This window comes from Mercenaria mercenaria, chromosome 2, assembly GCF_021730395.1.
Source record: "Mercenaria mercenaria strain notata chromosome 2, MADL_Memer_1, whole genome shotgun sequence".
In the NCBI taxonomy this organism is placed as follows: domain Eukaryota; kingdom Metazoa; phylum Mollusca; class Bivalvia; order Venerida; family Veneridae; genus Mercenaria; species Mercenaria mercenaria.
In genome coordinates, this window is record NC_069362.1 from 3116374 (window position 1) to 3234078 (window position 117705).

Below are 117705 nucleotides of genomic sequence, written 5' to 3' on the forward strand. Positions count from 1 at the left end.
TACTGGCGGTAGAGAAAAATCAAGACCACTTTTCTGTGGTACAACATGCATGTAACCTCCAATCTTTAGGTGTATTTTGACCTATCTCTACCTGGTAAAGAATTTCTTGTGGACTTACATTTTATATATTTTTCTTTTTTTTAGCTCACCTGTCACAAAGTGACAAGGTGAGCTTTTGTGATCGCGCAGCGTCCGTCGTCTGTTGTGCGTCCTTTAGTGCGTAAACTTTTGCTTGTGACCACTCTAGAGGTCACATTTTTCATGGGATCTTTATGAAAATTGATCAGAATGTTCACCTTGATGATATCTAGGTCAGGTTCGAAACTGGGTCACGTGCGGTCAAAAACTAGGTCAGTAGGTCTAAAAATAGAAAAACTATGTGACCTCTCTAGAGGCCATATATTTCAGAAGATCTTTATGAAAATTGGTCAGAATGTTCATCTTGATGATATCTAGGTCAAGTTCGAAACCGGTTCACGTGCCATCAAAAACTAGGTCAGTAAGTCAAATAATAGAAAAACCTTGTGACCTCTCTAAAGGCCATATTTTTCATGAGATCTATATGAAAGTTAGTCTGAATGTTCATCTTGATGATATCTAGGTCAAGTTCGAAACTGGGTCACGTGTGGTCAAAAACTAGGTCAGTAGGTCTAAAAATAGAAAAACCTTGTGACCCCTCTAGAGGCCATATATTTCATAAGATCATCATGAAAATTGGTCAGAACGTTCATCTTGATGATATCTAGGTCAAGTTTGAAACTGGGTCACGTGCTGCCAAAAACTAGGTCAGTAGGTCAAATAAAAGAAAAACCTTGTGATCTCTCTGAAGGCCATATTTTTCATGCGATCTGTATGAAAGTTGGTCTGAATGTTCAGCTTGATGATATCTAGGTCAAGTTCGAAACTGGGTCATGTGTGGTCAAAAACTAGGTCAGTAGGTCTAAAAATAGAAAAACCTTGTGACCTCTCTAGAAGCCATATATTTCATAAGATCATCATGAAAATTGGTCAGAACGTTCACCTTGATGATATCTAGGTCAAGTTCGAAACTGGGTCACGTGCTGCCAAAAACTAGGTCAGTAGGTCAAATAAAAGAAAAACCTTGTGATCTCTCTGAAGGCCATATTTTTCACGCGATCTGTATGAAAGTTGGTCTGAATGTTCAGCTTGATGATATCTAGGTCAAGTTCGAAACTGTCATGTGCGGTCAAAAACTAGGTTAGAAGGTCTAAAAATAGAAAAACCTCTCTAGAGGCCATACTTTTTAATGGATCTTCATAAAAATTGGTCAGAATGTTCATCTTGATGATATCTAGGTCAAGTTCGAAAGTGGGTCATGTGTCATCAAAAAGTAGGTCAGTAGGTCAAATAATGAAAAAGCCTTGTGACCTCTCTAAAGGTCATACTTTTCATGGGATCTGTATGAAAGTTGGTCTGAATGTTTATCTTGATGATATATAGGTCAAGTTTGAAACTTGGTCAACTGCGATCAAAAACTAGGTCAGTAGGTCTTAAAATAGAAAAACCTTGTGACCTCTCTAGAGGCCATTCCCTTGAATGGATCTTCATGAAAATTGGTCAGAATGTTCATCTTGATGATATCTAGGTCAAGTTTGAAACTGGGTCACATGCCATCAAAAACTAGGTCAGTAGGTCAAATAATAAAAAAACCTTGTGACCTCTCTAGAGACCATACTTTTCATGGGATCTGTATGAAAGTTGGTCTGAATGTTCATCTTGATGATATCTAGTTCAAGTTTGAATCTGGGTCAACTGCATTTAAAAACTAGGTCAGTAGGTCAAATAATAAAAAAGTCTTTTGACCTCTCTAGAGGCCGTATTTTTCAATGGATCTTCATGAAAATTGGTCAGAATTTTTATCTTGATGATATCTAGGTAAGTTCAAAACTAGGTCACATGAGCTCAAAAACTAGGTCACTATGTCAAATAATAGAAAAAACGACGTAAAACCCAAAACTGGGTCATGTGGGAACAGGTGAGCTATTCAGGACCATCATGGTCCTCTTGTGTTTTTTTTAGGATTAATTTCCCTTCGTTGTTACTATAAATAACTTATTTGATAACTTATTTATAATCAGCCAAAACAATTCAGTATGAAAACAACTGTGGGTTTTTATATATGCACATTTTAATCCAAGTATGTTTTTATAACATATTGTATATATAGTACAATATTGTTTATACACATCATTGATAGATATCAGTTCATTATGTTATACTGCAGTAGAGAAAATTAGGTGCCTTCCAGTAGGGGACTTTGTATTGCATGGCAATACTTCATTCACTTGTTAACTCTGTCTTCCATATTGGCCACAAATGATCCCCATCATGAGACGGCGTGTTATGAGCAACACACATTCAGCTAAAAGATCAGGTCACACTCACATGTTAAAAGTTGATAGAGCGTTTTTTCCTTTCCAGCCCTAAACTCTTGTCATCAACATTTTAATTAAGAAATAATTTATAGCAAAAGAGTGTTTTAACACTATTTATGCACGATGGGCAGTTATACGTTCTTTGTCGCAACAAAAATATTGACGTCACCGCACGTTAACATGATGTCATTCTAACGTAAGTGTTTTAACAGAGAAAAAGATAAGATTTATTTTGAGTCGGCAAGACAATTACAAGTAACATAAGCTCTGATGAGTTTTTTTAACCGACTATATAACATGTAGGCTAACAAAAGTAAAACCGCTTAAAAAGAAAAATAAGTTACAAGCTGACCAGGAATATGAGGCAAAGGTGCTATATTAAAAATATCTTAAAAATCAGAATATCACTCAAATCAGATTTGAAAGCATATTAGAATATTACTTGAAACAAATGTTCTCCATAATAAGGTGACTTGCAATACGTAACATCAAGATCCCTGCCCCAAAAGTCAAGCTGACGCATGGAGGTCAAAAGCCCATAGGATTTTCTCGTGTCCTGTCGATAACTCTGTTATCCATCGGGCTTCACACAGATGTTTCCCGCAATGAGATAACTTTCGACGAACAACATCCAGACCCCAGACTCGAAGGCCAATGCCATACATTTGGGTCAAAAGTCAATATTGATCTTTTCCTAACCGGTCTGTAAAATATTAGATCTATATGTAGTTTTTTCGTCCAAACATGGCCATTTAAAGTGGTTTTCAGTATTACAGTTCTCACCGTATTGAGGTAAATTTCTTTACTGAAAATTTCAGAAAGTATATTTTGACTATGTTAGTTAACACTATTTCCGTGAGAAAAAAAAATTCAATTGTGTTCCGAGGTTTTGCATCAAAAACTGGAACAAAATGATAAACGCAGGATGCCTAAATAATTCAGCCGCACCATGAGAAAACCAACATAGTGGCTAAGCGACCAGCATGGATCCAGACCTGCCTAAACATCCGTGCAGTCTGGTCAGGATCCATGCTGTTCGCTATCAAAGCCTATTGCAATTAGAGAAACCGTTAGCGAACAGCATGGATCCTGACCATACTGCGCGGATGCGCTGGCTGGTCTGGATTCATGCTGGTCGCAAAGCCACTATGTTGGTTTTCCATGGCGCGGCTCATGTTTTTGGAACGTGCTGTTGTAAAACTCTTTTTGGAAATACGCATCAGCTGGTGCACCAGTCAACGAAGACACACATAAAACACACAGAATAAAACATTTAAGGTTCATTTAAAGCATTTGAGACCACCCCTTGGGTAAATTTTTATTTTTGAAATTATACCCGACAGACTCATAATATTCATAACATAATATATACGGAGTTGTTCAGAAGAATTAGAAAAAACTTTCTATACAGGTGACCTTGTTTGGGAATAAGTATTTTGTCTTACAAAACATGTACTTCAACTATCCACATATTTTGTACAAGATATCAACCTTCTTTTTCAAAAATATTTTTTCTCTAAGTTTGTTTTTGTTGTGTGTCTTATATACTTATCTAGGTACTCCGGGAAATGAAATATAGTTTACTTTTATATTTTTTGAAATACTGCAGTTTTTTGTCAATTTGACAGCTCTACTTTCACTTTCATTTTGCAATGTGTGCATTTTTTTTAAATGTACATGGTTTGTAACATTTTAAACTCCCGGAGTACCCTGACAAATATGTTAGACACACAATAATGATAAAAGTAATGACAAAATACTTTTAAAAATAAAGTTTGATATCTTCTACAAAATAGAACATGAACAGTCAAAGCACATGTGATATAAGACAAAGCGTGTTGTCCAAAATGGAATAACCTGTCTTAAAAGTTTCTCCTACTTATTATGAATGATTTGATGTATTCTTTATGACAGACCAAGGCCTAGGTGGCGTAAAAAAGTAAAACAAAAATACACCCGAGGGGTGGTTTCAAAAGACTACACCCAAGTCGGTTTCCTCAACAGACATAATTATAATATTTTAAATTATTATCGTATTCCGTGAATTATGATTATTTGCCTTACTGTTTGTAAGTGATAGATACCGACCGAACTTCAACCGAAGTGGAGGTATGCAGGCTATACAAACCTGTGCCCGTGCAATTCGTGAAGCGGCGAGGAATTCACGCATTGCTTGGGCTCAGTTTACTATAGCGTATTTATGTATAGGATAGACGAGTGCTGTTGTCTACGGGATATATACAACGAGCAAAGCGAGTTGTATATTTCCCGTAGACAACGTCACTCGTTGTCTATCCGACTTAGACCACGTGACATAAAAACTGCAATTATTGAAAACTGTCCCACGCGTTCTATAGAAATCAGGATTAACGTGTTTTTATCAGAGTGATATTATCTTTGTACCATTAGCGCTTATTTGTCAGTAGGGCATATGAAAGAATGCAGGTTATTTTTTACTCAAATACCGGATTTACTAAAATCTGACGTTCATTAACACTTTGAGTCATTTGCAATCGCAAATGCTAAACAGTTAGATATGGATTTCTCAAAAATACTAAAAATTAAACTGCTGAACAATTAGTTTTTGTGAGGAGTTTGCATGTTGGCGAAACACGATGACAGATACGTTGATTCAAGAAGATAGCCAGGTTCCGAAACTACAAAAACAAGAGGGCCTGTATCGCTCACCTAAAGATCATCAAGATTAACATTCTGACCAAGTTTCATTAAGATATGGTCATAAATGTGGCCTCTAAAGTGTTAAATAGCTTTTCCTTTGATTTGACCCAGTGACCTAGTTTTTGATAAGACATGACCCAGATTCAAACTTGACCCAAAGATCACCAAGATTAACATTCTGACTAAGTTTCGTGAAGATACAGTCATAAATCTGGCCTCTAGTGTGTTAACAAGCTTTTCCTTTGATTTGACCTAGTGACCTAGTTTTTGAACCCACCTGACCCAGATTTGAACCTGACTTATAGATCATCAAGTTTAACATTCTCACCAAGTTTCATGATGATACAGTCATAAATGTGGCCTCTACAGTGTAAACTAGATTTTCCTTTGATCTGACCTGGTGACCTAGTTTTTGATCCAACATGACCCAGATTCAAGATGGACCCTGAGATCATCAAGATTAACATTCTGACCAAGTTTCATGAAGATACAGTCTTAAATCTGGCCTCTACAGTGTTAACAAGCTTTTCCTTTGATTTGACCTGGTGACCTAGTTTTTGACCCTGGATGACCCAATATCGAACTCGTCCAAGATTTTATTAAGGGTAACATTCTGACCAAGTTTCATTAAGATTGGGCCCAAATTGTGACCTCTAGAGTGTTAACAAGCTTTTACTTTGATTTGACCTGGTGACCTATTTTTTGATCCCAGATGACCCAATATCGAACTCGTCCAAGATTTTATCAAGGGTAACATTCTGACCAAGCTTCATTAAGATTGGGCCCAAATTGTGACCTCTAGAGTGTTAACAAGCTTTTCCTTTGATTTGACCTGGTGACCTAGTTTTTGACCCAAGATGACCCAATATCAAACGTGTCCAAGATTTTGAGGGTAACATTCTGACCAAGTTTCATTAAGACTGGACCAAAATTGTGACCTCTAGAGTGTTAACAGTCAAATTGTTGACGACGGTTGACGGACGCCGCCGGACACAGGGCGATCACTAAAGCTCACCTTTGAGCACTTCATGCTCAGATGAGCTAAAAAGGCTGACAGCAAATCGGAGGTAAACATGTTTGATAAAAAAAAAATTACTGTTGTTTGAAGTAATCTGGTATTTTAAGTATGGACTAGTGCTTACTGGTAATATACATAATCACATACAAATTATCAGATTCTATTACAAATTACATTAATTATATTTTCAACAATCGGTATAAAGTGACAAAATAATTATGGTTATATTCATTTTTTTGTTCTTTTAAAAACAGGAACCAGTGTCTGTGTTTATTTATTTATTTATTTTGTTTATCAGGATATAGTCAATGCGTAGATGCTCGTAGGACTAAGAACACTTTTTACTATATCGTGCCTTTCTTGTAAGAATGATGTAGTTGTTCTACTTTCTAACAGGGCCCAGTTGTTCGAAACTTTAACGGGCTGTTAGTTAAGTTTAGTTTAGATTATACTAATTTGTTTTAGCTCGAATGTGATGAAAGCTTTAAGCTTATTGTAACCCCTCTCGAGTCCGCTTCCTGGGAAAACCAGTACTGGTGTCATATGAGAAGTCATGGTCGTGGCCCCAATGATAATGGAACCCACGACCCCTGCATTAGGCTGTTTAACTAACCGCCTGTTAAATTTCTATTCAAGATACTAGTCTTGGTGGGTGGGAAACACTAGTATGATGTTTTAATTTTACTGTAAAGATGATTTAGTGTTTATAATCTTTAACAAGTACATTTGTTTTTCTAAGTTTTCTAAACTGTTGAAATATACTAATAAAGTTAATTGACCGTTAGCTCAATCACCTGTTAAAGTTTCGAATAACCGGATCCAGTTGTTTGCAAATGTAAGGATCGTGCTGACATGTCTATTTTATAACAAGTGAACATAAAAAAATACAACTGTTGGAAACGTTTAAGTGAATGTGTAAATTACGTATTTACCCAGTTGGTTCTACACTACAAATATGAAGTTTCTTGTAATTCAATTTGATTTTTATATGTATAGTTATTCCAGTCTTGTATTTCAGTCATATGAACCCTTTTATTGATATCCAATAACATGGGGTCATTTTTACGATATTATTATTTAGACGTTGTTAACTGAATTTACTTCCAAGTCAATCTTATTCTTTATCCCACTGATAACTGGTGAGAATATTACAAGGTCATTTAACTCTGGCGTTAGCCTGTATTGTTAGATGGTAAATTGACACAAAATTCACGCGTTTTTAGCCCAAGTTTCCCACGATATATATACAACGCTACTGTTGTATATGAAATATAGACGGATACAAGTCTGCTTCGCGATTGGCTATTTACGTGGTCTCAAAACAGTAAGGCAAATAATCATAATTCACGGAATACGATTATAATTCAAAATATTATATGTTTTGACAAAACAAACTTAAATGTTTTATTCTGTGTGTTTTATGTGTGTCTTCGTTTATTGGTGTACTGATTGGTGCACCAGCTGATGCGTATTTCCAAAAGGAGTTTTACAACAGCACGTTCCAAAAACATAACTGAGCTGCGCCATGGGAAAACCAACATAGTGGCTTTGCGACCAGCATCCGCGCAGTCTGGTCAGGATCCATGCTGTTCGCTAACGGTTTCTCTAATTGTAATAGACTTTGATAGCGAACAGCATGGATCCTGACCAGACTGCTCGGATGCTCAGGCTGGTCTGGATCCATGCTGGTCGCAAAGCCACTATGTTGGGACCCGAAAGGGCAGGGCCTCTTTTCACCCAAGGGTAATAATTTGAACAATATTGGTAGAGGACCACAAGGCAATGCAACACACCAAATATCAAAAGCCTAGGCCTTGCAGTTTCAGACAAGAAGATCTTTAAAGTTTTCTCCTATATAAGTCTTTGTAAAACTTGGGACCCCCGATGCGGGGCCTCTTTTCACCCCAGGGGCACAATTTGGAAATCTTCACAGAGGACCACAAGGCAATGCTACATACAAAATACCAAAGGCCTAGGTCTTGTAGTTTCAGTCAAGAAGATTTTTAAAGTTTTTCCTATATAAATCTATGTAAAACTTGAGGCCCTCTGGGGTGTTGCCTCTTTTCACCCCCAGGTAATAATTTGAACAATTCTGGTAGAGGACCACAAGGCAATGCTACATACCAAATATCAAAGGTCTTGTGGTTTTAGACAAGAAGATTTTTTTAAAAAAATTCCGATACAAGTCTATGTAAAACTTGTGACCCCCAGGGCAGGGCTTCTTTTCACCCCAGGGGTACAACTTGAACAATCTTAAAAGAGGACCATAACAGGATGTCAAATGGCCAATATCAAGGCTCTACGTCTTGCTGTTTTGGATAAGAAGATTTTAAAGTTTTTCCTTTCCATTGCCATGGCAACCAGAGTTCTATATGGAATTAAGTTTATTGAAAGGGGACCACTCAAGGATTATTCCTGTGAAGTTTGGTGAAATTCTGCCTAATGGTTTTCAAGGAGAAGATTTTTTAGAAAATGTTGACGAACACACAAGGCATGACACACCATGGACACTGAGTGGTCACAAAAGCTCACCATATGCACTGTACTGTTGTACCATAAATGTTTCAAATGTAATTAAACATATATCAAACAATTTTTTTTAAGTCAGACAGAGCCAAACATTGTTGGATTGCAACTAAAAATTAACTTGGCTTGTTTTTCATAATACAAGGGTAACTTAAAGGATAACCCTATTTTAAGTCAAACAAGAGGGTCAAGATGACCCTGGATCGCTCACCTGAGTTATATGAGCTACATGTTTCAAATGGCAAACTGATGCTAAGATATTAAGGAGGTCAGTCAGTAGATCACATTCATGGTATCCTAAAGTCGGTTTTAAAATCATTGTGCAAAACTGTACATGTCATCCAAATTTCAAGGTTGTATCTTAAAAAAAAGAAAGTAGGTCAAGGTCACAGTCAAGTGATCCCTAATTGCTTGGGGTCATCTGGTAATTAAAATTAAACAGTCCTGGAAATATCTGATAATTTTTCCATTTAACAAGTGACCCCCAGGGTGGGGCCTCTTTTCATCCCAGGGGCATAATGTGAACAAACTTGTTAGAGATCCACCAGGTAATGCTACACACAAATTATCAAAGGCCTAGGCCTTGAACTTTCAGACAAGAAGATCTTGAATTTTTTTCCTATAAAAGTCTATGTTATACTTGGAACACCCAGTGCAGGGGCTCTTTTCACCCTTGGGACATAATTTGAATAATTTTGGTAGAGAAACACGAAAGACAACATACTTAATATCAAAGCCTAGGCCTTGCAGTTTCAAGCAAAAAGTTTTTAAATTTTTTTTTTCCTAAATAAATCTTTGTAAAACTCGAGACACCCCAGGGGCATAATTTGAACAATTTTGATAGAGGACCACAAGACAATAATTATACTACATACAAAATATCAAAGGCCTAGGTGTTGTGGTTTTAGATATGAAGAGTTTTAAAGTTTTTTACTATGTAAATCTATGTAAAACTTGGGATCTCCGGGGTGGGGCCTCTTTAAACTCAAGGGGCACAATTCTAACAATCTCAATAGATGACCATAAGATGATGTCACATGCCAAATATCAAAGCTCTACACCTTTCGGTTTTGGACAGAAAGATTTTTAAAGTTTTTCCTTTCGGTTGCCATGGCAACCAGAGTTCTGCACAGAATTAAATTCTTTGAACAATTCTGAAAGGGGTTCACCCAAGGATCATTCCTGTGAAGTTTGGTGTAATTCTGCCCAGTGGTTTTCAAGAAGATTTTTAAAAAAAAATGTTGATGTACGGACAACACACGACGGACATTGAGCGGTCACAAAAGCTCACCATAAGCCTTTGGTTAAGGTGAGCTAAAAAGGGTCATAACAAAAATTAGTGAACTGTAACCAAAACTTAAACCTGGCCTGCATTTTATAATCCTTTATTTTGAAGTGATCCATCCATCCCTTTAAAAGTAATCAAAGGGACATTGACATACTGCAAAACATTTAAGTGAAAAAGTGGCAATAACTTTGCCAGAAATTAGTGGACTGTAACGGAAATCAAACTTAGCCTGCATTTAAATGCTGATAATACATAAAACAAGCCTTTGTTCTTTATCCTCCCACAAAGTTTCATTAAAATTCCTCTAATACACTTCCCGAAGTATTCTGTATAAACTTCTGTCAGACTGACAGACCAGACAAAGTTGACAAATCTCCCCACACTCGAGGAGACGTTATACATTGTACTTTGTTATTCTTTATGACTTCATTTGTAAGAGTTTTCTATTAAACTTCAAACAAGCATATACATGTATATTCAATACTTTAATCCTATATCTGATTCTGTACAGAGTTCAATTTTTGATCCAATATTCGCACCATGAGAAAACCAACATTTGTGATCAGCATGGATCCAGACCAGCCTGCGCATTCGTGCAGTCAAGTCCGGTTCCATGCTGTTCACTAACAGTCTCTAATAATTGCCATAGGCTTTGAAAGTGAACAGCATGGATCCTGACAACATTGTATTGATGCGCAGGCTGGTCTGGATCCATGCTGGTTGAAAATGCATTATGTTAGTTTTCTCATGGTGCTGTTCAGTTATTGTTTACTTCATATAAATACATGCATAATGCTATCAAATAGTACTTGGAGCTTAAAATGAATTTATCGAGAGATACTGAAAATGAAATGCAACCAAAACTAAACTTGACGTGTATCTTATAATCACTTACCTGTATATTAGTAAGGAATTCAATATATAAATCCATTCAAAAGAAATTGAGTAAACATCAACATTTTGATGAATTTTAAATTACAAGAGGGTCATGATGACCCTGGATCGCTCACCAGAGTAATATGAGCTACATGTTTCAAATGTCAAACTGTAAATTTTGTAGAGGTCTACTAGGCAATGCTACATGTCAAATATCTAAGCTGTAGACCTTCTGGTTTATTTTCAGAAAATTTTTGAAGATTTTTCTATGTACAATCAAGTAACCCCATGGGGCGGGGTTAATTTGACCCCGGGTGTCATGATTTGAATAAATTTTGTAGAAGTCTACTAGGCAATGCTACATGTCAAATATCTAAGACCTAGGCCTTCTGGTTTATTTTTAGCAAATTTTTGAAGATTTTCCTATGTAAAATCAAGTGACCCCTGGGGCGGGGTCAATTTTGACCCTGGGGGTCATGATTTGAACAAATTTTGTAGAGGTTCACTAGGCAATGCTACATGTGAAATATCTAAGCTCTAGGCCTTCTGGTTTATTTTTAAAAAATTTTGAAGATTTTTCTATGTACAATCAAGTAACCCAATGGGGCAGGGTCAATTTGATCCCGGGGGTCTTGATTTGAATAAATTTTGTAGAGGTCCACTAGGCAATGCAACACTTAAAATATCTAAGCTCTAGGCCTTCAGGTTTATTTTTTATAAAATTTTTGAAGATTTTCCTATGTAAAATCAAGTGACCCCTGGGGTACAGAATTCCGTTAGGGCCATCGCCTTTGTATGTGTTTGGCCAATTTCATCCAAATTGTTGATCTGAAACGCGATACTCGATAGTACGATAATGAAAACGCGAAAATACGAAACTACGATAACTAAAACGCGACAACACGATAGTGATAACGCGACAGTACGATGGTGATAACGCGATAGTACGATGATGATAACGCGACAGTACGATGATGATAACGCGACAGTATATGGTGATAACGCGACAGTACGATACTACGATAACGAAAACGCAATATCACGATGGTGATAACGCGACAGTACGATGGTGAAAACGTGATAGTATATCGCATTATCGTCATCGTGCTATTGTATCATCGCGTTTTCGTTATCGTGGTATCGCGTTATCATCATCGCGTTGTCGCGTTTTCGTTATCGTAGTTTCGTAATTTCGCGTTTTCATTATCGTACTATCGAGTATCGCGTTTCAGATCAACACATTCAAAGGCGATGGCCCTAACGAAATTCCGTACTGGGGCGGGGTCAATTTTGACCCTGGGGGTCATGATTTGAACACATTTTGTAGAGGTCCACTAGGCAATGCTACATGTGAAATATCTACGCTCTAGGCCTTCTGGTTTATTTTTAGAAATTTTTTGAAGATTTTCCTATGTAAAATCAAGTGACCCCTGGGGCGGGGTCAGTTTTGACTCCGGGCTCAAGATTTGAACAACTTTAGTAGAGGTCCACTAGGCAATGCTACATGTCAAATATCTAAGCTCCAGGGCTTCTGGTTTTTGAGAAGAAGATTTTTTTAAAGATTTTCCTATGTAAAATCAAGTGACCCCTGGGGCGGGGTCAATTTTGAACCCGGGGTCATGATTTGAACAAATTTGGTAAGGGTCCACTAGGCAATGCTTCACACCAAATATCTAAGCTCTAGGGCTTCTGGTTTTTGAGAAGAAGATTTTTAAAGTTTTTCCTTTCTGTTGCCTTGGCAACCAGAGTTCTGCATGGAATTCAATTCTTTGAATAATTTTTGTAGAGCTTCACCCAAGGAACATTCCCGTGAAGTTTGGATGAAATTGGCCGAGTGGTTTATGAGGAGATGTTTTTTAAAGTAAAAGTTTACGGACGCCGGACAGTGACTGATCCTAATAGCTCACCCTAAGCCTTTGGCTCTGGTGAGCTAAAAAAGGGGCCATGCTGTGGCAAAATTCAGTGGATTCTACCCAAAATCATCCTTAACCTGTATCTTACTAATACACACCTAGGAAAAGAACCCACTGTTTTCACAGTTTCACAGACAGACACACTGACATAGTGGCTGCAGGTTACCCACTCCTTAATTTCACTTTGTGGGGGTCAAAAAATGAGCCGCGCCATGAGAAAACCAACATAGTGGCTTTGTGACCAGCATGGATCCAGACCAGCCTGCGCATCCGCGCAGTCTGGTCAGGATCCATGCTGTTCACTAACAGTTTCTCAAATTGCAGTAGGCTTTAAAAGCGAACAGCATGGATCCTGACCAGACTGCACAGATGCGAAGGCTGGTCTAGATCCATGCTGGTCGCAAAGCCACTATGTTGGTTTTCCCATGGTGCGGCTCAAATAATGTATATTTCTATGGAGACTCTGTTGTATCAAGTGAGACATCCAATGCCCAATCTTACTGTTTTAAAGAACGTTACTTTTTCACAAAAGAAGACATTATTATGATGTTTCTCAAATTAACCTTCAAGTATTTTCAAAACAATAAGCATCAAAAAATGAAACTCCAGTCAAATTTTTCTATAAACATTGTCCTTGAGAAAGTGGTCTTTAATGGCAGATTGTCTTTTTTTTTCAGGTTATAATACAATGTAAATGTTACAATAGGAAACAATTTCAGCAGTCTTTAGAGCCAGGTGGTCTCTGTTCAGAGATGGTCTTTAACCTGCTAAATTATTCAAATGGACTGGCCCATCATTCAATTTGGGCAGTACTTTTTATGATTCAAAGGGATGTTCATTGAATATTTACTGACTGAATAGTGAACTGTGTGGACGGACAGGCTGATCTTGGTCTGCACTGATTGCAAAGGCAAAACCACTTGCTGCCAGCAGGCTAAAGGTTAAAGATGGGCCTACTGTAAGAGTTAAGTTGCTGATACTTATAGCAGCAAATGAAGAGTTTTTGTCCAGCAAAGTACAGACATGTCCACTTATTCTCGGTCTAAAGGTAAGCAAACAGCAGAACAAGAAGCAGTGACCTGTATGGATGGATTTCATTTGCTGCATCTTATCAAACTGGAGGCCACTGATTCCACAAAGCAACTGCTGTGGAAATGGTCCATCAACAGATAGACCATCAATGACCAAAAAAAAACAATCCAATAAATTCAAGTTCTCTGGGTCTTACTCACAACCCTGTCTTTCATTAATATTTATATACATCTAGTACAAATGACATCATAAAATGGAGTGTTGGCAAATGAAAGTTTTTCAATATAGCCATTACTATACTAACACCACTACCAGTTTGGTGATATAATCACATTTAATAAAGTACATAAAAGTTCATTCTAGCAAAAAGCAGTTGTTACCATCATTTTCAAGGGGTGTAAACTTGTCTTTACAAGACATCACATGCTGTTAAAACACCTTATTATATAAAGCAAGTTTCACAACAAACTGTTAAAGTAACAGCTCTATAACACATAAAACATGTTTACATGGAAATGAGCATTTAATGACATGACATTCATTTAATTTAGTTTTTCATTCATTTTATGTTTGTTTCCTATCATAGCATCTACAGAATCCCTCAGGATATCTTGCTGCCCTCGCCAAACCCTATCCCTCTGAATTCTGCATAAGTTTTAAGAGGAACACATGCAAATTTCTTACAATAGAATTTAGCATGAAATCCTGTCAGCAGGAATGTCAGATTTAATCATTTTCTTTAACAAAATTTAATTTAGTTTCTTTCTTTAACATGCCTAATTTCTTTCTTTCATTTTTCTTTTTGCAAAACCAGCAATTTTTCAGTCTTGTATAAATGTTTCCTTTAGTCACATGACTTTTATAATCTGCTGCATGTTGATACTTTTCATCAGACATGTATTGGCCTAATTTATTCTTTTCACAAACAATGGTCCCTTCAATTTTGGAAGTCGGGTAGTTTTCCTTCGTTCTCGATATGAAAAAGGGTGTCAGAAAGGGTATTCTCCACCATCGATAGCATGGCTGTCTCAGACATCTGCAATATATGAATATATGTTAATACATGTAAATATAACTTAATTTGATACTAAGAGATTTGAACATCTGAAATAAAGTTTTCATAACAGTAAATTATTAACCACTCAAAGTCACAAGGCATAAGCAAAATGTTTAATTTATCGATAGGTTCGGGCAACCAAACACTGAAAATATCATAGAAAACAATTAGGGACTACAAGGACTGCTCAAGCAAGCTTTTAACCCCAGGGGCATAATTTGAACAATTTTGGTAGAGGACTACTAGACAATGCATCATACCAAATTTCAAAAGCCTAGGTCGTATGGTTTCTGACAAGAAGATTTTTAAATCTTTTTCCTATATAAGTCTATATAAAACTTGGGTCCCCCAGGGCAGGGCCTTTTTTCACTCATGGGGTACCATTTGAACAATTTTGGTTGAGGACCATCAGACAATGCTACAAACCAAATATCAAAGGTCTAAGTGTTGTGGTTTCAGACAAGAAGATTTTAAAACTTTTTTTTCCTATATAAGTCTATGTAAAACTTGTGATCCCCGGGGTGGGGCCATATCTGACCCTGGGGGATGATTTGAACAATCTTGGTAGAGGACCACTAGATGATGCTACATACCAAATATCAAAGCCCTAGGCCATGTGGTTTTGTACAAGAAGATTTTCAAAGTTTTCCCTATATAAGTCTATATAAACCATGTGACCCCCGGGGCGGGGCCATATCTGACCCTACGGGGATAATTTGAACAATTTTGGTAGAGGACCATTAGATGATGCTACACACTAGATATCAAAGTCCTAGGCCCTGTGGTTTTGGACAAGAAGATTTTTAAAGTTTTCCTTTCAGTTGCCATTGCAACCAGTTCTGCATAGAATTCAATTCTTTGAACAATTTTGAAAGGGGGCCACCAAAGGATCATTCCTGTGAAGTTTAGTGTAATTCTGTCCTGCGGTTTTCAAGAAGAAGATTTTTTAGGAAATGTTGACGGACGGATGACAGATGACACACAACACACGCCGGACATTAAGCGGTCACAAAAGCTCACCATGAGCCTTTGGCTCAGGTGAGCTAAAAACACACAAAAAAACGCTCGTATATCCTTAAAGTAATATAAAAATTCAGAGCCATTTAACACTTAATTTAGGAAAATTTGAAAACAGTGATTAGTTTTATTTCTACTGTAATCGTCATTAAAATTCCAGCCCAGCCTTCACTGGTCAAGTCAGCAACATAAACAAATGTATTTTTCCATCAAATAAAGCCTTCACTTAATTCAAGAAAGCAGAATCAAGAATTAAGTTATTATGCATGGGTGGAGAGCTGGGCAAAACCACCAATCTTAAGCTGGAGGACTTTCTCACAAGAAAATCTGAGCATAAACACTTCCATTTTGTGAGTGTTTCTACTTTGTTATTAGATGAAGAATTGCAGTAGACTAGGCAGTAGATGATTATACTTAATGCAGACTGAACTCATAATATCAAGGACAGATACTGTGAAATCATTAATATTTGTGGGGGACTAATTTTCGTGGATTTCGTGGGTGAGTCAATCCACGAAATTTAAACCCAACAAACAAGTAAAATTCCCATTCATTTTTTTGTTCAAAAATTGAAATCCACAAATTTTTATCCCCATAAATTGCCGATTTGACAAAAACCACTAAATTTCATGCCCACGAAATTTATGTTTTCACAGTATAGCAAATATTCCACACATAGAGCAATACTGAGACCAAATCTTGAATTCTGGAAAAACAGCAAGATCTTACAGCTTTGCATGGTAATACGGAGAAAACTTACAGGCTGGTATTCTTGCAACTTGTCTGGAACACATTTAAATGTTGGACCAAAGTTCATAGTAGCCTGAAATGATAAAGAACATACACACAGGGATGTCACTGACTGAACATTTTATATTTGAAATGTCAACTAACAAATATCGACAATACATTGATATATCAATAAGATATAATATGCACAAGTTGTTACAGGAAAAAATGAGATCTACTAGTAGTCAGATAAATTTCAAGACCAAACGATATTTTACCCTTAAAATATCAAAAGATTTAGTATAAAGAACAAGTATGATACACATATCATAAAAGCAAAGTCCTACTGAAATATTCACCTTTTCTTTCGAATATTAAACGGAAATAGTTTGGGGTTATTTTATCTGTGCTATTAATTCTTCTTTTTTCCCTCTTTTGATTGTACTGACACTTACAAAATTCTTTACAGATATTATATATCATAGACTTGACTTTATTGTAAATACACTGTTATTCCTATTGTTGATGAGAATGTGCCAATCTTATAAAACATATACTTTATTAACCTCTGTATTGTTTTACTGAAGAACACAAAGCCTTTCAGAATTACTGGTACCTACTGAGTGACAGTCCATATTAGACCTTTCATTGGTCTACACATAGTCACATGAATAACCTTTACAATGCTAAATTTCTACAATGGACTGGTCTATCATTTAATTTTGGCATTACAATTTATTATTCAAAGGGGTGTTCACTGAAAATTTATTGACTGAATAGGAAACAGTACAGACCAAAATTAGCCTGCACGGATGCATCTAAAGAAACTAGATGCCAATGGGCAACATTTCGAGCCCGCCAGCTTTCAAAAGGACTAGGAGTTGCACATGACACCCTGTCTCATTGAGGCAAACATTTATGCCAAATGAAAAATGACTACAAAAAGTTACAATTGAAGTTAGTTATAGTATCAACAAAGGGAAGTAAATCTTTAAGTCCACACAAAAATCCATACCAGTAGAGATAGATCAAAATAAACCTCAAAATTGGATGTAACATGCATATTGTACTACAGAAAAGTGTTCTTAATTTTTACCTACAACCAGTAATAAAAAAGTTACAATATATGCTATTTATAGTAAGAAAAAAGAGAAGTAATTCTAGGTTCATGCACATGACACTCCGTTTCATGATGGTGAACAACTGTGCTAAGTTACATCAAAATCCCTCCATGCATGAAAAAGAAATGCTCCGGACAAAGTCATTCTTGTATCTGACCTTTGACCTCTAAGTGTGACCTTGACCTTAGACCTATGGTCCTGGTTCTTGCACAAGACACTCTGTCACATGGTTGTAAACATTTGTGCCAAGTTACATCAAAATCCCTCGATGCATGAAGAAGAAATGCTTTGAACAGTCAGTACTGAATTTAACCTTTGACCTCCAAGTTTGACCTTGACCTTTGAGATAGGAACCTGAGGTTTGCAAATGACACTCCCTCTCACTGAGGTTAACATTCATGCCAAATATAAAAGAGATTGCTCCATGCATGTCAAAGTTATGGTCCGGACAAACAAATCCGTGTAATGTAACAGGTTTGAAAGGTTCGAAATATTGTATATTCTATAAATTATTGTTTAATATGTTACGGAGAAAGATGATAAACTGTAATACTTGAATCTAAATTGAAAATATTGAAAGCTTGCTGAATTATCAAACCATTTCACAAAACATGTAGCCCAAGGGTTAAACAGGTATACTTAGTTGTTTATATCATTAACTCCGGGATCAAAGTTAGATATGTTTAAGGAGAAGACACCACAAATTGCATAATTTTACATAGCGGCTAGACTGCTTAATTAAATATATATGCTAAAATATAATTATCGAGAGTTAGAGTTAAGAGTTAGAGTTAGAGAGATGGGGTAGAAATGCTAAGATTGATAAGGTCACCTTCACTTGATAATATCTACGTAAAAATGTTATGTTTACATAATAAAGACTGTTGCTGTTAAATAAAACTGGTCAAAAGGTTATGATTGTTGTATTAAATGACCACCTATGTTACATCCGGACGGACGCACACATACACGCACATACACCTAACAGCCATTTAGACAACTATGTCTTCGCTTCCGCAAGTGACCTCGACAAAAAATTGGGTATGAACTATGAAAACAAAACTTTTATATTGCTGGAATCACAGAATTACAACAAAACCAAAAGTTCAGACCTTGTAAGTTGTGGTTCCAATTCTTTTCATACACAAGTTGCCCCACAACCACATGGGACAGTGAAGTTAAGATGATAAAATCTATCAATGTCTGCACACGTCTGCATCTGATTGCTGTATTCACAGTTAATCTGAGAGTTGCTGGATGGGCAAGTCAGAATATGCATGTAATTCTTTTTTTAAAGATAACTCCGTCTAACACTTATTCATACTGATTTATGGATTGTATCCCTTCATCTGGACAAAATCAGGTATTAACTGACTGGTATTTGTAACTCTCTCCAATTAAAATGATTTTTTGTCTGAAGATTTATATTTTCTCTTTTATCTCTGAAGCAAGTGAGATGAGCCTTTAGGGATGGAGAATTTCAAGAAAACTTCAATGTCAGGTTGGAAAACGCTATTAAAACTATTGGAGAATTCTTTATCTCAGACGTTTTAAGTCCTACAGTCATGTAAACTTTACTCTAACAGGAAGTCTAGCACTGAAATGAAACCATCCCTGAGTCACCAATGATTTAGTTGCTCAATTTTCTAAGTGAGGCAAAGACCCAATGTAACAAAAAGTTTGGAAACCAGTCTAAATACTCCCACATCTGATTGGTTGATTCTGAGATCTGTTCCAAAACTGACCAATGGCACAGCAGCATATTGCGATTGGTCTCCAAACTCAGTTTTATTGCCTAGTCAAGGCTAGACTTACCTGGTGCATCTTCAGCAAATATAATTTTTTATTCAGTTCAAATCTTGTCCACCTTCATTTTGCCTATTGATAGAGTTATCTGCATTAGAGTCATCAAACTTTTCTTCAAGTTTAAAAACCTATTTATCAGAAGTGAACGTTGGGATATGAATGTTCTACCTATGATTCTAAAGATATATTTAATGTGTATTGTTGTCTTGTGGATATTTGGTCATATCATTTTTTGGTTGAAAAATGACAAAACAAGAGTAGTATGTAATCATGAAATTCAGCACTTTTGAATTAAATACTGTTATTCTATATTTATTTACAATATATTACAGTATTGGATGCACGTGCGTACAAAAATCCTGTATTTTTTCCTTATTTGGACCGTTCAGCAGACCCAGGTTAAACACACAATAAAGCCCGAAACGCATGAAAATGTTCTGAATGTAAATCAGGTGATGTAGGCACTCTATGTGCAGAGTTTGATTATGTGTCTTGAAATCAGAAAAGGCAGAAATACAATATTCAGTAAATCATTTTCAATTTAAAATAAATAAAATAGATATAGAATAAAAAGGTTATTTATCATAGTACTGTACAATACGAGATTTATTTGGACTTGTACCCAGCTGGAAAAGCCATATTGGACTCAGCCAGCGGCTCGTCCAATATGGTTTTCTCAGCTGCGTATCCTTCCAAATATATCTCCTAATTGTACGGAACAATGTTTAATAACCTAATATTATCTAATGACTATACAGTTAATGGGCACTGGATTTACTTTGGTCCTAGAATGCCTATATAGAGGATGTTTGTTTGCTTCAATGCAAGACTGAAATATCTCTCACAGTGAAGTACAGATGCTATATTTTCACAAGTAGCATAGCCACGGGTGAAAATGTAAGATATGGTGTTCATAAGTGAAAGATATTTTGATTTTGCATGTAAAACAAACAAATTTTCTATTTATTTATGTTTTGACTTAATTTGAACATTCTATTCTTTCTTACCAGTGAAAAATATATTTGATATTTTTCAATGTACAAATCACATTTAATATTTTGACAATTCACAGAAAATCATTTAATAACTAGAAGATGCTTTTGTAAAAAAGCCCATGTCTCCCCTACTGCATAGTCGTATATGCAAGAAGTCAATAGGGGACAACAGCGAAAGTCAAAGAGACATTGATGGTTGGCTGCAATAGGGATCACCTATTTGGCATGTCCAATCATCCACTAAGTTTCAACATTCTGGGCCTAGTGGTTCTCAAGTTATGAACTGGATACCGTTTTCCATGTTTGGGCTGCTGTGACCTTGACCTTTGATCAAGTGACCCAAAATCATTTGGTGTCATCTACTCTGCATGTCCAATTATCCTATTAAGTTTCAACATTCTGTGTCAAGTGGTTCTCAAGCTATTGACTGGAAAGAGTTTTCTATGTTCAGCCCCCTGTGACCTTGACCTTTGATGGAGTGACCCCCAAAAACAATAGGGGTCATCTACTATGTTATTCCTATCTCCCTATGAAGTTTGAAGGTTCTAGGTCAAATGGTTCTAAAGTTATAAACCAGAAACGGATTTCAATTTTTTATCTGCTGCGACCTTGACCTTTAATGGAGTGACCCCAAAACCAATAGAGGTCATCCCCTCTGCATGACCAATCATCCTTCTGGGTCAAGTGGTTCTCAAGTTACTGAATGGAATTTGTTTTCCATGTTCAGGCCCATGTGACCTTGACCTTTGATCAAGCGACCCCAAAATCAATAAGGGTAATCTAGTCTGCATGTCCAATCAGCCTATGAAGTTTTCAACATTCTGGGTCTGGTGGTTCTCAAGTTACTGACCAGAAATGGTTTTCCATGTTCAGACTCCTGTGACCTTGAACTTTAACTAAGTGACCCCAAAATCGATAGGGGTCATCTACTCTGCATGTCCAATCATCCTATGAAGTTTCAACATTCTGGGTCAAGTGGTTCTCAAGTTACTGACCGGAAACGGTTTTCCATGTTCAGCCCCCTGTGACCTTGACCTTAAATAGAGTGACCCTAAAATAAATAGGGGTCATCTCCTCTGCATGACCAATCATCCTATGAAGTTTCAACATTCTTGGTCTGGTGGTTCTCAAGTGACTGACCGGAAACGGTTTTCCATGTTCAGACTCCTGCGACCTTGAACTTTAAATGTGACCCCAAAATCAATAGTTGTCATCTACTCTGCATGACCAATCATCCTATGAAGTTTCAACATTCTGGGTCAGGTGGTACTCAAATTACTGACCAGAAATGGTTTTCCATGTTCAGACTCCTGTGACCTTGAACTTTAACTAAGTGACTCCAAAATCAATAGGGGTCATCTCCTCTGCATGTCCAATCATCCTATGAAGTTTCAACATTCTGAGTAAAGTGTTTCTCAAGTTATTGATCGGAAATAGTTTTTCATGTTCAGGCCCCTGTGACCTTGACCTTTAATAGAGTGACCCCAAAATCAATAGGGGTATTCTACTCTGCATGACCTATCATCCTATGAAGTTTCAACATTCTGGGTCAAGTGGTTCTCAAGTTACTGACCGGAAATGGATTTCCTTGTTCAGGCCCTGTGACCTTGACCTTTAACGCAGTAACCCCAAAATCAATAGGGGTCATCTACTCTGCATGACCAATCATCCTATGAAGCTTTAACATTCTGGGTCAAGTGGTTCTCAAGTTATTGATCGGAAATGGTTTTCCATGTTCTGGCCCCTGTGACCTTGACCTTTAACGGAGTGACCCCAAAAACAATAGGGGTTGTCTACTCCATAAGTCCTGCCACCCTATTAAGTTTGAAGGTTCTACGTCAAATGGTTCTCCAGTTATTGAGCGGAAATGAAGTGTGACGTACGGACGGACAGGGCAAAAACAGTATGTCTCCCCTAGAGGGGAGGGAAGACATAATAACCATTTTATTGCTGAAAATATAACCAGCTAACAGGCGCAAGAAATGGACTATTCACTATCGTATCACTGAATAAATTTAACACCCTAGACATCCAGTTTACAGTATTCTGTCAAAATCTTCCAGAATGTGAAGTTTGAACCCTAGGCTGATAGTGTAAAGCTCCCTAAAAGTGGCTAGTCATGCGGGCAGTGAACTCCTGACACATGTACTCACCTTAGCATGTTTATACAGTGAGATTGCAGGGTAATATGTGCCTTCAAAGATATCCTCATATGCCACACCTTGAAATTTTCCATTCAGGTAAAAGCCAATCTACAAAATACAAATAATACTATATGTATATACTCAATGTCAAATTCCCATTAGCTGAAATTGTGCATTATGTTATATTCTTATTTTCAATTATATTCTACCAATACAAAAACACCATTTTGGATTTTACACCAATCCTTTTTTTACATACTTAATACTTCAAAATTTTGTATTGACTTGACCATATTATCAAGACTTAGAAGTCATGATTAATGATGACAATATATATTCTTAAGTTTTCTTTTTTGTTTCTATGAAATGACAGACGTTCATATTCGAGAAGTATGGACAAACAAGCTGTCATTAATTACTGTTTTACTAGGTTACAATGAAATTCATATTGTGCGACATACTGTGCGAATTCTCACCTTACTTCCTGGAGATGTTTTCAAATTTCTTTCAGCTTCTGCCAAATGGTCCTTCTCCTCATAATACAGGTGATTCTTGAACTTTACCAGGGGCTAAAATATACAACAAATTTATATTCTTACAAGCATTTCTTCTACAGTACAGGAGATTCCTGCTGAAATATACAACAGATATCCTATAGCATAGGCGATTCTTAAACTTTACCAGTGGCTGAAATTAACATTCATACAAATATTTCTTAACCTTTACCCTGCTAAGTTTCTAAAATGGACTGGTCCATCATTCAATTTGGGCAATACCATTTATTATTTGAAGGGATGTTCACTGAAAATTTACTGACTGAATAGCTCCCAGTGCAGACCATGATCAGACTGTGCAGGCTGATCTTGGTCTGCACTGGTTGCAAAGACAGAATAATTCGCCGCCAGCAGGCTAAAGGTTAATATAGTATAGGTGATTCCAGAAATTCACCTGTGGCGTAAAAATATACAGCAACTTAATATTGATACAAGTATTTCTTCAACAGCGTAGGTGATTCTTAAACGTTAACAGTGGCTGCAATATGCAACATAAAACTATATTAATATAGATCTTGTCTTCTCCCCAAAATGTAGCAGATTTTTCAAAACTTGACTAATGGCTGAAAGATACAACATACTGGAACATAGCTTTAAAGATTTACCGGATACCAACAAACAAGGTTACATCTACCTTCCAATTTTTGCAGGCGAACTAATGATAATTTTATGTTCCATTAACCTCTCCCTTCATTTACTGTATGGACAGTTTGAACTGAACTTTTAGAAGAAACAGATTAACACACGTTTTTTTTGTTGGATTTAACGTCGCACCAACACATGATAGGTCATATGGCGACTTTCCAGCTTTAATGGTGGAGGAAGACCCCAGTTGCCCCTCCGTGCATTATTTCATCATGAGCGGGCACCTGGGTAGAACCACTGACCTTCTGTAAGCCAGCTGGATGGCTTCCTCACATGAAGAATTCAATGCCCCAAGTGAGGCTCAAACCCATATCGATGAGGGGCAAGTGATTTGAAGTCAGCGACCGTAACCACTCGGCCACGGAGGCCCCTGACATACATTGTTACTACTAAGTTTGAAGAAGATCTGAAAACAGTACTGAAAGTTAAATCTGATGTTGCAAATGCTGAATGAATTCACAGAAGAAGAATAACACATATTTGTAACTACAAGTACCAGCTTTAAAGAAAATCTGAAAACTGTTTGGAAAGCTTAATCTGAACTTGTAGAAGAAGAATATGCACAAACAGATTACAAAACATACAGAGTTACTACCAAGTTTGGAGAAAATCTGAAAAGTTTAACCAGAATATGCACAAACAGATTAACACACATCATTACTACCAAGTTTGAACAAAATCTGAACAAGGGTGCAGAATGTCACAATATACGCCCGTCACAGCAAATTTGTTTACACTAGCACCTGTATTTGCAAATGGAATTTTAATTTTCTAGTTGTTTACAATGTTGTTTTTTTTTAGAAATTATTGTAATTCTTTTATTTTTCTAAGTCCACAAAAAAAATCCTTACCAGGTAGAGATACCTTAAAATACACCCAAAATTTGAAAGTAACATCAATGTTGTACCACAGAAAAGTGGTCTTGGTTTTTCCCTACGGTCAATTATAAAAAAGTTACAATGTAAGTTATTTATAGTAACAACTAAGGGAAGTTAATCTTTAAAGAGAAAAAAAAAAAAAAAAAAAAAAAAAAATCGAAAAAAAAAAATTACAAGTCCACAAAAAAATCCTTACCAGGTAGAGATAGCTCAAAATACACCTCAGAATTGGATGTAACATGCATGTTGTACTACAGAAAAGTGGTCTCGATTTTTCCCTACGACTTGTAATGAAAAAGTTACAATATAAGCTATTTATAGTAACAGCAAAGGGAAGTAATTCAAAAGAAGGGACCAGTGCATGACACTCCGTCTCATGATGGTGTACAATTGTGCCAAGTTACATCAAAATCCCTCCATGCATGAAGAAGAAATGCTCCGGACAAAGTCATTCTTGTATCTGACCTTTGACCTTTAAGTGTGACCTTGACCTTAGACCGAGGGACCTGGTTCTTGCGCATGACACTCCGTCTCATGCTTGTGAACATTTGTGCCAAGTTGTATCAAAATCCCTCAATGCATGAAGAAGAAATGCTCCGGACAAAGTTTTCATTCTTGTATCCTTTGACCTCTAAGTGTGACCTTGACCTTACCCCTAGGGACCTGGTTCTTGCGCATGACACTCAGTCTCATGATGGTGAACAATTTTGCCAAGCTACATCAAAGTCCTTTCATGCATGAAGAAGATATGCTCCGGACAAAGTTTTCATTCTTGTATCCTTTGACCTCTAAGTGTGACCTTGACCTTAGACCTAGGAACCTGGTTCTTGCGCATGACACTCCCTCTCATTATGGTGAACAACTGTGCCAAGCTACATCAAAATCATTCCATGCATGAAGAAGATATGCTCCGGACAAAGTCATTCTTGAATTTTTCATTCTTGTATCCTTTGACCTCTAAGTGTGACCTTGACCTTAGACCTAGGGACCTGGTTTTTGCGCATGACACTCCGTCTCATGATGATGAACAATTGTGCCAACTTTCATCAAAATCCCTCCATACATGAAGAAGATATGCTCCGGACAAAGTCATTCTTGAATTTGACCTTTGACCTCTAAGTGTGACCTTGACCTTAGACCTAGGGACCTGGTTCTTGCGCATGACACTCCGTCTCATGATGGTGAACAACTGTGCCAAGTTTCATCAAAATCCCTCCATGCATGTAGAAGATATGCTCCGGACAAGGTCTGTGGACGCCGCCCGCCCGCCCGCCCGCCCAACCGCCCATCCGCCCGCCAGGGGCGTTCCCATAATACGTCCCGTTTTTCAAACGGGCGTATAAAAAGTAACAAATAATTCAGCCCAAATCAATTTCATCTTACAACCTAAGGCTATATATTTGTTAACAATAAACCAAACCATTTTTCATCATCTGCCTTACAATAGGAAAATACCACTTTTACATTTAACATACATACAATATACAGCAACATGAACCTGAAGTAATACACTATCACTGCTGTTCACTATGCATGCATGGGAATATCATTTTGTGCAGGTAGTAAAGACATAGGGTAATCAATCTCTATAACTACTGTGAGAAATCTATGCCAAGTTTTATTACTGTAAATCAGTTATTACACAAAAACACTACTTAATTGTTTTTCCACCTGTTCTGCTTGATGGCTGGAATAAAATTATGGATTAATTTGTGAGGAAACAGAAGGTAAAAACATTATGTATGTATGATGCTGTCATGTACATTGTTTTTAAAGCTGAAGTCAGATAAATATAATTATACTTACACTTAACAGTATTGGTGTAAATAAGTATGTGTCTATTATTTGAGCTGCGCCATGAGAAAACCAACATAGTGTGTTTGCATCCAGCATGGATGGATGCAAACCAGCCTACACATCCATGGATGCGCAAGCTGGTCTGAATCCATGCTGCTCGCAAAACCACTATGTTGGTTTTCTCATGGCGTGGCACATTTGTTAAATTTTTGTAAAGTCAGTTTGGGGTTTCAGTCTGCAATAGAAAAGGCAGTGGGGCAGATAAGGGTGAATATTAACTTGGCATGGTTCGAACCTATGACTTTCTGCTAAACCTGGCTGAAACATACCCATGATATAACCACATCCTTTGATTTTTCATGCAAAAAACATAATCCTTTATCAGGGAATCAGGAAACAGTGGTTTTATCAAGATATCTAAGTGCAAACTTTATTTTGACAATTTTGTGTCATTTTTCATTTATGACCATCATGTAATATAAGACCTGAACAATTTATTTGTTACATGAGAAGTAGCACTTATACCATGTCATATAATCATGTAACACTACCATAATTATGATATACTCACTTTTTCAAAAGATCATATCTTTAGAGTTAGAAAAGCCTTTTTCTTTTAAACACAGCAGTTAACGACTTTTTTTTCTTTTTTTAATTTTTTTTTTTTGATTATCCAAGTTTAATTTGATTGACTGCTTTGCCATAAAATTGGAAAACAAACCTTCAGACTGACCCGATCTGGTAAGACTGATTTTTTCTAATTACTAGAAGTTGTTGGTGGTGGTGGTGGGTGTGAGCTGAACTTACTTGGTGAATAAATATCATATCTTTTGACTTTGGTCTTTAATATTTTTTTTGCTGCATTAGAGCCTGTTTTTTTTATTCCCTTTTTATTAAGATGAATAGTCTATTAACTTATTTTGTTGCCATATTAACCTAATCTTTTATGTGAACACAGTTACAATTATGATGATATATCACCATACCATAAGATCAAAGGAAAAAATGTCCCCTATATATAAGATTTAAACATTAATTTCAACAATGCCTACAAAAAACAAGAGCTGTCACTACTGGTGACAATGCCCCCAAAGTAGGCCCAAGAATGCCAAAGTTGTATGCACAAAAAATCACATATCATTTTGTGACCTTGACCTAAGAGGCCTCGGTCATAAGTATGACACATCTCAATATGGTAAACATTTGTGTCAAATTATTTTCAAATCCCTCTATAAATGGCAGAGTTATGGACCAGACAAGAAACTTCTAAGTGTGACCTTGACCTTGGAGCTAGGGGTTTGGGTCTTGCACATGACATCTCATCTCATTATGGGGAACATTTATGCCAAGTAATTTCAAAATCCCTTCATCAATGGCAGAGTTATGGGCCGGACACAAAACATACCCTGTTAACCTTTGACTTAAAAGTGTGACCTTAACCTTGGAGCTAAATGTCTGGGTCTTGCGCTTGACATGTCGTCTCATTATGGTAAACATTTATGCCAAGTTGATTCAAAATCCCTTCATGGATGGCAGAATTATGGACCAGACACGAAACAGACCATGTTAACCTTTGACCTCTGTGACCTTGACCTTGGAGCTAGGGGTCTGGGTCTTGTGCATGACACATGGTCTCATTATGGTGAACATTTATGCCAAGTTATTCCAAATTCCATTTATGGATGGAAGAGTTACAGCCCGGACAAGAATTTACCAGACGCACGCACAGGACAGTGCGATTTTAATATGCCCATCTTCGGGGGCATAAAAATCCCAAAAATTCTTTCCTGTACTTTGACTTAAATTGCCTTACCTAAACACGTTTAAACCAGTTTAAGGGAAGACACATTACTACAAAGGCTAATATATGATTGTGTAAAACAAAAATAATAACTAAGTTACATAACTTTGAAATACCACAGGTATTACAAAATCAGTGCAAAAATACAGAATAAATCTATCAATTAATTCTAGGGAAACTAGCCAATATTTCCATCTATCCTTAAATTTTTTCCAACAACTTAAAATTACAACAAAAATTTGCACTGAAAATTTGTCTCTGCCACCTTAATCTAGCTGACTCCCTTGGACTACAGGATGTTTTCAAAAATCAATACACACACAAATCAATAAACTACACATGGAGTATCTGATGCTGAATCATGCAGCAGTGATCTCTCCTGTGTAAATCTACACAAAAGGCAGCTGATCATCACATAAAAGCATCCATTAATTGGAATAATCAATTAGAGGGTAAAGACTGGATAAATATTACAGTGTAATCAGATTCAGATTTTGTGGTGTCTTTAGTCGGTAGTTTTTTCTATTGTTTGGATTTTGCAAGAAATAATCAAAATGAAAACTGGAAATATTTTAGATGATACTTGAAAGCAAAGGATAGTTAATGAAACTAACATTTTCAGGTAAATATTGATAATTTGATATGTTTACAACTCAATTAAAATGGCTGGGGCTCAAGTTTTGTGGAATGTTTTCAGTTATTTTTGTAATAGGATACAAAATATAATCAGCTTAAGCAATATGAAGTAAATATCTATAAATATTGAAGGCACAACTAGGACGAATTGTGTATTTGGTTAATTGTACATGTCAGATCAACTGGCCTCTGGCTATTTGACACTGCAGATCTCCACTGATCGGACATATCTAATTAACCACCAGTTTGGTAAATGGCTACTGTAAGGTCACTCGGTGCATTCGTATGTTTTCATAGCCTTTTTTCTCCAAGTTAATGTTTGTGTAAATTTTATACAAAGAAATGCAATTTCACTATAGTACAAAACCGAAGTGAGATCGTTAAAAAAAAGGGTTTAAGCCAACAAAAGATATTTTTGGATCTAATATCATTTTGACATGCGACTGGATCGCTTTGGATATGAACATGTTAAAGGTACTTATGTTTTGGTTTAATAAGACACGATTTAGCGGTTAAAAACTGCCGGGACATGTAGTAAATCTGCCTTCAAGCTTCTACATCATAACCTTGAATATCATTTAAAATAGGTAAGTAATGTACTTCATTTACATTTTGATATCGCTATTGAGTACAAAGTGAAATTTATGTGTATCTATACAAAATAAATATTGCAACTGAATTCATTCATAAACATTTTATAAGACTGATGGATTATTAGTTTCATGACTTTACCAAAAATAATACATTAACGATAATACTAAAATATAAACAATGTATTGAGCATGTGAAACATGTACACAGAAGTACTTTGGAAAAGTCCCTTTAACAGGAAATTCCGATACACTTGACACAGCCAAGTGGAATATCGCTGATGGTAAAAATAGCTTTCGATCATGATTCATACAAGCTGGTAGTTAATAAAAAATACTTGTGGTTTAACAGTCATGCAGTAAGATAATGAGGTATTATTAAAGGTTCTAAAACATGTGTTTTATGTGGATTAAGACATGTAAGTATATTTATTTTCATGTAGATTTAGCTTGACCTTTAGTTGATATGCAAAAGCTGTCACAGCACAAATTATTATCAAAGTACATCAAATAACAAAGTTTGATTAATTTACAAATTGAAAGATAGTGTAGTCCGTTTTAGAAACTTAGCAGGATAAGAGTGAATTGGTAAAAGATGCTGACAATTTTAAAGCTTTTAAACTGAGTTTTGAGACAAGTCTCAGAATGCTTCCCTGTCATAGGTCAGTTTAAGACCAGTCTCAGAATGCTGTCCTCTCATTGGTCAATTTGAGACCAGTCTCAGAATGATGCCCTGTCATTGGTCAATTTGAGACCAGTCTCAGAATGCTGTCCTGTCATTGGTCAATTTGAGACCAGTTTCAGAATGCTACCCTGTCATTGGTCAATTTGAGACCAGTCTCAGAATGCTGCCCTGTCACTGGTCAATTTGAGACCAGTCTCAGAATGCTGTCCTGTCAGTGGTCAATTTGAGACCAGTCTCAGAATGCTGTCCTGTCAGAATTTGAGACCAGTCTCAGAATGCTGCCCTGTCATTGGTCAATTTGAGACCAGTCTCAGAATGCTGCCCTGTCATTGGTCAATTTGAGACCAGTCTCAGAATGCTGCCCTGTCATTGGTCAATTTGAGACCAGTCTCAGAATGCTGCCCTGTCATTGGTCAATTTGAGACCAGTCTCAGAATGCTGCCCTGTCATTTGTCAATTTGAGACCAGTCTCTGAATGCTGTCCTGTCATTGGTAAATTTCAATTTTGAGCTAAAAATCAACCAATCAGATTCTGAATATGTGATACTACCAGGTCTTCAAAACTGTTTATACCTTGTGTGTACAGAAAAACATAACAGGATGTGGTCAAAAGAAAACACATGTTTTTATATCAGCTTTATTTAAGTTATGCTTTCTAGAAACAGGATCTGTATGTACTATATTAAGGAAAATAGTAAAATACTTGAGCATTCAGCATATAATTTCCCTTAGATAAGAGCTGTACTTCCTTTGAAACATCTATCCATTGAATGAATCTTTACAGGAAAGTAATATGATATGCTATTGATAATAATGAACAAGAGATGCCACTAGCATAAAGTAAATTAGGAATGCCCCCATAGTGTGACACTCCTTTGAGATGCGACTCCCAACTCTTGTGCAAGACATATCTTGTTGTAATTAGTTTCTAAAGAATCCCTTGAATGGTTTAAAAATGAAGTGTTTCAGACTGACGGACAAACTGATGGACTTAAGCATTACTACCTGCATGCATACCTTTTTGTGATTTTCCCTCAGAATACCCGATTTTCAGCATTCTCCGTTTTTACATAAAATTATGTAATCCTTGAGCTACAATTATGGCCAAAATAGCAAACAACAGCATGTAATCGCATGGCAATTTGGGTTCATTATTGTAAGGGTGCAATTATTGAAAGAACTACTGTACCATCTTACACTCCCTGTTGGTTCATCTGACTGCTGTTTTAAATATTTAGGTAGATAAGCTGCTATGACAGACAAATCATCATTTGTTTCATTTTCTGTTTACTTACAACTGATCAGGCCATGATATCAGGCAGATAACAAACTTGTTCATCTTTTTACAGGAACTTATATATTTTCTGTTACTATGGTTACCATGTAAACAACTCACTTACTGGTGAAATCCCAATATTTTCAAGCTTATGTTGGGAATGTAATAAAAAAAACTGGGTTCAGTGCATACCTCCCCACCATCATAAATATTTTCTAAGTATCAACAGGTTGTAAGGAATCTTCTTTGACAAATTTAGGGTAAAATTCCAATAATTGCGCAAAAAGTGCAAATAGATCTACCATATAATTCTCGATTAATGAGAGTACTTTCAATGTTGTAGAAGTGTACAAATTTGTTGGTGCTGGAAATCATTTTAACAGTGCCACAATCTGTAGGGGCAAACCCTCCAAAAAATGAAGTTCAATGTTCAAAACAAGGGTGAAGGTTACCTGGCAATGTTACATACTAAGTAAATGCATTCACTTATTTACAATTCATAAAACACCTTATTATTTTACAATACATACCTGCTTCAACATGTTCAAAATAAGTATATCTACTTTTCCATAATTCCTTTATCTTGCTGTTTGATATATCATAATTAGCCTTGGAGAAAACTTTTAGTGGAACCGTTGTTGTGCACTTAACAACGCTATCAACTTTGAAAAAACAAACTTGAAAAGCCACTTGAAAGGCTTTTCTTTGGAATTTCTTTTGCAATACATCAAAATGACCTTGCAATTTTCTACCAATTTACTTTGGTATCATATTTTTGAAATTTACTTGTAAAATTTTACAGGAGAATTAAATCTGTTCATTCAAGGAGTCTGGACCTGAAATGGGGAGACACTTTTCAAATAATACTGACAGTCGAAATCAATACATTACTTTTTACTAAGAATAAATGAGTATATTTTACTTAGCATCCTTTTTCTGAATTCACTGATAGAGGTCAAAAGATACATTTCTTTTTTAATATTTCTCACATCTATACTAGTAATTTAAGTTTTTTACATGATGATTTAATTGTCACACCATTTTGTCAACTTTAAAAAACAGCCAGATTTTGTAGCAGTATTTTTTTTCAACAGAATAAGAAGATTTCTGAGAAAAAGTAAAAATCAAGGATCTTTTCAATGCAAAAATCTCTAATTATCCTTTCTTATATCATGCATTTCGTCATTTTTTTCACTTTACAAAATACATGATTTTCAAATCTATTCAGAATTATTTTGCTATTAAATTTCACATTAATGCATTGAAATCTCTTTCATTGTATTTTTTGTAGAAAACCATGGAAACACATATCATAGAAAATATGAAAAACACATGTTGTATTCATCAGCAGAACTGTGGATGACATTACAATGTATAAAGATGTAAAGCAACTTGTCCACAGCAGAGTCAAAATACTGAATAACTTATATGTGGCATAAAAAAGTTACTAAAGACTGAAGAAAACCTGCACACAATCGATATTATAATGTAGACTGCTTTCTATCATCTTTATAATGTGCATCTTAAACATTTTGTTTTTATATAATTGAGCCATGCCATGAGAAAACCAACATAGTGGATTTGCGACCAGCATGGATCCAGACCAGCCTGCGCATCCGCGCAGTCTGGTCAGGATCCATGCTGTTCGCTTATGGTTTCTCTAACTGAAATGGGCTTTGAAAGCTAACAGTATGGATCCTGACCAGACTGCGCGGATGCCTAGGCTGGTCTGGATCCATGCTGGACGCAAACACACTATGTTGGTTTTCTCATTGTGTGGCTCATATTATAATTTTTACCTGGAAAATGTGAGCAAGCCACTTTAAGACAGATAAAGCTTAAAAAAACAACACCCAAAACATTAAAATGAAATTTAAGACCTGTCACATTTTGACAGTTTTAAGTGTGACTTGATGTGTGAAGAATTTCTTAAATAATGAACCACTGTTCTGGTATCAAGCCATATAAAATTGAGAAATATACATGTGAATACTTTAACCTTTACCCAGGTAAATTTTTAAAATGGACTGGTCCATCAGTGACTTTGGGCAGTACCACTTTTTATTCAATGGGATGTTTTCTGAAAATTTATCGACTGAACAGTGAACAGTGCAGATCATGATCAGACTGCATAGACGTGCAGGTTGAACTTAGTCTGCACTGGTCGCAAAGGCAGAATTGGTCAAAGGTTAATTCATCTTTGGAAGTCTTTCCATCTACTTGTTATAGTCTTTTGTAGAAGTGATCCTTGATAGAAATTTACAGACATGTTTTGTACAAAAACTGTGTTTAGGTAGCAACACCAAAATAAGGGGCAATCAAGAGAGATAACTCTTTTAATTTGTTCAGGTTTGTCTCTTATATTTGAATTGTATCCACTTCTGGCATAGTAATTAAGAAGTTCCATTAGCTTGGTCTTTAATGCCTTTCAATATCTGTTAGTGCTTTCTTGCACTTAATGCTGAAAGCTGACAGCCAGTGACAGAACAGGGGTGGTAAAATTATACATTTCCTGACCAAATTTGATGAAATGAACTGCAAAATGAGTTTGATAATTTATACATATTAAAACCACTGACATTTATTTCATAAAGTAAATTTTCTGTTGATATCGCTAGTTTAGGTATGCCAAAACCTTAATCACATAGCCACTTAATGTGAAGAAATATGCATAAGGACAACTCTGAAAATTTAATAGCTATTAATTTAAACAGCATATTTATAACATAAGCGCTTTATAATTATCAATGTACTTCAACAACTATTTACAAGAGCTGTCAGAGGACAGCAATGCTCAACTATTTAACTGCCTTGTAAGTTGAATAAATATTAAGTCGAAAAAAAGAGGCATAATTTTGTAACCAACACAAAACTGAGTTGTGGAAACTGTATAATGCATGTCAACTCATCACTATGAACAGGACTGGTGTGTATAGTTATAATCCATTCCCATTAGTGGGTACTGAGCAACCAGCTTACATACAAAACTTAAGAAAACATTGCCAAGTCTATAAAGGGGACATAATTTTGTAAAATTGCACAGTAGAGTTATAAACCCTGTGTAATGTATGGTTAGATCATCACAGTGAACAAGTGTGTGAAGTTTTAATTCATTCCAATTAGTGGGTACTGAGATACCAGCTTAAATACGAAAACTTTAGAAAAAATTGCAGTGTTAACAAAGGGGCATAATATTGTAAAGAAGCAACAGAGTTACGGAACCTGAGCAGTATAAGTCAGTTTATCACTGTAAATAAGTGTGTGAAGTTTCAATCCATTCTCACATTCTGGTTTCTGAAATACCAGCTTACATTCAAGAACTTGGTTGAGTCCAATCTTTAAAAAGTCAAGCTATAAAGTAGAATTTCTGACATTAAAATTTACAGTTATTTGCAACAAAAACTGAATAAATATTTCATAATGACCTTTTTAAAGAGGGAAGAAATTGACAAAAAATATCATACAGGCAATATATAAAGCAGCATTGTTACCCTTTATATGAAATATGACTCATCATGACAGGAAGTTATATAGATTGATAACCTAATATATTTAAATCGGAGGACATTATTTTTCTTCCTGTTTCCGAATTAATACCAAAATATTTCTTTTATCTCCTTTATAAAATCTGATTATTGTCTTATAAGAATAATCGGTAGAAAAAAGTTATTACTAAAGCAATTACAGTAGTTTTTCTATTTTCGACAATTGAAGAGAACAGGCATGAAGAACTGACATAAAGAATGCCAGGAATTCAATAACAATTTTAATTTCAAAATTTTTCTTACCAAACAATATGTCATCTACAAAAATTTAAAGAGTTGTTAACCAAGACAGGAAAATAAACATCTTCCTTCCAGATAAAGGGGTCGCATAGCCAGCAGGACCTAAAGACCTTACAAATTTTATCCTGCAGTGATCTCAACAAGTAACACCTACCAATACCCAAACATACCAACCATTCCATTTTTTTTCTGTGAGACAATTTTAAGCCCTGTCTTTTTTCCGCTCTTGCAGGGAAATAGTTACAAGTTAGTTACAAAAACAGAACAAAATACTGACCCATAATTATGAGACTGACACAATCAAATCAGTACATATTAATTATACATTACATATTAATTATACATTACATATTAATTATACATTAATTATTTGTTTGTTTCTAACAGTATAAATCGTGACCCTCTTTCGGCTTTGATGAAAGTAAAATCAGTTTGCATTTATTATTTGTTAGTTTCTAACAGCATAAAAATTAATCACTACTGTTTTACATCAGACTGTAGAGGTGTACAGGAATGTAATTGCGGATGTCTAGACTTTGAACTCTGACTGTATGATGAGCTGCATGTAGACCATGTGTTGACATGCAGAATTGGTAATCAATGCAATGAATCACCTGATCTCAGTATTAAAGAATCTACTTTGTATCTATCAATATTCATTGTATCAAAACACTATCTGGCATTCTGTAACATTTATAACATCTGCAGAAACATGTATTACAGTTAGAAATATGACATGACAGCCATTGGCATGCGAGTATGTGTGTCTGCAAGGGATGGAAGTCTATATGTTTGCATGGGGTGGGAGGATGGTTGTTTGAAGGCTGGCTTCTCCAATCTTGGCTTCATCAACTGTCTCATAACCCATAGAGACAGCTTTCATTCCTTGGGTTTTAATGGTAGTATGTGATATGTAATGCCTTATTAGCTGTAATGGTGTAGAAAAAAGTCTGTGTTCCTAGGCATTATTAGAGGTAATGGCAGGAACCTAGGTAGAATTACTTACCTGTGGCAAGCCAGCTGTACGGTTTTCTTGCAGAGCTCTAACCCACAAGGAGGAGGATGCAAGTGTTTCAAATTCAGCAAAGTCATCAAGGCCCCCTAACACAGACAGCTGAAGCTATGTACTTACTGCTATAATACCATATGAGCCGTGCCATGAGAAAACCAACATAGTGGCTTTGCGACCAGCATGGATCCAGACCAGCCTGCGCATCTGCGCAGTCTGGTCAGGATCCATGCTGTTCGCTTTTAAAGCCTATTGGAATTGGAGAGACTGTTAGTGAACAGCATGGATCCTGACCAGACTGCGCGGATGCGCAGGCTGGTCTGGATCCATGCTGGTCGCAAAGCCACTATGTTGGTTTTCTCATGGCACGGCTCATATGACTATCAATAACTGATGAAACCTATGCACCAGCCTTTTTGTGCTGTTCTTGTATGGCCAATTTATTATTCAACCCCACTCCCCTCTCCAAAAATCTTTATTCTTTTATATGTATTCCAACCAAAACTCCTTACATACTGAGCTATACAATTTAAAACACAACTTGAGGCACTTTTAAGTCATTTTTCCTTCTTAAGGGTAACATATTCTTGAAAAATACAATTTTCATTACAACGCTTAACTCCCCCTACTTTAGTTGTTAAAACAAGATTTTCCCTTTCTAGCATGCCCTTTCACCATTTGATTCTTATTTACAAAACATATTTTATATAGATCTTTACAAGCACAGAAATAGGACATTATTAATCTGAAAAGTATGGTAGAAATTTGAAATTGTGTATTTTGTAAATTGATCTATCATATAACAATATTGGAATTTATCAGTCATACAGGTAATACGTTTTAAGATAAGATATCAATGAAAGGTAGCATTAATTCATGATATTTTAATCTTTAAAAAATAAATTTTCAAAAATTGATAAAATTGATAATCAATAATGTCAAAAAAGACTTGTGATCAATGTGTGAAAAAGAACGAAATCCATTCAATTTTAAGGTAGTGGGTCTGTAATCACGTAATTCATCGCTACAATCAAACCTGTATTAACCAGCCAGCCAAGGGAGCGACATGATTTGACTGCTTAAGGTATGTGGCTACTCAAGTCAGGCAAAAATTAAAAAAATATTCAATTCTGGAAGTCAGCTTACTCAGATTGCTTAAGGCAAAAGGTTGCTTAATACAGGTGGCCACTAAAGCAGGTTCCACTGTATTTCTTTGGCTGTTGATTAAGCTTGCATCACATAGTTTTCGTTATCACTCACTGCGGCCTGAACCCATGCATAAACCTTATAAAAAGTACCTTGTTGAACAATAACCACCAGGTATCATTATGTGTCAACAACCTTAAGTAAAATACTTCTTCTACAAGTAATATGTAGTTTTAGAACCATTTTCTTCCATAAATTTTGTTTGCACATGGATAAAATCAGAACTTCTTCAGTTAACTCACACATAAAATCATGCAAACAATAATGGAAACATCTTCAATACAGCTGTTATTGAATTCTTACATACCGCAACATGAGAAAATAGTTCAATTGTTTAGCACTCCCTGCATATGTTGCAGAGCAACAACAATACCAGATTTTGTTTTTTATATCATCCAGCTGATAGAAGTTCATTCTAAACTGGCACATGAACTGTAAAATATTGTAATCACATATCAGTATAAGTATAACAGTTGCAAAATGATAGCAAAACAGGAACTGTCTCTGAATTTAGAGGTTTAAGAATGTTCTGAGATAAATAGTTAACAACAAAGGGAACATTAATATAATTCTTCACTTATTCTTCATTGTATAAATGTTCAGAAATTCCACAATGCAAGCCCCTGGATATGCAGTTACACTGGGAGAGAATACAACTTAGATTATGACCATAGAGAAGTCCTGCCGCAAGTCTTTGTGGTCTTGGGTAGTCACATGACTACCATTTGGAGTTTAATCGTAATAATGTACTGTAAATCAGTATATCATAACATACTGTTACAAGATTTAGGCAACTGACAACCCCACACGCAAATGTATAACAAAACATATTTCTGTCAGACAAACGTAATTGATCTATAAAAACCATAAATTAACACAGAAAGTGTCTTATTAGGAATTCTATGGTAATTATAATTGTTCCATTCTATTTCAGGTAAGAAGTGAGTCTATCAACTGAAGACCAGAACAAGGAAGTTTACCAGTTCAGAAAAACAAGAAATGTACAAAGTGATAACATCTCTAGAACATACTCTTATCTACTTAATCAATGTGGGGGAGTCCAGGTGATCTGGATCAAATCTGCATCATACAAATGCTTGCTTTCTTTAATGAAATGTACCAACATGTACTTAACCCAGTGTTTGAATAGCAGAAGAAAATAAGTGTGGGAAATAAATACTGGGAAATAAATACAGAGTGTAAAAAAGGAATTATGTTGATTCAAAGAATGCATTTTTTAAGTGGATATCACTTGTGTTTGCCACTGAAGAAAATAGGGAGAGTGTGAACAAGTTTCAAGTGGAAGGATATATTCAGTGAATTACGAAATAGTTAGTTATTGTTCATACATATTATAACACGCACAACATATCAGAATTCTTTCTTGATTTAGATACAACATGTCCAAAAGATGGATATAATGAGGTACGTAAGTAGTATTACTAAATTATTTTTGAAGATAACTGTACTTGTGTGTGTTTTGGCACAAACTGTGAATTTGTTGCCCATTGTGCCAGATTCCGTCCAGAATCCCATGCTTCAAAGTCTTCCTAACCCTAAATTTAGTCCAGTTTCATCCAAGTCCGGAAAACACGTGCAATATTCCCTTGCTGATAAACCCTCAGGAAAAACATGGCTTGCCAATCATAACGGTGCTCAACAATTACCTTCAAGACCACAAAGTGCCAATCACATCGACTCTAAGTCAAGCAATGAGTCACCTGACTACGCAAATGAAAATGTTGTAAATTCCACAAAAATACATTCTTTCCGGATTTTCAAGTCGTACCAGATTGGGAAACATTCCAAGAATTCTAAGAGCGGAGGATCAAAGACAAAAACTGCTCAAATTCCACGCAGAAATTCTCAAGATTTGCAATATGAATCAGACACTTCAGCTCAGAACTCTCTAGAAAATGTAGATACAAGTGTAAATGTGAAATTCAAAACAATAAATGACAAAGATGAAACAAAGCATGATATGAGAATAGCAAACACTGAAAGTTTACAACTTGCTGTGAGGAATGATGAAAATGGAGTAGGAGGTCAAGCGGAGGTTTCCGAGACAATGTTGGCTGTAGGTACATCCCTTGTGGCTTTATTCAGCCTCGGCATTATTATCGGAATATTTAGTTGTTGCTGTAAGAAGAAGCCGCAGAATGAAGAAGAAGAAAAACTGGATGAGCTTGATAAGGAGGATTCTAAGGAAGCAGAAGATAAAGGGTTAAAGGTTAACACTGAGAGGTCACTAGCTGACAACAAGAACCCATCACAACTATTCAATCCAAGGTAATGTGTAACTGATAATACCAAGTGTTAGTTGCTTTTTTCTTTTCACATATAACAGAATTAGCAGAATGGAATCACCTGACAGTTTCTTTTTTGCTATTTTTTTACAGCCGAATACAGGCTGTTTCCTCTAGACAAAAATAGCTATATTTTCCCTTTGGATTTTAAAGAAAATGTTACATAATTAATGCATAAGTTATTTATTTTTCAACCCCAATTCAAAGTTGCTTCAAATTTACTATCGACTGATAATTAAGTCACATTAACTATGTTTACTTCTCATCAGAAAGAAAATTTGCATCAGTTCTTGCAAATAATTATGTACTGTGCCTGTTATCATGAAAATCAAATCATTTAAAGTTTTCCCTTTAATGGGGGTTTATTGTGCTATATTTTCCCCTTCAGAAAGCCTCTGGTTGTTTTGAAGAATAAAACAAGAGCTGTCACTAATGGTGACAAATCCGCCCCCCAACAGCGCCTTGACCTTTGACCTGGTGTCCTTGACCTATGACCTGGTGACCCCAAAGTCAGTAGGGGCCGTGTACTCAATAAGTACTATCAGCATGTGAAGTTTGAAGGTCCTGGGTGCAGTGGTTCGCGAGTAAAGTGCCTTCATGCAAAAAGTTAACTTTGTGACGAACGAACTAATAAACGAAGGAACGAACGGACAGACAGTTGAAAACTAATATGCCTCCCTTCGGGGGCATAAAAAAATCACTGCCTGATCTTATAAGGAGAAAAAAAACCTCCCTCATTTAATATCTTCATTTTCATTTTATCTGTTAAAATTCCCATGAAACATGTGTATTATAAAACAACAACAAAAATAAGTTAATGCTGAAAATTTCTAAAATAACTGCTTGTGTATATTCTGGTTTGGTTGCTGGGAAAGATTTTTTGCTGAGTTCAGACTATATCAACACTCATTATAAGATATTTTATTATTACAATATATCGTGACCGACTTTCCTTTTGTATTACAAAGAATCTTTATCTACAATTTGAAACATTCTATTTCTTTTATTCAAATCAAAATGTCAGTTCATGTGAAAAAGAGTTCCACCTAGGAAAAAACAAGAGCACCGCCTTGCGGGTGCTGACGCTCATCTGATTTTTTTTGTGTAATAGAAATATTGTCCTACCCATGATTTTCTAAGTCTAAAAAGGGCCATCATTCTTGCAAAAAGCAGGATAGAGTTATGTTTCTTGATGTACAGTGTCCACTTATGATGGTGAAAAACTGTTGCAAGTTTTAAAGCAATAGCTTTGATAGTTTATGAGAAAAGTTGACTTAAACATAATACTCAACCAAGAAAATGATTTTCTAAGTCCAAAAGGGGCAATAATTATTGCAAAAATCAGGATGGAGTTACGCTGCTTGCTGTACAGGGTCAGCTTATGATGGTGAACAAGTGTTGCAAGTTTCAAAGCAATAGCTTTGATAGTTTATGAAAAAAAGTTGACCTAAACATAAAACTTAACCAAGAAATCTGATATTTTCTAAGTCCAAAAGGGGCCATAAATCTTGCAAAAAGCAGGATGGAGTTATGTTTCTTGCTGTACAGGGTCAACTTATGATGGTGAACAAGTGTTGCAAGTTTTAAAGCAATACCTTTGATAGTTTAGGATAAAAGCTGACCTAAACATAAAACTTAACCAAGAAAACTGATTTTCTAAGTCCAAAAGGGGCAATAAATCTTGCAAAAAGCAAGATGGAGTTATGTTTCTTGCTGTACAGGGTCAGCTTATGATGGTGAACAAGTATTCCAAGTTTCAAAGCAATAGCTTTGACAGTTTGGGAGAAAAGTTGACCTAAACATAAAACTTAACCAAGAAATCTGATATTTTCTAAGTACAAAAGGGGCCATAAATCTTGCAAAAAGCAAGATGGAGTTATGTTTCTTGCTATACAGGGTCAGCTTATGATGGTGAACAAGTATTCCAAGTTTCAAAGCAATAGCTTTGATAGTTTAGGAGAAAAGCTGACCTAAACATAAAACTTAACCAGGCAACGCCGACGCAGACGCCGACGCCGACAACCGCTCAAGTGATGACAATAACTCATCATTTTTTTTCAAAAAATCAGATGAGCTAAAAACAACTAAGTGGGTTTGTCTCCTGTTAGTAAAAGATAATCTGCACAGAAGTAAGATGGTATCAGCAATAGCTGTGCTGTAAGCTGTATGAAGAAGCATACATATTGTATAATGAGACATACATTAATACTTTCATTGAGCATATTTACATCAATCTGCCACTCAGCTATGCAACTAATATGCATCCTATAGATTACCGGTATACCATAGATTCATTGTTTTTGGTTACGCTTTTGTTTTAGTATATGATTGTAAATAGCATTCTAAACCAGCAGGGGAAGTGGGGGGATGGGAAACTATCAAGTACTATATTACTGTTCAATAGACAGATTTGCCATTGTTATTAAATTTTGTTGACTTTTAGACGAACAGAATTGTGAAAATTTAAATCAGAAAAAATCTGTAGTTATTTCAAGGTGAAGGACGAATGATTTCAGACACAATGCTTTTTATCAAATTGTCACAGAGAATATATGCCTCACCCAGGGCTCGAACTCATTACCCCGAGTTCCATAGATCTGCGCTCTCCCTACTGAGCTAAGCGGTTGGGCTACCAGGTCAAATGGGTTTTGGTAGAAAAAGAACAGACAGCTTGAATAAAGTTTCTAGTTTTCATGTATTCTACATCTTGCCTATAATCTCCTAATTAACATATCAAGGTAATTATTTTCATTTTCAGCTGGTTCTGCGCATTCTTCTGATATTGCTGTCAATGGAATTAGATAGAATACACTCGTAACCAGTCCAGTTTTCGAGAATTTAGTGGCTACAAACCAAAACATGACTTTTTATTATAGTCCTCATTCATCTCGGGACTATTCTGTCTTTGATTGGTTTTACTTTGAACAGTTTGCACACATTCCAAACATTCCAGTACATTCTTCTATAGTTAGGGTACACCAAGCCCTCAACTGAATATACCTATCATTTTCTATATACAGCGATATACCTCCTGGAGAGAAGGACCTGGATGATGCTATCTCGTTCAAGGACAAGATTAAAGCTTTAGACAACAAGCTTATCATTCAACCATCACCAGACAAGCGCAAGTCCCAACTCACAGTCGACCAGCCAGGCAGCAGGCTTTCTCAGCATTCACCAGATACCGCCAACAAAAGAAAGTCACAGAACGATGTCAACATGGTCAACAGTATTACAGGACTGGTAATCTTATTTTTTCTTCTTAAATTTAGCATGCAGGATGACAATAAACAATTTGTTTATTTACATATACTCCAGGTGTGACCTGCATTCCCGAGCTTGTACCAAAAGACATGAGCTCGTATGAGCTACAGTAACTGCTGAACTATACCAGGTTTTACCAACATAGGGTACAACAATGTGTAGTCACACGGAGAATTTTGCATCTTAAAAGAATTAATGGATGAACTTGTCAGACGCTTCCTTGTAAATTTTCTGAGTTTTCCACCAGTGAAAAGCAAAATTACTTTAACTTTGGCATTACTGTTGAAGCCACTTTAGCTATACAAGTCTCATGTACCATACTAAAGTATTACTGGATGACTGATGGTTAAACTGATTAAGAAATGTCAAGTGACATTTACTGGTCGATGACTGATCTATGACAGATACTGACTGACTGTGGTCGAAAATATTTGTCAACATGTATACAACTCATGTAATTTTATATCACATGTTGTGAATCACTATCTACTGGCCATACAATCCACATACCTGAAGCAAAACCATGACAATTTTGTTTCATAGCTTTCCAGCATTGCCATTTTGTCTAACTTGGGGTCAGGGTCAATGCTGTTCATGCCAAAACAAAAATGAAACCAAAATGAAAATATAAACAGAGTGTGATTAAATTCAGACTGAAAAGGCCACTTTTGAATTTTCCCTGCTCATTTGAAGTTGGATGGCTTCCTCATATGAAAAATTGTACACCCAGGTAAGGTTTCAAACTCACATTGGTAACAGGCAAGTGTTTCCACGGCTGCAAGCTTCACATCTTAACCACAGATGCTCATAGCAACTATTTCTAAATTTGATACTCATCTACATCCAGACACATTTGGTACCTTTTTGCATCCATCCCCATGGAATTAAATACTAAGAAACAAACTGTCACCAGTTTTTTGCCCTTCTCCATGTATATTGACCAATATTAAGTTGCACATGTCACTGGATGCAGTCCCTATTGACATTTATAATGATCAATACAAGATGTAGGGTGCATTCATGTATTTAATGTGACTGGATTAAGTGTTATTGATTCTAAACACTGAAAATCTGTTGGCATTTGCATCAAACAACTGTCCCAGTATCATAATTACCCACTAGCCCGAAAATTTTTTTTTTCTGTTTAAGTAATTCAATATGAAGTAAATATTTTGGGAAATAATACATTCTTTATTAATATCAAGCATAATGAAAACATTTACTTTGCGGTACAGTAAAACCTGTGTATGAAAACCAGTTTTGAGCATGGTGAAAAGTGGTATTTTGTTGGATTTGGTCATTATTTACAGGTTAACATACACCATAAATATTTCAACCAGAAGTCGGTCATTATTCACAGGTAAACATACACCAAAAATGTTTCCTTTGAAAGTAGAAACAATGGCCTTCAAAGTCAGATGGTCTCAGCTGATAGAGGGGAGGGAGTAACCAAATTCTTAAAGCTGTAATATTTTCAATAATGCTTTTGCCTACCTGATTAATTTTCAATTCAGTATCAGAAAGCCCACTAGTCCTCCCTGGGAACATAATTTTTATTTTGTATTTCAGCCAAAACAGCCAAAGATTGTGGTATCAGAAGAGGAAGATGTTAAGACAAAAGACAGAGACACATCACGAAGTGCTGGTGACAATGTAAGCAAGAGTGATACACAAGATGACATCTCTGACAAGATATTTGATAATCTGTCAATGCACAGGTATTGTGTTTGTTAATAATATGTAAACATCCATATGAAAATTTTTGATAGAAACAAAAAATTGGATGAATGTAGAAAGGAGTATCTGTATAAATACACGGATGCAATAACGTATCTTCCTCACAGCAAACATTACATAATACCTGTCCATCCTGATAAGCCTTAAATATTACAAAAAGTAATGTCAGGTATAATATATCTGCAGAAAGGACCTTGACCTAAAGTGGTCTTATAAGTAATACAATTTTTTTTACAAGAGACACCCAAATTCACTGTCAGAGCTGATAATCAATAAGCCCACAACCCACTTCCCTTCCCTTCTTGCAGACAGATATTATTCTATTTTATATTAAAGTCTTCCATTAATTTTATACTGTAAGATAAAACATTACCAGTGCCAGTTATAACACTGTAATCCTGATATCAATAACAAAACCATGGTCAGTATAATAACCTTTACTGAACCATTACCAAATTTTGTACTTGTGTTTCAGTCTGACAGAAACCTAAATGTGACCCTACCCTCATTATTGCTAACCTGATCCCTCCAATTATCAGTGATGATCCTTAAGCTTTACCAAGTTGTTATAATCTCCCTCACATACAGATTGCCTTATTAAAGTATCATCTAGAAATCCCCACTCATCAGTATGATAATTATTTTAGTTCCGCTTCTCAGCCATTCAGTTGTGATGTTAGAATTCAAATTATTTTTATCTGAGCTGTTTAACCTCTCAGCCAATAGCATAGCTACATAGCTTCCTGAAACACCTAGTTTTGCATATTATGATTTCTACAAATATTGTACATCATATTGTTAGTGGAGCAGGTGTCTAATTTTACAGCATAAGGTATGGGAGGGCATTGACTTTAATGTGGTATTAACTACCGAAATGGCTAGAGCAGTAAAATATCAAAGGAAGAACTTGCAATCATTTTAGAAACTTGACTAAGTTGGCAATTTATCTATAAACAATGTTGAAATAGAGTAACATATTTAATAATAAATGAACAAGTTACTTTTTATACTAACGTATGGTGGGTGGAAATTGTTAATGTTCATTAATGGTACTTTACGCTTCCAAAGTTGACTTAAGGATTCCTCAACTAACAGATTTCCAGCCTTGCAGATCATACCTTCAATATTTAACAAATGTCCGTTCGCACTGATGGCAAGCCATCAACTTAAGGATGAACGCTGTATTTATAAACTTGGCAGCATTATTTTCCATAAATTATAAACAGAAATAATCTTCCTGTCATTTTCCCAAAGAAGGTCCTTTTTCAACTGCAGTTGGTAATTCCAGTGTACTTTTGACTCTTTAGATAACTCCACCAGAGTTTCATTCAAGATATTCTATAGAATAGTTTTATTCTACCATAGACTTAATGTGAACTGGCTGCAGATTCTGTACTTAGTACAATAAATCATTTGAGCCACACCATAAGAAAACCAACATGCGTTTGCGACCAGCATGGATCCAAACCAGACTGCGCGGATGCATGCTGAATCGCTAATGGTTTCTCTAATTGCAGTAGACTTTGAAAGCAAACAGCATGGATCCTGACCAGACTGCACAGATGTGCAGGGTCTAGATCCATGCTGGTTGCAAATGCACTATGTTGGTTTTCTCATGGTGTGGCTCAAAATTTTGTCACAAATGTTTGCAACTGAGCAAGTAAGAACAGGTGTATGTTTTCAATATGTCTACTTGTAAGGGATCTAAACTTTAGATTAGTGTTAACGTAACCTGTTTCTGTCCATAAATTATGGCAGCACATGATTAAACTGTCTTGGTTAATGTATATTTTATAACAATGATGATAATTTCAAAATAGGTTAGAATATATTTATTTATTTCTGGCTTTCAGTTCCACCTCTCAACCATTTAATCCGGATGTTGTTATTGCTGATAGTGATGACGAGGATGAATTTGCAGAGATTCAGAGAGGAACAGTCATTCTTAAATCTGTAAGTACTGATCCTTACATCCAGCCTCATATATATGTTTATTTTATAAAGTGATGTAAGGTGGATTGAACTTTAAGGAAAGGAGTGTTCTTCTATAACCAATCTTGCACTAGCTTTATTAAACTCGTCAATGATAGATAAAATAGATAGAGTGAAAGTGCAACAAAACTTTAACCGAAAATTCTGAGTAATTTTTTAAATGACTGGTTCTGAAATGTTTAGTAATACACTACATTGATGGTTAATCAAGTCCTTACAACTTGTATTGTGACACAGGAGATAACTCCTGAGGGTATTCAAATTTTATGTAATCATGTCCCTTTCCATAGCTATGAGATAGTAAATGTAAAGAAGTAGAAATTTACAAAAAATGTTTTTATAAAACAAAACTGAAAAAGATTAACCAGCCAGACTAAACTTGTACTGAAGGTAAACAATTTAAATGTTTATCTAAGATTCCAGATTTCATGATTACTTCATTAATTAACATAACAGCCCAGGTAAATTGGATGTGTGGGAAAACCTCACATCAGTATTAGTTGTTAATTAACAGGGCAATGAGCCTGAAAAACATGGCAATGTTATAAGGCCATTCACCTGTACCTCTTTTTATCTAGCATACCCTAGTAAATGCTTACCTACTGTTGATACTATGTATTGATTTTTTATTTGGCAATATAATGGTCTTAGCATGATGCCAGAATTTTTTGTTTGGAAGAGGCATATCAAGGTAACTGCCAACATGATTTTTATATACAACAGAAAAGCAACAATTATTTTCAAGAGAGTAAATCTTGTAGATCTGTCTCAGTGGGGTCTTTTTAGTGTTTTGCTATGTCCCTCTAGTATGTTTATTACATCAGCGAATAGTCAAGCTAACAGTGTAAACTAGGTAACTTTCATGTGACTTCCAATTCATGCTTTATTAGCTAATGGCCACATTTTTATTGTTACGAATTTGTTATTTTTGCCTTGATTATTCTCAGACATAATGCTGGGCATATTTACCCGAGAGAAATATGTTTGTATAAAGAACTAACTATTTCCTAATTTCTGATACTGCTTGTAGTTTCAGCGAGCAAAACCACCTAGAAACCGAAGTCCAGCAACCAGAACCTCAAAGGGAAAAATACGGAAACCCAGACCTGTAAGTATCTTATACAGAAGTATAACATCGGTAAAGGACTTATTTATCTCCTTTCAAGACTGCTTCAACTCATAAAATATAGTCCCATCAAACAAAGGAATTCCCCCCAAAAAATGTCATCTTCAAAACTTGAAATTCATGAATTCGTAATTATTCTGTCCCAACAAAATAGACATTTTAACAAAAAGTACGAAATTTCATGCCAATTTCATGCTACTCCCAAGTTGGAAAACTGAATACACACACCGGCAATAAGGTTGGTTTTCCTTGAACAGAAAGATTAAATTCTGAGTTGTATTAAACTTACAATAGATCACTCAGCACGATGACAGAGAGCTGAAGCTTATTTGAAAAATTTTCATGGAAGAATCCTGGAAAACCATTATCACTGTTTTACATATTGGTGCATTTCACCTTGAGAGTTCCAACTTTTGACCTCAAGATTCGGTAGTCTGACTCTTATTTACTGTATCACATTTCAACACTGAATTGTGTGATATTACATACATAAAGCTATATATTTCAATAATTGCAGAATGCAGCCAGGAAGCAGGGGGACAAACAAGATGACAGGGAACCAACTTCTACCCCATCTAGTGCATCAGTTCCATTTTCCATGGCAACTAGTGACAGTAAAACTAACAGTCTTGAGAAATCTGAAACTAAAGTCCAAAACAACACGAGCAAAAATAATAGCTTAGAAAAGTTGAATGAAAGAAAGAAAAGTATAGAAAACAATGTAGAAAGCCCAATGACTAAGTCAAGTAATTTTAGTGATTTTGATTCAATTATGAGTCAAAGTATAACAAGTATAGGCAGTGATATTGTTACACCAATGAAACGTGAAACAGGCAAAAATGGGAAATATGCAAAACGAAAAGACTCTCCAAAGAGAGAGAGAAAAGAATCTCCTGTAAGAGTAATGAAGAGTAAAGAAAGGGAGATAACTGAAAAGGAAAAAAGGAATGAATCACCTAACAGGTTCAAGAAAAGTAAAGATTCGCCTGTAGAGAAACGTAAGAATAAAAGAAAGGATGATGACAGACTACAGAATAGATTATCAACTGATATCAGTGAAGATAAGGCTGTTACAAACTCTAATGCAGAGAACAGATTATCTGGAATTCCCGCCAATGCTAGTAACAATATATTCTATTTGATTGATCCCACTGTTAAGGACAAATGTAAATCTGTTGGAGATGTAACAGGGGATAAAAGGAAATCTGGAGATTATAGCAGGCATGCTCAAAAGGGTAAGTGATAAAGTTAATAATATCATTAACTGCTAGTTACTTGTAGCTGTATCTCCAAATCTGCTTGGTAAAACAGGTTTGGAATTAAAAAAGAAAAAGAGCAAAATGCACACACAACTTGGTAATCAGTTTCTGGTTTTCGACCTTTTATTACATAATGAGATCTTTTACCATAGTTTTAAAACCTACTTTCATTTTCTTCTATTTCATTCCTTGACCTTCTGTAATGTTTAGAAATACATGTAGCTTTATAGAATTAAATTGTTCTGTGAGATTTAACAATTGTACGATACGAATATCATATAGGAAAATTTAATTCTTTTTCAGCTGCAAAGCATAAAACAGATGACAATCAATCTAAACAGGTATGTTCACATTACCATTTGTAATGTTACACTGAAATATTTAAAATGACTGATTTGACAAAGTCTTGTAGTATGAAAAATACTGCAGCAATCCTTATTTAACAAACATCAAAAAGTTCTTGAAGTGAATGGTAAAAAGTTTTTTGGTAAAAATCAAATTGTGTAACTTTGTTTTAGAGGTTAATTGATGAATTTTTTGGCTGAGGTTAAAAGGTAAGTGGTCCTGTGGTTAGTAGTTTGGACCACAGTGCTACTAACACAGACTGAAATCCTACTTATATCTAATATCTTTTTGAGTGATGGTAAGATATTGAAATTGGTACTGTTTCCAATACTATCAGCCTAGACACTTACTACTGGTACAGTTTCAAGCAGTATCAGCCTAGACTGATTTCTAATGGTACAGTTTCCAGCCTGGTTACAAATGGTACTATTTTCAGCAGTACCACTCTAGACTTGTAACTAGTGGTACAATTTCCAGCAGTACTGATCTAGACTGGTTACTACTGGTAATGTTTTCAGTAGTACCACTCTAGACTGGTTACTAATGGTACAGTTTCCAGCAGTACTGATCTAGACTGGTTACTACTGGTACTGTTTTAAGCAGTACCACTCTAGACTGGTTAATAATGGTACAGTTTCCAGCGGTACTGACCTAGACTGGTTACTTCTGGTACTGTTTTATGCAGTACCACTCTAGACTGGTTACTAATGGTACAGTTTCCAGCGGTACTGACCTAGACTGGTTACTACTGGTACTGTTTTAAGCAGCACCACTCTAGACTGGTTAATAATGATACAGTTTCCAGCGGTACTGACCTAGACTGGTTACTACTGGTACTGTTTTAAGCAGCACCACTCTAGACTGGTTACTAATGGTACAGTTTCCAGCAGTACTGATCTAGACTGGTTACTACTGGTACTGTTTTCAGCAGCACCACTCTAGACTGGTTACTATTGGTACAGTTTCCAGCGGTACTGATCTAGACTGGTTACTACTGGTACTGTTTTAAGCAGCACCACTCTAGACTGGTTACTACTGGTACTGTTTTCAGCAGCACCACTCTAGACTGGTTACTATTGGTACAGTTTCCAGCGGTACTGATCTAGAATGGTTACTACTGGTACTGTTTTAAGCAGCACCACTCTAGACTGGTTACTAATGGTACAGTTTCCAGCGGTACTGACCTAGACTGGTTACTACTGGTACTGTTCAGAGCAGTATCAGACCAGATACTGAGGGCCCTTCCATGATCTCCAAGAGTAACTATATGATACCTGCCATGGGCTCAGCTGAAAATATGATGTACTATACATTCCAGGTGGGGACTTTCATTGACTACCCATCTAAAATTAGAAACATTCAAACCAATGTCTAGTATTATATATATTTTTAAAAATTGAAAAAAAAAAAAAGGTTCTGTCACCCTGATTACATGTATTTAACATCAGCCTTTACTTCCTGTATTGTTTCATTTCAAACTGAGTATCTAAGAACACAAAAACTTTTCTCTCCCTCTGGATTTAGCAGTTATCCATGTACTGGTATGTACTACCAGACTGTCTCTTCTTTCATTTGATTTTTTTCTGCTGTTTATTATAAATCCAAAATAATTCATAAGTTTCTAAAAAACAGTGTTTAGAAATGCCTGTTCACAGAGTTTAGGTAATCTGAAATATGCTTTTCTCGTTACAGAATGACGATTCATTGAGTGCTGTGAAAAGGGAGAGAACTCTGTCAGATCCTAATAGAAAATCTGCAGAACTGAAAACAAACACACGTTGAAGCCACATTTCTAGTCTGAAGTTCCCTTCTATTGAAGTTAACCAGTGTTACTACATTGCTACAAGATGTTTCTTCTATATGCAGATGACATAATTTTCTGTTTTTAATTCATTATATATAACAATAAATCTGACCTTGAACTCTATTATTTAAGTTAACAGGATTTTTTTTTCAAGTCTTTAAGAGAAAAGTTATATAGAATACAAAATCTTCTCACTGTTGAAGCATAGATCTAATATATTTTTAAAACAATTACGGTATGGAGACATTACCTTTCGGTAACAGAAAAAGAAGACTGAAATTAAACATATCAGCAGAATATTATCACTACTGTAGATTGAGTCACTTCTGTGACATATATATTTGAGCCGTGCCATGAGAAAACCAACATTGTGGGTTTGCGACCAGCATGGATCCAGACCAGCCTGCGCATCCGTGCAGTCTGGTCAGGCTCCATGCTGTTCACTTTTAAAGCCTATTGGAATTGGAGAAACTGTTAGCGAACAGCATGGATCCTGACCAGACTGCGCGGATGCGCAGGCTGGTCTGGATCCATGCTGGTCGCAAACCCACTATGTTGGTTTTCTCATGGCACGGCTCATTTAACTACTTAACAGTCAGCATCTTTATTTCCACTGTTGAAAGTTCACAACTCTTTACTTTCATGTTTATCTCTGCTTTGAATTCAGGAGTATGCTGATGGCAGTGAATATAAAGTTATCATGAACAGAACCCAGTTTTCTGTATATGCACTGAATCTCAAATGTTGAGATGTACCAGCACACTGTACTGACGTGCTGCGTTTTTATGGAATCACCACTGCTTTATATGTTTGGCAATTTATTAAAGTTTAAGTTGTTTGAAAATAAGAAAAAAAACTAAGCCACATATGAATATTTGTGAAGAATCAAAAGGGAAGTACGAAAAAAAATACTAGAACTGAGTAAATCTTCTATGACATTTTTGAAATGACGAACAAACTATAATTACTAGGGGCTTTTACAAATACTTAATATTTTTTAACTCTGTTTAGTATAAATTGATATATTCCTTTTTTTCACCTGAACTGCCAACAGAAAGGCTTATAGCATGCTTGTTAATCAACCACTGCCACGCATACAATTTATCAATCTTCAGACCCATTGTAAATTCCATCTACCCTATATGCTAGTCTGGCAAGTGCTTAACATCTAGTATCAACGGACAATTTTGTTTCACCAGAAACATTTATAACCATGTTTTAACAGACACTTTTTCAATATTTCATCTGGACCAGGTAATTTTGCTTAAAAAGTGAACAGAAATGCCTTTTTTAAACAACACTTTCTTTAATGTGACATTTATACAGTAGAAGATGTTGAATTATTATGTATCAATTTATGTTAACTGCATCATATCATGTGTATACACACAGTTTGCCCTCATGGCATAATGCATAGACAGGACTGTAATATGTTAGACATATACTTGATTTTCAAACCAATATTTTAGCTTATGCATATATTTCTTCCACAGTAGTTTATTTTCATTATTCAATTAACAACTAAATAATAAAGGCAAATTATTATGTGCCTTTTAAAATTCAAGTCAGGCCTGATTATATTTTACTTCATATTGTGTACTAGGTTCGGTCAGGCAGTTTTTTAATTATGTGCTTTTTGTATAACATTGTATTTTTATACAGTGAAATAAAAGGTTATAAATTATCTCAAGCTATGTTTTGCTTTAAACTGCTGAAGCTGAAATGAAATGAAACAAACAGAAAACAATACATACAAGACAACACTTAACGTGCAAATAATTGAGAAAGTTCTGTATTTTGTGTTTAATATATGCCATACTATCGCTGCATAGATGATTGAAGAAAAGAACAATTATTTTATTATTCCAATTTTTTTATTTCTAAAGCATCAACTTCAAATACTTATGCAGCATTATCATTAATTTAACACTTAAATGCACAGCAACCGAAGATTGCTTTTTATAAAACATTCAAAAACAAGAAACGCGACAATGCCACAAAACCAGGTTTTCAACACTTTTCGTAAGAATAAAAAAGTATACTGAATCACAGTGCACCACTTTAAAGCACAACCCTAACCCTAACCCCATTTTTAGTAACAATGACCTTGACCTTGATCCCAGAAACCCCAAAATCAATCCCAGCCTTTGTCTTGATATAAGCTACATACATACCAAGTTTTATTCAAATATCTTTACCGAAACAAAAGTTATTGACCGGAAACACCAGTTTGACGCCGACGCCCGCCCATCCGCCCGCCTGTCCGCCCTACCAACAACATACCTCAATCTACTTTTCATAAGAATAACAAGAGATCACAGAGTGATCTTGGCGCCCACCAATGTGCCATTTTTGAGTGTTCCAAATTTCAAGACTTACTGACTAGCTCAAGGTCAAATTTCATTTCCGTATACAACACTGTGCATGTGGTCCAAATTCGAAAGCTGTAGCTTGAGAAATGTGAAAGTAGATCACTAGATCAATTTCAAGGACGAAATGTGAAAGTAGGTCACTAGGTCAAAATCAAGGTCAAATTACACTTCAGAACACAAATTTATGCACGTGGTCCAAATTTAAAGCCTGTACCTTCAAAAATGTGAAAGTAGGTCACTAGGTCAATGTCAAGGTCAAAGTTTGTTTCGGTACACAATCCTATGCATGTGGTCTAAATTTGAAGCCTGTAACTACAGAAATGTGAAAGTAGGTCACTAGGTCAATCTTAAGGTCAAAGTTCATTTCGGTACACAAAACTATGCAAGTGGTCCAAATTTGAAGGCTGTAGCTTGAGAAATGTGAAAGTAGGTCACTAGGTCAAAATCATGGTCAAATTATATTTTGGAACACAGAACTATGCATGTGTTCCAAATTTGAAGCCTGTACCTTCAAAAATGTTAAAGTAGGTCACTAGGTCAATGTAAAGTTCAAAGTTTGTTTCGGTACACAAAACTATGCATGTGGTCCAAATTTGAAGGCTGTAGCTTGAGAAATGTGAAAGTAGGTCAGTAGGTCAAAATCAAGGTCAAAGTTTTTTTCAGTGCACAAAACTATGCACGTGGTCCAAATTTGAAGGCTGTAGCTACAGAAATGTGAAAGTAGGTCACTAGGTCAAAATCAAGGTCAACTCATGTCAAGGTTCATCTTGCCACTCAAAACCATACATGTGGTCCAAAGTTGAATGTTGTAGTTTATTGACAAGAAGATTTTAAAATCTTTTCCCTATATAAGTCTATATGAACCATGTGACCCCCAGGGCGGGGCCATATTTGACCCTAGGGGGATAATTTGAACAAACTTGGTAGAGAACCACTAGATGATGCTACATTACAAATGCCAAAGCCCTAGGCTTTGTGGTTTGGACAAGAAGATTTTCAACGTTCTTCCCTATATAAGTCTATGTAAACCATGTGACCCCTGGGGCGGGGCCATATTTGACCCTAGGCGGATAATTTGAAAAATCTTAGTAGAAGACCACTAGATGATGTCATATACAAAATATCAAAGCCCTAGGCCCTGTGGTTTTGAACAAGAGGTTTTTCAAAGTTTTTCCCTATATAAGTCTATATAAACCATTTGACCCCCGAGGCGGGGCCATATTAGCACCCAAGGAAATAATTTGGATCATCTTGTTAGAGGACCACTAGATGATGCTTCATACCAAATATCAAAGACCTAGGCTCTGTGGTTTTGGACAAGAAGATTTTCAAAGTTTTTCCCTATATAAATCTATGTAAATTATAGAAATAAACAAAGGGCCATAACTTACTAAAAAATTGTTGAACCAGTCTGATTTTCAGGGGGACACAACTAGGGTACCAATACATCATTCTCACAAAGTTTGGTCAAAATCTCCCAGGTAGTTTCTGAGGAGATGCGATAACGAGAAATTGTTAACGGACGGAAGGACGGACGGACGGACGGACGGAAGGACGACGGACCACGGACGCAGAGTGATTTGAATAGCCCACCATCTGATGATGGTGGGCTAAAAAAGTATACTGAATCACAGTGCACCACTTTAAAGCACAACCCTAACCCTAACCCTAACCTAACCCTAACCCTATTTTTAGTAACAATGACCTTGACCTTGATCCCAGAAACCCCAAAATCAATCCCAAGCTACAACTTTATATAAGTTTTCTATACACCAAGTTTCATCATGATAGCTCATTCCTAAGTTAAGTTATTGATCGGAAAACCTTCTTCTATTTCAAGTAACAGTGACCTTGACCTTGACCCCCAGAAACCCCAAAATCAATCCCAGCCTTTGTCTTGATATAAGCTACATACATACCAAGTTTTATTCAAATATCTTTACCGAAACAAAAGTTATTGACCGGAAACACTTTTTCTATTTTAAGTAACAGTGACCTTGACCTTGACCCCAGAAACCCCAAAATCAATCCCAGCCTTTGTCTTGATATAAGCTACATACATAACAAGTTTTATTAAAATATCTTCACCGAAACAAAAGTTATTGACCGGAAACACCAGTTTGACGCTGCCGAACGCCCACCCGCCCGCCCGACCAACGACATACCCCAATCTAATAACTCAGGTTTTCGTTGAAAACCTGGTTAAAAACACACTATGTACAGTAAGATGTGCATAAGGCCACTTTAACTTCTGTTTTCCAGTGTTTAATGCAATAATTCAAAGTTAACTCACAGACGAATATCTATATCCTTTATAAAATACATTAATAAGGAAATTTCTAAATTCCCAATGTTGAATGGGCTTTATATGTATTCTGAAGGAGATTGAACTTCTCATAAAATTTGAAGGTTGACAACCTACTAATGAAACTGCAAATTATGTCACCTATGGAAGAGAAAGCGTGTTTGGAATTTGGCATCGTTTATGTCACTGAGATTACTAAATACTGTCATATTCATTCTTGTATGTGTACATGACTTGTATGTTATATATTTTGAGTGGCTTTGGGTGTTAATAAAATATAATATTTTGGGTAATGTCCAATTTTCACTCTTTGTTCAAATTTCCCTTGATTTAACTTATTAGGAGGTTCAGAAATTTTCTACACATTAATACACACATCTACATACTGAATTCTCAACAAGTGTAATTCTAGTATTACTGGTATTTACCTTATCTTTATGTGTATCCGGAAGAAGATGGTTAGGATCTGAGGGTTCTGGAAGATAAATGTGGAAGCCGAGGACATCGCCTTCCTTGAAGGCCAGACTGTATTGTTTGACATAACTCTGGTGACACTTAGAGCCCTTCCGTGATCTCCAAGAGTAACTGAACTTGTCATAGCCACATGGCGCTTGTAAATTAGCTGTAAACAAGAAATATCTTTAAAAAAGATGGTCGGCGTGATGTAACTGAAGCACAAGTTATATATGGGCAGAAACCTGTGTTTTAAATCTTTTGGCAATGTTGAAAGGGGCCTCTGTGAAGTTTTGTATAAATGAGGACAGTAGTTCTGAAGAAGACTGTTTAGAAATTGTGGAGGGACACACGACGGACACCAAACAATCACAAAAGCTCACTTTGAGCCTTTGGTGCTTAAAAGATGGTAACAGTAAGCAAACAATATTGAAATACGTTCTATACTTTATTTCTGGAATTGTTGGAAGCAACATGAACCGTTACCTTACTTCAGCTTATTATCAAATGTGTCTATCATTCAGAATATGTACAGTACTGTTTTCACCGGAAAGATTAATTCAAAATTTAGACTCTAAAATTTAACAGTATCGGACATGTTGTTGCAGGTTAGAAATGATTTGCACTGGTTAGAAATTGTTGCTGTAATGCAGGGTAAGAGTTAATGACTGTATAAAACAAATAACCTTTCTGTAAAAACAAAACTTAAGGAAACTTAAAAAAACAGAACTATGTCCGGATGAGTAGATGAATATTTGGTTATGCACACCTGTTCAAGTGGTACGCATACAACCCGATGGTGCTGTACTTATAGAGGTTATAGATAACGAACGCGCTGTCATTTCACTCAGTGTCACACATGACTCAGAGTGAAGCATTTTCAGCCTTTCCTCCAATCAGCGCCACTCTTACAAAATCTCTCATTATGACTGAAAATACCGAGAATACCTTACCAAGCAATCCGATTGGTACATTATTCAGGCAGCATAAGGTCATATGAGGTCATAAAATCGTGCTTAATACGGCACGCCGAAAACAAAAGAATCCAGTGTGTCTCACATATTAGTAAGCATAAGTCAAACTTTACCAAATTTCTTCAAAAATAAAATACTCCCATTCATAAAATTTACTTTATTCTGTCGGCGAGTTTATGTAACATATCCAGAACTTCCTGACAACTGAACATAAATTCTGTCACAACTGCATATTGTAAACACATATTTTCGCACACAAAAATGAGTGTATGTACTTGAGTTTTATGTCATTCTCAACATTTTTTCGGTCGTATGAACGACTGTCTACTTGTAGCAGTGAGCACCTTTATAGTGCTGCCTCAAAGTACTTTTAGCTCACCTGAGCATGAAGTGCTCAAGGTGAGCTTATGTGATCGCCCTGTGTCCGTCGTCGTCCGTCTGTCGTCAACAATTCGACTGTTAACACTCTAGAGGTCACAATTTTGGCCAAATCTTAATATAACTTGGTCAGAATGTAACCCTCATAAAAATCTTGAACAAGTTTGATATTGGGTCATCTAGGGTCAAAAACTAGGTCACCAGGTCAAATCAAAGGAAAAGCTTGTTAACACTCTAGAGGTCACAATTTTGGCCCAATCTTAATGAAACTTGGTCAGAATGTTACCCTCAATAAAATTTTGGACGAGTTTGATATTGGGTCATCTGGGGTCAAAAACTAGGTCACAAGGTCAAATCAAAGGAAAAGCTTGTTAACACTGCAGAGGCTACATTTATGGCTTTATCTTCATGAAACTTGGTCAGAATGTTACTCATGATGATCTCACAGTCCAGTTTGAATCTGGGTCAAAAACTAGGTCACCAGGTCAAATCAAAGGAAAAGCTAGTTAACACTCTAGAGGCCACATTTATGACCACATCTTAATGAAACTTGGCCAGAAAGTTAATCTTGATGATCTATAGGTCATGTTCAAATCTGGGTCAGGTGGGGTCAAAAACTAGGTCACCGGGTCAAATCAAAGGAAAAGCTAGTTAACATTCTAGAGGCCACATTTATGACCATATCTTACAGAAACTTGGTCAGAATGTTAATCTTGATGATCTATAGTTCATGTTCAAATCTTGGGTCAGATGGGGTCAAAAACTAGGTCACTGGGTCAAATCAAAGGAAAAGCTTGTTAACACTCTTAGAGGCCACATTTATGACTTATCTTCATGAAACTTAGTCAGAATGTTAATCTTGATGACCTTTAGGTCAAGTTCGAATCTGGGTCATATGAGGTCAAAACCTAGGTCACCAGATCAAATCAAATGAAAAGTTAGTTAACATTTTAGAGGCCACATTTATGTCAATAGGTCAGATGAGTGATACAGGGCCTTCATGTTGTTATTTTTGTTGGATTTAATGTCACATCGACACAAATAATTATAGGTCATATGGCGTCTTTCTAGCTTTCATGGTGAAGGAAGACCCCAGCTGCCCCTCCTTGCATTACTTCATCACGCATGGGCACCTGGGTAGAACCACCGACCTTCGGTAAACCAGCTGGATGGCTTTCTCACATGAAGAATTCAACGCCCCAAGTGAGGCTCAAACCCAAATCGGTGAGAGGAAAGTGATCTGGTCAGCGACCTTAACCACTTGGGCATGGAGGCCCCTAACCTCAATGGAATAACACGCTGTTAACAAATGACATCATAACTATCCAGTCAGATTATACATACTAAAAGCAGGCTAACTATATTTCATGTCTTTGGGATGACACAATCAAGGAGCAAACCCTCACCATCCACACTCAAAGTGGGCTCTACAACGGATGTCATTTTAGATATGGACAGAAGCTGGAGTAGAGCTATTTATCCACCATAAACCAACCTGGCAGCAGTTAAATATGACAATGCTTCATTCAAAAGCAGTTAAGAGTCTGAGATTTTTAAGACAGTGACTCTAACCACTCAAGACATGGAGGTTCTACAAGCTAATTAAATGGTTCTTGTGATTTTTTTTTAAGTTTTGCTTGAACACCATGCTAACACAATGATAAGTCATATGACAACTTTCCAGCTTTAAATCTGATGGTGAGGATCATAGCATGTGTCGTATCAGGCAGTATTTCAGGCAAGGCCCCCACACTGCGTGGAGTCATTGGCCTTCCTTACACCAGCTGCATGGCTTCTTCTACACCCTAAGTGAGGTCTAACATAAACCAGTGAGGAGCAAGTGATTCAAATTTAGCGACTGACTTTAACCACTGGGCCATGGAGGCCTGTCAAGCCATTCTTGATGACTATTCATAAGTTCCATACCTAGCTGTTGGGCCCATCCAATCCTAGTAGCTGTATTTTCAGGCATCTCATCTATCTTCACTTCAAAATACCAAGATCCTCTCCGTACACCTACATGAACAAAGCTGGTGTTTAAACTGATACTGGACAAAGCAAAACTTTTTTACATTTTTGACAATTCATATATCCTTGTAAAGGTGAATTTGTCAAAAAAGATCCATTACATACATTTAGATCCTTATAAAAAATGAAGGTTTTACAGTCTTTTATAAAAATATGATTGTGTATTTCTTTTGATTAAAGTATAATTTCAAACTAGTTTTACATTTCCATTGAAGAAATATCTGGATATTTCAGCAAACTAAACTATGTGGTAAGTTTTAGAACTGTGTGTAGCATCAGAATTAAATTTACTTTCAATATACCTTGGCTGCAAAACCCAGATAAGGCAAAAGGGAGGTAAAAATGGTGTAACAAACATTCAATTTGCATGAATTTAGATGAAGCATATTACGTATCAATGCAAATCTTTAACTAATGTCATAAAACTGTTGTTATATTCAAATAGCCATAAAATTCTCTTTGGCAAAGTACGTTGATCAAATTCATCCCTGTGTTACAAGATATTGGCTTTAGGTAACCTAGACAAAAATACCTTCAGTGAAAATACAATATGTTTTTCAGGGAGGTATTAGTGATCACATGTTACCATTTCAAACATATTTATTACTTGACCAAAATCAGACAGACCAACTTTAATAAACAACTCAGTCTAGTTAGCTAAATGGAAATACAATATTTAAAACTACTATACCCTAGTATGTGAGCCAGCCAAAAGTTCTGTGACTTTTTTTTCACAAAAGATATCACAGTAAAACACTGCTTGCTCTTACACTGCAGTGTCAAGCAGCACCACGGCTGACTTAAGCAAATCTTATGGTCTCTTTCGATTTTGTTTTTGTTTTCTATGCTCTGATCACCTAAAACCCTGTTTAACTTAAAATCCCTTTATCGATGGCAAAGTTATGGACCCGACATGAAAATGTCATTATGTGGACAGACTAACAGAATAACGCAAAACAGACATTAAAGGGCAATACTATAGTCCCTGAAACTGGTCTTTGGACTATAAGGGAACCAATAAACAGAAGTTGTCAAATACAATGAGTTACCATGTGTAGCTCTGATCATACTGTATCCTTTCTCCCCTGTAACAGACAGACGATCGTCAGAAATCTTCAACTGGGGCGCTGAAAAAAAAATTTCATCTGTAAACTGTACAAACTTACAAACAGCAAATATGAATAATATTCTGCATCTCATTTCAGTATAGTGGCCAAGATAAAAATAGTCACAGCATGAAAAAACCAACATAGTGTATTTTCGACCCGCATGGATCCAAACCAACATGCACATCCACGCAGTCAGGATCCATGCTGTTTGTTTTCAAAGCCTTTAACCATTAAAGAAACTGTCAGCTAACAGCATGGATCCTGAACTGAATACATGGATGTACAGGCTGGTCTGGATCCAAGCTGGTCGCAAATGCACTATGTTTGTTTTCTCTCAGTGCGGCTCAAATACTTTTCTATAAATGATACACAGGAAGTGCAACAAATTTACCCAAAGAATGGTCAAATGAGAGTACACATGTTTTACTGTCACAAATACTTTTTTTCCATAAATAAATCTGAAAGAAAGCTATCATAAATTTTATGTTATGTGCACACTGAAGGTTGAAGAAGACTTGAGTGCATAATGATCAATGATAACAGAGCGGTACTAAAGAATGGGAAATATTAGTTTCTTTTTTTTCACACACCGAAATTTATAAAAAAATTACCTTCATTTTTAAAGTGTTTCCATAAGGTGACATGACTAGATTCACAACACTTATTACTGTTTAAACTTTTCAGCAAAATAAGGTTTTAAATGTTTTTCAGAAAAGTAAAGGTTAAAAAGATTTTAAACGCCCCCTTGGGAGGTCTGCATCTATCATGTAGTTCATGAATAGTAATACACTGACAACAGATACAACAAGAACCAACCTGTACTAACAGCTCACATTGAGATATGACTATTTACAGCTAAAAAAAAAATTCAAAATCAATTTCCAGTACTGTTATAAAGGACAAAGGCTCCATTGAACCACAAGAGACTCCAAGAACTGTTTTCTTTTATTAAATATTAAATTACCACGAGTATCAACCAGAGAGTAAAAGTAAATAATTGTCAAGGGACTGAATGTGAGCATAAACTAAACCTACATACAAATTAGATTACTTCCCTTGATGACCTAAGAAAAAACCCAGAGGGGGAAGTACCTACAAAATTTCCATACTGTATTTATTGAAAAAGAAAGTAAAGGTTAAATGTTTACCTTGAGCTGACTGAGCTGACTATAATCATTTTACCAATTCGTGTAAGTAAAATTTATCTTGATAAAAAAAATTTCAGTTCCAACTGAATTATACATTAGCAGTGTTCATTCCAGGAATTTCTTAAGTGGGGTCAAAGGGAGGCAAAAAGTTGGGGACATTTGAAAAACAAAACAAGGGGCCATAAAAGGCTGCATTTTTAACACTTTTCTTACATGGAGTTCAAAGTATTACTTTTGCTGTTCTAAAAACATAATTACAAGTCATAATATTTCTATTGTTATTTAAACCTAACCACGGAAAGTCCGACAGCCATTTACTATGGAATGAATGTTTGTTGCCTGATTCTGGCTTAGTCAGGTTATGCTATTGAGCAATCTAGCGTTCTCAGACAAGTCACCTTTCTTTGGAAATTTGTTCTCCGTTGTCTGCTATTTTTGGACAATTAGAGAAAAACGTAAAATTGGATTTCTTTTTTCTTCGAATTGCAACATTTACTGTGTTTTTGTCTGCCATTGCATAGCAACATTGAAAGCTATCTGTTGTTAGGCCACCGGAGACTGGCTACTATTTTAACACCGACCAATGAAAATGTGCATTATGTCATTGGAAGAGTCGTATTCAATTCACAACTTCTGGAAGTCGGCACATACGGCTAATCGTAAACAGATTGAATATTTTGTCTTCTAAAAAGGTGTGCGTCCGATGGGTGCTATAGGGAAAACATTTATGCGCCAATATGGTAAAATACGCGCCAACGGCCCCATGGCGCGGCCTAGAATGAATACTGCATTAGACAATAATCAGGTTTTTAATCATTTCATTTTGATTTTGCAGTGCGTCTTCTATGTAAATAACAAAATTCAATTTCTGGAGAGCATTTCAACTTGTATAATGAAACTTTGTAAATTAAGATATAAAAGGAAGGAGTTATTTCTCTACACTGCACAAGCCTTTGGCTGGAACATTGTATTTATTGTGTTAAAATATTACAGAATGTATCATATTCCTGACTACCAAGAGAACCTGTCCCTGAGACTGTCTGAGGTCCTTGATGATATTGGTGTTAATGAGGAAATCTTGCTAAAGAGGAGAAGGGCTGTCTTACTGGGGGAAACTATGTGGACAATTACATATAGGTCTATAGATAAAAGGGTTTCAGTACAAATGTTTGGCAGTGCTTCTGAGGGCACAACAACAACAGGACTTAATTCTGATGTAGACCGTCTAGGCTGTTTTTATGGTTACAATGTGATACAGAACTATGCAGAATGGGAACCTGGCTTCACTAATCTACTGATGATCCAGGATAAAACTACATCACCAGGTTACTGTCTTCTACAACGGATCAGAGATGATGTACCTCTTCTTGCTAAACATGTTCTAGATGAGGACTTTGTTAGAGACGCAAATGGAAGGGTGTTGCTAAAGAATACTTTACATAGAGACTTTACGCCTGCATATGCTGTAGAACATGGTCCATCATGGGCTACACAAGGAGTACCTGGAACTAAAGACACTGACACTGTTCCTGCCTTCAATTGTAATTCATGGCCCTATGAAGCAAGAGCCTGGTTAGAAAGACAAGGGATAGGAAGATGGCCCACTGCAGACATGAAGAGATTTGCAGTAAATAATGGATGTTTTGTTGTTCCTGTTGCAAGTAAAGTCAGCCAGAATCCAGAGATTGAATGGAGAATTTCTACTTCACAAGCAGAGAGATGTTTAATGTTTAGTTTAAACATTACACAAATACGCTGTTATGTATTGATGAAAATGTTTTTGAAAACATTTCTTCATCATGCAGGTGAAAGTCACATTACAAGTTTTATGTGTAAAACAGTTCTGTTACATTGTATTGAAAACACACATTCAAATGCATGGCAAGAAAATAATTTATTTACATGTTTATCATGTTGTTTACATGTACTATACAAGTGTTTACAACAAGATATCTGTCCACATTTCATTATACCAGAAAACAACCTGATGGCAGGCCAGTTTTCGCCTGAAGTCAAAGCTCTGTTGCTAGAAAGAATGTTTCACTTAATACAAAGTGATGGACAAGCATTGCTTGGAGTTCAGATTGATGACCTCGGCCAAAGACTACAGATCAAACTGAACATGTTAGATCAGATACCAGGAAATACTCCATCTAAAAAGGAAATCTGTCAAAACATTTCAGGAGGATTATTACTGGACACAGCTATAACAATCACTGAATGTAGTAGCATAATATTATCAAAAACAATTCAAAACAGTCCTGCAACAATGGTACAGAACTTGCTCAATGTAATAACAAATTATAAGAGATATTACAGAGAAGGAAGTTACTTAGAACAGAGAGCATGCAGTCTTCTAGCACGATTGGTCTGCTCAACACTGGGAACCACAATAGCCTCCATAAATATTCAGACCAACAACACCATACCTCCAGAAGCACTGGACTGGTTATCTGCAGGTTTGAATTCTGATGTTGCCTCTGGTAGACTGAAACTTGCATCTGTTCTATACAGTGTTGGGAATAAGGTAGAAACAGAATTCATTTTAAGAGATATGGAGAGATGTTATGGCTTTGATAATGTGGAGTCTGCGTGTTACTGCTGTAATTTCAAAGCATCTACAGATTTGAAAATGTTATATCAAAATGAGGAAGTTGTTAGAAGTGTTTGTGCATTCTGTGTCCAATTTATTCCTGCTGAGATTCATTGTGTTCCACAGGAACTGCAGTATGAAATGTACCGATCAACTCAAGATGACTTGCTGCATAGAGATGAACATGCAGACTACTGGATGGACTGGGCAGTTGTAGAATCTCTGCCTTACCTCTATTTCCTACAATACAAGACCTACAGACACCTTCAGAGGGTTGATGATCAGCATCAAGCACTTACTAATCTTGCTAGAACAACTGAAACAAGGAGAAACCTTGGTCACAAGGAAACAGGCCTGAATCTACTTGGCCAGTGCATGGAACAGGAGAACCAACCTAACAAAGCTTTACTCTGCTACATGATGTCACTGAAGGTTAGAGAAAGAAATAATGCAGCAAAAGTCCACATCTGCAGACTTCTAGCAAACTTCATTAGATCTATATCATAAGCCTATCATTTTACAACAGCATAAAAAGATAACTTTGACAAACCAAACAAAATCTGTATATACCATAAAACTTCTGCCTTTCTTTGTAAGGCAGTTGACAAAATGTATCATTTTCAATGAAGTATTATTTTCAATGTACAATGGAATAGTACAATTTCTGTATCAGTCTCTAAATAAAGCCCGAACAATAGTCTTCAAGGTTGGACTGTGGTCTGCACAAAGTTTCTTCATATTTCTGAAAATCTGGAGTGATGGCATTACGTCATTTTTTAGGATCCGGGTGATACAGAATTAAGCCAGAATCCAGCACATAGCAATGTAAATCACGGCACAAATAAAATAGGGTTATTATAACAGTAGCTTGATCTGGGATGCAGTATTCAGCTCGAGTGGATTTTGCCAGATTGGATCTCACGAGGGGCGCAAGCGCAGAGTGTGATCCAACCTTGCAAATTCCACGGGAGCCGAATACAAAGTCCCAGATCTGGCTACTGTTATAATGACCCTTTTATTATATACCTTTACCATTTTGATTCTTGTTTTGTTCTTGAACGAATGTTTATCGATATTAAATAGAACTTAGTGAAGTTTTTATGTGCGCTATTTATAGTAATGTGTCTGATGATATATATTAATGAAAATAGTCCGGCATCATGCAATACAGAAGGTACAATACGGAATTCAAAAGGTACAATACGGAATTTTTGTCTGTCTCTTCATATTTAATTGTGAAATACAAGCGGATTTTTTACAGAATTTATATAGGTATATGATAAAATTACAATACATGTATATGTGTTAAATAATACAATCAGCAATGTTATACTATCTATCTACAGGAGAGATCGCCGTGACAGGGTTTTCCCTCGGAAATTTTGATAGGGGGTCATTATGACCCCTTAATGTTTGACTTTGAGGATCATTTTCAATTTCAAGGGGTCATTTTTCAAGTTTAAAAAAAAAATATGAACAAGAGCTCGTCGAACACGAAATGCCCCCCTTGATGCATTTAGTAATTGCACAAGGAACAGAAATTATATGCTCACTGTAAACAAAAGTTCTACCATTCTGGTTTAATCTGACCTTGACCTTTAACCTATTAACTTAATAAGAGATTACAGATTGATCTTGGCGCCATCCACTGAGCCATTTTTGATTGTTCCAAATTTCAAGACAAGCTCAAGGTCAAAATCAAGGTCAAATTTCATTTAGGTACAAAACAATGTGTATGTGGTCCAAATTTGAAAGCTGTGGCTTGAGAAATGTGAAAGCAGGTCACTAGATCAATTTCAAGGTAAAGTTCATTTCGGTAAACAGAACTATGCCTGTGCTTCAAATTTGGAGGCTGTAGCTTGAGAAATGTGAAAGTAGGTAATAGATAAAAATCAATGTAAAATTTCAATTCAGAACACAAAAATATGCAATGCAGTCCAAATTTGAAGCCTGTACCTTCAAAAATGTGAAAGTAGGTCACTAGGTCAATCTTAAGATCAAAGTTCATTTCGGTACATAAAACTATGCATGTGGTTCAAATTTGAAGGCTGTAGCTTGAGAAATGTGAAAGTAGGTCACTAGGTCAAAATCAAGGTCAAATTTTATTTCGGAACACAAAACTATGCAAGTGGTTCAAATTTGAAGCCTGTACCTTCAGAAATGTGAAAGTAGGTCACTAGGTCAATCTCAAGATCAAAGTTCATTTCAGTACACAAAAGTACGCTTGTGGTTCAAATCTGAAGGCTAGCTGTAGCTTGAGAAATGTGAAAGTAGGTCACTAGGTCAAAATCAAGGTGAAATTTTATTTTGGAACAAAAAACTATGTACGTGGTCCAAATTTGAAACCTGTACCTTCAAAAATGTGAAAGTAGGTCACTAGGTCAATAACAAGGTCAAAGATTTTTTCAGTACACAAACCTATGCATGTGGTCCAAATTTGAAGGCTGTAGGTACAGAAATGTGAAAGTAGGTCACTAGGTCAAGATCAAGGTCAGCTCATGTCAAGGTTCATCTTGCCACTCAAAACTATACATGTGGTCCAAATTTGAATGATGTAAGTTATGGACATGAAGTTTTTCCCTATATAAGTCTATATGAACCATTTGACCTCTCAGCCAGGGCCATATTTGACCCGAGAGGGATAACTTGAACAAACTTGGTAGAGAACCACTAAATGATGCTACATTACAAAATACCAAAGCCATAGACTTTGTGCTTTGGACAAGAAGATTTTCAAAGTTTTTCCCTATATAAGTATATATAAACCATGTGACCCCCAGGGCGGAGCCATATTTGACCCTAGGGGAATAATTTGAATAATCTTAGTAGAGGATCACTAGATGATGTCATACACAAAATATCAAAGCCCTAGGCCATGTGGTTTTGGACAAGAGGTTTTTCAAAGTTTTTTCCTATATAAGTCTATATAAACCATGTGACCCTAGGGGTGGGGCCATATTTGACCGCAAGGAAAAAATCTGAACAATCTTGGTAGAGGACCACTAGATTTTGCTACATACCAAATATCAAAGCCCTAGGCCCTATGGTTTTGGACAAGAAGATCAGAAACCATTTAACTGTTCCTGGCCAATGTGACCTTGACCTTTGACATACTGACCTCAAAATCAATAGGGGTCACCTGCTGGTCATGACCAACCTCCCTATCAACTTTCGTGACCCTAAGCCTAAGCGTTCTTGAGTTATCATCCGGAAACTGTTTTACTGTTCAGGGTCACTGTGACCTTGACCTTTAACATACTGACCTCAAAATCAATAGGGGTCATCTGCTGGTCATTACCAACCTCCCTATCAACTTTCATGATCCTAGGCCCAAGTGTTCTTGAGTTATCATCTGGAAACCGTTTTACTATTCAGGGTCACTGTGACCTTGACCTTTGACATACAGACCTCAAAATCAATAGGGGTCATCTACTGGTGATGACCAACCTCCCTATCAACTTTCATGATCCTAGGCCCAAGCGTTCTTGAGTTATCATCCGGAAACGGATAGGTCTACATTCCGACCGACCGACCGACCGACCTACCGACCGACATCTGCAAAACAATATACCCCTCCTTTTTTCAAAGGGGGGCATAATAAAATGGTATTGAAATCTATATAAAAAAAATCAAAAAGAAAACAGTGTGTTTATGATAAATTAACTTGCAATGTACTGTAAAGAACAAAAAGAACTAGAAAATGCTTTTGTAAAAAAGCGCATGTCTCCCCCAATGCAAAGTCCTATAGGCACGAAGTCAATAGGGGTCAGGAGCGAAAGTCAAAGAGACACTGATAGTTGGCTGCAATAGGGATCATCTACTTGGCATGTCCAGTCATCCTGCTAAATTTCAACACTAGTGGCCTAGTGGTTCTCAAGTCACTGTTCAGGCTCCTGTGACCTTGACCTTTGATCAAGTGACCTCAAAATAAATAGGGGTCATCTACTCTGCATGTCCAATCATCCTATTAAGTTTCATCATTGTAGGTCAAGTGGTTCTCAAGTTATTTCCAAAAAATGATTTTACATGAACAGGCCACTGTGACCTTGACCTTTATTAGACTGACCCCAAAATCAATTAAGGTCATCTACTCTGCATGTTCAATCATCCTATGAAGTTTCAATATTCTAGGTCAAGTGGTTCTCAAGTTATTGATCGGAACTGGTTATCAATGTTCAGGCCCCTGTGACCTTGACCTTTAACGAAGTGACCCCAAAAACAATAAGGTCATTTACTCTGCATGAACAATCATCCTATGAAGTTTCAACATTCTGGGTCGAGAGGTTCTCAAGTTATTGCTTGGAAATGGTTTTCCACGTTCAGGCCCCTGTGGCCTTGACCTTTAACAGAGTGACCCTAAAATCGTTAGGGTTCATCTACTCTGCATGACCAATCATCCTAGGAAGTTTCATCATTCTGGGTCAAGTGGTTCTCAAGTTACTGACCGGAAATGGTTTTCAATGTTCGGGCCCCTGTGACCTTGACCTTTCACAGAGTGACCCCAAAATCGTTAGGGGTCTTCTTCTCTTTATGACCAATCATCCTATTAAGTTTAAACATTCTGGGTCAAGTGGTTCTCAAGTTACTGACCGGAAATGGTTTTCAATGTTCAGGCCCCTGTGACCTTGACCTTTAATGGAGTGACCCGAAAATCGATAGGTGTCATTTACTTTGCATGTACAATCATCCTATCAAGTTTCAACATTCTGGGTCAAGTGGTTCTCTAGTTATTGATCAGAAATCGTTTTCAATGTTCAGGCCCCTGTGACCTTGACCTTTGACGGAGTGACCCCAAAACCAATAGGGGTCATCTACTCTTCATGACCAATCATCCTATGAAGTTTCAACATTCTGGGTCAAGTGGTTCTCTAGTTATTGATCCGAAATGGTTTTCAATGTTCAGGCCCCTGTGACCTTGATCTTTGACGGAGTGACCCCAAAATCAATAGGGGTCATCTACTCTTCATGACCAATCATCCTATGAAGTTTCAACATTCTGGGTCAAGTGGTTCTCTAGTTATTGATCGGAAATGGTTTTCAATGTTCAGGCCCCTGTGACCTTGACCTTTGATGGAGTGATCCCAAAAACAATAGGGGTCGTCTACTCCAGCAGCCCTACAACCCTATGAATTTTGAAGGTTCTAGGTCAAATGGTTCTCCAGTTATTGTTCGGAAATGAAGTGTGACATACGGACGGACGGACAGGGCAAAAACAATATGTCTCCTGGGGGAGACATAAATACTAGTACATCAACAAATTAATTTTTTACACTTTTTAGGAAATCAGACAGTAATTGCAACCTTTTGAGTGCATCTGCGTGACGGATGGATCTTTCAGCCAGACAAGTTTCGTGACGAAATTTTTGCCTAAGTGTAGTGTTGCAAAAATTTTCGCAGCCTAATACGAAAGGATTGTTACGAATCTTTGATACATGGCCAGCATTTCATTTCGAAGTGACGACATATGACATATATGAATGTTTACATTTTCGGTTGAGGACCTTTCCTCAGTGCAGATGACAAGAAAAACTTAATCTTTTGTTGATGCACCATTTTGTTGAATGGTTTACTGTATAAAGAGATATTGATATCTAGCCGAAAATTAAACATAGAACGCAGTCTACCTTTACTACTTTGTACCTACGCGCGAATCGATACTTACTTACAATATATGGTAGTTGTTTTTTGAGGGTCATTTTGAAAATCAGTGTGCTAAAACGCACAAGAGGGCCATGAAGGCCCTGTATCGCTCACCTGACCTACTGACCTAAAGATCACCAAAATAGTTTCATTAAGATATGGTCATAAATGTGGCCTCTAAAGTGTTAACTAACTTTTCCTTTGATTTGACCTGGTGACCTAGTTTTTGACCCCACATGACCAGATTCGACCTTGGCCTAAAGATCATCAAGATTAACATTCTGACTAAGTTTCATGAAGATACAGTCATAAATGTGGCCACTAGAATGTTAACAAGCTTTTCCTTTGATTTGACCCGGTGACCTAGTTTTTGACCCCACATGACCCAGATTTGAGCATGACCTATAGATCATCAAGATTAACATTCTGACTAAGTTTCATGAAGATATAGTCATAAATGTGGCCACTAGAGTGTTAACAAGCTTTTCCTTTGATTTGACCCGGTGACCTAGTTTTTGACCTCACCTGACCCATATTTGAGCATGACCTATAGATCATCATCATTAACATTCTGACCAAGTTTCATTAAGATATGGTCATAAATGTGGCCTCTAGAGTGTTAAGTAGCTTTTCCTTTGATTTGGCCTGGTGACCTAGTTTTTGACCCTACATGACTCAGATTCAAACTGGACTTTGAGATCATCCTGAGCAACATTCTGACCAAGTTTCATGAAGATACAGTCATAAATGTGGCCTCTACAGTGTTAACAAGCTGTTCCTTTGATTTGACCTGGTGACCTAGTTTTTGACCCAAGATGACCCAATATCAAATTCATCCAAGATTTTATTGAGAGTAACATTCTGACCAAGTTTCATTAATATTGAGCCAAAATTGTGACCTCTAGAGTGTTAACAAACTTTTCCTTTGATTTGACCTTGCCTGGTGACCTAGTTTTTAACCCCAGATGACCCAATATCGAGCTTGTCCAAGATTTTATTGAGGGTAACATTCTAACCAAGTTTCATTAAAATTGGGTCAAAAATGTGACCTCTAGAATGTTAACAAGCTTATCCTTTGATTTGACCTGGTGACCTAGTTTTTGACCCCAGATGACCCACTATCAAACTCATCCAAGATTTTATTGAGGGTAACAAGAAGATTTTCAAAGTTTTTCCCTATATAAGTCTATGTAAACCATATGACCCCCAGGGCGGGGCCATATTTGAACAATCTTTGTTGAAGACCACTAGATGATGTCACATACAAAATATCAAAGCCCTAGGCCCTGTGGTTTTGGACAAAAGGTTATTCAAAGTTTTTCCCTATATAAGTCTATATAAACCATGTGACCCCCAGGGCGGGGCCATATTTCACCCCAGAGAAATAATTTGAATACTTTTGGTAGAGGACCACTAGATGATGCTTCAAACCAAATATCAAAGCCCTAGGCTCTGTGGTTTTGGACAAGAAGGTTTTCAAAGTTTTTTTTCCTATATAAATCTATGTAAAATATAGAAATAAACAAAGGGCCATAACTCACTCATAAATTGTTGAACCAGTCTGATTTTCAGGGGGACACAACTAGGGTACCAATACATCATTCTGAAAAAGTTTGGTCAAAATCCCCCCAGTAGTTTCTGAGGAGATGCGATAACGAGAAATTGTTAACGGAAGGACGGAAGGACGGACGTCGGACCATGGACGCAGAGTGATTTGAATAGCCCACCATCTGATGATGGTGGGCTAAAAATGTACCGGTATCGTCAAGTCATCACATATGAAATCAATGCATAAAGTCGTGATCGTGTAATGATTTTTATGCAAGAATAGCAACAATACACGTTCGTTTTGTGTATTAACGTCCGCAGAAGCCCTTGGGATATGTTTGTGACCTCGACCTTCGGTCTTGGTCACAAACAATCCCGCGGGCTTCTGCAGACGTTAATACACCTTTCTTTGTGTATTAACGTCTGCAGAAGCCCGCGGGATATGTTTCGGTCTCAGTCACAAACAATCCCGTTGGCTGACGTTATACACAAAAAAAGGTGTATTATCCCTATAATAACTTTTTTGCTCATTTATGGATTTTTAAAATTCAACTAGAATGTGTCTGTAGGACACAGGGTGTGCCCCCCGCTGGTACATTAGTCACAAATAAGGGGCAATAATTCAAATGTTTGCAGTCTTAATGGGGTATAGCCTCAACAAACATTTTATGAAAAGGGTTCATTATTCTAGGCCCTATACTTTTTGAGCTATGAGCATCACAAACAAAAAATCCACTATTCTGGCTATTTCAAGGGCCATAACTCTGTAATAAGAGTAAGATTCTCAAGAAGAATGCCAAGAGTGCAAGGCCACATCATGATAAAGACTCCTGCAAGGTTTCCTGAATTTACATCTAATACTTTTTGAGCTAGGCACATAATTAGGTGAAAAAGTGCATTTTTTTAATATTTCAGGGGCCATAACTTTAAAAATAGGGGTGGAACCAGCCAAAAAATTAGAGGTGTGCAAGTTTATACCATGATAAAGACTTATGCAAGTTTTCAACCATTTATATTAAATACTTTTTGAGCTAGGCACGTCACAAGGTGAAAATGTGCATTTTTGACTATTTCAGGGGCCATAACTCTAAAAATAGAAGGGAATAGCCAGACGAAAAATAGGAGGTATGCAATTTCATATCTTGATATAGACTCATGCAAGGTTTCATCAATTTATATGAAATACTTTTTTAGCTAGGGGTGTCACAAGGTGAAAATATGCATTTTTGACTATTTCAGGGGCCATAACTCTGAAAATAGGGGGCGGACCCAAATGAAAAATAGGAGGTGCGCAAGTTCATATCATGATTAATATACATGCAAGGTTTCATGAATCTATATCAAATACTTTTTGAGCTAGGCGTGTCACAAGGTGAAAATGTGCATTTTTGACTATTTCAGGGGCCATAACTCTAAAAATAGTGGGCGGAGCCAATGAAAAATAGGAGGTGCGCAAGTTCATATCATGATAAAGACTCATACAAGGTTTCATCAATTTATATGAAATACTTTTTGGGCTAGGCGTGTCACAAGGTGAAAATGTGCATTTTTGACTATTTCAGGGGCCATAACTCTGAAAATAGGGGGCGGACCTAAATGAAAAATAGGAGGTGCGCAAGTTCATATCATGATTAATACACATGCAAGGTTTCATGAATCTATATCAAATAGTTTTTGAGCTAGGCGCGTCACAAGGTGATAATGTGCATTTTTGACTATTTCAGGGGCCATAACTCTAAAAATAGGGGGCGGAGCCAGACGAAAAATAGGAGGTGCGCAAGTTCATATCATGATAAAGACTCATGCAAGATTTCATGAATTTATATCAAATACTTTTTGAGCTAGGCGTGTCACGAACTTCGGACGGATGGATGGACGGACGGACGGACACACGGATGGACTGACGGACAAGACCAAATCTATATGCCCCCACCACTCATGGGGGGGCACAAAAAGTTTTGAAATGCTTACCATTTTGAAATTCATATTTTCTTATTTAAATATCTTTTTAAAATTAATAACCATTTTAAATGACATATGAGTTTAATAGCGGCGTAACCATGCTCCAAACTTGTGGAAAAAAACACTGTTAGTTTAGCGTTCATAATTAATCCATTTAATTTCAAAATAATAATTAAAAGTAATCAATAAATTGCTTGTTTTACATCGATCAAAAAATTATTAATATCATTTGTGTTTTAAGAAAGTATAAGCCATTAGAAAAACATCACTGTTTACAAACAAGAGGGCCATGATGGCCCTATATCGCTCACCTGAGTACCATTGCTCTTAATGATAAGATCAAATTTTGATACAGATCACATCTATAGGCATACACATTAAATATCATCAGGATAAATATTTTCTTGTAATGGGTCACGTACTAGTCTTTGAGTGCATTAGCACTGGGAGCTTGATTTATTTTTTGCTGATATGGAATTATCCTAGCTTTTTTAACTGTATTCATATTTAAAGGCTTTTCTTGGTTTGAGCAATCATTGCATGAGTGATAAAAACTTTAATTTGCAGTTTAGTCACTTTAGATTCACAAGGATAAGAAATTAGATTTACAAGGATAAGAAAACAGAATCACCGATATTTTCAGTGAATTTGTTATTTACTTTAAATTAATAGACTTAAACAAAGACAGGAAATAACAAGAGGGTAATAATGACCCTGATTCGCTCACTTGAGTTATATGAGCCACATATAGGCTGTATCTTAAAAAACAAGAAAGTAGGTCAGTAGGTGAAGGTCACAGTCAAGTGACTCCTAATCGCTTGGAATCATCAGGTGCTTATAATTAAACAGTCTAGGAAATATGATCTCATAATTTTTTAAGTATTTATTCCTATATAACTTATATAACAACTGACCCCAAGAGCGGGGCCTCTTTTTTCCCAAGGGGAATAATTTGAACAATCTTGTTAAGAGATCCACTAGGCAATCCTACATATCAAATATCAAAGGCCTAGCCCTTGAACTTTCATAAAAGAAGGTTTTTTCTTTACATAAGTCTATGTTAAATTTGGGACCCCCAGAGCAGGGCTTCTTTTTCACCCCAGGGGCATAAATTGAACAATTTTGGTACAGGACCACAACACATACCAAATATCAAAAGCCTAGGCCTTGCAGTTCAAGACAAGAAGATTTTTAAAAAAAATTTCCCATATAAATCTATCTAAAACTTGTGACCCCCTGGACGGGGCCTCTCTTCACCTCAGGGGCACAATTTGAACAATCTTCATAGAGTTCCATTAGAATATTTCATATGCCAAATATCAAGGCTCTATGCCTTGCAGGTTTAGACAAGAACATTTTTAAAATTTTTCCTTTTGGTGACCTAGTTTTGGCACATGTGAACCAGTGTCGAACTCGACTTAGATATCATCAAGATGAACATTCTGATTAATTTTCATGAAGATCCATTGAAAAATATGGCCTCTAGGAAGGTCACAAGGATTTTCTATTTTTAGACCTACTGACCTAGTTTTGGACCGCACATGACCCAGTTTCAAACTTGACCTAGATATCATCAAGATAAACATTCTGACCAATTTTCATAAAGATTCCATGAAAAATGTGACCTCTAGAGTGGTCACAAGCAAAAGTTCACGCACAGACGGACGGACAATGGACGCTGCGAGATCACAAAAGCTCATCTTGTCACTTTGTGACAGGTGAGCTAAAAAAAGTTATATTAAGAATATTTAGTTCCTTTTTCAACTAGCATGTCATGGTGCTAAAATCTTTCCATGTTTCCCTAACATCTCTTCACTTTTCGCTAGTATCTCTTCACTTCTTCCTAATCTTAGCTGAGGAAGAAGCGACTTCTCCCTAAAATCTTAGCCTAGCTTAAGCCTGAGTAAACAATGTAAAACAAATATTGCCTTAAAATTACATGACACAAGGGCTTGGAAGGCATGCGGTGCTGGTAATCAGACTCAGGTCTGCTTCAGACTGGTGTCAGGCTATCTCTTGTTTTTATTGTTATCAAAAAGGTAATATTAATATTAATATTCATACTATGTGAAAACCGCCAGCCTTGCAGATATGTTACAATCAGGTTATCATTCTACAGAGAAGTGTAAGTAGCTAAAAGGTGTATACCTGTGGGTTAAAAAGAACATGCAGGTGTTGTACAACATACAAAAAACCCAAAAAGAACTGCCTACAATGTACCTACCCATACTCAAACGTCTGGATCGCATTACCTCAAACAAACAATTTTTTAAGGATGGCCTCAAATAAAATATGATAAGTACAAAAAATGTAAGGTATCAATTTGATGGGAAATACAAAAGATTTTTGAAATATTTTTATTAAAAGATTCTGCTCTTCAATTCTAGAAAGTTAATTTCTACCCCATAAATCCATGAATCCACTGCACAGTACCTGAGATAAAGTATAAGCAAAGTTACCTCTATCATGAAGAGCTAGAAGGACCTCTGAACCAAGAAAAGTTCTGTAAAGATATCCAGGGATAGGCTTGCCAGCCCACTCTATACTTTCATCATAGGCTTGTCTGTTAGGAGCATGAGGATCCGGTTCAGCCAGGATGTAGCGGTAACCATCCTTGTTGAATGGATGCTCAGTTGGGTAGCCATGGGGTGCAAGTCTAGCAATGTTTACAACTTCTCTGCGAAACAAAATTATAATGGAAACTTCGTTATTTTTTCTCATTACACTTATAGAAGAAACTTAATACTGTTTCAAAAACAAGAGGGCCATGATGGCCCTATAACACTCACCTGAGTTTAATGGTAATTGCTTGCTTGCATAAATTTCTTTGCTAAAGCTTCAAAAACAAGAGGACCATGATGGTCCTGAATCACTCACCTATCCCCACATGACCCAGTGTTGAACTTAGTATGACGTCGTTATTTCTATTATTTGACATAGTGACCTAGTTTTTGAGCACATGTGACCTAGATATCATCAAGATAAAAAATTCTGACCAATTTTCATGAAGATCCATTGAAAAATATGGCCTCTAGAGAGGTCACAAGGTTTTTCTATTATTTGACCTAATGACCTAGTTTTTGAAGGCACGTGACCCACTTTTAAACTTGACCTAGATATCATCAAGGTGAACATTCTCACCAATTTTCATGAAGATCTCGTGAAAAATATGGCCTCTAGAGAGGTCACAAGGTTTTTCTATTTTTCGACCTACTGACCTAGTTTTTGACCGCACATGACCCAGTTTCGAACCTGACCTAGATATCATCAAGGTGAACATTCTGACCAATATTCATGAAGATCTCATGAAAAATATGGCCTCTAGAGAGGTCACAAGGTTTTTCTATTTTTAGATCTACTGACCTAGTTTTTAACCCCACGTGACCCAGTTTCGAAATTGATCTAGATATCATCAAGGAAAACATTCTGACCAATTTTCATGAAGATCCATTGAAAAATATGGCCTCTAGAGAGGTCACAAGGTTTTTCTATTTTTAGACCTACTGACCTAGTTTTTGACCGCACGTGACCCAGTTTCAAACTTGACTTAGATATCATCAAGGTGAACATTCTGACCAATTTTCATGAAGATCCATTGAGAAATATGGCCTCTAGAGAGGTCACAAGGTTTTTCTATTTTTAGACCTACTGACCTAGTTTTTGACCCCACATGACCCAGTTTCGAACCTGACCTAGATATCATCAAGGTGAACATTCTGACCAATATTCATGAAGATCTCATGAAAAATATGGCCTCTAGAGAGGTCACAAGGTTTTTCTATTTTTAGACCTAATGACCTAGTTTTTGATCCCACGTGACCCAGTTTCGAACTTGACCTAGATATCATTAAGGTGAACATTCTGACCAATACTCATGAAGATCGCATGAAAAATATGGCCTCTAGAGAGGTCACAAGGTTTTTCTATTTTTAGACCTACTGACCTAGTTTTTGACCCCACGTGACCCAGTTTCGAACTTGACCTAGATATCATCAGGGTGAACATTCTGACCAATTTTCATGAAGATCTTTTGAAATATATGGCCTCTAGAGAGGTCACAAGGTTTTTCTATTTTTAGACCTACTGACCTAGTTTTTGATGGCACGTGACCCAGTTTCGAACTTGACCTAGATATCATCAAGATGAACATTCTGACTAACTTTCATAAAGATCCAACAAAAAATGTGACCTCTAGAGATGGCACAAGGAAAAGTTTACGCACGGACGCACGCACGGACGACAGACGCCGGACGCTGCGCGATCACAAAAGCTCACCTTGTCACTTTGTGACTGGTGAGCTAACAAAAACAACAAGAGTGTCAGAATGTCACAATATACGCCCCTTACAGCAAATTTCTTTACACTGGCACCTGTATCTGCAATTTTAATTTTGTGGTTGTTTACAATGATTTTTTAGTAATTATTGTACTTCTTTTGTTTTTCTTAAACCACAATCAAAACTCCTTACCAGGTAGAGATACCTTAAAATACACCTAAAATTTGAAAGTAACATCTATGTTGTATCACAGAAAAGTGGTCTTGGTTTTTCCCTACAGTAAATTATAAACAAGAGGGCTAAAATGGCCCTATATCGCTCACCTGTTATCATTGCACTTAAGGACAAGAAGGTCAAATAATGACCTAGTTTTTTAAAGGCATGTGACCCAGTTTTGTACTTGACCTAGATATCATCAAGGTGAACATTCTCACCAATTTTCATGAAGATCTCATGAAAAATATGGCCTTAAGAGAGGTCACAAGGTTTTTCTATTTTTAGACATACTGACCTACTTTTTGACCGCACGTGACCCAGTTTCGAACTTGACCTAGATATCATCAAGCTGAACATTCTCACCAATTTTCATGAAGATCCATTGAAAAATATGGCCTCTAGAGAGGTCAAAATGTTTTTCTATGTTTAGACCTAGTGACCTAGTTTTTGACCGCATGTGACCCAGTTTCAAACATGGCCTAGATATCATCAAGATAAACATTCTGACCAATTTTCATGCAGATCCCATGAAAAATATGGCCTCAACAGAGGTGACAAGGTTTTTGTATTATTTGACCTAATGACCTACTTTTAGACCGCACGTGAACCAGTTTCAAACTTGACTTAGATATCATCAAGGTGAACATTCTGACCCATTTTCATAAAGATACATTGAAAAATATGGCCTCTAGGGAGGTCACAAGGATTTTCTATTTTTAGACCTACTGACCTAGTTTTGGACTGGACATGACCCAGTTTCGAACTTGACCTAAATATCATCAAGGTGAACATTCTGACCAATTTTCATGAAGATCTTGTGAAAAATGTGGCCTCTAGAGAGGTCACAAGGTTTTTCTATTATTTGACCTACTGACCTAGTTTTTGATCGCAGTTGACCCAGTTTCGAATTTAATCTAGATATCATCAAGATGAACATTCTGACCAAATTTCATGCAGATCCCATGAAAAATATGGCCTCTAAAGAGGTCACAAGGTTTTTCTATTATTTGACCTACTGACCTAGTTTTGGATCGGACGTGACCAAGTTTCGAACTTGACCTAGATATTATCAAGATGAACATTCTGACCAATTTTCATAAAGACCTTATGAAAAATATGGCCTCTAGAGAGGTCACAAGGTTTTTCTATTTTTAGACCTACTGACCTAGTTTTTGACCGCACGTGACCCAGTTTCGAACTTGACCTAGATATCATAAAGGTGAACATTCTGACTAATTTTCATAAAGATCCCATAAAAACTGTGTCCTCTGGAGTGGTCACAATCAAAAGTTTACGCACTGACGACGGACGCTGTGTGATCACAAAAGCTCACCTTGTCACTTTGTGACAGGTGAGCTAAAAAGTTACAATGTAAGTTATTTATAGTAACAAGTAAGGAAAGTTAATATTTAAAACAAGAGGACCATGATGGTCCTGAATCGCTCACCTCTTCCCACATGACCCAGTTTTGAGTATGACGTCGTTTTTTCTATTATTTGACATAGTGACCTAGTTTTTGAGCTCATGTGACCCAGTTTTGAACTTGACCTAGATATTATCAAAATAAAAATTCTGACCAATTTTCATGAAGATCCATTCAAAAATATGGTCTCTAGAGAGGTCACAAGGTTTTTCTATTATTTGACCTATTGACCTAGTTTTCGAAGGTATGTGACCCTGTTTTGAACTTTACCTAGATATCATCAAGGTGAACTTTCTCACTAATTTTCATGAAGATCTCATGAAAAATATGGCCTCTAGAGAAGTCACAAGGTTTTTCTATTTTTATACCTACTGGCCTAGTTTTTGACCGCACGTAACCCAGTTTCCAAACAGACCTAGATATCATCAAGGTGAACATTCAGATCAACTTTCATGAAGATCCATTGAAAAATATGGCCTCTAGACAGGTCAAAAGATTTTATTAATTTTAGACCTACTGACCTAGTTTTTGACCGCAGTTGACCCAGTTTCAAACTTGACCTAGATATCATCAAGATGAACATTCAGACCAATTTTTATACAATTCCCATGAAAAGCATGGCCTCTAGAGAGGTCACAAGGTTTTTTTATCATTTGACCTACTGACCTAGTTTTTTATGGCACGTGACCCAGTTTCAAACTTGACCTAGATATCATCAAGGTGAACATTCTGACCAATTTTCATGAAGATCCATTAAAGGGTGTGGCCTCTGGAGAGGTCACGTTTTTTTCATCATTTGACCTACTGACCTACTTTTTGAAGGCACGTGACCCACTTTCGAACTTGACCTAGATATCATCAAGATGAACATTCTGACCAATTTTTATGGAGATCCATTCACAAGTATGGCCTCTAGAGAGGTCACAAGGTTTTTCTATTTTTAGACCTACTGACCTAGTTTTTGACTGCACATGACCCTGTTTCGAACTTGTCCTAGATATCATAAAGATGAACATTCAGACCAACTTTCATACAGATCCCATGAAATATATGGCCTCTAGAGATGTCACAAGGTTTTTCTATTTTTAGACCTACTGACCTAGTTTTTGACTGCACGTGACCCAGTTTCAAACTTGATCTAGATATCATCAAGATGAACATTCAGACCAACTTTCATACAGATCCCATGAGAAATATGGTCTTTATAGAGGTCACAAGGTTTTTCTATTATTTGACCTACTGACCTAGTTTTTAATGGCACGTGACCCAGTTTCAAACTTGACCTAGATATCATCAAGGTAAACGTTCTGACCAATTTTCATGAAGATCTCATGAAAAATATGGCCTCTAGAGAGGTCACAAGGTTTTTCTATTTTTAGATCTACTGACCTAGTTTTTAACCCCACGTGACCCAGTTTCGAACTTGACCTAGATATCATCAAGGTGTACATTCTGACCAATTTTCATGAAGATCCATTGAGAAATATGGCCTCTAGAGAGGTCACAAGGTTTTTCTATTTTTAGACCTAATGACCTAGTTTTTGACCCCACGTGACCCAGTTTCGAACTTGACCTAGATATCATTAAGGTGAACATTCTGACCAATATTCATGAAGATCTCATGAAATATATGGCCTCTAGAGATGTCACAAGGTTTTTCTATTTTTAGACCTACTGACCTAGTTTTTGACCGCACATGACCCAGTTTCGAACTTGACCTAGATATCATCAAGATGAACATTCAGACCAACTTTCATACAGATCCCATGAGAAATATGGTCTTTATAGAGGTCACAAGGTTTTTCTATTATTTGACCTACTGACCTAGTTTTTGATGGCACGTGACCAAGTTTCAAACTTGACCTAGATATCATCAAGGTGAACATTCTGACCAATTTTCATGAAGATCTTTTGAAATATATGGCCTCTAGAGAGGTCACAAGGTTTTTCTATTTTTAGACCTACTGACCTAGTTTTTGATGGCACTTGACCCAGTTTCGAACTTGACCTAGATATCATCAAGATGAACATTCTGACCAACTTTCATAAAGATCCCACAAAAAATGTGACCTCTAGAGTGGTCACAAGCAAAAGTTTATGGACGGACGACGGACGCTGCCTGATCACAAAAGCTCACCTTGTCACTATGTGACAGGTGAACTAAAAAAAAATCAAAAAAAAAAATTATAAGTCCACACAAAAATCTTACCAAGTAGAGATAGGTCAAAATACACCTCAGAATTGGATATAACATGCATGTTGTACTACAGAAAAGTGATCTTGATTTTTCCCTACAACTAGTAATGAAAAAGTTACAATATAAGCTATATATAGTAACAACAAAGGGAAGTAATTCTAAAGAAGGGACCTGCACATGACACTCCATCTCAGGATGTGTACAATTGTGCCAAGTTACATCAAAATCCCTCTATGCATGAAGAAGAAATGCTCCGGACAAAGTTATTCTTTATCTGACCTTTGGCCTCTAAGTGTGACCTTGACCTTAGACCTAGGGTCCTGGTTCTTGCACACGACACTCCGTCTTGTGGTGGTGAACATTTATGCCAAGTTACATCAAAATCCCTCCATGCATGAAGAAGAAATGCTCCGGACAAAGTTTTCATTCTTGTATCCTTTGACCTCTAAGTGTGACCTTGATCTTAGAGCTAGGGACCTGGTTCTTGTGCACGACACTCTGTCTTGTGGTGGTGAACATTTGTGCCAAGTTACATGTATATCAAAATCCCTCCATGCATGAAGAAGAAATGCTCCAGACAAAGTTTTCATTCTGGTATCCTTTGACCTCTAAGTGTCACCTTGACCTTAGAGCTAGGGACCTGATTCTTGTGCACGACACTCCGCCTCATGATGGTGAACAATTGTGTCAAGCTTCATCAAAATCCTTCCATGCACGAAGAAGATATGCTCTGGACAAAGTCATTCTTGAATTTGAACTTTGACCTCTAAGTCTGAATTTGACCTTAGACCTAGGGACCTGGTTCTTGCGCACAACACTCCGTCTCATGATGGTGAACAATTGTGCCAAGTTTCATCAAAATCCCTCCATGCATGAAGAAGATATGCTCCGGACAATGTCTGTGGACGCCGCCCACCCATCCGCCCACCAGGAGCGTTCCCATAATAAGTCCCGTTTTTCAAACGGACGTATAAAAATTGGTGAGAAGGTCATAGTAAAGATTCTTCAAGATAAGTACTGAAATCTGTTAAAAAATTATACAAATCTCTTTGCTGTGGCTTCAAAAAACATGAAAGTAGGTCAGTAGGTCAGGGCTAAGAACATTAAAGATGAGCATTGAAATCTTTATCAAAATTTACTGACGAGGACCAAAGTTCTAAGCTGTTATGATCGGTGTGCAAAAATGTACATAGCATCCAAATTTCAAGTCTGCTTCTTAAAAAACAAGATGTTAGGTCAGTAGGTCAAGGTCACTGTTAAGTGACCCCTAATTACTTGGAGTCATCATGTAATTACATGTATAATCAATAGGGATGGGAATGAATACTGAAATCAATATTCGAATATTCAGCATGTTTTAATGGAATTTTTAAATCTTTATCAATTGACTGGCATATACACAATATATTCCGCTGTTTAAAACGTGAATCATCGTACGCAGTAAGGCCTAAAAATGTTTGTTTCGGGTAACCCGACCATACCTAGTTAGACCCGCCGATCCTAGTGTTTTATTTCACGATTCTGTGAGTATGATCATGAACATATTTAACTAATTCAGATTTTTAGAAGAAACATTCAAATCGATTCAAATTTAGACCATCGCAAAGTTATCTAAAAATAGCAGGTCGTCCAATTCAAGCAAGTGTCGCGCGGTTGTATTACCGCCGCCATTTTGAAAATTTTCAATCGGCGAGTAAAAGGCCGACAAACTTAACGAAGGCAGACTAAACCTCCTTCAACATGATCATATATTATTTCTTGATTTTATTATAAACTACTTCAAACTTTATTTCGAATACGGCCGATTGCCCAGGCGCTGTGGATGAAAACCGTTTCAGTGGACGGTATGAAATGTTAAACAAAATTTTGCAAAAAGATCGCCGATATCTACAAGTTTGGTATTGTTTTTGAAAAAAAAAAATCTAAAATTTGTTACATAAAACAGGCGCCAATATAAAAGGAACAAAAGATAAAAAGATATCACATTTACGCCTGGTGCAAACTGTTAATCCGTAACGATGACCCCTCGCTGTCAATTATGCATTGCAATTTTCTTGTTAATTGGACCATTTTTGACATGTATCACATTTACATCTATTGCAAACTGTTAATCCATAACGGTAGCCCCTGCCAATTATGCAGAGCCTTTTTCTTGTTAATTGGACATCTTTTGATCTTTTGATATACGATAAACAAACAAGACAGAACAAACGGTTTTATTCTGAAATATTCCAAATAAACTATACTTAATATACACTAATTTATGAATATTCGAATTTGATTTTCATATTCGAATATTCGGCCGATTTTCGAATATTCGAATATCCGAATATTCGTTCCCATCCCTAATAATCAAACAATCTAGGAGATTTTTGAAGTATTTTTTCCTATATAACTCATATAAAAACTATGCAACCCTTGGGGCAGGCCTCTTTTCATCCCAGGGGCATAATTTGAACAATCTGGTTGGAGAACCACTAGGAAAAGCTATATACCAAATATCAAAGGCTTAAGCCTCGAACTTTCAGACAAGAGATTCTTAAATTTTTTTCCTATATAAGTTTATGTAAAACTTGGGGCCCCCGTGCAGGGCCTCTTTTCACCCCAGAGGTATAATTTGAACAATTATTGAATTATGGTAGAGGACCATTAGGCAATGCAACATACCAAATATCAAAAGCCTAGGCATTGCAGTTTCAGGCAAGAAGATTTTTAAAGTTATTTTCCTTTATAATTTTAAACTTGAGACCCACTGGGTGGGGCCTCTTCACCTCAGGGGCATAATTAGAATAATCTTGGTAAAGGACCACTAGGCAATGCAAGATACAAAAGCCTTGGAGTTTCAGAACAAAATATTTTTAAAACTTGTTTCCTTTTTAAGTCTTTCTAAAACTTGGTACCCCCGGGGCAAGTCCTCTTTTCATCCCAGAGACATCATTTGAACAAACTTTGTACAGGACCACAAGGTAGAGATAGACCCTAAAATTTTCAGTGATAGTAATACATTAAATCAAATCTAGAAATTGATTTCCAAGTCCCTGAAAGAACCAAAAATGATTTCACAAATGTGAAGTTTATGATAGTTTTGTTAATATCAATAACAGAAGTTTTAATTTTTAATTAAAGTTGTGATCCACAAAGAATGACAACTCTTGCCTTGGGCTAGTACTTATAAGCAGAGATATCTATTAGTTTACTTCCCTTGCAATTAAACAATTGAGTGGAAAATGAAAGCTGTTTTAGACACAATATCGTACTATTTTGCACAACAAAAACATTTAGGATTTATTCATTTGTGTTTGATTTACCCTCAAAACATGGTTTCTATGATTCTGTCAACTTACATATGGTAAAAAATTAACTTTTAACAAGCCAATAATAAAATGAAGTACCAGTAAGTAATTAATACAGTTTTGCTTGTATCAAAATGTCACAATAGAAGCACTTTTGTAATACAGAACACCTGGTAGGATTAGTAAAGGTGCAATTAAATTGATCTCTATTTCCTATGCATACACGAGGCAATGCTACAAACCAAATACATTGTATCAAAGGCCAAGGTCTTGTGGTTACAGACAAGAAGATTTTTCCTATAAGTCTATGTAAATCTTGGGACCCCCAATTCTGGTAGAGGACTACAAGGCAATGCTACATATCAAATATCAAAGGCCTTGGTCTTGTGGTTTCGGACAAGAAGATTTTTAAAGTTTTTTTATATGTCTATATAAAATTCAGACCCCCGTGGCAGGCCCTCTTTTCATCCCAGGGTAATACTTTGAACAATCTTGGTAGAGGACCACCAGGCAATGCTACATACCAAATATCAAAAGCCTATGTCTTGTAATTTAAGACAAGAAGATTTTTAATGTTTTTTCCTATACAAGTCTATGTAAAACTTGAATTCAAACAAACTTGGTAAAGGACCACTAGATGGTGTCACATATCTAATATCAAAGCCCTATGCCCTGTGGTATTTGACAAGAAGATTTTCAAAGTTTTTTCCCTATATAAGTCGATATAAACCATTTGACCCCCGTGCGGGGCCATATATTGACACTTTTTTTTTTTTTGGATTTAACGTCGCACCGACACATGATAGGTCATATGGCGACTTTATTTTGACACTAGGGGGTTAATTTGAACAATCTTGGTAGAGGACCACTAGATAATGTTATATACCAAATATCAAAACCCTATGCCCAGTGGTTTTGGACAAAATGATTTTTTTACGTTTTTCCCGTATAAATCTATGAAAACCATGTGACCCCAAACATACTACCCAGGGCAAGGCCATATTTGACCCTAGGGGGATAATTTGAACATATTTGGTAAAGGCCCATTAGATGATGCCACATACCAAATATCAAATCTCTAGCTCCTGTGGTTTTGGACAAGAAGATTTTTAAAGTTTTTCCTTTCGGTTGCCTATGGCAACCCGAGTTCTGTATGGAAATGAATTCTTGATTAATTTGTCAATGAGGACATGCAACAAGAACAAACCTGGAGTTTCATCAAAATTGTAAAGTCGTTTATTTGTAAGTGTTTCTAAACTGACCCGGGAAAATCCTGATCCACATCATTAACTAAACCTTGAGGCACAAGTTGGTGCCATCAGTGAGCTAAATCAACTAGAATGATCCGCCTCTGGAAGACATGATCCTTGAATTTTGATTTTTTGTGTAATAAAACAAAATTTTAATGTTTTTAAGTTGTATAAAAGGGACCATCATTCTTGCAAATAAGCAAGATAATTATAGTTTCTTTGCATTAAAGCCCATATTGATGTGGAAATGAAGCTGTTGCACAATTGTTATTTAAAGCAAAAGCATTTGATTTTTATGAGTTTGATTTACTAAACATTTATATCTCAACCATAGAAAAAATTTTTAACCAAAGCCAATAATTAAAAAAGTACAGTAGTATTAATACATTTTGCTGTATCTGTCACAAGGATCAGCTTTTGATATGAACAAGTGTTGAAGTCAAAGTCAATAATTGATTATTTATATACAGAAAATTGCACAAACCCAATACTGTATCCAAGAAGGTCTGTTTAGAATTTTCTAAGTCTCATAAAGGGACCATATCTGCTAAAAACAGAGGATATGTTCTAGCATTAGTCAATATAAATGGTGGTCAATGTGGTTTGCAAGAGTTTTAAAGCTATAGCTATTCGATAGTCTTATCGGATATTGAACAACTGTAGAACACCAGCATAAACAATTAAAAGCCAGTGAAAAACAGATTTTTAATGTCCAAAAGCATTAAAACTATGCAAACAAATGGTAAAGGATTAGTTGCCCATATCTATACAAGTCCAGCTGTGATTTGAACAAGTATTTCAAGTTTTTCAAAGTCAATAAACTTTGACCGTTTGGGGATAATTGACCTTAAACTCAAAATAATTAAAGGCGACTCTGTATTTTCCTAAGTAACAAAGAGGACCATAGAAATTCTTCCTATCAAAACCTACAGTGTGGCAGATTTTGTTTTCCGTTAACTATGAACATGTGCCATCACGGCAAGATTTGATGGGTTGAACAAGGTAAGCCATAGATATCCCACAACAATAGCTTTGATGTGTTTAGGAGAAAAGATTTTTAAATCCATATCTTGCCATGGCAACCGTCGATGAGCGCAAGGACGCAGAACTCCGAAAGCACGACGCGGCGAGGTTGACGACGCCGGACAACGCTCAATGACCACAAACTCACCTGACACTTTGTTCATCAGTGAGCTAAAAAATGCTTTCAATTTTACTTTGTCTGATATAGTATTAATATCATATCTCAGATTGATAGTAGAGTGAGATATAAACTGTACTGTCATCTGCCACAATATAACACTGTCAGATATCAGTTGTTATTAACAGCACGAAAGCAATCTGGCATAGGGTGTGTCTGATGTGTTAATATAGGCAATCCATGGAAATGCTTGTATGGTGTGTAAGAGACAGTTGTCCAGTCTCCTGTGACCTTGACCTTTGACCTACTGATCTAAAAATCAGTAGGGGTCACCTGCTGGTCATGATCAACCTCCAAGGAACAGAAATTAGTTGGTCACTGTGAACTTGAACTTTGACCTACTGATCTTTAAATCAATTGAGAATATCTGCTGGTCATGATCAACCTCACTGGCCCCTAATAAGTTTCTTGATCCTATGCCCAAACATTCTCAAGTTATCATCCAGATTCCAAAGTCCCTGTGACTTTGACCTACTGATTTCAAAACCAACAGGGTCATCTGCTGGTCATTATCAACCTCCCTATTAAGTTTTGTGATCCTTGTCCCAAGCGTTCTCAAGTTATTGTCCATAAACCATTTAACTGTTTCAGGTAACTGTGACCTTGATCTTTGAGCTACTAATGTCAAAATCAATACGGGTCATTTGCTGGCCATGACCAACCTCCTATCGACTTTCGTAATCCTAGATCCAATTTTTCTTAATTTATCGTCTACAAACCTTTTGACTGTTCGGGGTCACTGTAACCTTGACCTTCAATCTAATGCTCTCTAAATCTGCTGGTCATGACTTACCTCCTTATCAAATTTGATGATCCTAGGCTCTAGCTTTCTCAAGTTATCATCCGTAACATGATTGCTATAAGGACAGACCAACTGACAGACAGATAAACCAACATCAGCAAAACAATATACACCTCCTTCCTTCGAAAGGGGGCATAAATATGTAATTTAGAAACATGTTCAGTTCTTACCCTTTCTTTGCTTTAGTATTAGTACCAAGCTGCAAAAATTCTTGATTGGCCTTTCTTTTCTGACCCCTCAAACCCTCTGTAAATTCAAAAAATAATATAATTATTTGTTGGTATAATTCTATTTTCAACAGCATTTTAATTGTACAAAACAGTCATTTATTCAAATAGCATACCTAGTATTGCATTGTATTATATTGCCTATCAATTCTTGCAAGTTTACCTATTGTTTTTATATCAGTATCTGCTTGCTCTCAGTAAGTAACTGACTATACTTCCAAACAATCAATTGTATGTAATAGATGACTCTTGACTGCATAACTGCCAGATATTTTTGACTTTGTTATGATTTAATACTTACCTGAAACATACTTTCAATTTCATTTCATACATAACATTTATAAATATGTAATGGTATATGTCATTATTTCAGTACAGAAATCTTAAAGGGGAATTTCTTTGCTCTTTTCAATTTACCAGGGCTTTTCTATTTATTTTTTCTTATCTGCTTGCAGAGGTACTTAAAAATTCTATATCAGTATACAATCAAAGGAGCAACATTATCTAGCTAATTCAGACAAGTGGCTTTTGAAGACAATTGAAAACCAACAGCTGTCCATAAGACAGCCTATGCTCAACTATTTGAAATATTGTCCCAGAAGCAGGAAAATGTTATGCTAAATGTTAAAATATCTATAGAGTTTCAATTCAGTATCTGCACAAGTCATGTGAAGTTAAAATTTAGTATCTGCATTTGTTCTGCAGATGTGACATGCATGCAAAACTTAACCAGAATTCAGAAGTCATATAAGGGGGCATAATTTGCCAAAAATACATGTCAAAGTTATAGACCCAGTGAGGTTGGTTGTTGATCTAGAAAAATAAAAAAATTCGTTTCAAATATATACCCTGAAATCCCGAATATAAGCCGTGGCTTATTTTTAAATTTTGGTAAGAATTTGGGGGCTTATTATTGAGACCGGCTTACTTTTGAGTCCGGCGAACTTCTGAGTACATATATGCAGTAACGGTTTAAAAACCCGCGTATTTTCGAGTACTGAAATACTGAAAATATGGATGTCATATATTTTGCGTTTTAGTAAAAACATCGACGTCGGTAAATACTTATACTTCTGACGTAACAGTTTTATTAAAATTTGTTACAATTTATTAATGAAAATAATCCGATGCTAACATAAAAGTTTTGTCCGGCCTAACAAACAAATACACCTATTATTTAATTAATCGGCCAACGGGTATGAATAACTTTCACAATACGTAATAAACACTGCATTGTGTTATAAAGACCGGCCATGTTAATTAGTAGAGCTGATGTGACAAGAAGTGTTTGAGACAGGAATTTTATTGCTTTTAAAAATCAGCACAACTTGCATAGTTTTAAGTGCTTTTATTCCAAAGTATGTTTTATTGCTATTATATGTGGAAATAAATCTGCTATATACACGTTGGTAACTTTTGCTATATAGTGTCCTAACAAAGTCATTGATACTTTTACCGATACAAAAAATGAACGGCTTATTTTTGAGTGCAGCTAATTTATGAGCCCTTTTTGCCTGTAGTGAAATGGTGGCTTATTTTCGAGACCGGCTTATTTTCAAAACCGGCTTATTTTCGGGATTTCAGGGTATGCCTGTAAATAGTAGCTGTACGTTCTAACACACAAAACTTTAACCAGAATTTTCTAGGTCCAAAAGGGGACATAATTTGGTCAAAATGCATGTCAGAGTTATTGGACTTAATTCTTTCAACTAGTTTTGTTAGCCCGAAGACACATGTGAAGTTTCAATTCAATATCTACATCAGTTTTGGAGATAGTTTCTTGCATGTAACCAGGATTTTCTAGGTCAAAAAGGGGAAATCATTTGCTCAAAATACATGTCAGAGTTATGAGATTTGATCCAGTGAAATTGGTAATGGATCAAGAAAAAATAAGTTTCAAATCTATATGCCTTTTAGTAATAGCTGTATGTACTTGCACACTAAACTTTAACCAGGATTTTCTCAGTCCAAAAAGGGGCATAATTTGGCCAAAATGCAGGCCAGTTACGGGACTTGATGCTATCAACTAGTTTCAGAACCCCGAAGACATATGTGAAGTTTCAGTTCAATATCTACATTAGTTTTGGAGATAGTTACTTGCATCTTAAACTTTAACCAGGATTTTCTAAGTCCAAAAGGGGGCATACTATGCTCAAAATACATGTCAGAGTTATGGAACTTGACCCAGTGAAGTTTGTAATTGACATCGAAAAAGAAAAAATAAGTTTCAAAGATATATACCTTTAAACAATAGCTGTATGTACTTGCATGCAAAACTTCAACCAAGGTGTGACACCGACGTGGACGCGGAAGCTAGGGTGAGTAGAATAGCTAGTTGAGCTAACAAGAGCTGTCTGTAAGACAGCCAATGCTTGTCTTTTCATATTAATAACCTAGAAGCATGAAGATATTACCCTAAATAATAAAATACCTATAGAGTTTCAATCCAGTATCTGCATTAGTTTTGGAGACTTGCATGCAAAACTTTAACCAGAACTTTTCAGTACAAAATGGGACATAATTTGACCAAAATGCAGGTCAGAGTTATGGGACTTGATGCAATCAACTAGTTTTATAACCCTGAAGACACATGTGAAGTTTCAATCTAATACTGGCTATTGTTCTGCAGATAGTAACTTTTATGCAAAACTTTAACAAGAATTTTCAAAGTTCAAAAGTTCAAATTTGCCAAAAATTCATGTCTGAGTTATGGGACTTGACCTAATGAGGTTGGATATTGATCTAGAAAAAGAAAAATAAGCAAATTTTCAAAGCTATATGCCTTTAAATGAAAGCCACATGTACTTTCATGCAAAACTTTAATCAAGGTGTGACTCTGAAGCAGATGCCCACACCGACACCAGGGTGTGTAGACTTTGAATAGTAAAGCTAAAAACAACTTGAGTAGTAAACTGACTGACTGTTTAAAGTAAATGGCTGCTAAAAAGAAAAAAGGTAAAGGTAGATTTCCCAGAAGCACAGAGCACCTGGAACACAGCCATAGAGCCATGCATCGCAAAGAAGGCCCGCAAATAAAGAAACTGTAACTGAACAAGAGCTGTCATCAGTGGTGACAAATGCCCCCGCAGCACCTTGACCTTTGACCTGGTGACCCCAGAGTCAGTAGGGGTCGTGTACTCAGTAAGTAGTATCAGCATGTGAAGTCTGAAGGTCGTGGGTGCAGTGGTTCGCGAGTAAAGTGCCTTCATGCAAAAAGTTAACATTGTGACGAACGAACGAACGGCCAGTTGAAAACTAATATGCCTCCCTTTGGGGGCATAAAAATAAAGAAAATGTGTTGTTTCTAAAATCCAACCACAAGTACTTTTTATTTAAGGAAAGTTCAACTGTATTACCACCTTGATCACAACACAAAGTATCAATACTGCAATCAAAGACCTAGGTTTCTAATTCATGTTTGTTCACTTACTGTCAACTGGTACTCCAGGTTTCTGACTGGCCTGTATCTGTGTATTCCCTTTAGTTAGAATCTCAAATGCTGGAGTCACCTTGTATAAATCCTAGGTGAAAAGATGAAGACCACATATCAAAGACTTAGATGTAATGACTGGTATTAGAACTGAATGAAGTGTTAAAGTAAAAAGGAACGAGAATTTACCTGACATATTAAAGAGGTTTTAGTCTGAAATGTAGGTAAAACAAGAAAAGTCAAGATTAGAGCATGAAGAAATCGCATCAACAGTATATAAACTATCAAATTTTGCTTTTTGCTTGGTTGAGTTTAAGACTCGCCGACACAAATATAGGTCATGTGGCAAATTTCCAGCTTTGCTGGTGGAGGAAGACCTCAGGTGCCTATCCCTGCATTATTTAATCACGGGCAGACAAACAAACTCACATTGGTGAGGTGCAAGTGATTCGTTGTCAGCGACCACTTTGCCAAGATGGCCCCTTATCATTAAATGAAACTAAATGCTATCTATAATAAATAGTAGACTTACTGAGTTGAGAAGTCCAAACTGTATATCTCCTGCAGCTGTCTCATTACCAAAGAAAATATCTGTCTCCTTAGCCTGGAACATATAAAACCTAGTGTATCACTTTGAAAACCCTCTGTTATGTTTGGTTTTAATTCATACTGAAAACTGAGTTCATGCTTTCATGACTGAGAAAGAACCCAGATTTTCCATCCAGGCATTTCTCAGACACAGGAAGGCACCTGGATAGAATTACTGACCTTTCAAAAACCTACTTACTGACTACCATTTGATAACTAGCCTTATAATGACCAAAATGCTTGGCCTTTTGGCAGACTAAAGAACCTGATTATTTTAATTACATTACTATATATTAAAATATTAATGAGGGTATAATCAATTCAGTCCAATCATCCGTTTAAGAGTTACTCAATGGACAACTAAACTTTAAGTTGAAAAGAGGTCATACAGCCACCAGAAACTTACAGATTATACGGAAATTGAAAATGGCTTATGTTTTGTAATTATATATCTGTGTACCAAATTGAATTAAATTTATTCCTTCAAGTTATCTAATGGACATGGACATTTTTCAAAAATAGTAAGCCAGTGTGTACTTACACACCTGTGTACATAAAAATGAATTCAATCCATTCATCCTTTCAAGGGTCACACAGACCCCCAAACATTCAGTCACACAGACCCACACAGACCCCCAAACATTCAGTCACACAGACCCCCAAACATTCAGTAAAAAGGCAGCAATAGTTCTGCCAAAAACTGGTGAACTGTGTCAGAAATCTTTGTTTGCATTTTATAATCATGTACCAATCTACCATATTTAATTAAATATTGCCATCGATATTTTTATCCCATTAAGAGTTATCTGAATAGTAGACCAAATTTGGTTAAGATCCATCAAATGTTTCCTTTCCAATGCCTTTTCTACACTGGCCAATTGTAAAAAACCTAAGACAGATGCATAAAAGGAGGCTACAGACAAATTTGCTATATTTAGCTCTGGCAGCACCTAAAAAAGGAGAAAGGGAAGAACCATTTGAACAAATCTGAGATTGATACAAGGTATATAAAGTTGAGTGAAGATTTATCAAATGTCTCATCAGAAGTTCCTTAAAGATTTCTTTCCTTTCTCAGGTCTGGCAGTAACTAAAGGCGGCCTATGGATAACATTTAATTAAATCTGCAAGAGGTCTATCCATATAAGATTCTGTCACTAGTTACAGGTGAGCCTTGTTTCAGCCTAAACAGTTACCTGAGAGCCGGATATTCCCATCTGCATCTATAACCAGTGACAGAATCTTTTTCTTGCATACCGATATCAAAATAATAATAAAAACAAGAGGGCCATGAAGGCCCTGTATCGCTCACCTGACCTATTGACCTAAAGATCATCAAGATAGTTTCATTAAGATATGGTCATAAATGTGGCCTCTAAACTGTTAACTAACTTTTCCTTTGATTTGACCCGGGGACCTAGTTTTTGACCCCACAAGACCCAGATTTGAACTTGACCTAAAGATCATCAAGATTAACATTCTGACTAAGTTTCATTAAGATACAGTCATAAATGTGGCCTCTAGAGTGTTAACAAGCTTTTCCTTTGATTTCACCTGGTTACCTACTTTCTGATTCCACCAGACCCAGATTTGATCCTGACCTATAGATCATCAAGATTAACATTCTGACCAAGTTTCATTAAGACATGGTCATAAATGTGGCCTCTAGAGTGTTAACTAGCTTTTCCTTTGATTTGACCTGGTTACCTAGTTTTTGACCCTACATGACCCAGATTCAAACTGGAGTTTCAGATCATCATAATTAACATTCTGACCAGGTTTCATGAAGATAGTCATAAATATGGCCTCTACAGTATTAACATGCTTTTCCTTTGATTTGACCTGGTGACCTAGTTTCTCAACCCAGATACCCAATATCGAACTCGTGCAAGATTTTGTTAAGGGTAAAATTCTGACCAAGTTTCATTAAGATTGGGTCAAAATTGTGACCTCTAGAGTGTTAACAAGCTTTTACTTTGATTTGACCTGGTGACCTAGTTTTTGACCCCAGATGATCCAGTATCAAACTCATCCAAGATTTTATTGAGAGTAACATTATGACCAAGTTTCATTAAGATTGAGCCAAAATTGTGACCTCTAGAGTGTTAACAAGCTTTTCCTTTGATTTGACCTTGTGACCTAGTTTTTAACCTCAGAAGACCCAATATTGAACTCTTCCAAGATTTTATTGAGGATAACATTCTGACCAAGTTTCATCAAGATTGGGTCAAAATTGTGACCTCTAGAGTGTTAACAAGCTTTTCCTTTGATTTGACCCAGTGACCTAGTTTTTGACCCCAGGTGACCCAATTTCAAACTCGTCAAAGATTTTATTGAGGGTAACATTCTGACCAAGTTTCTTAAGATTGGGCCAAAATTGTGACCTCTAGAGTGTTAACAAGCTTTTCCTTTGATCTGACCTGGTGACCTAGTTTTTGACCCGAGATGACCAAATATCAAACTCGTCCAAGATTTTATTGAGGGTAACATTCTGACCAAGTTTCATTAAGATTAGGCTAAAATTGTGACCTCTAGAGAGTTAACAGTCAAATTGTTGATGATGACGGACACAGGGCGATCACAAAAGCTCACCTTGAGCACTTTGTGCTCAGGTGAGCTAATAAAACAATTGAACGGCTTTCTTTTTGAACTTTTTCTTATAGCAGCACATTTAAACAAAGCACAGTAAAGCAACGTCCATAAATAGGAAAGACATCATGATGTTTCAAAGACAAATAACAATGATGAGTTCCGGTTTGTTTATCAGTTGCAGCATGATATACAAGAGGACCATGATAGTCCTGAATCGCTCACCTCTTCCCACATGACCTAGTTTTGGGTATGACGTAGTTTTTTCTATTATTTGACATAGTGACCTAGTTTCTGAGCTCATGTGACCCAGTTTTGAACCTGACCTAGATATTATCAAGATATAAATTCTGACCAATTTTCATGAAAATCAATTGAAAAATATGGTCTCTAGAGAGGTCACAAGGTTTTTCTATTATTTGACCTACTGACCTAGTTTTCGAAGGTACGTGACCCTGTTTTGAACTTTACCTAGATATCATCAAGGTGAACATTCTCACTAATTTTCATGAAGATCTCATGAAAAATATGGCCTCTAGAGAGGTCACAAGGTTTTTCTATTTTTATACCTACTGGCCTAGTTTTTGACCGCACGTGACCATGTTTTGAAACTGACCTAGATATCATCAAGGTGAACATTCAGATAAATTTTCATGAAGATCCATTGAAAAATATGGCCTCTAGAGAGGTCAAAAGATTTTAATAATTTTAGACCTACTGACCTAGTTTTTGACCGCAGTTGACCCAGTTTCTATCTTGACCTAGAAATCATCAAGACGAACATTCAGATCAACTTTCATACAGATCCCATGAAAAGTATGGCCTCAAGAGAGGTCACAAGGTTTTTTTATTATTTGACCTACTGACCTAGTTTTTTATGGCACATGACCCAGCTTCGAACTTGACCTAGATATCATCAAGGTGAACATTCTGACCAACTTTCATACTTTCATACGGATCCCATGAAAAATATGGCCTTTAGAGAGGTCACAAGGTTTTTCTATTATTTATTATCTATTTTATTATATCTCACCTAGTGTCGTGTCAAAAATACATCTACAAATATTCATTTACTTATCAAACTTATTTAAAACCACAGCGACATCATACTGCTTTATTTTAAAACCATATTTCTATTTACGTTCACGAGGTCACGTAACCTATTCTGCCGCATTACACAGAAATCTGTTTGCCAAAAATTGTTTTACTCATGTATTGAAATAGCTGCCGCTTTTTTATTATTTAAGATTTTTTAGTTCTGTTTTTTTTGTACTTTCTTGTCAAAAGTCTGAATTTTATGACCATAGAATGTAGTATTTATTTACTTTTAGAAATAAATAAATATTTAAGATCGCGCTGTTTGAAATTTTACAAATAAATGTATGAAAATTTGATCGTTTTTATAGACTTTTGCCTACATTTCTGTCGATATCTTATTAAAATCATTATAGAATTCAAACTGTATTACTTCTCAAGCGGTGTTAAAAATTTGAAGCGATTATATTAAAAAATGAATGCACTACGCGCGTTTTTTGTGTACGTGTCGATAAACAAAAGTAACGGCGATCTAGCCTAAATTAGATATTATTATTACGATAGGTCGCACGTGTTCATGGAATGGAAAATTACTGGTATGACGTTTTGATATCTTTACGATTCGCGGGTAAATTCCAGTCAATCCAGGTTAGTTTTAGGGATGTAATTTCTGCATTTGGTAAAGTTACGAGGTAAAATCCACGCGTCCGATCGGATGAGCATACAGAGAGGTCCACTCGTCCCTATCCAGACTTTAACCCACCAATACTCGTATAAGACATAACTCGCAATATACGAGGCGGCTACATGTCCGTGGTGTTTGAAGATAAAACTGCATGCAAGAAATCGAGAAATGCATGCTGCAGGCAGACAAAAGTCTGTGCAAATTCTGACGCATGGGAACTTTTCGGCGCATGTAAAATTTATGAAAAACGTAACAGTTATTTTCATTGAAGTACAGCGCCTATGCGGGCCAATCAAAATTGTCGTTACATATTGACAATATGCGAGATGCACTGCAAACAGCAAATGTGATAAACAGAGTCAATTGTGTTTGTCGCCGATCGACTGATTTTTCAAGCTTTGTTGATTGATGGCATAATACCTACCCCCCCCCCCCCCCCCCCCCCCCCCCCCCCCCCGAATTTCGAGCCGGATTTAGAAAAACGATCCCGGCCGAGATGGAAAATCCGGAAAACTTTCACCCATGCAGATCCCATGAAAAATATGGCCTCTAGAGAGGTCACAAGGTTTTTTTATTATTTGACCTACTGACCTAGTTTTTGAAGGCACGTGACCCACTTTCGAACCTGACCTAGATATCATCAAGGTGAACATTCTGACCAATTTTCATGAAGATCTCATGAAATATATGGCCTCTAGAGAGGTCACAAGGTTTTTCTATTTTTAGACCTACTGACCTAGTTTTTGACCACACGTGACCGAGTTTCGAACTTGACCTAGATATCATCAAGATGAACATTCAGACCAACTTTCATACAGACCCCATGAAAAATATGGCCTTTAGAGAGGTCACAAGGTTTTTCTATTATTTGACCTACTGACCTAGTTTTTGATGGCATATGACCCACTTTCGAACTTGACCTAGATATCATCAAGGTGAACGTTCTGACCAATTTTCATGAAGATCTTATGAAATATATGGCCTCTAGAGAGGTCACAAGGTTTTTCTATTTTTAGACCTACTGACCTAGTTTTTGATGGCATGTGACCCAGTTTCAGACTTGACCTAGATATCATCAAGGTGAACATTCTGACCAATTTTCATGAAGATCTTGTGAAATATATGGCCTCTAGAGAGGTCACAAGGTTTTTCTATTTTTAGACCTACTGACCTAGTTTTTGATGGCACGTGACCCAGTTTCGAACTTGACCTAGATATCATCAAGATGAACATTCTGACCAACTTTCATAAAGATCCCATGAAAAATGTGACCTCTAGAGTGGTCACAAGCAAAAGTTTACGGACGGACGCACGGACTGACGACGGACGACGGACACCGCGCGATCACAAAAGCTCACCTTGTCACTTCGTGACAGGTGAGCTAAAAAACAAGTTTTGATTTGAGAAATATACAATCAGAAACTGTCAAGGTATGGGATTTTTATTCCATTTTTTGAAATAAAATATAAATAACTGCATAAATCTTCTACATATATGTAGTTCATAATTATTATGAACTACAGTGAAACACCGCTCGCTCGAGCATCGATGACTCGAGCACCCGGGCTCACTCGAGCAATTCATGCAGTCCCAGCCGATTTCCTTCTATTTTATATGTGAAATTACCATGGCTGGGTCGAGCATCGATAACTCGATCGCTCAAGCATGACACCTGGTCCCTATGTATTAATTTACTCTTTGTTGCTTATGGCAAACTCGAGCAGAGGTGTCAAAACTTTTCACACCTTCAGTGGTTAGAATGTATCGGTTAATTTAAAATTTTCGCACGTCGTGAGAATTGCATTGTCTATTCTCCGACTATCTTAAATGTTTGTTTGTCGGTATATTTGATCTGATAATGAGATTAATTTTTGATGAAAGGTGGAAGGAAAAATTTTATTGATCAAAATTGTTATTAATTATTACTTTTTTCTGCAGGATTGAGAAGATAATTATGAGATCTTAATATTTTAATCAACATTTGTTTGCATGCAAATAAAGGAAATAAGATAGCATTTTCATCAAATTGAGACGATAATTATGAGATCTTAATTTGGAGAAGAAAATTGCGAATTCGATTACAGTATTTCAAAAAAAAACAAGAGGGTCATGATGACCCTATATCGCTCTACTGTTAAACTTGGAATAGGAATCATCAAGATAAACATTCTGAACAAGTTTCATGAAGATAGGGTCATAAATGTGGCCTCTACAGTGTTAACAAGCTTTTCATCAAGGTGAACATTCACACCAATTTTTATGAAGATCCATTGAGAAATATGGCCTCTAGGAAGGTCACAAGGTTTTTCTATTTTTAGACCTATTGACCTACTTTTTGACTGCAGTTGACCCAGTTTCGAACTTGACCTTGATATCATAAAGATGAATATTCAGACAAACTTTCATACAGATCCCATGAAAAATATGGCCTCTAGAGAGGTCACAAGGTTTTTCTATTATCTGACCTACTGACCTAGTTTTTGACCGCAGTTGACCCAGTTTCGAACTTGACCTAGATATCATCAAGATGAATACTCAGACCAACTTTCATACAGATCCCATGAAAAATATGGCCTCTAGAAAGGTCACAAGGTTTTTCTATTTTTAGACCTACTGACCTACTTTTTGACCGCAGTTGACCCAGTTTCGAACTTGACCTGGATATCATCAAGATGAATATTTAGACAAACTTCCATACAGATCCCATGAAAAATATGGCCTCTAGAAAGGTCACAAGGTTTTTCTATTTTTAGACCTACTGACCTAGTTTTTGACCGCACGTGACCCAGTTTCGAACTTGACCTAGATATCATCAAGATGAACATTCTGACCAATTTTCATGAAGATCTTTGAAAAATATGGCCTCTAGAGATGTCACAAGGTTTTTCTATTTTTAGACCTACTGACCTAGTTTTTGACCGCACATGACCCAGTTTCGAACTTGACCTAGATATCATCAAGGTGAACATTCTGACCAATTTTCATAAAGATCCCATGAAAAATATGGCCTTTAGAAAGGTCACAAGGTTTTTCTATTATTTGACCTACTGACCTAGTTTTTGATGGCACGTGACCCAGTTTCGAACTTGACCTAGATATCATCAAGTTGAACATTCTGACCAACTTTCATGAAGATCTTGTGAAATATATTGCCTCTAGAAAGGTCACAAGGTTTTTCTATTTTTATACCTACTGACCTAGTTTTTAATGGCACGTGACCCAGTTTCGAACTTGACCTAGATATCCTCAAGGTGAACATTCTGACCAACTTTCATAAAGATCCCATGAAAAAAATGGCCTCTAGAAAGGTCACAAGGTTTTTCTATTATTTGACCTACTGACCTAGTTTTTGATGGCACGTGACCCAGTTTCGAACTTGACCTAGATATCATCAAGGTGAACATTCTGACCAATTTTCATGAATATCTTTTAAAATATATGGCCTCTAGAGAGGTCACAAGGTTTTTCTATTTTTAGACCTACTGACCTAGATTTTGACCGCACGTGACCCAGTTTCGAACTTGACCTAGATATCATCAAAGTGAACATTCTGACCAACTTTCATAAAGATCCCATGAAAAATGTGACCTCTAGAGTGGTCACAAGCAAAAGTTTACGCACGCACTGACGGACGCACGCACGGACGGACGGACGGACGACGGACGCTGCGCGATTACAAAAGCTCACCTTGTCACTTTGTGACAGGTGAGCTGAAAATATAAAATGTTTTAGCTGTTTCTTCACATCTGCCATTTATGATCTATCATAAGGTTTGTCATACGTTTTTTGAAAATGTCACGAGTGTGTTATTTTTACGCATCACCGTTTCCTCTGCAAATGGTCTCGGTGACAATTGGTAAAACTAACTTCAATTTTCTTCGTATGTTGGTCAATGTTTGGGTCGCTCGAAACCATGGATAACTCGAGCATTTTGTTCATCCCCTTGCGACCTCGAGCGAGCGGTGTTTCACTGTACATAGATATGTAGAAGATTTATGCAGTTATTTATATTCTATTTCAATCAAAATATGTCATTTAAAGTACAACAGTCATTTTACATCCCGGGGTGTAAGAGGGATTTTCCAGCACCTGTAAAAGATACTGGTAATCCCCTTTTGGTATGCAAGAAAAGATGTTCCAGGCTAAATTTTATAAGAATCTGCTTATTGCTAAAGAACAGAAATTGTTCAAGAGTGGTCATAAATTTTGAGAAGTCCATACAACGATGCAACAGAATGTGTTTTAGGGTGATCCATCAAGCTGTTCATGAGAAGAAGTTATCTAAATCGAAGAAGGTGAGGTTTATTGTTTTGCAGATGTTGGTCATTCGGTCCATAGACCAATCAGTTTCCAGACATTTATTCAAGAATGCTTCAGAGGATATGATAAAGTAAAAGTGATGCAGAGAGACAGATCATCTGTGTAATGTAACAGCTCACCATGAACAAAGTTCGTTTGTGCTAAAAATGACAGGAAGAAAGAACACTATACCAGAGTTTTGTGAACTGTATTATGCCATGTCAATTTGATCCTACGAGGCATGGTCGTCATATTCTCCCAGTGCTTCTCTATGAACGGTATAATCTCCTGAAATAAAAGCAAAAAGCATCTTACTGACCTAACTTTAAAGCAGCAGTCTCCACTGCTTTATCCACCTTTTCTCAAAACACGGCTTTTTTTTTTATTAGAAGATGTTACCACTGAAATTTCAAATCATTCTAAGGAACTACAATCTATTTTTTAAAGATATTTTAATTGGTTTTAATTTTATCATTGAAAAGGATTTTGCCATTTTTGGTTGGGTATTTACACCATGGGTGTTATTTCATGTAAGGGCGGGCATCTGGGTAAAACAACTGACCTTCCATAAGCCAGCTGGATGTATGACTTCTTTACATGAAAGAGAAAGGTTCAAAGCCACATCAGTCATGAGCAAGTGATTTTAAGTGACCTTACACCACTCAGCCACTGAAACTCCACCAAGCATATTAATTTACCCAACTGCAGCCAACTCCTATTTGTTTCTTAAATTTTAAGAACTTCCCACTTATTTGTGACTACAAATGATTTATAGGAAATCCAAATTTAAGAGTTGTTCACAACATTATAATACCTTGTCTCTAGAGAACATCACTCTGTTCTCATCTCTAACTTTTGATATATATGTTAAGTTGGCTAATGTTGTGTAGCATATCTGCTGGAAACCTGATAAAAACAAAACATTATCAATTTTATCAAAACAGTTCTGATAGTAAAAATGATCCACAATATATCAGTCAAAAACTGAGTACTAACAAAATGAAACTGCATAAGTAAACATTGACAGGTCATTCCAACATTGCTCAATTTTCATGTAACACAGACTGAAATCAAGCCTTTTATATACTGCATGGAAGAATGGGTTTGATGTTTCCACCAGCAGTCAAAGTTTTGTTACTGCATTATGCTGAATACAGTTATCATAATAGGTGTGTAGATCATTATATTGAATTTTTAAATCATAATTTGGGATGTAAATCAAAATATTCTTTCATAACCTAGAAATGATCAAAAATGTGTAATGAAAATTCAAATTCAAATTTAATTTATCTTCAAACCCAATTCTGTATAATAAACTGTGCACTAAAGTGGTGTCTGTAGATGATAAGCCTATTGCTGTCTATACTGGCATACCTACATTGCAATGGTGATGAAAATCTGGGCCTGTTGTTACATACATTTTACACAGTTCACATTTAATTCAGTACTAACTACTCACACACACAAAAAAATGCTCCAAAACTGAACTTTTCTTGATGTGTTTGTCATTTAGACAATAAGTAGGCATTTCGTTTGTCTGTTTAGATAAAATTTTGTGGACTGATGCTACTATGAAATCCCCAACATATGTGAATGATTTCACAGTAATGGAAAAGGTACATACACGTATGAACTTTGATTTACATGTAGTTGTGATGAATTATAACATGATGAGCTTGCATGCAGTTGCCTAGAACGTCTCTACATCCAATGCTGTCATGGATGCATATTAAAAATATCCTGGACTTTAGTCTCAGCAAACTGATACTTGAATATTAAAAGAACTTTTGCTACAAGGTATAAGGTCTGAATGCAGGTAAGACTACTGGTAAAAGAAAACAAAACAAAATCAACAGTGCATGAGGACTTACTGGCTTGTTTTTTCTGGAAGCTCTCCAGACCATTTGGGTTACACTGTTTACACTGGTATATGTAGTTACACATGAATGGAATGCAGGTTCTGTAAACATAAAGAAATAAGTATTCATTTGAAAATTTACAGCTGTACAAAGTCATGGACTGATGCACAAATCAGCTGTATAGTTGTACTGTAGTGTAGATACCTACATTATATCTCTTTAGCATGGCATGACATGTTGTTTGAGGTTTCATTTCAATGTGTATTAAACGTCTTTAAAAGACTCAACTGAAAATTTTAGATTATATTTTCCCAGCATTTAATGGAGCAGGAAGACCCCAGGTGTCTCTCCTATCATTATTTGAACTGCACCATGAGGAAACCAACATAGTGTGTTTGTGACCAGCATGGATCCAGATCAGCCTGCGCATCCGCACAGTCTGGTCAGGATCCATGCTGTTCACTTTCAAAGCCTATTGCAACTAGAAAATGTTTTTGTAAAAAAGCGCAAGTCTCCCCCAATGCAAAGTCCTATAGGCAAGAAGTCAATAGGGGTCAGGAGCGAAAGTCAAAGAGACACTGATGGTTGGCTGCAATAGGGATCATTTATTTGGCATGTCCAATCATCCCGCTAAATTTCAACACTAGTGGCCTAGTGGTTCTCAAGTCACTGTTGAGGCTTCTGTGACCTTGACCTTTGATCAAGTGACCTCAAAATAAATTGGGGTCATCTACTCTGCATGTCCAATCATCCTATTAAGTTTCAACATTGTAGGTCAAGTGGTTCTCAAGTTATTTCCAAAAAATGATTTTACATGAACAGGCCACTGTGACCTTGACCTTTAATAGACTGACCCCAAAATCAATAGGGGTCATCTACTCTGCATGTTCAATCATCCTATGAAGTTTCAACATTCTGGGTCAAGTGGTTCTCAAGTTATTGATCGGAACTGGCTATCAATGTTCAGGCCCCTGTGACCTTGACCTTTAACGGAGTGACCCAAAAACAATAGGGGTCATTTACTCTTCATGATCAATCATCCTATGAAGTTTCAACATTCTGGGTCGAGAGGTTCTCAAGTTATTGATTGGAAATGGTTTTCCATGTTCAGGCCCCTGTGACCTTGACCTTTCACAGAGTGACCCTAAAATCGTTAGGGGTCATCTACTCTGCATGACCAATCATCCTATGAAGTTTCATCATTCTGGGTCAAGTGGTTCTCAAGTTACTGACCGGAAATGGTTTTCAATGTTCAGGCCCCTGTGACCTTGACCTTTCACAGAGTGACCCCAAAATCGTTAGGGGTCATCTACTCTGCATGACCAATCATCCTATGAAGTCAACATTCTGGGTGAAGTGGTTCTCAAGTTACTGACCGGAAATGGTTTTCAATGTTCAGGCCCCTGTGACCTTGACCTTTAATGGAGTGACCCTAAAATCAATAGGGGTCATCTACTTTGCATGTACAATCATCCTATGAAGTTTCAACATTCTGGGTCAAGTGGTTCTCTAGTTATTGATCGGAAATGGTTTTCCATGTTCAGGCCCCTGTGACCTTGACCTTTGATGGAGTGACCCCAAAATCAATAGGGGTCATCTACTCTTTATGACCAATCATCCTATGAAGTTTCAACATCCTGGGTCAAGTGGTTCTCTAGTTATTGAACGGAAATGGTTTTCAATGTTCAGGCCCCTGTTACCTTGACCTTTGACGGAGTGACCCCAAAATCAATAGGGGTCATCTACTCTTCATGATCAATCATCCTATGAAGTTTCAACACTCTGGGTCAAGTGGTTCTCTAGTTACTGATTGGAAATGGTTTTCAATATTCAGGCCCCTGTGACCTTGACCTTTGACAGAGTGACCCCAAAATCAATAGGGGTCATCTACTGTTCATGATCAATCATCCTATGAAGTTTCAACATTCTGGGTCAAGTGGTTCTCAAGTTACTGACCGGAAATGGTTTTCAATGTTCAGGCCCCTGTGACCTTGACCTTTAATGGAATGACCCCAAAATCGATAGGGGTCATCTAATTTGCATGTACAATCATCCTATGAAGTTTCAACATTCTGGGTCAAGTGGTTCTCTAGTTATTGATTGGAAATGGTTTTCCATGTTCAGGCCCCTGTGACCTTGACCTTTGATAGAGTGACCCCAAAATCAATAGGGGTCATCTACTCTTCATGACCAATCATCCTATGAAGTTTCAACATTCTGGGTCAAGTGGTTCTCAAGTTACTGACCGGAAATGGTTTTCAATGTTCGGGCCCCTGTGACCTTGACCTTTAATGGAGTGACCCCGAAATCGATAGGGGTCATCTACTTTGCATGTATAATCATCCTATGAAGTTTCAACATTCTGGGTCAAGTTTTTCTCTAATTATTGATCGGAAATGGTTTTCCATGTTCAGACCCCTGTGACCTTGACCTTTGATGGAGTGACCCCAAAATCAATAGGGGTCATCTACATTTTATGTCCAATCATCCTATGAAGTTTCAACATTCTGGGTCAAGTGGTTCTCTAGTTATTGATCGGAAATGGTTTTCAATGTTCGGGCCCCTGTGATCTTGACCTTTGACGGAGTGACCCCAAAAACAATAGGGGTCGTCTACTCCAGCAGCCCTACAACCCTATGAAGTTTGAAGGTTCTAGGTCAAATGTTTCTCCAGTTATTGCTCGGAAATGAAGTGTGACGTACGTACTGACGGACAGGGCAAAAACAATAATTAGAGGATCCATGCTGGTCGCAAACGCACTATGTTGGTTTTCACATGGCGTGGCTCATTTCTAGTATGGTCCTGCATATGAAAGAATTCTACATCCCAAGAGAGGTTTAGAAACCACAGAAGTGGGAGGCAAGTGATTTAAAGTAAACAACCTCAACCATTTACCACAGAGACCCTGCAGAAACTATGGTATCTGCAACTTCAAATACAGTTCCTCAATGAGGCAGAAATATTCTACATCTGAATGGAAAATGTAATATATTTTCTCTGTCTGCTTTTTTGACATTATTTATATATTACACAAAAATTACTGGTATGTAATGGTATATTTATGGCAGAAAAATGCTAAAGTAGCAAAATTGTATGGAAATAGCTGATTATCACTACATGTCTACAATCTTAAACTCAACTAGTTTTGGTAATAATTAACTTGAATTTGACTGTTAATCAACTCTTGCTTCAAAAATATATAGCCCAATGGTATTATACCTACCCAATATAGCAACTTGTACAGTCAGCATGATACCATTTTGAACAGGACTGGCACTGCAGTTCTACTGAGCCCAAATTTCGACCTTTCCCACTGAAACAAAAAAAATATAGTGGTTAACATATAGGATGTAACTATTCAAGGAAAGTCATTATCAAGTACTTGCAGAAATATTAAAATGTTAGATCTAATGAATTAATATGTTCATTTGCAGAAAATACTCTCTACATTATTATAATCATAGTATCACATTTCAATATGAAAAAAAAGTTTGTAAATGTCATAATATTATAGGGCTAACCAATAACACAGCTCTTCATCCTGGGCCAGCCCAAGGCCTGGAGGTCCAGGGAGTCCTAGCTTGTCCATTTAGCACACTTCTGCAACACAACAGATACAAAGAAAGAGGTAAATAAAACATATCACCTCTAGTAACATTGCTTCAGATAGTACACAAAAATTAATAAGAGCTGTCTGTAAGACAGCCAATGCTCGACTATTCGAATTGTTTTCCCAGAAACAGGAATATTACCCGAACTTTTAAAATATCATTCACGTCTATAGAGTTTCAATCCAGTATTTGCATTAGTTTTGGAGATGGTAACTTGCATGCAAAACTTTAGCCAGAAGTTGCCAACTTCAAAAGGGGCGATAATTTTGCAAATTACATGTCAGAGTTAGCCCTGCCACCTAATTGTCAAAGTTAGCCCACCTAACTAGATTTCTTACATGACACGAAGTCACAAACATTATCACCTAATGGATTAGCCTTACTCAACTGGCTTATCAGCATAACTTATTTTATGATCTGTCATTTAATTTTTAGGAAAACATACACATTAAAAAATCCAAAATGGTCATAAAATACTGGTCAGACTTACTTGCTCCAATAAATTAAACATTAATATTCATGTAGAAACTTCAAATGGGTTGAATATATCTTCGGAAATATGATGTGAACAGGTGCAAGGAGATATTTATATGAATAAGAAATAAAATCTACCAGTACCCATAAGTATAGATAACAACTACTTTACGCTTTCATTATTTATTTTAAACCATATGGAAATGATACATATTTATTAGTGGCTTTAAAACATCCTGTAGTGAACAGTCCCGCACGACGGCCAAAAATCTAGTCGTATGTGATTATCACTACTCTTGTAGTCCAAGCAAGACTGTCTAGCTGAACGTGCCTCACGTATGACTAGCTTTAGGACCGTGCGGGACCGTATTACTAGCCACAACCGCGTCTTGCTCCGAAACTTCACTTCTGTTTTTTTTTCTTCTATTTTTTTATACTAGTAGTTGTTGTGTACCTGAAATATAAAACAATTGCTTCATAACTTTTGATTTATCCCTTGTTTCATTGTAAATTTTACGATAATAAATCATTGCAAATTGAAAATAAACTAGACTACATGTACAAGTGAAATTGATATTGATTTAAACATCGAACAATTTTCATGACTTGAAGTTAAAATTAACTGTTTGAAACTGCATTTTATAGAAAGAAGTTTTACTCGAAAACTATAAAATTTAAATACTCTTTATTGATGTCGACAATTACCTAATTAGCACTTGTTATACCAACATGAACTTATTAATCATAAGTAACTTACCAAATAATTTCGCAACATGTGAAAATTGGCAAACATGCGAAACGAAAGAAAGACTTAGGCAGTTTAATTGCAACAGAGGTGAGTAAAACATTTATTCCAACATGTAATGTTAGTAGTAATTGTTAGTGGACGTTTTAACATTTTTTTACATACAACTATGAACATAAACAAAGGAAACAAAACAGTTTATAATTACACATCTTATAAGCTTAGTGTTTACCTGAAAACAGAAAACAATATTGTTAAAACAAAATATAGGAGCAAAAATTATCTTTCTACAATCAAAAACGGGATTAATTGAGACGATCTGAACACGGAGAATCACCGCAATTGTACACTGCGCCGCACCGTGTCCGCCGATTGCTAGGCAGCCGATAACGGGCTCGGTGTCCGTTTCGATGTGCTAGCGTGTTCGGGACACCGCAAAAGGACATAGTCAATCGTTTTTTGTCACCGAGGTCGCGCGAAAAATTGACTTTTCATCTTGGACGTACTGTACTTATTTCACTTGGGTAATGATTACATTTTACTCAGACTTTATCATAGACTCCCTGTGTAAAATCTCAAACTTTCAACTAAAATAAAGGTATTAAATCGATATCATATTTCAATGAAACTTCAAAGTTTTGTTGTTTGTAGCATCATCTGGGGCATGTGCAGTGAGAAATCTTAATTTGATTTCTAAAATAGTGTGATATTTATTTCTAAAGTCACTATATGTTCATTGTAAATATACTTCGTTATACCCAAGTGGAAACTGGCAGGTACTCGAAAATGCAGCTCTCTGATTGGTCAGTTAGAACCCCTAATGTACTGTGATGTCATGATAAAGTTATGAATTGACGTAAACATAAATTCATTATCAGAAATGTAATCATAACAAATATATTGTACATGCACCTGAAAACATTCCCCAAGGGATTTCATTTGGGATTTCTGAACAGAAACATAAAGAATACAATTTGGATGTGACAGCTACATTCAAAAGTTATCACGCTGTCCAAAGAGCTATAAAAATAAATAGAACGGCAACTTGAAAGGCATATTGAGCAAATTTCGCCAACATCCCGTGATAATTGAATGAGATCTCGTTTACCGGAAGTGACACTTTCTCCATGCGCCATTTTGTATGCGAAAGCAATTATTCATTGGTAAATTAATTAAATTAATAAATTAATGTTGTTTTAGAAGTTAACATGTATTTTAAATGTAGTTTTAAAGGTACAGATCGTAACTCCATGCTCGCCGATGTTTGCTCTTTACTAAGATAACGCCGATTCACGCTCAGAACTGAGATCACGCGAGATTACAGCCAGTTGCCATTCTGTGTATTTTATACTTCTTTGCGCTGTCCCGATTTGTCCCATTATTTCGGTGTTCATCAAGTGTGTAATATACTAACTAGAACTTAAGGTTAGGTTTTTAACCAAGTTTTATTGTGTACATTCAGTGCGTGTGTAGACCCGACGTCTTCGGCACCGGTGGCTGCTTTTAATATTAAAATCTCGGTCGTGAAAACATATGATTATTTTGCATGCTGAAGCTATTAAACTTCAAATATTAAAAATACGTTAAGAATTCACCTGATATGTGTAATTCTAATTTGCAATTAGCTTAACTAATAGTTTCCAGGTGTAAAAGAGGCAAAATTTAATATATTAAAATTTTAAAAGTTATCCCACCCGGCCACATGTAAGAATATAGCACTCGTGAAAACGAGACGTGAAAAATATTTAGGTCTCCGACTACTAAATAATTTGTAAAATGCACTTATTCCAATTGAGTTACAAAATGCATTATATGCTATGCAAGATTACTGTGCCTTATGGAATTTACAAGTTAATGCTGCTAAAACAAAAGTTGTTGTGTTTACAAAATCTAAAGTTGGTAGTAGAAATTTTGAATTTTTCTATGATAATATAAAACTTGATCTTGTAGAAGACTTCTCTTATCTTGGGGTACAGTTTAATTATAATGGTAACTTCTCAAAAACAAAGAAAAGACTGGTTGACCAGGCTAGAAAAGCTATGTTCGCTTTAATTACAAAATCTCGCAAACTTAACCTTCCAATCTCTATTCAGATTCATTTATTCGATTCTATGATTACTCCTATTTTGTTGTATGGGTCGGAAGTATGGGGCTTTGAGAATATTCGAATCATTGAACAGTTCCAATTAAAATACTGTAAGTTTATACTTAAACTTAAACCTTCCACACCAAATTGTATGGTTTTTGGTGAATTGGGTATAAAACCCATTAGCTTACTGGTTAAATCCAGATTATTATGTTATTGGAGTAAAGTTATTAATGCAAGGGAGGAAAAGATATGTAAGGTTTTATATAACACTGTTTATAGTTTACATTCTAATAATATTATCAAGTCACCATGGATATCTTCTATTGAAAAATGGCTAGATGAATTAGGATTATCTGAGTATTTTATAAATCAATCTGTAAATGACACTATTCACTTCAAATCTTTAGTGAAGTCAAGGTTGTATGATCAGTTTTTGCAGAATTGGAATAGCAATGTTTTTAACTCTTCTAAATGTTTGACATACAGATTATTTAAGACAAACCATTGTTTTGAAGAATACCTTGATTTACTTCCTAGTAGTTTAGCTTTTATTTTGTGCAAATTTCGAACTACTAATCACAAATTGCCAATTGAAAAAGGGCGATATATGAATATTGAACAAGATCAGAGACTCTGTCATTTGTGTAATTCCAATTCTCTAGGGGATGAGTTTCATTACTTATTTGAATGTAATTTTTTTAATGATGACAGAAAGAAATACATTGCAGCATATTACAGAATTCACCCTAATGTTTACAAATTTGAGGAACTCATGAACAATAATAATAGACCAAAACTTACTAAACTAGCTTTATTTTGCAAAATTATTTTGGCTCTTTCGATAAAATTGTAAAATTTCTTTTGATTTAGGTAATTTAGTAACTGTAATGTTAGGCAAAATATTTTCAAATCTGATACTTGTAACAATTAACTACATTTGTGCATACGATAATGGAATTTCTGTAAGATAGAGTACTACGCGTCTTAACAGTTCGATCCTTTATTCAATTCTGCATAAACAACTCAACAACATGACGTCAATATCTGACGTCCGACGTATACATAAATTGGCGGCAACGTTAACGTTATCACGACATCCTGGGGGCCGCTAAATGATATATTTTGCAAAACACCATGACATAATGATAGACGTCAGATATTGACGTCCGACGTATACATAAATTGGCGGCAACGTTAACGTTATCACGACAACATTATTTTATTATGTAAGAGCATACTGTTCATATGTTTATGTAACTGTTACTTGACTGTTATATTTTGTTACTTGTGTTGTCATGATCACATGCATGTAATATGCCATGATCGAAATAAATTGAATTGAATTGAATAAATTGAATTGAACCAAAAAAAAAGTTATCCGAATTCGGGTATGAACCATAGGTTACCAACTGAAAAGGTCATTTTATGCCATTAGTTACAGGTTTCTGTTTTTGAGATCTTTTCAACTCTAATCTTCTTGGAGATGAATACCATTATTGGTTTCAATGTAACCATTTCAGTTTATCAAAGAGCTATAAAAATTAATTTTATACTTCTTTGAGTTTATCAAGGAAAAATATTTTCCTCGTTACTATTACACACACTCTAATGCTCATAAATTTTGACACTCTAATGAACTAGCGCATTGCTAAGATAAGATAAGATAAATTTAATTTTGAGTCGGCAAGACAAGTAACACTACAACATAAGCACTCTAGGTGCTTTTGAACCGACAATATGTTAACAAATTTATAAGGAACAAAAGTAAAACAAAAAACTCAGCACTTTTTTTGTAAAATTATACTGTCTGCCTTTTGTTAATATGTGCATGTATTATCCACTATTTGATATATATTAAAATTGTGTTGTCTTACACATCACATAGATCTAGCTTTGTCTCAGTCAATGTATCTAATACATATCACCTCGTTTGCTTTCTTGTTAACAGGTTTATGTTATGATCACATGCCTTTAGTGGGTCTTGCTTGAAATAAATCTAAAAAATATTGAAATCCAAACAAACAAAAAATAACAGACTAGAAAATGCATGATCCTTGGTGTAAGACCCAGCACTTGTGACTATGGTCTTCTGTTTAATCCAGCTTGTTTCTGTAACAAGAATATTCCTGGATTTCTGAAAATCTACTTAAGATTATACTATTCACATTATACACCTTTTTATAAAACTAGAAACATTTTCAATTTTCTAAACATTACATTTAGCTTTGAATTTATCATCAGAAAACGTTTTTGATATCTATAATCGTTTTTTCATTCAAAAAGTATTATTTACTAGTTCTTCGCTTCACTGTAGCCATTTTAGATACAAAAAGTTTCAAAATTTTCAAGTCTGGTTTATTTGTCGATGCCATCGGAATAGCTAGGATATCATATGGTTTGGGTGGGTCGGTAGTCCAGTGGTAACACCAGGTCTAGGGAATGCCATGGCCATTTCTTGGATGCCATCAAACTAAGAGGACAGTACTGGTTCCTACTGTGAAAGGCGTTAAGGAGATCTATTCACAAGAGTTAGGCTATCAAGGACTAAGGTCAGTAATTCGGTCGAAAAATGTGCTTCCGTGGTGTAGTTGAAAGAAGTCCAGAATAAATAGATCCTAATTTTCCCATTTTCTGCACAAATTCGTGTAGAACGAGTGCTTTAATCACACTTTTTCGCTACTAGAATACATTCTGCATGAAATGAAACGGTTTTCATGTTCATATACAACCCACATGGCAAGTTTTGCAGATCGAAACCGGAAGTAGGTGTTTATTGCGCGGAGAAGAGCAAATATGCGCCATTTTTAGGGTAGTAGACCACAACTGACTGGCATTTCACTAGGAACTATTCAAACCCCTATTTTCATTTCATTTTTTCGTTAATTTATGATAGAATTTTCATGAAAAATTGGTGTAGGAAAAAGTGATGTTCTCTAAAGATACGTAAAGACAACATGAAGTTGTCGTTTTTTTATATGAAATAAAGAAGGATTTGAATTACTGACCTTTTATCTTAAGTAAGCCGGAGATGCCTGTATCTGAATTATTTCTGTCTCTCTGGTTCTGGTCAGATTGCTCTGTATCTGCTCTGGTAGAGGAGGAGTTTTATTGTATGTATGTATGTATGTATGTATGTAAAGCCCTGAACGTACGTCGATCATTGGGGGTTGGGGCTGTCTGGGGCTGTTCTATGACTTAGGGTAGATCTCTGAGAATGTTTTTTCACTCCAGGTGGGTTTCCTCCGCTGGAAAGTTATATTACTCGATCCTGATAGGCAGGTCTCAGTTAAAGGTGTTCTATTACTCCAGATAGGTCTCTGGTAGAGAATTTTGTCAGAACAGACATAACTTGAAAGTATTTCATCACCTCAGGCGGGTCTCCAAGAGAGTGTTCTATCACTCCAGGAGGGTCATCGCTACAGGTACGTATCCATGTATGTGTTTTATCCTGGCAACAGCTTTTAATTATTGCTTTTGCATAATATGAGGGAATGCCGGATGAATGACTTGCCAAGTTTAACTATACGTCTTTTCCTATACTAAATTTAATTTAAAAATGAATTTCCATTAAGACATTTTAAAATTCTTTAAACAGCTTAGTTTATGTAATTCTTTTAAGTTTAAAACTTTGTATATTATTAGATGGTATCATGCATATCCTTTTGTAAGAAACAGGACAAAAACAACTGATTCAGCTCACTGAGGAGGGAACGGGAAAAGTTGCCTCCTACTGTTAGTACAATTCCTTTCATCGATGACAAGTTTTACCTCGAGGTGGGCCTAATTTCCATAAGAATATTGATAATATGAAATCTATGCAATTTAATACAGACATAACCGCTAGTGTCGGAAATATGCCTTTTAACTCGTTAACTGGTTTTAAGTATATTTGTTTATATTTGTATAAAACAAATATTCATTTTCGCCAAACATCTAAATGAAATCAATTTGAAGCTTTAAAATCAGACCATTGAACATCCGGTCGTTACAAAACAGATATTGATTATATCTGAATTTACAGACTGCATCAAACGACGCGTTCACCAACTTCCGAAGAATTTTTGTTCATATATTGCCAATCACGGTATGATCTATCTTTTGGGTCAAAAGACTAAAGGAAGTTCTTGGATGACCACTTTCAATTTATAGTGTCATGGTAGCGTGTCATTTCTAATAAACAGTTATGCAGCATTACGTCATAATACTTATCACAAGTTAATTGAGTAATTGATTCGGTGTTTGCTTGCGTGTGGGTCGAAGAGGTGAGGAGGGATTGTGGGGTCTGTGATTTATCGGGCATTTATTATAGACGGATTTACAACGCTGTTGGTTACCCTAATGTTTTACCGGATGTTTTGATATTAATGCTCTTTCCTCTTTACGTGTGACAAAAGGACCACTAACCTGCATAAAAATCATCATTATATTACGAATTGTTTTTTTTTTTTTTTTGTTTTATTTTTTTTTTTCACAATTAAAAGATTTTGATCAAACACAATTTATTGTTGTACAGAATGCCTTGATTAAAGATAGATTTGTTATTAATCAGAAGCCGGCTTTATTCTTATTTTCGTCAGAAAAGAACAAACATTCACAAGTCTAGATTCACCCACAAACAAATATATAGCTTGTTCCTTACATTTGAAAATGTCATACTTTCTTTCACTTTATCTATCAAAAGAGTTGTTTTCTTCAAATAGCTGTTGTATATATTTTTCTCTTACTATATTTTTCTCCGACTTGAATGACATCTATTATAAATTCTTAGGGAACTCGGCTCTTTGTTACTGCATTGCTGTTTTAAGTAATATACGGGAAATTATTATGTAACTATTATGCAACTGACAAGACCATACCATTGGACTTGTTTGTAATTTCGAGGATGTCACCTAGCTAATTAGACCGGAACATATAAGTGTCTGAAGCATAATATGTCCTTGATGTGATTAACTGGCTAATGCCCTTCTGTCATAATTGCCATAATTAGTACGCATTCGGATTAATATATCACGTGGCGGAGCTGTTTTGTAAATAAAAAATATATCACACAATATCTAAAATTTTAAATAAAATCTATAAGATTATCTTTTGGAACTTTGATAGACATTTCCTTTTGAAAAGATGTTCATATAGAAATAAAAATCTAAATTCAAAAAATCTGGATCAGATCAAGGACTTAAATTACAACTGGAATTTATTTACTATGGAAAACAATTAATATATCTTCTGGATCATTTTCCTATTCCTAATATAATAGAAAATGTACCGTGTGCATAAATCATTAATCTTCAATTAATAGAATAACTACAATAAACTTTAATTCCACAAAAAAAGTGATCATGGGTCTAACAAGAGGTAAAGAATGTGAGAGTCTACAGATCACCCCTCCCCGCTACCCGCCCCCTCTCTGGTATAATTGACCCGCTGCGTTCACCTCCACCCCCTCCCCCACTTTGATATTGTTAAATAAATCTTTAAAACTTTAACAATCAGTAGAAACAAAAAATAATAATTTTAAGATGACAATTTTTTGAATGCGGAACGAATTGATCCCTATTTGGGTATAATTGGACACAAAATCAAAGGAGGGATTGTGTCCGTTTTTGTTAAATTTAGCAAGGGGACTATGGGGGACTTTATAGGTGTGCGTGTGGAGGTGGAAGGGGGAAGGGGGAAGGGGTGCATCAGCTGGAATAAATCTTTATTCCCGTTGAAAATCTTTAGTGTTTTTTTTTGTTTGTTTTTTAGTTTGTTTTGTTTTGTTTTATTTTTCAAAATCCATACTTCAACTACTCTTAATTAAACTTTTAATTTTTAAGTTCGACTTTCAATGATATTATCATGTAAGCTAATTGCGACAGGTTGTAGGTTCTGTCAGATCATGTTATGAAATGTCCATACAAACATAAGCTTTTAAAACTGATGAAAAGTATCAAATCCTTTTTTTTTTAACGTAAATTTGTTGAGATAAAAAAACAATATTGCTGAAAAATAGTTTATTGCCTGTTCATTATGAATCCCTGATTATCAGTTATAATGCGTATTAGTCGAAGTACAAGTATCTCATTTTGAGTAAGGCAGTTGTGGATGTGCAAAAGTTTACATATATTCTCCTTCGTCCTGCAGTGGTAATTTATTATAGCACAAACGCACATTGATCGGATAGATTCAAATGTGATATAACTTTAACATAGTGCAGCGAGCTAGTGGCCTTAAGAGTTATAACTGGTAGTGTGAATAAGATTACCTAACCCAACGACACCTCGGTAGCCTGGTATTGTGTCAGTGGATTAGGATATCTGAATTTGAGTATACATGTATTACGTCTGTAGACTGAGTTGAATGTGTCTAAGTAGATTATGAGGAAACTTCGACGACCTGGATCTGTGTAGACTATGAGTGGTGCGCAGACAACCCGGTGTGGACTATGATTGTAGCTCTGGCTTTGAAGTTCTGCGTAAACCAAGGCAACAAGTTCACCTTGGTATATGTTGTGTTGGCTCTTTAAAGGACTTACAAGAATTACTCAGATAGAAAGGGTTGGTCTCCACAGGGCATTTGGGAAATGTACTAAACTTTGCATTAATTAATTAAGTGAATACAACAATAGAATTCTAAAGAATAAAATGATTTATTTGTTTATTCCCTAACAAACACTCAATGAGTGACTAGAATACTCGATTCAACAAAGTGAAAAATATCACTACAATAAATAGCACAAATACGGTATCTTATGAGACTTACAATGTCACAAGCTTCGAATAAAATACGCGAAAATGCACGGTCAGGCACTACTAAAAATATCACGTGAAAATACAAGGATCTGTCAACAATCAACAGGACAAGAAATACAGTAGTCTATGATAAAAGCAGTTCTCTTATATCTGTAGTGCACGAACCTAGACTTTTAAATTCTCTTTAAAATACTGTGAAAATTCTATCAGTCAGCCTTAAAATGTTTAATACAAATATCTAACAAAATAAATAAACAGTCTGATATTTGAGACAGATTAAAGAATTAATGACCTTAAAAGATTTCTGATTTATTGTGATAAATATGGTAGCCGGCCTTGAACTCTTGGAAATAAACTTAATCTGAATTTCTGATGTCAACTGACAAGAATTTGCCCTTAGATGTTTTGGATTGTGGAGACCCCGAAAATCGGGAACAACGGGTATATATACCAAAGACCTGTGCACTAAAACCAAAAGTGGGTACGCCGCAAATCCGTGCGGGTACGCAAAAATGCAACAAATGCACCAAAAACAAATGTGTACAAGACGCCAACGTCATCGGCTAAAAATGTACACAAACAAAATTTGCGCACTGGCAACCAGTATTCAGAGTCGGCAACCATAATTTACGATAAAATTACACTAAAATAATTAGACTTTAGCTTGATACATTAGAAATTATGATAATCTATCACATCCTTACAGCATAAGTCCTTTTGTTGCTCATCTTTCGTCTATTTGCATTCAACACAAAAATGGTGACCTTCTATCGTTACTAAGGAGAAAGTTACCGTGACACCGCTTAATAACAACCCGGAAGTGAATGTAAATTTGTAAATAAAGCAAGATTTCTTCGTAAATACATCTGATAAGCAGTTAAAT

The 117705-nt window shown here is 36.2% G+C and overlaps 3 protein-coding genes across 9 annotated transcripts; 2 read left to right on the forward strand and 1 right to left on the reverse strand.

Moving 5' to 3' along the window:
• Positions 1-10379: 10379 nt before the first annotated feature.
• Positions 10380-109741, reverse strand: LOC123563054 (set1/Ash2 histone methyltransferase complex subunit ASH2-like). The gene is made up of 17 exons (XM_053528523.1): positions 109595-109741; positions 106691-106769; positions 106393-106482; positions 103182-103270; positions 102125-102216; positions 101503-101598; positions 92650-92721; positions 92118-92208; positions 88631-88706; positions 76262-76479; positions 60852-60929; positions 59701-59790; positions 56398-56591; positions 23074-23166; positions 22607-22705; positions 16563-16625; positions 10380-14764 (listed from the first exon to the last, which is right to left on the reverse strand). The coding sequence occupies exons 2-17, from the start codon at positions 106756-106758 to the stop codon at positions 14666-14668; spliced, it is 1608 nt and encodes a 535-aa protein (XP_053384498.1). The 5' UTR covers positions 106759-106769; positions 109595-109741; the 3' UTR covers positions 10380-14665.
• On the forward strand, positions 26210-52976 carry LOC128550132 (pre-mRNA-splicing factor CWC22 homolog). 7 transcript variants are annotated; one of them, XM_053528500.1, is made up of 9 exons: positions 26210-26233; positions 38394-39748; positions 42786-43008; positions 44599-44747; positions 46620-46719; positions 47789-47866; positions 48402-49119; positions 49447-49484; positions 51181-52976. In XM_053528500.1, the coding sequence occupies exons 2-9, from the start codon at positions 38871-38873 to the stop codon at positions 51268-51270; spliced, it is 2274 nt and encodes a 757-aa protein (XP_053384475.1). In that variant the 5' UTR covers positions 26210-26233; positions 38394-38870; the 3' UTR covers positions 51271-52976. The 7 variants fall into 7 exon arrangements, with proteins under 7 accessions (XP_053384475.1, XP_053384464.1, XP_053384472.1 ...); XM_053528489.1 differs by lacking the exon at positions 26210-26233 and adding an exon at positions 26254-26401; XM_053528497.1 differs by lacking the exon at positions 26210-26233 and adding an exon at positions 26281-26414.
• Positions 61980-67916, forward strand: LOC128550134 (uncharacterized). Its single transcript, XM_053528518.1, has 2 exons — positions 61980-62101; positions 63053-67916. Exon 2 carries the CDS (start codon positions 63054-63056, stop codon positions 65157-65159), a length of 2106 nt encoding a protein of 701 aa, XP_053384493.1. The 5' UTR covers positions 61980-62101; position 63053; the 3' UTR covers positions 65160-67916.
• Positions 109742-117705: the final 7964 nt, after the last annotated feature.

Excerpts from the sequence above, each read along its gene's own strand:
- LOC123563054 (XM_053528523.1), bottom strand. The coding sequence starts at position 106,758 with ATGGACAAGCTAGGACTCCCTGGACCTCCAGGCCTTGGGCTGGCCCAG. Across the intron at positions 56,592-59,700 it reads TGGATGGGCCCAACAGCTAG|CTAATTTACAAGCGCCATGT; the intron begins GTATGGAACTTA and ends TCTTGTTTACAG. Across the intron at positions 22,706-23,073 it reads AAACATCTCCAGGAAGTAAG|ATTGGCTTTTACCTGAATGG; the intron begins GTGAGAATTCGC and ends TGTATTTTGTAG.
- LOC128550132 (XM_053528500.1), top strand. The coding sequence starts at position 38,871 with ATGGATATAATGAGGTACGTAAGTAGTATTACTAAATTATTTTTGAAG. Across the intron at positions 43,009-44,598 it reads TCAACAGTATTACAGGACTG|CCAAAACAGCCAAAGATTGT; the intron begins GTAATCTTATTT and ends TTTGTATTTCAG. Across the intron at positions 49,485-51,180 it reads ATGACAATCAATCTAAACAG|AATGACGATTCATTGAGTGC; the intron begins GTATGTTCACAT and ends TTCTCGTTACAG.
- LOC128550134 (XM_053528518.1), top strand. The coding sequence starts at position 63,054 with ATGTATCATATTCCTGACTACCAAGAGAACCTGTCCCTGAGACTGTCT.